A 144,179-nucleotide genomic window follows, 5' to 3' on the forward strand; every position below is an offset into this window, starting at 1 on the left:
TGTTAGGTTATCTTTTATTCATTGAGTATATGTATTTAAGAATATTAATCATGGTATATATGGTTGTCTGACATTTTATTTTTATGATCTGTGGTCTGAATGCCAGCGTCCTCCCTAGTATTGTTTAAAACAGTGGAGGGTGGTCGAAAAAAAAAGTTCCATTTTACAGTTGCTAAAAAAAAATTTACTGGAGATTATCGATGAACCAACCCAAACTTTAGGTTTTGGCGTCCTCGGTTCTGCAGCTTCGCCTCACCCAGACGCATTGCTTGATGGGCTGCAGCACAGGCAGTTTTGCACCCCTAGAATCTAGGCATGGCTGTGATTGGCCAGGTAGACACACATGGCCAATCACAGTCATTCCTAATTGCTAAGGGTGTAAAACTGTCTGCACTACAGCCCATCGAGCAACACGTCTGGGTGAGCCGGAGCCGCAGTCCGGGTCCACTCATCTCTACTGGAGATTAGTGGGAATATTTTCCGGCTCCTGCACAGACAATAATGTCACGTATTCACAGGGAAAGGGTAAATATTCCCATAAACAGAAGTTTTGCCAAATTTTTTGTTTTCCTTCATCAAATGTAAAACTTGTCAATAAAAGTGAGTGTTCTTGGTAGTTCTGTGTTTTTTGTTTTTTCTTTCAAAAATGGTGGTAGAACCATCCATGGGTTGTATCTGGATTTGGCAGTTTAGCTCTAATTCGCCTGTTAGGATTTGGAGTCCCTAAACTACTGTAGTAGCATGTCTCTTATGCAGCCGAGGTTTAGGCTTCCAATTAAGTGTCTCTGAGATTCCAGAGAGGAAAGGCAGCAGGGGTGCGTTGGTTTGAGTCCACTACAACTTGCTGGTGCAGGGGGTAGCAGCATGCTTACATCACCTCCAATGCAATCTTAAGAATAGAATAACAGGTAAGGTTAAAGGGCTTTTCGAGTTTAAGAAATAACTTGGGGCCGGGCTATATATATAAAAAAAAAGTGTACTTCCCTCCTCAAGTGCTGCTGATGTCCACGGTCTGTCTTATCTGTGCCCCAGGTCTCTGTTCACTCCATAATGGCCGTCATACAGATCATATTTTACTGGATGACTGCTTCCAATACTGATGCATGAATCAACCATCTAACTTTACAGCACACAGTGGTCTTCTAGAAGAGGGTCTAAATCAGTAGGTGGTCTTCTGGAATATACCTGCTCATAACATTTGGGTGAAATGACAGCCACATTTTAAAGACTTGTATGAAACCCACTATCCAGGATTTTAAAGGTGCTGGCCACTTAACCTCATGTTTCATGTAATGTGTGTGTAAGTGCGGGGGCAGGGTATTCGGTAATTTACCAATATACAACTATTAGAAGTTCTGCACCACTTTATCGATATGTAAAGTGAAGTCTCCTCCCTTTGACCTCATCAGCCAGACATTTCTGTCCATAAAATGGCTGCAGATCATTTCAGACTTTACGAAACTAAAGTTACATAAGATAAGCATGATGGAAATAGGAGAAAATACATGTTATTATCTAATGGTTTTCTCCAATATTGGTTTTGCCCAGTAAAATACATTAAATTAACATAACATTAGCATGATGGAAATGGGTTTTTATTAATACCTTAATGACTGCTGTATCTGGTTTTTACGGAGGCCATTAAGGGTACTTCTTTCAGATGCTATTGGAACCTGTCACCAGCTGAAAATCACATTCCTGGCGATAGGTTCCCTTTTAAAGGACCTCAATAAAAGTTCTATTTTAATACACATTTATTACCTATGAACAAAAAGATCTGTGTCACTGCAACCCTAAAGTTCCAAAAATAAACCATCTTTATTTTAACAAGTACCGTTTGTCGATAGACAAAGACCAGACAAAAGATATTTAATGTCTGTCTACTGACAAACTTGTTAATATAAAGATTTTTGGAATTGGTTTATTTTTGGAACTTTATGGTTGTTGCAACATCTTTTTGTTCATGGTTCATAGTTGGTATTGTGTCTATAAACCATCTACACATCTACTACATGTCACTTCTGACAAGGATTCCTTGTTGTTGTACCCCTGAGGTTGTATTTTCCTACTTTTATGACTAACGACCAAATGTTTATTATGTCTGGATACACAAAACAAAACTTTTCCTCCATGCATGATTTCAGCCTATGCACATATTAAACATGAGGTGTCATTGATGTCCTAATGCAGAAGTAACACCATAAACCACAAAGTGAAGGACACACTTTAGCTGATGCATTCATCTGTCTCCATGTGATATTTACATTAGAGGGCAATCTAGATCACAGATGAATCTAAGAAATGTGTAATCTAAACAGTCTGGTCCTCATAGAGATGAGATTGTTGGGGGCTCTGCTGGAAAAAAAAGGAGCCACACAGCCAAGAAATGATGCAATTCCAGTAATCGTAAAGTAAACATCTGTCCTTATTGGTCTATACAAAACTACTACCTTTATGGTCAAGGGGTAGTCATATAGCAGAATATATGAAAGGAGCTGCACGTCGTATTAATAAATAACCAATCATTACTCACCTGTCTAATTCTATCCTGGCCTTACTTTAAAGGACATCTACCACCAGGATAAAAGTCTGTATGCAAATGAGCCTGAGGGGCTCCAAGCTCCATTAACACCTATGGAGCTCTTCAGGCTCATTTGCATACACTCCTTCATCCTGGCGGTAGATGCCCTTCAATTCAGTTGTGCAGATGTCAAAGCTTATGGAACTAAAACATTTTAACAATTGATGTTGATCCAGGGAGTGATTGTGACTGCTATATTAGAGTTGGGGAGGCATTTTCCCCTAATTTGGGCCAACTGGCATCAGCCTTGTGGGTATTTTGTTGCAGTCACATGGTGCATTCCTGTCCCGTTTTTTTAAACAGTAAGTTTACCATGCGTTTGGCTGGTTTTAATCCGTTTCAAAGCTTGCATGTTACACTTCTAGAAATAAAAAAAAAAAAGATACAAACCAGCGAAGCGCATGGCAAAATACAAAACCACACGCTTTTCAGTCCGTTGAAAAAAAAAAAAAAAGTCCAATAACGCACCATGCAGTGGATCCACACTAAAGGATTTATAGGTTAGACCAGGGGTCCCCAAACTTTTTACATAGAGGGCCGTTCACGGTCCCTCTCAGACCGTTGAAGGGCCGGACTAAAGTTAAAAAATAAAAAAAAATAAGAAATTCCTCTGTACACTGCACGTATCCTATACTGCTCCTTCATCATTAATTATTTCCTATGCCTCCCCCCACCACTTATTATTTCCTATGCTGCCCCTCCATCATTAATTATTTCCCATACTGCCCCTCCATCAATTATTTCTCATACTGCCCCTCCATCATTAATTATTCCCTATACTGCCCCTCCATCATTAATTATTCCATATACTGCCAATCCATCATTAATTATTCCCTATACTGCCCCTCCACCATTAATTATTCCCTATACTGCTCCTTCATCATTAATTATTTCCTATGCCTCCCCCCACCACTTATTATTTCCTATGCTGCCCCTCTATCATTAATTATTTCCCATACTGCCCCTCCATCATTAATTATTTCCCATACTGCCCCTCCATCATTAATTATTTCCCATACTGCCCCTCCATCATTAATTATTCCCTATACTGCCCCTCCATCATTAATTATTTCCCATACTGCCCCTCCATTATTAATTATTCCCTATACTGCCCCTCCATCATTAATTATTTCCCATACTGCCCCTCCATCATTAATTATTCCCTATACTGCTCCTCCATCATTAATTATTCCCTATACTGCCCCTCCATCATTAATTATTCCCTATACTGCCCCTCCATCATTAATTATTCCCTATACTGCTCCTCCATCATTAATTATTCCTTATACTGCCCCTCCATCATTAATTATTCCCTATACTGCCCCTCCATCATTAATTATTCCTTATACTGCCCCTCCATCATTAATTATTCCCTATACTGCTCCTCCATCATTAATTATTTCCCATACTGCCCCTCCATTATTAATTATTCCCTATACTGCCCCTCCATCATTAATTATTTCCCATACTGCCCCTCCATCATTAATTATTCCCTATACTGCTCCTCCATCATTAATTATTCCCTATACTGCCCCTCCATCATTAATTATTCCCTATACTGCCCCTCCATCATTAATTATTCCCTATACTGCTCCTCCATCATTAATTATTCCTTATACTGCCCCTCCATCATTAATTATTCCCTATACTGCTCCTCCATCATTAATTATTCCTTATACTGCCCCTCCATCATTAATTATTCCCTATACTGCTCCTCCATCATTAATTATTCCCTATACTGCGCCTCCATCATTAATTATTCCCTATACTGCCCCTCCATCATTAATTATTCCCTATACTGCCCCTCCATCATTAATTGTTCCCTATACTGCCCCTCCATCATTAATTGTTCCCTATACTGCTCCTCTATTATTAATTATACCCTATACTGCTCCTCCATTATTAATTATTCCCTATACTGCCCTATACTATATTTAAGGCCCCCATAATTAATTATTTTTTTTATATTCGGGCCCCCCGGCAGCTAAAATATATTTGCTGCTGGTTAAAAAAAAAATCCTATACTCACCTCTGGCAGCGGCTCCCGAGTCTTCTGTCTTCGGGCTGCTGTCGGCCGGGAAGGGGTGCGCGGCCGCGTGATGACCGCACACTCAGGTTCACGGAGCGATGTGCGCCGGGGTCGTCTTCCGGCCACATCGCTCCACCTGTAATAATAGTGCTCGAGTGGCCGTATCGGCCGCGTCGAGCACTATTCAGTGGCGGGCAGGAGCTTCCTGTCCGGACGGACGGAGGCTCCTGTCCGACTGTGGAGACCTGCCGGGGGCCTCAGCAGGAGCCGCTGGCGCTCCAAGGGGCCGGATAAAAACGGTCCGCGGGCCGTAGTTTGGGGACCACTGGGTTAGACAATCAATTATTCAAGCTTTTCTACGATCATATTATGACATGCTCTGCAGCCAACCATGGTCTCTACTATGATTACAGCATCAATAGTATGTGACCTACATTATCGCTGTAGGAGTCATAAAGGCCACTAGAGGTTTGATGCTTGATCCATAACAATGATTGTGAATTTTAGATTTAGAATGCATCCTTTTTTTTTTAGCATAGATAAAAATTAAAGAAACTAGTTCTTAAAGGAGATCTACCTTCACATGATAAACCAGGGACACACTGTGAAAGTGGTAAATCTTCATTGCCACAACTTTTAAAATTATGCTAATGGACAAGAAGGTCTCTGGGGGATGTCACCAGAGCCTCTACATATTGTAGCTTCACAGGCTGTTACACTGCTTGCACCCTGATAACTCAGCCCTTCCCCCACCTTCTGCCTGATGTAATATCAGAGGAGTGGTGTGCACAGTGTAACAGCCTGTGAAGCCACAGTAGAGGGGCTCTGGTAACACCCCCAGAGCCCTTGTGGCTCAATAGCATAATTTTTAAAGTGTAAAGTAAGTGTTCATGGCTTATCATGCTGGATTTTGATGACAGATTTCCTATATGTATTTATTTTTCACCATAATAACTAAACGATGGTTACCTCTGGGATCCACAACCATCTCAAGAACAGGGGTTTCCTAATCCCATCCCATGGTTAAGTGTAATGAGGAGGCAAAGCAAATCTATTGATAAATAAAATCGCTAGCAAACAACAGTGGAGAGGTTGTGGATATACACTCACCGGCCACTTTATTAGGTACACCTGTCCAACTGCTCGTTAACACTTAATTTCTAATCAGCCAATCACATGGCGGCAACTCAGTGCATTTAGGCATGTAGACATGGTCAAGACAATCTCCTGCAGTTCAAACCGAGCATCAGTATGGGGAAGAAAGGTGATTTGAGTGCCTTTGAACGTGGCATGGTTGTTCTTGCCAGAAGGGCTGGTCGGAGTATTTCAGAAACTGCTGATCTACTGGGATTTTCACGCACAACCATCTCTAGGGTTTACAGAGAATGGTCCGAAAAAGAAAAAGCATCCAGTGAGCGGCAGTTCTGTGTGCGGAAATGCCTTGTTGATGCCAGAGGTCAGAGGAGAATGGGCAGACTGGTTCGAGCTGATAGAAAGGCAACAGTGACTCAAATCGCCACCCGTTACAACCAAGGTAGGCAGAAGAGCATCTCTGAACGCACAGTACGTCGAACTTTGAGGCAGATGGGCTACAGCAGCAGAAGACCACACCGGCTGCCACTCCTTTCAGCTGAGAACAGGAAACTGAGGCTACAATTTGCACAAGCTCATCGAAATTGGACAGTAGAAGATTGGAAAAACGTTGCCTGGTCTGATGAGTCTCGATTTCTGCTGCGACATTCGGATGGTAGGGTCAGAATTTGGCGTCAACAACATGAAAGCATGGTTCCATCAACGGTTCAGGCTGGTGTTGGTGGTGTCATGGTGTGGGGAATATTTTCTTGGCACTCTTTGGGCCCCTTGGTACCAATTAAGCATCGTTGCAACGCCACAGCCTACCTGAGTATTGTTGCTGACCATGTCCATCCCTTTATGACCACAATGTACCCAACATCTGATGGCTACTTTCAGCAGGATAATGCGCCATGTCATAAAGCTGGAATCATCTCAGACTGGTTTCTTGAACATGACAATGAGGTCACTGGACTCAAATGGCCTCCACAGTCACCAGATCTCAATCCAATAGAGCATCTTTGGGATGTGGTGGAACGGGAGATTCGCATGATGGATGTGCAGCCGACAAATCTGCGGCAACTGTGTGATGCCATCATGTCAATATGGACCAAAATCTCTGAGGAATGCTTCCAGAACCTTATTGAATCTATGCCATGGAGAATTGAGGCAGTTCTGAAGGCAAAAGGGGGTCCAACCCGTTACTAGCATGGTGTACCTAATAAAGTGGCCGGTGAGTGTACATTTGGCTTGCTTGGAGTGTCTCCCGGATGAGAGAACTACTTGAATGCTGAATGCTATCTTCTTAAAAATATCAGCGAAACTGAAACGCCACCGTCTTCATCTAAATGGTTAGACAAGTTACAAATAGTTTTTCCCTACTCTTTTTGGATCAGTGCTGGCGTTGACCCTTCCCATATCTACCCCAATAATAAATCAAAGTCATGAAGTCTGAGTTTATATTTTCCTTTTTTAATTTAAAAAAAAATGCAACACAAGTCATCTCAGGGGTCCAGTCAGCAGAAGTTAATCCATACGAGCCTTCAGTGTCCGGGTGGTAATTTTATCCTTTTCGCTGGTGAAAAAAAAATAAAATTTTACAAGTTGACTTGTGGGCTCATTCAGAACACATGAATAGATATAGCAACATACGAATCCTTCATGAAAGCCGACGCCGGCCAATTACTCTAGTTTACCATCTGCCACTTGTGACCCATCAGAGCAGCCATGATGTAATGTAGAGGATTACAAGCCGCTTAGAGGAAAATTAACCTGCGCTTTACTGGTAATCCAGACGTGGAGACTCAAAGAGAAACCTCCAAATTACTTCTTGCACATAGAAATTAACTTGCATGATAAAATGACCACCCCTTCCCCACTAGGACGGATTATCTCTTCAGTAAAACATGAACCAATGCAGTGACTTACATGACGTGTACAACTACACCCATTCCTGATACAGCATCTCGGTCCACAGCATTAAGCATGGCCTGGGAAATGGTCTCAAACAAGTCTTCTGGCTCCTTTATGGGGAGAAGAACAAAATTGTAAGGTACATTTTCATCATGTACCTGACTGTATTAATGAGTGAGTATTAGCCGTTTAAAATGAAGGGAACCTGTGACCAGGAAAGTGATTTTTAGCTGGTGATGGGTTTCCATAGCAGACGTTTGGAAAATGTTAGTTGAAAAATGTTCTACTCACCAGATCCGGTTCCCAGAGTGACTCGCACATACCATACATCTGTTCTGAACATGTACCACTCACAACAAAGTCTTCAGTCACCATGGGGCATCCAATGAGGTCCAAGGAGCAGATAAATGGCTCAAAGGTCTTGGGGTCCAGTCCAGCAATAACTGGTTCAATGTAGTATGGCCCAAATCTAATGAAAAAACAAAACAAAAAAAAGCTCAGTATATCATTGAACCTTCCCTGCCTACAAGGAATGTTGTAAATAATTAGGGAAAAAAAAACACACACAAAAATAAATCGGTGGCACTGGAGTTAAATAAAGGACGATGGGTACCACAACAGCAGGTAAACAACAGTATTTTAACTTTACTACATTTACTGACACAGTTTGTGCTCACAAGCTCACAAACGACCCCTTTAAGGCCTCGTTCACATGGCCGTCTGGGGGGGGATATATAGGCGGCCGCAGATTTGCGTCCGCCTATCCATCCCCATAAACGGCAATGGCGGTGGTACAGTGCCAAACATGTGTGCTCCATCTTTCCCTGAGTGCACAGCCATGCGCCGCTGTTCTCTATGGAGGGGTCACCTCCTCCTCTCCAGTGCACAGTGGTATGCCCACCCACTGTGTGCATGGACCCCAAGGCTGGTTTCACAACAATCCAAGTTTTGGTCTGCTTTTGATCCATTTGTCCTGTGTGTCTCAACGGAGACGGAGGAAATCACCATTTATTTGGCAATTATTGTCAGTGAACGCAGAGAGCACAAGAATAAAACAACTTCATAAACTTAAGACAGGTTATGAACGCAGCGCTCGCGGAACGTGTGACAGCGGCCTAAGAGGTGAATGCACAAAAGAAAAAGTAGTGTGCAGACCCTAATCCAAAATTCATCAACATGTGCCAGTATTGCAGCTCAGCTGAATATAAATAAATGGAGCCAATTGGCAATACCTCACACTACCAATGGTCAAAAGTGGGGCTTGGGTACTTACATTCATGGTACACCCCTCCTACCTAGCTGCACTCTTTTCAGCACCTCCACTCCCTAATGAGAGCCTCACCGATTAGATCAAGGCAAAAAAAAAAATTTTCAATGGCAAGAAAAAGTCAGTCAAGATTATTTCCCCATTTATAATAAATTTTCCTCTCACCTTCTCTCATACAACAAATTAGACACCATGCTCATGAAAGTATTAGGTTTAATCTGACGTCCTTCTTTCAGCTCATATAGATTCAGTCTGAATTTCAGACGCTGGGACCTGTAAAAAGATCAGACGTATTAAAAGTTCTATACCACAAAAGCAGGTAAATAGATAAAAATTCTTAAAGGAAACCTACCACCACGGATCTGACTATTAAGGTAGGTGTATCTAATGTATCTAAGGATAGCCCCTTTTAGGGCTAATCCTTTACTCCACTATCTTTTATCGGGGAATATGCTAATTTTCTAAAGAGGCTACTGGGGCGCGGAGCTGAGGCTACATGGCACGGCTACTCCACGCCCCAGTTGCCTCTTTAGAAAATTTGCATATTCCCCGATTAAAGAAGATAAAAGATATAGTGGAGTAAAGGATTAACCCTAAAAAGGGCTATCCTTACAGACATTAGATGCAACTACCACCAGATCTACCTTAATAGGCAGATCCGTGGTGGTAGGTTTCCTTTAAAGCCAGAAGTAGTATCCAGCTGATGCGTTCTTACAGTTTAATGCAAAATTGTGAATCTTCCAGTTCGTACCCCTTATTGCCTGAGGGTGCTATCACACAGCGCATTCTTGGACCATTTATAAACAGACTGAAAACGCTTGCATTTTTGTACGTTAACCATGCATTTGGCTGGTTCAAAACGGTTTATCTTCATTTGTAGAATTGAAGGCAGCTGTGAAACGGATTAAAACAAGTCAAATGCATGGTAAACATACAAAAACGCATGCGTTTAAAAATGGACCGAGAGTGCACCATGTGACAGCACCCTTACAGTAAAAGAAGTTTACAAAGAATAATAGAAATCCCCAGGGTGGAGGTGGTGACATCAACAGCAAGGACAGAGCACCAGAAGATGTTGCGATAGAAGTGCTGTGGGTGATGTGGCAGGAGCGAGGAACACAGCGTACATCTGAAATTAAATGGATACCAAGTAGGGAAATTCAGCATCATCCACCACCAATTCTGCTTTCATTTTGCCTGGGATTATTCCTTCAAAGCAACACTATGCCACTGAGGGCAATTGTATCTACAAAGCACCTCCAAGCATCAAACACAATCAAAAATAATTAGGTGATCATACAACACTCAACAAACCAGACTGACGCATCATCTCTTGGACTGTATAAATAAACAACCTGTACTCGCCTCTCTCCAACGCAGCGCCTCCTACCATTCTGTATACAGAGTAGTCATCACACTGTGCCCCAGCTATAGCCCAATAGAGGGGGCAATGGGCATGTGCTTTCAACGCTGCGTCTCTGTATTCAAACAGACCGGCTATGGCAACGGCAGGTGCCGCCCTGCACTAGTGCACAGAAGAGACTATAGCTATTTGTATACCCTTTGGAACGGATATAGAGGTAGATAGATATATTTTTTAAAAAAGCGGCTTTGTAAGCAAAAGTACATTCAATGATTTTCAGACAAAGGACGCTTACATTTATAAAAATAAAATACAGACAATGGTAGGATCTCTCAGAAGGGGTTAGCTGTAGCCTAATGAGACACTGGCCCTCTCACACCAGCTCCACAATCTCCTTCTAGACTTTGGTTTTCTCCGCTCCAACAGAGAAAGTGTTGCAGGAAAACAATGGCCACAGGAGAGATGTCACTTAGGTCAAAGAGTCACCATTATAGCCACAGGTCAACATGGAAAAAAAAACATCTCTGGAGAGTAGTAGTCAAATACCGGCAGGAATGAATGTCATGAAGACACATGATAAGTAGTTAATGCATTTTATACCATCTAATGCCTTATTCCTCCGGACCAGGAGCTGCACCCGTGTGACGGAGTGTAGCATGCTAACAGCCTGTTAGTAAGAAGCGGATTTTGGTAAAACAGCACAGAGCTGAGATACCAGGCACACAACATGGAGAGAAGTTTGCCTGTGAAACGTGCCAACCCCAAAATCCTGTTGAAATGAAAGAAGCATCAAAGTGGAACGACTATAAATCTCAATTGAAGATAGGGCAAACCGTACACTGTCTGCACATCCGTTGCTAGTCCAGCCAATCCGATGTATAAGCGGTCTCCCATGGGGAAGATTTTCTGGAAGTCAGTTGTTACCATTTGGGCTTGGACTCCAAAGCGTCTATCTGCAGCGATGGCCACACAATTCTTTCCTCTCATGGCCATGACGGCCCCACCATTATATGACATAATAGACTATATAGGAAAAAAGGAAACTCATTTTAACACAGGTTTTGTATCACAATAATAACATAGCTTAAAGGGAACCTGTCTGCAGAAAGTGACTTAACCCCTACGGGACACAGCATCTTTTGGCCTAAAGGACGCGGCCCCATTTTTCAAATCTGGCCTGTGTCACTATAAGTGGTTATAGCGTGGGAACGCTATGAGATATCCAGGGGATTTTGAGATTGTTTTCTCGTGACACATTGTACTTCAAATTAGTTTAAAAATTTGGATGAAATCTTTTGCGTTTAGTTATGAAAAAAAACAAAATTTGGCAAAAATTTTGAAAAATTCTTTATTTTCAACGTTCTAAATTCTCTACTTTTGATTCAGAAAGTCATAGCACCCAAATAAATTCATAACTTACATTTCCCAAATGTCTGCTTTATGTTGGCATGGGTTTTTCAGATTCCACATATTTTACTAGAATGTTATGAGGCTCAGAATTTGGGTGCCATTTTTCACATTTTTTGTAAAATCGCCAAAACCTGTATTTAGATGGAGCTGCTCAACTTCTAATTGACACTGAGAGGCCTAAATAATAGCGAGACTCGTAAATTACCCCATTGTGGAAACTACACCCCTCAACGTATGAAAAACCACTTTTAAGAAGTTTGTTAACCCTTTACGTGTTTTATAGGGGTTAAAACAAAATGGAGGTGGAGTCTGCAAATTGTAATATTTTTTCACAATACACTCATTTTGGGTGGAAAATTAAACATTTGTAATGGATAAAATGAAAAAAGGCTCCACAAAGTTTGTTACCCAATCTCTCCCGAGTGCACGGATACCCTATATGTGGTGGTAACCTGCTGTATGGGCGCACGGCCGGGCATAGAAGGGAAGGAGGCGCCATTCAAATCAGATTTGCTATGTCACATTGTACAGGCTATAATTTTTTTCTTTTTTTTTATTGAGGACCTATAGGGGCTTATTTCTTTTGCCACATGAGATGCACTTTTCTAATACATAATTTTGGGGCATCTATAGCTAATTGGTGAGATTTAATTAACTCTTTGTTGGTGGAGGAAATGAAAATCATCAATTTTTAGGAACATTTTTATGTGGTTTTTTTTTTGGCCGTTAACCATACCATAAAAATAGTATATTATTTTTATTCTATGGGTCGCCACGTTTATGAAAATACTTCATTTATATATATTTTTTTATTTTTTCCCATTTTTACTGAATAAAAAGTAATTTGGCAAAATTGTTGTTAATTTTAGCATCACCGTCTTTCATATGCATAACTTTTTTATTTTTCACCTCACAAATCTGTTTAAGGGCTTATTTTTTGCACGAATGATAGCTCTTTTTAGTGGTCTTATTTTAGATTAGATTAACTTTTTAAAATCACTTTTTTAGAGCATTTTTAAAGGGCATTAATAAAAAATCATCTTTATCAGAGAGAGTTTTTTTAGGTTGTTTTTTACGGGGTTCACTTTGCGGATCTAATAACGATTCTGTTTTATTATACAGATTGTTACGGACGCAGGGATACCAAATATGTGGGGGTTTTGTGTATTTTATTCAATTGTACTGAATAAAAACTAATTTGGAGAAAATCTTATTCATTTTAGCATCACCATCTTTTTATATGCATAACTTTTTTATTTTTTGGCAGATCAATCTTGTTAGGGGCTTATTTTTTGCGAGAACAGTTGTTCTTTTTAGTGGGCTTATTTTGGAGTGCATAACATTTTTTAAATCACTTTTTAGAGCATTTTTTATAGGGTATTAATTAAAAATTATCTTTTTTCGGAATGTTTTTTGCGTTTTTTTCCTCCGGCGTTTACCGTGCGGGTCCAGTAACAATTCTGTTTTATTATGCAGATTGTTACGGACGCGGCAATACCAAATATGCAGGGTTTTTTTGTGTTTTTATGTTTTTTATACTTTATTAAGTTTTTTTATGGGAAAGTGACATTTTAGGGGCTTATATTTTTATGTATTTATTTTTTATTTATTATAATGTGTAGTGTTAACTGTTTTTGCATATTTTTACTTATACATACTTGAACTTAAACCAGTGATGCTCTGATCACTGGTTTAAGTTCAATACACTGCTCTACAATACTATTTTATTGTAGAGCAGTGTAAACTGTCTGAGCAAGCTTGCGCATGCTCAGACAGTTTACAGCCAGACCCGGAAGGGGTCTGGCTGCCATGGAGACCGGGCAGCTCCGGGGCACATGCCAGTCCTCGGAGCTGCCCAGAAGTGGATCGGATCCCCCGGTAAGCGGCACGGGGGATCCGATCCACAGCGCAAACACCCTTACACGCCGCGGTCATGTTTGACCGCGGCGTGTAAGGGGTTAACACCCGCGATCGGAGCCGGCTCCGATCGCGGGTGTTAGCGCAGGCTGTCAGCTGTACTAGACAGCTGACAGCCGCTGCTTCTGGTACCGGCTCCGTTCGTGAGCCGGTGCCAGAAGCAGGACGTTATAGAACGTCCCCGTGCGCTAAGCATCTAGCCCCGGGGACGTACTATAACGTCCTGGTGCGCCTAGGGGATAATAAACTACTACCAGTATGTTGTCAAACAGCTAATCACCTTCCAGATCAGGTTTCTTTCATGGTCCAGTCTTGTGGCATTGGGGTCAGTGAGGGTTATTTATCATTGGTTTTCCTGGGCTTTTATGGCATAAAAACAAAAAACTCACACTGAGGCTTTTTGCGACTTATTACTGCTCAAAAGTCACGCAGAACTATTTCTGACGCTTCACTTATCTGGCATGAAAATAGAACTAATGCTAGTGCAGAAATGAGTGATCTCCAACTTTCTGTTTGGGTTCAGGTGCCTCCCGCAAATATTGATGGGCGGACAGCCAATCTGGCAACTGACGCCCCTGGCCAATTTTACAGAATGGCTATTTGCCTACCAATCCTGCAATACGCCCGGGTCCACAGGACGCACCCAAATCCAAAGTTCAGGTTTTGCTCATCCCCACTTGTCCCTTTTAAAATAAAAAAAACCAAAAGTCACATGATCGCTCCAGCAACAGCAAGTAGAACATGAGAACATTTATTAGAGGGGCAAAGCCACTTGAATGAGTCTGAAGGGCAGTGGAGCTCCCCCAGTAAGAGTTCAAAGGGAACCTGTCATCAGGAGCCCTTTTTTCTGGCTCTGCCATGTCCCCATAGAGAATAGTGTACACATTGCCATAGGAGTGGCCAGACGTATGACATCCTGAGTAAGAAAGCAATGGAGGTGGAGATACAGAGGGTTTTTTCTTTATTCAAAATAGATACATGACGAAGTGATTTCCCGAGGAAGGGGAGGACCCCTCCTAACTGGCCACTCCCATGGGACTAGGGACACAGCTCTTTCTTTTTTTTCGGAAAAAGACAATTTTACTATAAAAGCTCTATTGCAATGTGCACAATACTCTCTATGGGGACACGGGGGAGCCAGAAAAAGGGCTCCTAATGACAGGTTCCATTTAACACTGAAGTCAAGCTCTTCCCACATCAGAAAGTCCCCCTCTGCTGTACTTCACATCAGTCCCAGACTTCTAGAGAGCAGTCAGTGATATAGGGGTCATCAATCACAACTACTTTACATCTCACTGGATTTTCTGGATTCACTGGGCCATGAAAGAAATATTATCTGCAAGTTCTAAAGCAGCTGGATAACATACTTAGTTTATTAGATACATTTCTGTTGACAGGTTCCCTTTAAAGGGATTGAACCACAAATAACATTTATAAGCTATTGAGAATAAAGGGTTGAAACATGTGTGAAAGGATCTGTAAGGCAGAGACCACTGCTCTTTGTCCTATGTGCTGACTCCCTGGAAGTAGTTCCAGTACAGGAGGCTGCTACATAGTGTGCAGAGGCTGATAACAGAGAACAGTAGCCTGCGATACACCGGGCCCAGATATCAGGCACTGCCCCATGTGATGTCTGCTGAATAATAGCTGAGCACAGCCCCGGCTGCTGAGCTTCAATCCTTTCCCACATTAACACATAACGACCCCCGCTAGCACTCCCCCGGTCCCCGGTCTCTCACCATCCTGACTCCGGTACGTTTTCTTCTCGCTATTCAAAAACCGAAACTAGCGGCCGGTTCCTGCACTGCTGCGTGCTAGTAACGCCCACTCAGCGCTGATAGGCGGCCCGCCAGACAATCCGTGCACTGATTCGTTTACAATCCTGTCAGTCATGGACGATTGGTTAAAATACCTGAAAGGGGAGGGAATGAATAAAATAAGCGAAGTCATAGAGTACCGCAGTGTGTGATGGGTAGATGGAGGACCGGGGGAAATACACTGGTGCATTATGGGAGCAAGGAGATGGAGAACGGCGGAAATGAAGGCATGATGGGATGCTGGAGGACTAGTTGTCATAGCAATAAAATACATTTTGGAAAAACTGGTGTCATGTAGTGAACACATATGTTGCAGGCGTTTGCACACCATGTTAGCTCTGTATGCTATTGTTCCCTGTTATCAGCCTGAAGAATGAGGGAACATTAGAGGTGCATACCTACTCTTCCAAAATGTCTTTTTAGGATCATAGGAAATTGAGAGATCTATTGATAGGGTTTTCACTAAGCAGTTATTTGGCCTGGCAGGGATTTAGTTTTTATTAATATTTTTTATTGAAAGGGAACCTGTCATCAGCAATTGATCTAATAAACCACTACTAGTATATTGTATAACACCCTCTAGTTATTGTTTCTTTCTGGTTCCAGTGTGATTTTAACTCTGAAGTCAGGGTAGGGAGCTCTGAACACCTCCTCCTCTGTGATTGACATTGGACATCAGGAGATCAAGTGGTGTCTCTGGATGTAGGACGATCAATTACATATTTCAATTTTGAATATTGATAGATCAGGAATTTTGGGATGTGATGAAAGTTGTTTATATTTTCACTCTAGGGAAAAAAGGGCGTGATTTGAACTCCCCCTAGGGTTTGGTTCCGATCACTCATACAATGTAATGCATTTTCTACTATTAAATCAATCGATGACAGTCATAAGAGCATCAGAGAGGCTCCCTGCTCTCATAATCCCACCAGGGGAAATTATTTGGCCACAGTATGTAATTACTAAGGCCTCATCATATCCTCTTCTATAAATACTGGTTGTAACCCCATTATGACAGCAAGTACCACTGGTATGTAAGTGTAGAGGTGGGTGTCTGCTGTACAATGCAAGTGAACCCTCTGTATATGTCCTTAAAGGGAACCTGTCACCACCTTTTTCAGATGTTGACAGGTTTCCACAGAGCCCTAATAGCACAAGGACACATCTTTAACTGAAAAGTTTAAAGTTTAATTCTCTACCTGGTATCCAGGCAGAGAGACCAGCAAGTCAGAAGGTGTGTGGCCTCCATGGCCAAGTCAAGCGGCTCCTCCTAGTGATGGGAATTCTGGCTCTTCTTAGTGAGCTGGCTCATTCGGCTCAGCTCACTAAGAAGAGCCGGCTCCTCTGCCTCCTGAACGGCTCCCTATTAAATATTTAATAGGGAGCCGCAGGCCAGTCAGTCACACCACTCCACTTTTAACCCGATTTTATTGGGTTTAAGTGGGTGTGGTGAACCATTTAGGGGAGGGGTTTAGTGAGCCATCACTTGACCTCCTGTCCTCCCTCAGGAAGCCACCACCACCCTGGTCTCCGTCACCGAATTCCCACACCTGTGCACTCCTCTTTCCAGGTCTGTCATACGCAGTGAGCGATGAAGCTGGTGTGCGTCCTCGGCCCACTCACTGGACATCCCGTCTTCTTGCAGTGCGTTATTAAGCAGTGAGCCCCTGATAAGCAACTCCCTATGGAGTTTAACAATGCTACATCATAATAGTACTGTGTGTGTCGTCATTGTCACGTTGCAAGGGTGACAATCCTATCTTTATGTATTTCCAGAATTCTGCCATTAACAGAGCGAAAGGATCATTTTCATATTCTTAGCGGCTTATTATTCTGTGTAATGTACTTCAGTGTACGGAGCTGTGTAACGTGTCATTTTTTGCAGGCTGCCTTATTGATACCATTGAATTGGAACTGTATAATCTTTTGATCACTATTATATTTTCATAAGTAAGGCATTTGGGGACACAGAGATACATAAAATGATTTATGATTTATTTTATTTATAATATATACTCATTGTAGATCACAGGTCACTTTCTGCCAGATATTGGTGCTGCACCTTTACTATAATTATGAGGGTGTAACAGGATGAGTATGCTTATAATGAAACATTCACTTGAAGTGAACTGTATGAACTGACCTTAAGGGTTAAAAAGTTGGTTATTAAAAAAGTTATGGGGAGCCTGGTAACCTCCATGACTGGTAAGGTGACCCCTAATTGCAGCGATTGAGGTGGGAGTCATGGAGACAGTGGCTGAGTATGGTGTCCAACATTATCATCACTGTCCAGGGTATGGTCTAAAATGAAATCGGTGCTGGGTGCTGAGGGTCACAGTAAATACTTTCCCCAAACCCCAAACTTCCTGAGATGTTCTCATGGGATTTTCGTCCCGGGAGGGCACAGGTATCTGGTTTGTAACCCAGCTCTTGGCCAGAGAAAATTTTAAGTCATTTGAACAGCTGAGTGGAGGCTTTAGGCGGACCACTGAGTGAGGCGGCAAACTGCAAGTCCTTACTAGTTTGGCAAGTACATACTACTAGAAAAACCAGTGACATTGGCGCCTTTCAGACACTGATGTAATTGATAGGCAGATCGGTGCAGCACCCGTCCGTCTGCACTGACCTGCATGATGACACAGGCTGGCGTGACGCCATCATGTGCGCTGCCTGTGTCACTTCAGAGAAGAAGAGCGGGAAAAGACCAAGAGAGACCGTGGGAGGGGAGGAGGTCGCCTTCCTGCCTATACTATCTATAGGGGAAAGGGCCGCTTGCCTGTCTTTTCTATCTATGGGGAGGGGCTGCCTGCCTGTCTATACCATCTATGGGGAAGGGGGCTGACCACCTATCTATACCATCTTTGGTGGAGGGGGCCACTTGCCTGTCTATATCATCTAGGCGTGAGGGGGTTGGTTGCCTGCCTGTCTATACCATCTATGGGCAAGCAGCCCCCTGACTGTCAACAGTATCTATGGGTGAGGAGGCCGCCTACCTGTCTATACTATCTATGGGAGAGTGCTCCTGCCTGTCTACACCATCTATAGGGGAGGGGGGCCTCCCACCTGTCTATACCATCTATGGGGTAGGTGGACGCCTTCCTGTCTATACCATCTATAGGGGAGGGGCCATCTGCCTGTCTATAACATCTATGGGGAAGGGAGCCACCTGCCTGTCTAAACTATTTATGGGTGAGTGGGCTGCCTGCCATTCTATACCATCTTTGTGGTAGGTGGACCCCTGCCTGTCTATACCATCTATGGGGAGGGGGCTGTTTGCCTGTCTATACTATCTATGGGGGATATTTTAATTAGGGCTATCTGGTATATATAATACGTTGTGGGTGCTGTATATACTTTAATAGGTTGACTATATATAGGATGTTTTATTTGTGTTGTCAGTTGTGTTTTTAGGGGTATAATTATTTAGAAGCACTGTTATCCAGATGATATTATGCTGTAGGTAACTGTGGTATTTAAGGTGCTCAGTGTGGGGGATTTGCTGCACAGAGCTGGAGACATCTGGTGGCAAATTCAGCAGAGATAAGTCACGGCCGGGAGAAATCTTAATGAAGCCCTCTTCTTGACAGAGCACTAATGTCTTTGTCACTGACTGAATTGACTACTGGTGTGTGAGACAGCATCACCATGTGTAGTGTCCGTCAGGGGCTTTTTATAGATTTGCCTTAAATTTTGGTATAGAAGGGGTTCAAGTGTAGGCTGCAGTAGGGGGAGCATCATTTCAGTTTTCACCACAGGCAGCAAAAAAGGCCAGAAAGGGTAATTTTTTGGGCTCTAAAGGGAAACATTATGTTTGTTAACAAACTGAAAGACTGAACCTAAAGTGTGTAAAGAAGTCAGTGAAAGGTGCTGGAGGAAGTGTCATGGTTTGGGGAATGTTTTCTGCAGATGGAGTTGGACCACTCATACAGCTACATTTATTAATGCAAGTGTGTATTAGAATTTTCTTTAACAACAGTGCCCCCTGTGACACAGCAAAAGGGGTAAGGCAGTTCCTTGAAACGTAAAACATTGAAACAACGTAAAACAATGAAGTGACCAGACCAGAGACATCATCTAAACCCAATAGAAAACCTCTGGAAAATCCTTGGTGACAAAGTTATGACAAAGACACCCACAAAAGTCACAGAACTGTGGAAGAGTCTAGAAGAAGAGTGGAGCAAAATCCCACAGAGCAGTGTGACCGACTAGTGATGTCCTGTGGCTGCAGATGGACTGAAGTCGTTCACAGCAAAGACCTGTACTCTTCCTACTTACTGGTGACTGTCATAACCTTCAGAAAATGTAATCACAATCTTTCTGCTACAGTCATTGCTTTTCACTAATGATCATCATGTTTTTTGCTGAATAAAGGTTTTATGTTCATTTACTTTAGTAAATTTGCAAAAGACTGGGGCACATTTACTAAGAACAGTGCAGTCTGTACTATGTGTAGTCTGCCTGTATAGTGTGCAGAGAAATAAGGAATCTGGCGCCCCCTGCATTGCTCTGCCAGAAAGCGCCATTTTTTCTTGTTGCACTTTTAACATGAGGCGTGCACACATACTTCTGTTGCATGTTAAATCTGGCGCACATTCCCACTGATCACCGGAACGCCCCCTTCTGTGCAGAAATTTGAGTCGCATGAAGTATAATAGTGCAAAAAGGGTCGCGGGAGACACATATGTGGTGCGGACACTTCTTAAATACCTGTGCAAGCATTTTTTTTTTTTAATCAAATAAAGTTTTTATTGAAAACCAAACAATAGTTTTCCATTTTTTACATTTAAACAGCATAAACAGTAAACCAAAAACTCCCCAAACACCTCCCCCCCCCCCTACCCCTGCTTGGTGGGTAAAATGTCCATGCTTCACTGTATAACATGCATTCGCATGTAGCTCACGGCTGATGTCCTTCATCTACGAATATAGGTTCCGCAAAAGAGCCCATCCAGGATATCCTTAGTTCTTGTAGGCTACTTATATGACACCGTAGTGCAAGCAGTTTAAACAAAATAGGTAATAAAGCCAAATGACAGTGAATACTTCCAGAAGTCTAGTTTTTTGCATGAATCCACTTCCTTGAGTCACTATACAGGAGTTTCCTAGTAACCCTGGAGGCTTGTACCCAGTGTGTACTGCTTTCCTAAAGTGCTGCTGAAATGTTTTAAAATTCCCTTATCTCTATGTTATGATCAATCTATCTTCCTATCTATCAATCTATCCTAAAATGTCACAACAATATTTATCTGCTGGCCAAAATAACCTCAATTGACTGATCTATGAGCCTGTGTCTATATCATTGTCTTTCATGTATTAATTAGTGCTGGGTAGCGATGAGTAAGGAGGGAAACTGGTTTATCTGGGTCAGCTACATCTTCTGGAAGACATCCTAGAAGATGGTGCTTAATATTTACTCTTCCTTCAGTGCTGATCATATCCTGTTTATAGATCTGGATGCTGCTTACTGTATTCATGTCGCTAGTGGATCTTCCTGGATTGAGTCGGCACATTGGAGACTTTGCCCTGGTTGCTGACTTTTTTTGGCATGCCTCATGCTCCTGGAAACTGGAAATATATAACTTATAAATGTTTGGACTGTCGTGGTTTACTGATTAAGGTAAGCGTATAACCAGTATTGTTATAATAGTATACTATTGTATAATATCCAAATGATTGTATCTTAGTTCTATCATAGCAATAATCTGACAATCTGAGACAACAAAACAACTAAACTAAAGAAAGTCCCTCTTCCCTATTAGCATTGACTTCATTGATATAAAGTTTATTCATGCCCCATTCCGATGCCCCATATTATGCCAGAAACAACCTGCTATGCTCTATGTGACGCTGCATGCACACTGACGTATGCCCACACGGCGACCTCTGGGTGCGAATACATCAGCCACGATGTAGAGGAGGAGGGGGGACCCCTCCCCTCTCCATTGCAATGGATTATGTATGGCCCGTAACACATAACACAGGGCCCTCTGTGCGGCCCTCGCTGGTCAATGGGGGACCTACATCACCCTACAGTGGTGTGAATCCGGCCTTATAGAGAGGACAGGGCAGATTTGTCAAACTTTTATAAGAAAGAATTGTCTTAATTTGCGACATATAATTTCTTAAATGCTTTGCACCACATTTACAATGGATTTTACACAGTTTTTGGACACTGTGCCCAAAAGGGAGTGGTCTCTGAAAGGGGGTGTGGCTTCACCAGAAAAAGAAAGTGCACCAAAAATGATTTAAATGCAACAAAACTTTGGCGCAATTTTCTGTAAGCCACACCAACTAATAGAGAATCTTAGTACGTCATGGCGGTCTTATACTACACCAAATGTATAATCTGGCATCAGATACTGTGATCAATCTGCTGCAGCTTTAGCATTAGACTGTATGTGACCCACGAGCGTAACAGAGGATCCTACCGTGAGCCTAGGCTTTAACACTTTATACTAGGCCCCAAAGATACAGCAGAAAAAAAAACATTTTGACGTGAATGGAGCAATCACTTGACACTATTGTCCATTTCTTATAGGATGATTCACAATCATTTTAGGGATCATTAGATCAGGGGATTTGTGCCTTCAAGAAGAAATATGCAGTGCAATACAGTGTCCTATTAAATACGCCACTGTATGGTGCCTAAATCTTACCACAGCTGGTGATCAGTGATCAGGAAAGTCTGGAGCAAAATAAATTAGGTGACACCACATTCCCTTCTTGACCTTTCAGTCAGGTCAGTGAACCACTTTGTCTATTGACTTGGTACCAAGTACCGTATTTTTCGGACTATAAGGCGCACAAAAAATACTTTGATTTTCTCAGAAATCAAAGGTGCGCCCTATATATGAATTGTACTTACAGACTTGAACCTAGACGTTTTAGCAGGCTTTATTGATGGTGCGCCGTATAATCCGGTGTGCCTTATAGTCCGAAAAATACGGTACGGAAAAAATATTTGCCACCTTATCAACATCAGCAGTCACCTCAAAGGGCTTTGTCTGTAACTCTTTCTATATTGATCCCCCTCGAAGGAATCCAAAACGGTATTGGTTTTCTAGTCACATGCCATTTGAAATTCTGCACCGTTTTGGGGGGGGGTTTAGTGCTAAAAAGCTACTAGTAGTATTGTAAATGGCAGTAGTTAATTTTTTGCCAATGATGGGAAATTCTTAGTCGAGCCAGAAGATGAATGTGTCACCAAGCTCTAAGATCAGCCAAGGTGTGGCCACAATGGGATTATGTCAGGAAAAGAATGACAATGGCTATGCAGCCTATAGAGGCTAGCAAGAAGTGAAAGATATTATCCTACAGTCTGCATCTACCCTTCAAATAGTGGAAAAATGAGTATTTTTGTCAGTTTTAGTGAAACAATCTCTCAGGATTGCTGACAAAGCACCATGGTCTATAGCAGGGGTCAGGAACCTTTTTGGCGGAGAAAGCCATGAACGCCACATATTCTGAATTGTTATTCCGTAAGAGCCAGACAATATGCACATGCCTCCCAGTAGATAGGTAGCCCCAGCACACACCTCCCAGTAGATAGGTAGCCCCAGCACATGCCTTACAGTAGATAGGTATCCCCAGCACATGCCTCACAGTAGATAGGTAGCCCCAGCACATGCCTCCCAGTATATAGGTAGCCCCAGCACATGCCTCCCAGTATATAGCTAGCCCCAGCACATGCCTCCCAGTAGATAGGTATCCCCAGCACATGCCTCACAGTAGATAGGTAGCCCCAGCACATGCCTTCCAGTAGATAGGTAGCCCCAGCACATGCCTCCCAGTAGATAGGTAGCCCCAGCACATGCCTCCTAGTAGATAGGTAGCCCCAGCACATGCCTTCCAGTAGATAGGTAGCCCCAGTACATGCCTTCCAGTAGATAGGTAGCCACAGCACCTGCTTCCCAGAAGATAAGTAGCCCCAGCACATGCCTCCCAGTATATAAGTAGCCCCAGCACATGCCTCCCAGTAGATAGGTAGCCCCAGCACATGCCTTCCAGTAGATAGGTAGCCCCAGTACATGCCTTCCAGTAGAGAGGTAGCCACAGCACATGCTTCCCAGAAGATAAGTAGCCCCAGCACATGCACCCCCATTATATAGGTAGCCACAGCACATTCTTCCCAGAAGATAGGTAGTCACAGCAAAAAAAAGAATATTCACCTACCTGCGCTCCCTGCAGCCAGCTCCTCATCAATCCCACGCTCTTCCTTTTGACCGAGGCTTAGACAACGGTGGCGATGGCGCCTGGGTTGGTCAAAAGACTTAGGCAACGGTAACATCGCTGCCTTATTTCAATAAACTTTAACCCTTTCCTTACCAGTCAATTTTCCATTTTTGCAGTTCTGCTTTTTACTCCTTTCTTTCCGCAAACCATGTTTTATCTTATACGTTTTTCATTTTACAGAGACATAGGAGGGCTTGTTATCTGAGAGACCAATTGTATACCAAGGAATACAAAGCACACATAAAAATATCCTGCATGTATAAATATATACCGAAAATGAATATACTGCAAGCATGAAAATAAATCAGCAGTAAATAACCACACATCATTAAATGTAATGCACATCTGGATTGACTTTAGACAGGCACACACATGACTTACTGTTCAAATTAGGTTGCAGCTGTTTACCTCTATGTCTGGGTTGGCCTGGTCCATTCCGATCTTCTTTCTGGCGGTCTCCTCATTGTTCGCAATTCTTCTCCATCATGATAACTTCTCCTGGCCATGACATATCACTGCAGAATTTGCTAAGGGACATCTCCACATTTTGTCCCCCAAAAATTCACTGTCAATATAATGTACCCTAGTTAACAACTAGGTTCTCCTGAAAATGACCACAATGTTCCCCCTGCATATACAGCTTATACACTGTGACCCCTCAACATATTATAATATATACTACCAAATAGAAGTATAACACTAACACTAGAACCTCCTCATAAATTTAGATACCAAAGCACCCCCAGTATATATGTAGCCAGCCCATGCCCCTATTTTATAGGTAGCCCATGCCCCTATTATATAGGTAGCCCATGCCCCCAGTATATAGCTAGCCCATACCCACAGTAAATAGCCAGCCTATGCCCCCAGTAAATAGCCAGCCAACCCATGCCCCCAATATATATAGCCAACCAGCCCATGCCCTCAGTAAATATACAGCCCATGCCCTGATTTGCAGCACAGCAAGAAAATTTAAATTTAATGCTCACCTACGTGCTCTCCCTGCAGACACCTCATCCAGCAAAGGGCAATATGTGAGTCTTCAAGATTCACACATCGCTGTTTCCAATTGAGGATCGGGACCACACCCGCCCAAGGTAGAAGGTTAGGGTGGTGCCTTTGGCAATCGCCTACCCTCGCTTACGTCTCATCCCTGGTCCATTGTGTGTGCAGGGTTATTATGTGATGTGTAATCTTTATTTGCTTGATAATGCCTTTAAGGAAAAGGCAAAACGTTGCACATTAATGGTGGAATACAGAACTATACATTTTTCCAACTTGGAGTGCTGCTTCTTCGCTGATTGCTGTGCCCCAATATCTGTACTCCTACCCCACCCCTCCTCACATGCTGTGGCCCAAATTTTCTATCCCCCTCATATTGTGCCCTCCTGTCCTCTATCCTCCTCTTATTGTAGCCCCCTATCCTCCAACCTCCTCATATTTTAACCCCCTGTCCTCCATCCTCCTCATATGTGGCTCCTTGTCCTCCACACTCCTCATAATGTGTTCTCCATTCTCCCTTATATTGTGACCCCCCTGTCCTCTATCCTCACTCATATTGTGGTCTTCTCTCCTCCAGCCTATTCTACTTGTGGCCTCCTGTCCCCCAGCCTTCTTCTGTAGCTCCCTGTCCTCCAGCCTTCTCTTGCAGACTCCTGTCCTCCAGCATCCTCATGTAGCCTCTAGACTTCCCTGTAACCTCTTGTAGCCTCCTTCACCTGTGCCCCAATGTCCTCTGGCCTCTTTGTATTGTGGCCTCCTGTTATGGGGTATTAAACAGAAAAAAACCTGTTACTTACCTTCTCTGATTCCCCCACAGAAATCTGACTTCCTCTTCTCCCAGGCTCCAACTGTGATGTAGAGGATGGGGCTGGACCAGCCGAGGGGAGGAGCTACCTCCTCACATGACTCCTTCAGAAATTTGAGGAGGTAGCAGGGGCTGATCCAGCCTCCTCCTGGCTCTGAAGCTTCTGCAGCTCAGCAGGTTTAATGTACGGGACCAGGATTCTCCCAACCACCTGGGACAGCGGCACAGTGGCTGCAAACTGGGTCTGTCCTGCTGAGTCTGGGACGGTAGGGAGCTATGTGTACATACTCATTAGTGAAGCTAATAGATCAGAGGAATAAGGCAAAGGGAAAAAATGCCTACATTTATCTCAGCACTACTAGAGTGATCAGGAAAACAGGACTGTGGAGTCAGAGTCTGTGACCATTTTGGTGGAGATGGAGTCAAGAATCGATATTGAGGAGTCGGATTTAGAAGTTTAGTTTACCGAATCCACAGCCTACCGTCTCTGCACAGCTTTCTGGAGGAGAATGTACATAAATCTCCCTACATAAACCGGTTTCCCAGCTCTTCCGACCCACACGCCACTTTGGGTGTGACGGGGAGCTGGGCACTTGGGGGGATAGGGTTGTGAACGTCGGCCCACTGCATTTACTATAGTCTCCACAGCAAAATAGTCATAGACTATAGCAGAAATATCTGCCAGATCAGACCTGTCCTTAGGTCCGACTGTGTAGATTGATCCCATATTTACTTAGAGGCCGGTGCCTCTGCCATTGGGTGGCGGCAGGGAATTTTAAGGCTGGAGTTTACACCTCCTGTCTTCGTGAATTCCATCCATTGTTATCACCATTTCTAGTAGGTCTTTGGTTTGTGGGGGGAAACCTCTGCACATGTTGCCCATGGTCAGATTCAAATAAAGTACTCCAGTGCTGGAGGGCATCAGTCAGTGAACCACTGGACCCCCTACATAGCATTCAGTCACAAGTAAGGACCACCCACTGACTCCAAAGAATAAAAGAGCAGAGATGTATAAATCAGTTACAAGCTTTAATTAATATTTTCCTCTTGCTCTATATCAGTGGTGGCGAACCTATGGCACGGGTGCCAGAGGCGGCACTCAGAGCCCTTTCTGTGGGCACCTGGGCCATCACCCAAGCACACCAGACAGGACTCAAAGAATCTTCCTGCAGTTCCAAGCAACTTAAAAGATTCTGCTTTCGATCATATATTTAAGTGATACTTCACTACTTGGGTTTGTAGGAAGAGGGAGAATGAGTAGACAGGGACAAATTATCTTTGAAGGACCTTTCTCTGGCCCCACAATTCTCTGTGTACAGAGGGACACTGGCAAGAAGCTAAAATGATGCAAATTTTCCATCTTGTCCTCAGGAGGCCAATATGATCGAACGTTGTTGAAGAACAAGTTACTGCTTTAATTTTTGGTTGGCACCTCACAATAAATAAGGGGGGTTTTGGGTTGCAGTTTGGGCACTCGGCCGCTAAAAGGTTTGCCATCACTGCTCTATATCATGCCACTGACCATTAAACCATTATTACTAGCTGGATGGAACCATGAAATCTAATATGGGTCGTTACCAGAAACAAAACTTGGACTATGCAACAAAACAATTGAGCCAAAGCCATGAGTGGTGTAACAAGGGAGTATTTATACTGCTCCTTCTTGCTGAATACACTCCTGGCTTTGTTTCAACAAACTGCTGAAAATCTAAATTAAATAAAAAAATCTTACGTGAGTCTTCAGCACATGAGGTATTATTTTCTAAAGAGTTCCTCAGTGCTTTATGTCTCCATCCTAACCAATTGCAAACCCAATGCATACAATCTTGTTGCCATCTAGTGGGGCTTGGTTTGCTAACTCACTTATGATGGTCACATGCTGCCCATGTGCAAGATGGTCTAAGCATCTAATGGTACAGGTATGTGTACAGCAAAGGATGTCCCTGTCTCTGAACCTCTAAGGCAGTGGTGGCGAACCTATGGCACTGCTGCCAGAGGCGGCACTCGGAGCCCTCTGTGTGGGCACTCGGGCCATTACCCCTGCATGAATTTCACCAGGCAGAACTCATAGAATCTTCCTGCAGAATCTTCCTACAATGATAGATGAATTTGCCCTCCTCCTTTCACTTGTGTTGGCGTCCTTAGGAGGCTGAACGATTGAAAGTTGTCAAAGAACAAGGAGAAATATATTACTGCTTCAGTTGCTGCACTGGCATTTTGCGATAAATAAGTGGCTTTTGGTTGAAGTTTGGGCACTCAGGTTCTAAAAGGTTCGCCATCACTGCTCTAAGGTATTCAGGTGCATAGGGCCATACTGCAGAATGGGCAGGTTTTCCAGGGTATGGTACATCTACGGTATGGGTGCCCCTGTCTGAGGGCAGGTTTCTCAGTGTATGATGCCTCTACGGCAGCAGTTCTGAACCTGTAAGTTGTGAACCCTTTGGGGTCCTATGCCCATACACAGGGGTTGTTTAGGACGATCGGAAATATGTTTTTTTTTCTGATGGTTTTAGAAACCTTTGGGCAGGTTTTCCAGGGTATATCGGCACTATGGAATGCATCTCACTGACTCTGGGGAGATGTATGCTGCCTCTATGCTATGGATGTCCTTGTCTCTGGGCAGGTTTTCCAAGGTTTGTTGCCTCTATGCTATGGATGCCCTGGTCTCTGGGCAGGTTTTCCAGGGTATGCTGCCTCTATGCTATGGATGTCCTTGTCTCCAGGCAGGTTTTCCAAGGTTTGTTGCCTCTATGCTATGGATGCCCTGGTCTCTGGGCAGGTTTTCCAGGGTATGCTGGCTCTATGCTATGGATGCCCTTGTCTCTGGGCAGGTTTTCCAGGATATGCTGCCTCTATGCTATGGATGTCCTTGTCTCAGGGCAGGTTTTCCAGGATATGCTGCCTCTATGCTATGGATGTCCTTGTCTCAGGGCAGGTTTTCCAGGGTATGCTGGCTCTATGCTATGGATGTCCTTGTCTCAGGGCAGGTTTTCCAGGGTAAGCTGCCTCTATGCCAGTGGAGGTGAACCTATGGCACTGGTGCCAGAGGTGGCACTCTGAGCCCTTTCTGTGGGCACTCAGGCCATCACCCCAATTTCACCAAACAGGACCAAATCCACCAAATCTTCCTGCAGTCCCAGGCAACATAACAACACTGCTATTGTAAAGCGACACTTCATTGGTTGTTTGAAACTGCGGGAAAAGTAAGAAGGTGTTGACAGAACTGCATTGTCTTTGGAGGTCCTCCTGCTGGACCCACCATTCCTCCTGGACAATGATGGTCTGAATTTTCCCACCTTCTTTAAACTGTATTGGTGGCCCCAGGCGGCCAATACAATTGAATGATGTTGAAGAACAGGTAGCAATAAGTTACTGCTTAAAATGCCAGGTTGGCACTTCATGGTAAATAAGTGGATTTTGGTTGTAGTTTGGGCACTCGGTCTCTAAAAGGTTTGCCATCACTGCTCTATGCTATGGATCCCCTGGTCTCTGGGCAGGTTTTCCAGTATATGCTGCCTCTATGCTATGGATGCCCTTGTCTCAGGGCAGATTTTCCAGGGTATGCTGCCTCTGTGCTATGGATGCCCTGGTCTCTGGGTATGCTGCCTCTGTGCTATGGGTGCCCTTGTCTCTGGGCAGGTTTTCCAGCGTATGCTACCTCTATGCTATGGATGTCCTTGTCTCAGGGCAGGTTTTCCAGGGTATGCTGCCTCTGTGCTATGGATGCCCTGGTCTCTGGGTATGCTGCCTCTGTGCTATGGGTGCCCTTGTCTCTGGGCAGGTTTTCCAGGGTACGCTGCCTCTGTGCTATGGATGCCCTGGTCTCAGGGTATGCTGCCTTTGTGCTATGGATGCCCTGGTCTCTGGGTATGCTGGCTCTATGCAGGTTTACCAGGATATGCTGTCTCAGTGGTATGGTTGTCCCTGTCTCTGGGCAGATTTTGCAGGGTATGTTACCTCTATGATATGGATGCCCTGGTCTCTGGGTATGCTGGCTCTATGCAGGTTTACCAGGCTATGCTGTCTCAGTGGTATGGTTGTCCCTGTCTCTGGGCAGATTTTGCAGGGTATGCTGCCTCTATGATATGGATGTCCTGGTCTCTGGGCAGGTTTTCCAGGGTATGTTACCTCTATGATATGGATGCCCTGATCTCTGGGTATGCTGGCTCTATGCAGGTTTACCAGGATATGCTGTCTCAGTGGTATGGTTACCCCTGTCTCTGGGCAGATTTTGCAGGGTATGCTGCCTCTATGATATGGATGCCCTGGTCTCTGGGTATGCTGGCTCTATGCAGGTTTACCAGGCTATTCTGTCTCAGTGGTATGGTTGTACCTGTCTATGGGCAGATTTTGCAGAGTATGCTGCCTCTATGATATAGATGTCCTGGTCTCTGGGCAGGTTTTCCAGGGTATGTTACCTCTATGATATGGATGCCCTGATCTCTGGGTATGCTGGCTCTATGCAGGTTTACCAGGATATGCTGTCTCAGTGGTATGGTTACCCCTGTCTCTGGGCAGATTTTGCAGGGTATGCTGCCTCTATGATATGGATGCCCTGGTCTCTGGGTATGCTGGCTCTATGCAGGTTTACCAGGCTATTCTGTCTCAGTGGTATGGTTGTACCTGTCTATGGGCAGATTTTGCAGAGTATGCTGCCTCTATGATATAGATGTCCTGGTCTCTGGGCAGGTTTTCCAGGGTATGCTACCTCTATGATATGGATGCCCTCGTCTCTGGGTATGCTGGCTCTATGCAGGTTTACCAGGATATGCTGTCTCAGTGGTTACCCCTGTCTCTGGGCAGATTTTGCAGGGTATGCTGCCTCTATGATTCCCATGCCCCTGTCTCTGGGCAGGTTTACCAGGATATGCCATCTCTGTGGTGGGTAGGGTATAGTACAGATGCCCCTGTATGGTGGCAGCCTGGAAGCTGTAGTAATCAGCCCATAGACACAGTCTGGCAGTGTCTGGCTCTTTGTCCTCACCACACATCCCATCTCCTGTTTTCCATCCCTTCTCCTCCCCCTTTGCACAAATCCCCAGGGAGGAGGAGGAGGTCACATGACCGGGGGGCGGGGCTAGTCCTTGTCTGCAAAAAAAAAGAAAAAAGAAAAAAAAAAGCCATTTTGAGAGAGAAAGAAAAAAAAGGAGAAGAGAGGAGAGAGAAGAAGAAGAAGGGAGGAAGAGAAGACAGAGACAAAGGGAGGGGGAGACAGGCGAGGGAGGAGGAGGGCGCTCACAGACTGGGCTGGAGGGGGGCAGACACGGGAGGGGGAGGGGAGAGAGCCATTTGGAGAAATAATCCTGGAGACAGGCGGACCACATAGAGAGCAGCAGCATCATCATCATCAGGTAAGGGCACTGGAGGCGGACCCTGAGAGAGGTGGGGGGAAGCTGGGGTGCAATATCCAGGGGTCCCCCCTTCCCCTCTGCATCCATATGTTAGTGATCCGGACCTACCTGATCCTCCTCCCCTGCCTCTCCCCAAATATAAGAGGGATACATCAGTCTGGGGGCTCATACTGCTCTCCCCTGGATTGTGGGGTGATGGTCAGTGCCCCCCTCCCCCCATTATATAAACTGGGGGGATGCTGTACCCTAACAGGGGAAAATCTCATGAAAAACTTGATTTACATTTTCCTGCACTGGTCATGGCAGATGGACTGGTCAAGATGGAAAACTTTTGATGTCTAAATGACTGGTGCATTGAGCGGATGAGGGGTCTGGGGGGTATATTATAATTCTGCTGACTTTTTCCTTCCTTACATATATGGCTGCTGTTATATCAATCCCCTATAACCAGGGTTTTGGGGTTCCTTGGTAGAGATATGTGAGTAATGTGACTTATTATGGTGGCGCTTATGATGACGATGTGCGTCCATCAGTAGATTGATAGATGGATGTCATGGCCGGCAGGTGACATATGACATCAGACACTAGTGTCCAGGACAGTAAGTTACTTTATTACACAGTACATGACAGCCTGCTCCCCCGTCCCTCTGCAGCCCACCACACTTACCCCTGTATTATCAGGTCCAGAAACCCCACTATATCCTAGAATACTTTCATCTGATCGGTTATTAATTCACTCTGTGACAACTAGTACGGCTGCCATTGCAGCTGCCAAGGGGGGTTGTCACCCAGATTCTTACCTAAGTTATGCAGCAATGCTCCCAGTACTAATTACTGTGTAATTAGGTAGATTTAGGAAAACCCGGTCACAGCCCCCAGTGAGGATTATGTTGGCAGCTGTATTGGACTTCACCCAGCTTTCCCAGAAGCGGATATTGTAAGGAAATAATAGAAAAGAGCTTGATAGAAAGGGACGACTCAAGGACTTTTAAGGTTCTGCGAGGAGTTGTACTTGAAGACAGAAGCAGCTTGTTCATATCTGAAGACGTGAGAGGGTTGATCTTGCAGGCAGCATTGACCTTTTCATGTGTGAGGCTGGAGCTGAGTGAAAACTAAGATTGCAACTACATCTTCATCGTTATATGCTTGTTCTTTGCTTGAGTCGCTGTCTTCTGTCAGAATATTGAGTGTGTCCTGGGAAAGCTGGGTACTTCATGATTGGTTCTGCCTCACTAAAATGGACAGAATATAGCATGTGATCATGAATGGCCAAGAAAGTTGTCACACTTGGGGTGCGTTCACAGGTTCAGTTATTTTAGATGGAGTTGAGTGAAAAAAAGAGGAGTTGCACCTCTCAATGATATGTTGTCACCCATTATGATCCACACCTGCTTTTGGCTTCGGAAACTGCATCTGTAAAACTGAATGTGTGAATGCACCCTTAAATGGCAAACGGTTCTGGAGGACCTGGATGGACATGTCATGTGTAATGCATAATTTCCCCTGTGGTGGCGCTGCATGGAATTTGACCACTGACTACCAGGTTGTCCCTATAGATTACAGCTGATCATCAGGGATCAAAACATTGTTTTTTGAGGTGGAGACCCCCTTTAATTTATATGTTTGCAGGTTTCTCACAGGTTGGAATGTATTATAAGCAGTTATCGGAATATGACAGTAAAGCAGCTGTAAGAACATTTCTTACAATCGTCTTCTGCTATGATTGCATTATTATGTCTGCCTAAAGCACCAGCTCTGTGACATATGAGTAGGACCCATTCATTGTCATATTGTGCTACCTGTACTTATGTGAGTGGGATAGCTCACCTAAGGGGGATAGCACACGTGGCGTTTTGAATGCGTTTTTGGGCCATTTTAGCAGTCCGCCAAAAAACCGTGTTTTGGAAAATTAAGATAATTGGTCAAACCTGTCAAAACCGCATGCGTTTTTTAATGCATGCGTTTTTTGACGGACTGCTTAAAAACTGCCCAAAAACGTGCCCAAAGCCCAAAATCAACAGGTCTAAAGGGGTATTCTGACTTCCATATCAATAACAAGCCAGCACATGCTACGAATGTAATGCAAGTTGGATGCATGTTCAAGGGGCTTAACATGCTGATTGGAGCCTATGGGCAATATACCCAGCTCCTCCTGCTCTATAACATAGGGCCTGTATAGATCAGGTGTGACTAGGAGGAGTTTTCAGCTATAATCTCTGCAGGTTTTCCATTAATGCAGCAGGTTCACATCCTGCCCACCTCCTGACCCATTGCCTCCCTTTAAACGTCCAAAATGGCGTGCAGGGTGGAAAACCTTCTCCTCCAGAAAACTGTCTGACATAATAAATCTGCCCCTATGTATAATCTGCTCACCTCCTCCTGCTCTATAACATGGTTATTTTATATAAAGCCCCCCCGCACCCTTATTGATTCCTTATCTAGCAGCTCTGGGCCCCAGGTATGACTAGTGCTGACGCCGGCCCTTAACTGCAGATATGACACTATGTATAACCTGTTTAGCTCCTCCTGCTCTATAAAATTCTGCCTACAGATGGGACACTAAATATTATTTGTTCGGCTCCTCCTGCTCTATAACATGCTGCCTACAAATAGCATGCTGTGTGCTACTTACTCAGCTCCTCCTGCTCTATAACATCCTGCCTGCAGATGGGACACTAAATACAATCTGCTCAGATCTAACCTAGGACTGCATATTTATTTGACAGTATCTCTTTAATTACCTTAGAGAGTTGGTGGCAATACCCTTAGTGTAAGTTCTGTGTGTGTATAAGTATCAGTATTCCACATTACAGGACTATTAGGAGGTCAGTGGTAACATCACCCTATTATTAACATTACTCAGTGCTGTCCTTAGGGTCCTCGTGAGATCTCCCCCTAATACCACTAACCCAATTGTGGCATCAACCACTAAATGCTGCACGGTTTATTATTTTTTCTACTAACTACTTACATACTGGAGCGGGAGGATGCAAGAAAGCTCCACCGATACTGAGTAAAGGAGAATCCCATCTGTTATGAAGGGGCACATCATCCAGAAATTCTTTTGGATCTCTTATCGTTTTACTGTCATACACACAGCAGTTTTGTGGCTGCGTTACTGTTTGTCATTTCTTATTAATCCTGTAAGAATTTGACAAACTATGCTGACTATTATTTGCTGTTTTGTTGCTTTTTTTTCTGTGTTTTTCCTGATTTCTCTGATTAGCTGAACCGTTTCATACTGATGTATTTTTGCAGTCAGTCATGTTTAAAATTTTCATCCAAAAGGCTTTTTCTTGAACAAATTTCCCTTAAAGCTCATTCATCCTTTGCTCGGTGTCATGAAACATGTATTGATCACTTTGAATGACTGTAAATAATCAGTATGAACTTAAATGTATATGCAACATCCCCCACCTTCGCCATTGCATCGGCGAGGGTGTTGCATATAGACCAGTGGTGGCGAACCTATGGCACTGGTGCCGGAGATGGCACTCTCTGTGGGCACAGGGGCTGTCTCCCAGGCACAGAGTTTGCCTGACATGACACCTTCCTGCAGTCTCAGGCAGTCCAAGTAGTGACCCATCCTGTGCTGTTTGGTCTTGTCGGAAGAGTGAGGAGGTGTGGACAGGGTCGGATTGGAGCTCAAAGATTCTGGTAGTAATAAGTTTGTTACTGCCTAAATTGCTGTGTTGGCACTTTGGGAAAAGCTAGTGTTTTTTAGGTCTAATTTGGGCACTCGATCTCTTAAAGGTTTGCCATCTTTGGTATAGACCCTGTCTTCAAAGCGATGAATCTACATCTATCTAATTTGGCGCCCACCTTTCGGCTATGTTTAATTTATGCTGGATATTCATGAATATGGACCCCCCCCCCCTTTCCATGTCGCTCCTGTACTTCTGTTTTTGGGCCCTGTGCCTGATGGGGAGATCTGGGGGATGACTGTATCATATGAGTTATTGATGGGAAGTCCGGCTCTTTTCGGTGAGCTGGATTACTAGGCTCCACTCACTAGGAAAAGCCGGCTCTTCTGGCTCCTGAACGGCCCACTATTAAATATATAATAGGGATCTTCAGGCTAGTAAGTCAGCCCACTCCACTTTTAACCCAATTTTATTTGGGTTAGGGGGCGTGGTGAGCCAATTAGGGGCGGGGTTAGCTGAACTTTCAGCTCACTGAGGGTAGCCGACTCCTGTGGTTCATGCAAAAGAGCCGGCTTTTTGTGTTGGCCTGTTCACAAACAACCCGTCACTCCTATGAGTGGCCTCCTTGAACATGGGACTTCCATTTTCTCGTTAGATAAAGCAGGTCCATTGACCTCCTGTAACTTCTGGTCAAAAACCAAAGTCTCCTAGCACGCTGGAACAAGGAGCCGGCTAGGGCCTTGTTCACACATTGCATTTCAATTGAAACACACCGTTTGAAGCATCGTGAGTGTGTGTGGTCTCTACAGACATTGATATATAATATGGCTAAACCAGTGCTTAAAATTGCCTGTGTGGAGTGTATAACAGCAATTTGCCTGTGATAATCCATGAGAGGATATTATTTTATGCAGGGAACCCATTTTGTTACATCCTGTGTGTAACCATAACGATTTTTCTTCTTTCTCCAGATTTGCCTGTGATAATCCATGAGAGGATATTATTTTATGCAGGGAACCCATTTTGTTACATCCTGTGTGTAACCATAACGTTTTTTCTTCTTTCTCCAGATTTCCCCCCTCCCCACATCCCCTCCCCCTGCTGCACAATGCATCGGACCATGCGGATCAAAATGACTGAGCTGAACCCGCACCTCATGTGTGCCCTGTGCGGCGGCTACTTCATTGATGCGGCCACCATTGTGGAGTGTCTGCATTCCTGTGAGTGGAAATCGGATTTTGTTATAATTTCAATGTTTCAGGCCTTGTTATTAGTATATAATTAGATGCATCTATGTTGCTGTAAACTGTAGCGACGCTTTACTGCTTTTTCCAGCAGTGGTGTCTCTTCATGCTACTCCAGCTTGCACACTGTAACAGAACCCCACTGATAACTTGTATTGCTTATTCTCTAACAGTCTGCAAGACGTGCATCCTGCGCTACCTAGAAGCCCACAAGTTCTGCCCCATGTGTGACTCTCAGGTGCACAAAGGACGCCCGCTTCTTAGCATCAGGTGAGTATTGCTGGAATCACATGTGCATGCTGCTGGCTCTACACAGCTATTTAGATATGTGCATGATGTTGACAATCATTAAAATGCTTATTCCACAAGGGCACATGGTTGTAGACATGAATGTAACTGTCTGCCGTTTTGTATAACTAAAAAAAAATTTTGTGTAGGTCACACAATTTTGTTTAAGTATGCAAAACATGCAAACGTGGAATTAAGCCTTTAAAGAGGACCTGTCACCCATAAAAAAGACACTAGGAGCTGTTTGCTAAAGTAAGCAGCTCCCATTGCTACAACAGATATAGCAGTGTTACACCGCTAGCGTTACCGGAAACCTCCGATAACGCTAGCAGGCACTGCCGTGCTGTACGATAGGAACGTCAATAGGTGCTGCTTCTCCCCCGGACCGCGTCTCCCACTCAATAGCTTGGCGGTGACCGCCTCCTAATCCTGCCCCCTCATGAATACGCCAGACCGCTTTGAGAGTGATCCAGCGTTTCTAGTGTACATCGCGGCAGTGTCTGCTAGCGTTATCAGAGGATTCCGATAACACTGCTGCATCTGTTGTAGCACTAGGAGCTGCTTACTTTGGTAAGCAGCTCCTAGTGCCTTTTTTATGGGTGCCAGGTCCTCTTTAAGTCCACTTCACATGTTAGTATTCTGGTATTGGAAGCCCAAAACACAGATGTACAAATCTTTATTATTATTACTATTATTTTTTGTAGGGTCCACTCCTGGTTTTGTCTTACAAATATTGACCAAAATGTTAGTGGCGAATCTGCAATAACTGCAGCGTGTTGCGCCTTTTTTTTCTTTGGCGATTTCTCCCTGTGGTTTTGCCACATCATCAAAGCAAACCTATGCGCTTCTGCCACACTATGTCTGAAGCAATAAAACTACAGTGTGGCTATAAGAATATTTCTTTACTCCAACAAGGTGTTTCAGGAAGTTGTCTATAAGAAGGCTTATTAGGAGGATCACAAGCTAAATGATAACCTTTGTGGTAGCAGTAAGAGCAGTCATATTGTAAATAATTTACAATACTTTTCTCTACTTCTATGGCAAACTGGCAAAGAAGCAGTGATCAATTCCCCCGCATAGACTGTGTTCACGCATCGATTTTTCAGTTGCCTAGCCCCCCGCTGTTGCATTTTAAAACGCAACGTGTGCATGCAGCCTAAGGCTACATTCGCACGACGATGTGCCCGCCGTACCGTAGCACGGCAGGAGGAGGAAGCGCTGCTCAACCCTGCCCCAGTCCATAGCGATGTATGGTGCACGGCGCTGTATTCCGGGGAAAGATAGGACATGTGCGCCCATTGCTGTCTATGGGGGACCGATATACAGCGTATATACGTCGCCCATATATACATTCTTCCTGAAGCATGTAAATGCATTGTCTTGCGACACAATTTGAATCTGAAATCCAGCGCACAGTCTGATTGTCCGTCGGCACGCCCCCTGTTATCGCATGGAAGCCAGCGCAGCTGCGCCACAATCCGATCACGTGCTACACAATTCCAGCGCAGACACCTGTTAAATACCTGTCAAAGCCATGCACATCTCAAAAGCGGTGCAAAGTCTGACGAAAGTGCGATGTGCGACCCTTAGTAAATAAGCCCTAATGTGTCTGCTATACTCTTTCATTCTTCCTTACAAAAAAAAAAAACTTTTAGCCTCTAGACATATAAACCTGTAACATGATATCTGGCTTCACGTCAGATATATATCTGCTTATAAACAGCTGTTGGATAGCACGTACTGATGACTTTAATATTACTGTGATCTATGATGCATATTGTACAGTGTGTATTCACCTTATGTTCTGTGTTCGATTTTTGTTTTTTTTAGGTCTGACAAAACATTGCAAGATATTGTATATAAGCTTGTGCCAGGACTGTTCAGAGGTAAGAACACATTTTGGGTTGGGTTTTGATTTGGCTTAAACTGCTGCAGAAAATGGCAAAATCCATATTCTCCTGTTGCTATGGAATATGTGACACCATATCTTACATAGGGAACATAGGGACCAGTCCACATCTGCGTTAGAACTTTCCGTTACACTCTCTGTTGTAGGAGAACATTGCAGAAGCTGCACATGGAAGGTCATCCGCTAAAATTCCATTTCCCATAGACTTCAATGTATCTCCCATTACCTTCCATAACATATGTATTATTTGTAATGGGAGAAAAAATATTCATGTTTATTAATAACGGAAATTGGAGCGGAACCTGCTGATCTTGGTTGTGTTCTTACAGATATTTTAGACTATGCAGTGACTGGGACCAGCGAGACTTGTAACGCATATGTGCCTATCCCCATTCCTACTACTGTCATATAATCACCAGTCCCACCTCCACAGTAATATATTGTAGCTGTGTATAGACAGCTGCTGTTAAAGGGGTTTTCCCATGATTCAGTTTCTCTTGTTTGCTTGTTTTACATTTGACATGCAAATAGAAATCAGGGAACCTTCTAACTACATATTTCACTGAGATTTATTATCTACGCTTGGAATAATTCTGAGTCATTAGAAAAACGATCAAATCCCCCATGAGAAAATATTGCTGACATTTCCTTTGTATTTCCATACTAATTGAGCCTTGATCCCCAAAGACCAGTTCCGTCTCCGTATCATGAAGTGAGGAGTATGATCTGGATTGATTTGAAACCCGCTTCTTTTTCTTATTGATTTGCAATGTGAGATTCATTGATATAGGTGTGAGGTTCAGTAACAGGTGTATGTGAAACGCCTTCTCTAAAACTCTTAGATCTATAGGTGCCCTGTTGACTGCCATAACCTTACATAAAGCGCGCCTGAACAATGCGACTGGCACAACGTATTATGTTATCTTATTACACTCTAATCCCAAGAGAAGCAAGGATCAAACCAGAAAAGTCCATTCTTTTAGTCTTTCCAGTTGACATTCATAAACGCTGACCATCCAATAAACATTATAGAGTGGATATTGAAAGGGTCTCTATACAGAAATCCAATGACTATAATAAAGGGATTGTTTGCCATTTTCGAAAGCTTGAACTGGTGTCAAATAATAGCTTAAACCTACCTGTACGTTCCTGCTGCTGCTTCAGTAGCTATGACTTCAGATGAATTAGCTACAACTGCTACCGCTAATCTGGGACCTCAGGGGTGACTCTTCCATGCACTTTATGTAAGGCTGAGCTCTAGGTTTCACTGCAGAGGTCAAGTAAATTAAAGAGAACCCATCAGGCAAAATAACCCCCCTAAACTAAATATATTTTCATAAACTGCCATTAGAGAGCATTGCCTCTATCCCTTCATTGTCCCTCTACATGCCTGTAAACCTAAGCAATGAGGTCCTAAAGCTGTATGCAAATGACCTGTGAAATGTCCAATGAAGCATTAGCATATTCAAGCTGTCCACCTTATTCATGAGTGGGAGGCACAGCCACACCCCCAGTGCATGACTGACAGCCTGTATAATGATGTGAGGCTGTATAATGATGTGCTTCCTGGTGCTGGCGGCCCCTGCAGCCTGTGTGTGTATAGGAGAGATACAACAGCTCCAGGCAGCCATGTTATAGCAGAACATTTCAGGTACTTGTGTAGCTGATGTCTGTGTCTCACATGTGTATTAGGAGGATGCAGCATGTCAGCAGATGCAGCACACACACTAGCAATGCTTTACTATACATTACACACAGACATGAGCAGGGGGAGGGGTGACATCACTGCCTCTGACCATGTGATCAGCCTCATTTACATAATAAAGAATAGATGATTTTATAATGATTAATGTATGAAATAACTAGATAAAGGCTGGGATGGGATCCTTGTGAGCTGCTCCAACAGGAAGAGGTGACAGGACAAGTGACACAGACCTGATGACAGGTGTCCTTTAAGTACTTGCTGCAGGGACCACTGTCAGTTTCTAAAAATCTTGGACCCCCCTGTAAGGAGTGCTGTGAATTGGTGGTCTTAATGGTCACACGCTGCACCATAGTATCACATGTTATGACCAGCAGCTAGTTAACAAACACCAACGAGAAACATTTTTATAAAACTTGAAACTTTTTTTCCCGGCAACAACCAGACAGCTACATTTTGACCTGTATAGGATCAGTCTACAAGAATCTAATTTATTTCTCTCCAATGAGTGTTGAGTGTTCTCCAATGAGAGAACTTTTTCTATTAAGGTGACAGGAGGAACAGATCCTGTGGGATCTGCTCTCATTTTTATGAAGAAGCACAAAGATTTCCATCATATATAAAGCTTAAACTACTCCATAGTATTGATGTGCTGCAGTGGTAAATCTGAAGGTCATTTATTTTCTCCACAGATGAGATGAAGCGACGCAGGGAGTTCTATGCCTCATACGCTCGTAAAGAAGGTGAGTGCACCCCAAAACTTGTTAGTCACAATATTCACTCCCTAGCGTATAACTGGAAAATCATGGATTCATATTACATCCAATAACTAATTCCTAGAAAATTTCCTTTTGTAGTTAAGGGCTATTTGAAATTGCACAACGTTTGTTAAAAACTGATGAGCTATTTGTAGGATAGTTGATCAATATCAGTTGGGAAACAGGTCCAACACCGGGCGCTTCTGCCAATCACCTGCTGGTAGCGGTCCAAGTGAGAGCAGTGATGTTCTGTACATTTATCACAAGACCTGCCTGCAGCTCCGTTCCAATCCATTGAATACGGCTGAGCTGCACTACCTAGCACAACCGCTATATAACGTAAGGTAGGAAGGGAATAAATGGCAGAGTACCCTTAAAAAAATGAATATCCTGGTGTGCAAGACAGGACACTGAGCATACAACATGGAAGAACGCTTTATGCGGATGTTCCTTCATATATAGGATGCCACTGGGCACAATTATACAGCAGACGATCTACCATCAACAATGATCACAATGCATAAATGATAATAAAGGAGAACAGAAGTGGGGTTAGTTGTATGCACCAAAGCTGGTCACCTAGTGATGTCAGCAGAGTGTATTTGATGGCAGTATTGGGATGAAGCAAGCAGAGGTATATAAACATATGTGCCTAAAAGCAAGGGAACAGAAGAGAAGGATCTAGAAACACACTGCGTATAGCAGGATGTAAAGTAATATAATGAAGTGAATATCTACTATAAAACCACCACTACCCCTATTGATTAGTCTGTTATGTGCGGATGTCTTACAGCTAACACTGGCTCCAGCTCCGAGCAGGGAGACAAAGTCACTGAGACCGGAGAATTGGTTGTACACGAAGAGGAAAGCATCAGTCTATCAATCCAGTTCTCAGAAGATGCAAGGTATGAAGATCAATTGTGGGGGACAGGACCATACAGAAGGCAATACTGGCACTGGCTTTCTCATATCTAATATCTCTATTTTAATTTCCACCAGGGATGATACCCAGGACTTGGCAGACAGTGAAGACCTAGAGAAGGTAAGTAGTAAGGCACAGGTGCACTATAAGGACCAATCTGGTACTTTAATATGGGGTTGGTGTGAGTTGCTGTGGTTCCTAAAGAACTTCTACCTTACAATACTATCACTCACAGTTATTCATAGAATATGTAGGAGGAAAGAAGGTGTATGAACTGTCGTGATGTATAGTGGCTTCCTATTGTATGTCCACAGTGAAATTCTCTGAGCTCATTCTTTCTAATGAATTACCATGATTAAATGCTGGATAGCAAAACATTTCTGCATATATTGTATATGTAGCCGGCTGCGCCTTCTTTTTCTACAATCTATGTTATAAATATAAAAAGTTAAAGGGGTCACTTGGACTTCTAGGTATTCTTGATATTGATGACTCTTTCACTAGGTCACGTTCACACGTTGCTCCCAAATACAGATGCGTTTAGTCCAAAAACTGGTTTTCAGGTATAAATGCATCAATTTTTGGGAGTGACTCCTCCACGATGGCAACATGTGAACACGGCCTCGGGGAATTGGATTCGATAAGAATACCCACTAAAGCCTCGACAAGCCATTCTGACATGGTTTTTTTTAATAGTTATGGTTGACTTAAGACTTCTCTTCTTATAGAGGAACAGTCTTCGTTTCCTGCGCTGTCCTGCAGCTATGACCATAACTCACCTAGCAAAATTCTTACGAAACAAGATGGATGTTCCAAGCAAGTACAAGGTAGGAAGCTTATGGAAGTTGTTTCTATTTGGGGCAATTCCCAGCAGCTGTAAAGGTCTGTCCACACAGAAAGACCACACAGCTGAATTTCTATCCTGGAGGTTAAGCAGCAGGTTTGTCTGAAAGCAGCCATAAGACCTAACTGGATGGTTTTTATGGCAATATTTCTGTTTAAAATACAACTTTTTTGTTGGAGTGGTTAAAAGCCACAAGGAAGCCTTGGAGCATAAAGAAATAGGTTTCAGCATGTGGATGATACATAGAGAAATGTGACTACTCTGTTAATGTACATTAGGACAAACCCATGTGTGGAACTTAAATACCCTTAATTTAGTAACATACAATATGGTGAACATGTAGTGGACATTATAACATTTTTACATCTCTTGTTTCTGAAATGCTTCATACAAATGAAATATGCAAATAAGTTTTCCAGGATGGAATAAGGAAAGCCATGCCTCTTTTAGCTACCTTGTAAGGCAGCTCCCTTGACATCAAGAATGACCTTCAGGAAGCCTTATGACATGATGCAGGATTAAAACCAAACCAGTATATCTATTCCAGAAGGAACAGACTCCCAATTGTGAACAGCGCTGTTTTGACCTTGTTGCATCTCTTCAGTACAGCGTAGGGAACTGGAGTGAGAGGGTTGGGAAGTAATAGTTTTCCTGCGGCGCGTTCACACGATGCATCACGTCACATTTTTTGACGCATTCCAAAGGATTCAGCCTTGATCACATGCCAAGGTTACATTGCGTTTCCACTGCATTTGCTAAAAGGCAATGTTACTTTAGCATGCGATCACGGTTCAAGCCATTGGAATGTGTCAAAAATGCAACAAAAAACACCATGCAACGTGTTAACGTGGCCTGATGGAGACTGACAATTAAAGGACACCTGTCAGCTTTAGGGTATGTTCCGATAGGCTTTTCCCAGTAACGTAACTGGAAGAGGGCTAGAGATGTGCTTACATTGGTATGTACAGCTTGTTTGTTTTAATCAGCTGACCAGCGTCCTTTAAGGCGTCTTGTTTTCCAATCCTAGAAAACTTATTTGCATGTTTTCCCAGAATCCCCTAGTGGAGCGTCCATGGCTTTAAGTCTCAACATGCCTACAAGTTGCTTTCATTGGCAGTCTATGTAAGGAGATTCTTACTTCCCGACCCCCATACACATGAACACAGAGCCTGCCACTTCCATATAGAGTGTCAGTTCTGGGGCACTCGTCCCCATATAAATATAATAATTCAGGCATGATCATTTAAATAGTGATCTAAAGAAAAATTCTGGTTATGTCTGTGTAAATTATATCAGGGTAGATTTTATTTCTTGCCTTACTTTATAGATGATTTTGGTTTTAGGTTGAGATTCTGTATGAAGAGGAGCTACTGAAGGACTACTATACGCTAATGGATATTGCCTACATCTATCCCTGGGGACGGGTAAGTGCCGTGCTATTGCGGTGCGCAGTGACTATTATTTTTATAGACCTCTTTGGATTTCAACATGTCTGTATGTTTGCCAATGGTTTGACAGTCTATGATCTGATTCCCCAAGAGATGGCAGGCTGCTCTAAGGCAATAGGGCACAGGAATAATCTTCTGTGTGACAGTTTACCTGTAGCTACCTGGGAGTTAGAAATATACCTGGTATGGCAGTATATTTCAATAAACTGATCTCTTTATATGTCTTCTCTTTCTAAAGACTGGACCACTTCCCCTGAAGTATCGGGTTCAACCAACCTGCAAGAGATTACGATTCAGTCGTCCAAGGAGCCTACAAGAAGCCAACCGTGGAACAACGTCTGAAGGGGATTCAACCAGTGACAAGGCCAGCAGCCCTGCACCAATTCCCTCTACCTCGTCCTCCCTCCCCAGCCCTGCCACTCCTTGCCAAGGCTCTCCAAATCCCAGCACTGAACTTGCCCCTCCATCTAGCATCCATAACGGGCACTCTGCCAGTCGAGTGCGTAAGGTTACGCTCAATGGAGTTCCTGGACCTCCCCTCACTTGAGAATTTTAACTGTCCAGAGTCTTTTATACATATGTATATAATAAAAACAAAGAACTTTTTTTTATTTTCTATGGACAAGAGTAATTTAATCCCCCTCCTTCCACCTAAAATCTTTTGTAATGTTTTCTTATTATAATTTATAAGCGGTTGGGGAGAGTTGGCACATTCCTGTTTGGATGTAGCAGTGCCCCATCCACACCAATTGATTTACAAGCCAGTTTTGTTACAGATTTGTATTCTGAATGAAGGGAATAGGCCTCGACATCACTGGGGCTGGCCGCCTGCAAGACTCCTTTCTACAGGGTGTTTAATAAATTATTTTAATTGTGTGAACTTTGAAGGACAGGACGGAGCAGAACAGTGAATGGAGGTCTTATTTAATGCTAGCCATTGTGTATGGCATACACTCCAGAGGGCACTACTTTCCACATTGCGCTATTGAATGTATGTCTTCAAAGTGCCCTCGGTAACGCCTGTTTACTACAATATATGGCACAATGGGGTTTACCACCCCCATTTTTTTCATATGAACCCCCCCTTCCCCCTCAAACATTGTGTTCCTATTGTGGGTGGGAAATTGGGATTGTGGGATGTCTCTACCTGTCAATATAAATAAAGATATACAAACTGTTTTTGTGTTTGTATGATGATTTTTAATTGTGCTGAAACAAAAATATGTTCTATTTGCAAACTTTTACTAGAGCATCCTGTGTTGTGGAGCAAATTGTACCATGTTTTTTAGGCTATAATTCTATATGTCAAGCCAAGCTATATGTCAGCAATATTACCCTAACAGAACAGTGTACAGGGATGTGGACTCCCAGCTCCATAGTCATTATCAGGCTTTCCTGCCTTCCCACTCATGTTTTAAGTACAGAACATGAGTCCTTCAGGGAAGCAAAGACTCCTGGCATCATGGATGACTATGGTGCTAGGTATCCAGCTCCTTCCAGCCCGTATTTCAAAGTGGCTAAGTGAGACTGGCCTTCCCTTCAATTTATCTGAACATAGTGTGCTGCAAAAACATTCCTATTCTGATAAATGAAATGGATTTAGACATTCATATATTCACACTGTGTATTGTGACAGATTTTTTTTTTGTCAAAATACCTTGACTCAACCTGCTGATTCATTTCAATGGAAAAGTTTTGTTTAGCAATTGTAAAAATCTACAAGATATTGTGCATAAAACACCCATTGACGAGTGAGAGGATTTTTTTTTACACTTTGGAATCTGCATTCCCCCCTCTGAATTCAGCATGTTTCCACAGGACTTCTGGAAACTCCCCAAATTACTTTTAGGATATCCTTAGGATAATCTGATGATAATCTTAGGATAAATCTTATGTCCATATAATAAAATAGCAGTCAATTGGCAGCACAAGGTGCAAGTCTGAGATTATTGCAGGTGATGTATGATCAATTGATCGGCTGGTGTCGCTCTGTCCTGGAGTCCAGATATGTTATATGGGCATAAGAGTGGCCATCCTATCTTTGTTTCCTACATGTCCAATATCAATGGAGTCACACAACGTTAAATGCAAATAATAAAGTTTATTAACAACGATCTTAAATCCATATTATGTGTTGTTATTCTTAGGGGAGGATGACCAAGAATGATATGAATATGGCAGGTGATCACCAACACTACCAAAGAGACAGGCTCACACTACCAACATCAGCTGTGACATACAGATTCGCCTATTAATCACATAGAATTATAGCTGAATTTAGTGTGGAGACGCACACATAGAGCGGGATCTGTGCTGCTGGGGGTTTACTATTAAACACTGTTCACATTTTTGTTGGTTACTTGCCTCATGGTTTAGCAGGTAAACCAAATCTACAAGCCATAGTCAGTTACTGTTTAACGGAAAACACCGGCGGCACAGATGGCCGACTCTACACTTATATAGGTGCAGTAGATTGGCACAATCAGATCCAAGCTAAATGAATGCACAGACTGCAGGCCATGATTCATTGATTTGTTTCTAGTGTATAATTCTGCACGTAGCTCTGCTTGTGCGTCCCATCACAGTATGGCGCTTTTTTGGTTTGCTTGCAGCCACAGAGCCAGGCTTCCTTATCTTCTGTTGGGGTGAAGCGCACTGGGGAAAGCCCGGGGGCTGCCTTCTTGTGTGAACCATCGCAAAAAGGCTGGAGAAAGAATAGAAGCACATGTATCTTTGTGTCTCACACGTCATTTTAAACACTCTGAGAAGTAACACACATAGATGGCGATCTGGTACTGCTTGAAAACCAGCAATTTATTGGATATGCCTCTATACTAGCTGCTGCTTCTGTGGTGGCAGTGTGAAGTGTAACATCATCCTCCTCTCCCTAACTAGCTTAAGCGGACCTGTCACCCCCCCAAAAATAGCCCCACTAAATATGTTCCCGCTAATCCTCTCCCCAGCCCCTTTATATTTATTCAATTTTTGTGCAAACTTTGATTTAATCAATTCCGACCGCTTACCAAATAAGAGGTTGGATCGTCGGCCGTATTCATGAATGGGGTGTCCGACACACCCCCTTCATGCCCCTGTCAGTCGGGGATCTGTAAGAATATCCGGTAGCGGGGCATATATGGCGCAATTGCCGCTGGCTCTGTGCAATGCGATGCAAACCGGCGCTGTGAATAAGCCCCTCTGCAGCCGCTGTCAGTGCATATTTGGTGGGGTATTTTTCAGGGGTGACAGGTCCTCTTTAAAACTTGCCATCACTCCTTTACCCTCCGCCATGAGAGTCCTTTGCACCATTTATTCAATGGGGAGTCCCCTTGATTGATACAAACAGCGCCACACCAGTCTATATGTTATTGTGTGGTATTGCATCTCATTTCCATTCATTTCAAGAAAGCTGAGCTACAATACCAACAGTTTTTTCTGGAAGAAAGTGTACAAGTTTTTGTCATTCTGTATGTGGATTAATATGGATTAATTCTGTTTTTCCATGTCAGCATTTCAAGAGTAAAATTGTCTATCAACATAAAAAGTTGTATGTACAATACAAGACTTCTTTATTGGGTTACTTCCTTGGCTTACCCCAATAGACATCTGTATAAGCCATTTCTAGGCCTCTGAAACCCATGGCCACCCCTCTGCACTCCATAATCTTAATGCAAACGGAAAATGGAAGGGTTTAGGTTTAGTCAGTGTTCCCTGAAATCCCTTTCTGCTCAATGTCATATATATATACACACACACACACATATAAACAAGAATACTGGGTGCAGGGTATTGGTGATAATTCACACCACCCACCTGTTTCTTGCTGTGTCCGCAGCTACACCATGGGTATAGTTTGCCAGCTTTCAGGTCCACTTTAAAAGGATGTTTTGTTGCGATGACAGGAGTTGACGGTGCCGTGCTTAAAGCCTGTGAACAGTAAAAGTGTTAAATGCATCAGTGTTTGTGGCACAGTATGGCTGGAGTATTAAAGAACATATATCACCAGGATGAAGGATTGTAAACCAACCACACTGACATACCGGTACATATTTCTTATGCTCTTTTTATTTTTTAAGGCTTTTAAAATTATGTAAATTAGTCTGAGGAGCTCCAAGCTCCATATGTGTTAATGGAGCCCCTCAGGCTCATTTGTAAAGCCTTTTTTTTTCTTAAAAACCAGGGCACATGTAGCTAAAAAAAAGAGCAGATCCTACCAGAGGGGACACACACCAGTATGTCTGTATGCTTGATTTACAATTTTCATCATGGTGGTAGATGTGCTTTAAAATTCAATTTAAAAAGCTGTCTATTACTTGTGACTTTCATATCTCTCTGAACGCAACAGCCATATAGATTGTGAGTCCTCACGGGCAGGGACCTCCTTCCACTTGTTTCCTGAACTCAGTAGTTTTGTATTTTGTACTGGCATTTGTTCTTGTCTTAATGTAATGTATGTGAAGCCATTACTGATTGTACAGAACCATATAATTAATGGTGCCCTATAAATAAATAATAATACATGATAATGGATATGATACAAGAAGAAAAAAAATTCTGCTGCCTTCATAGCAGGGCCACAGTTCTGCCCGTCTTTACCAATTCTTGCCATACAGCCCTTAAAGGGCTTGTCCAGTCACAACACAAGGGGCTAACTAGCTGATCGGTGTGTGTCTCGGTGTTAGGACCCATACTGATCTCGAGAACGGGGGTCTATTATATCTTATTCATTTCTCTATCTCTCATAGAGATGAATAGCGGGGCGCACATATGAGCAGCTGATCTGTTCATGTGGGGTACAACAGACTGATTTTCGTAATCCATTGTCATGGGGGCAACAGGGAAAACTACATGAGGGTTACCCCTAGCCCCAGCCCTAAGCAACACTAAATAAAAACGTAGAACGAAATATTTCACTAATGTATGTGAATCTGGTATAAAACATGATTACTCTACCGCAAAGTGCTGTACAACGAGATATACTGTAATACTTATCCTTGGCCGATAGAGGGCACAGGAGTAGCGCTGTGATATATACCAGCAGCGGTGAAGGACTACGACGGAGGAGCTTTACTGCTGCACAAAGATCTGCACCACCGCAAGGTGTCCTTGTATCATATCCCTCCGCGGCCACCACACACCAGATCCTTTTCACACTCACCCGCGACACTATGACTTTCAGCCCCTGTAGTGACCTCATTGTATTTGGTTCCAGCCGATATCTGTCTCCTCCGGAAACACTTCCCCAACTACTTGGTTCCGTTTCTTCCCATAATTCACGTTTCTTCGTGAAAGCTTCTGTGCTCGCACAGTCTCCTTTTGACTTCAATCGGATCTTTTTCAATACTAAGGCTGAATTCACACTATTGTTCCTTACCTCAGTTAAAAACGGAAGTTGAACGTATCAGTTAAAAATCACCTTGACATCATGTACATTTTATGTCATCCGTTATGGTCAGTTTGGTGTGGATCCGTTATCCATGCATTTTTTTCAAACTGGAGGAAAAGTAGTGCAGTCTCCGTCATTTTTTTCTGTATAAAAAACACATGGATAACACACTAGCGCCCGACTTACCCTGGCAAGGGCCAGATCCCCTAGAAGGGCCTACGGCACACGTTGGCCAAATTATAAAACTCAATTACATTGTCATACTTGTGTCGCCAATGTCATTCAGAGACACCCTCACAGTGCTGGCGCAGGTGATGGGGTGGCGCCACAAGCGGATCCTCAGGACGCGTTTACAGGATGCGTTGCGTCACGTTTTTTAATGTGTTTTTGACGCATTCCAAAGGCTTCACGTGCTGAGGTTACATTGCATTTCCCTTGCATCTGCTAAAACGCAATGTAACCTCAGCATGTGATCAAGGCTGAAGCTTTTGGAATGCGTCAAAAAAGCACCAAAAAACATGACGCATCCTGTGAACGCGGCCTCAGAGAGCGTCTCTTTACGATGTGCAAGACTCTGGGCAGTATGATGACTTCAAGCCACCATGGTCCCTGTAGCCGCACAGTAGACCCCGCTCTGAAGATTGTGGCAGAAGAGAGTTGGACGGAGCCCCGGACTGGCATGGTTAAGGTAAGTTAGTGTTTATTATTTTTCTACTTATCCAATCCCTTCCCTTCCTTGGTTGAACTTGATGGACAAGTGTCTTTTTTCAACCGTATAAACTATGAAACTACTGGCCACTATAAGGTGCCTTATGTGTATTTAGTTCATTCTTGGGCTGTATACATTTAATTAATGGAGCCTGACTGTTACAATAAAAGTTTGAGCAGCTGCATATTAGTTCATGGAACAGCTGTATATTAACCCCTTGAGCGGTTTTTAGTTAATTTTTGCTCCCCACCTTCAAAAATCTATAATGTTTTCATTTCTCCCTGTACAGAGCTGTGTGAAGGCTTATTATCTGTGTGACAATTTTACTTCTCAGTGACGTTATTTATTATTCCATTGAAATTTATATAGGTTTTTTGTGTTTTAATACATGTTCAAAATTTAAAACAATGTGTACAAAAAAAAATCATTTTCCATCTTTAAGAATAATAATAATTCCTTTATTTATAAAGCACACACAGAAAACGCAGCGCTGCACAGAGTTTGCCAAATCGGACACTGTTCCCAATGGGGCTCACAATCTAATCAATCTTTTGACTTCTAATTTTCATACTTCAATGTACGGAGCTGTGTGCAGTGTAATATTTTGCGAGGTGAGCCTGACGTTTTCATTACTACCATTTTGAGCACTGTGCGACCTTTTGATCACTTTTTATTATTTTAAACATTTTTTATGTAATTTTATTACGACGGTATACTGCAATGCTACTTACTGTATTGCAGTACAGGCAGTCCCCTACTTAAGAACACCCGACTTACAGACGACCCCTAGTTACAAACGGACCTCTGGATGTTGGTAATTTACTTTACTTTTGCCTTAGGCTACAATATCAGCTGTAACAGTTATCAAAGGTGTCCAGTGGCCTTATGATCGCGGTCGCAGCAGGCACAGGGGCAAGCCTTCTCGACCACCCGCCCTGCCCATCCTATCCGCAGCCGGCCCATTCCATCTGCGTCTGACAATGTCATCTGTTGCCGCCCGCCCATCCCATCCGCAGCCGACCTACCCACCCAGACCATGCACCCGCCAAGCTGTCCTTCCTACTGCCAGCACAGCCAGCCAACCCTCCCTCCTTCTCAATAACAAAGCCGGCCTCCTCCCCCACAGCCCAGCGGCACAGCCGGCCACTCTTTTCTACCTCCTGCCCGCTGACAAAGCTGGCCGCCCTTTCCCCAGCTCTTTGCTCTCCCCCTGCCCCCTCCCCCCATGGACGACAGAGCCGACAGACTCCTGGATGCCCCATTCGGCAAAAGGCAGGGATTCCGGAGCGCCCGCCCGATCCTCTGCTTCACCCGATCCTCTGCTCCTCCCACCGAATGCGACAGCCAACTGTAAGTCTCTCTATGTATGTGCTGTGTGAGTGTATGTGCTGTTTGTGTATGGTGTGCGGGTGCCCTGTGAGTGTATGAATGTGCTGTGTGTATATATGTGCTGTGTGAGTGTATGAATGTGCTGTGTGATTGTATATGCTGTCTGTGTATGGTGTGCGCTCTTTGTGACTGTATGAATATGGTGTGTGAGTGTATGTGCTGTGTGTGTGTATATGCTGTATATACTGTACGTATGTATATATGTTTTATTTGTATGTATATGCAGCATGTCTGCATATTCTGTATGTGTGAATATGCTGTATGTACTTGTGCTGTGTGTACATAAATGTGTGGGTATAAGTGTATACATGTATGTGTGTACAAGTATAGAAATGTGTGTATATGAAAGTGTGTAAATGTATAAACATGTGTACAAATATGTATGTATATTATTTTTAAGGTTACATTTGTTAGGGTAGGATTCAAGACATCCTCTTTTAGTGTGCGTTGGCTGCGTGTTTCTAATCAATAAGCATGTGTGCACATCATAAGAAATTAATTCAGACACATTTGCTGATTTAAATCTCACTCATGTGATCATGGCCATGGCAAATCTGCACTGCTAGAACTTTATTTGGTCTCACATAACTATATAGAAATTATGGAAGAAGCAGAAGGGGCGGAGAATTCCCAGCTCGTGTCGTCTCTTGATTGGAGAACTTCCTTGCTGTTGCTTATTGACGTCAGGATTGAAGTCTTGTTGACATTCTTTAGCTTTAATTGTTTTCGTTATGATCACGATGCCGGCGCCATCTTATAATGAAGTCTCTGTTACAATGATTTTAGGAAAATAGAACAAGTAGAAATGACAGGATTTGATCTATCAGCAGGTTTACCTTAACACATTCACACGGCCATTGAGGGGCGTATATACGGCCGCCATATATATATGTCCCCCATTGGCTGGCAATGGGCGCGCGGCGGGGTACGGTGCCGCATACATGTGGCATTGTTCCGTACCCTGGGAGAAGATAGGACATGTGCTATCTTTTCCCGTAATACGACACCATGCACCGCTAAGTAGAGGGGCGGGGGTGAGCAGCATCATTTTATTTATTCTTATGACAACCCAACATTAAAATCCATTTGTCACAGTGACCAAAAAGATTTTGGCTGGGGTTACAATGATAAAATATACAGTTTCGACTTACATACAAATTCAACATAAAAACAAACCTACAGAACCTATCTTGTACATAACCCGGGACTGCCTGTATATAGGAAGTATTACAATGTGTCACTGGCATATTGTACAGAATCTGCAGAAGCCATACAGCCTTGGGTCTTACAAAGCCGCTCCCCAATGACAGCACAGGAAATCTACCATTAGAGTCAAGGATTGTAAACCAAGTACACTGACATACAGGTGTGAGGCCCCTCTAGTAGGATACGCTATTCTTTTAGCTTTTTATGCCCCTATTTAAAAAAAAAAAAAAAAAAGGCTTTAAAAATTATACAAATGAGCCTCCTGTACCTATAGATGTTAATGTAACCCAGATCCCCTCAGGCTAATTTGCATAATTCTAAAGCCTTTTTTTGTAAATACAAGGGCATAAGATACTAAAAGAAGAGCGGATTTTGTCAAGGGGGCACACACCAGCATGTAAGTGATTATAGATTTCCTTTTTATGCCACAAGCGGCAATTGAGGGGGTTAATGATCGTGGACATTGGTATTAGCGGTGGGTAATATACAGCAAACCCCACTTCTGTGTATGATAAGGACTCACACTGTGAGCCCTCTTCATACATTGTTAGCAGCTCTGCGATAAAAGGTTATTTCTTGGAGAAGCTGTATATTAATTAATTTCTGAATTTTTAATGCTGCCACAAGATTTTACTGCCCAGGGGTCTACTGAAACTTGGAGCGGGATGACATAAAATTTACATTAATGTTAATGTGATAGGTTAAAAATCTGTTAAAACCTCAGTTAAACCTTTATTCTTTACTTTTTCGACATAGGGAAGGAACGGAAAGAAGGAACGGTAGTGTGAAAGAAAACCTAACTAAGTGATCCCCCTGGAAGATGCAAGCTTGTAATGGGAATTCCGGCTCTTCTTAGCGAGCTGGCTCATTAGGCTCCGGCTCTTCTGGCTCCTGAACGGCTCTCTATTAAATATCAATCACCCTACACCACTCCACTTTTAACCTGATTGTATCGGGTTAAAGGGGGCGTGGTGGTCCGCTAAGGGCGGGGTTAAGTGAGCCATGGGCTCACTGACGGGAGCGGGCGGTCATCATTGTCACAGCCGATTTATTGTATTGTATACTTTGTGCAGGACCTGAAGGGAGGAGCAGGACTCTCTAAGTTCTAGCAATGAATGAGTCCTGCTCCTCCCTTCAGGTCCTGGAGTGTTCTTTTATGTTCCGTGTCAGACTGGCTAACACTGGGGGACAAATGTTAGGTTTTTAACACAGGCAGTGAGGGATAGGTGTTGAAAAGATAAAGGACTTAGACAGATATCAGAGTGTTATGGTACGGAGTCGTAGACCGCAAACACACTGTGACGTGGGGAGAGTCGGGTAGTGGCTCATAAATGAAGCCAGAAACCAGTTAGTTAGACTCCCCAAATTAAAACTATACAACTATCAGAAGAAAAGGAGGATGTACACTCACCGGCCACTTTATTAGGTACACCTGTCCAACTGCTCGTACACTTAATTTCTAATCAGCCAATCACATGGCGGCAACTCAGTGCATTTAGGCATGTAGACATGGTCAAGACAATCTCCTGCAGTTCAAACCGAGCATCAGTATGGGGAAGAAAGGTGATTTGAGGCCTTTGAACGTGGCATGGTTGTTGGTGCCAGAAGGGCTGGTCTGAGTATTTCAGAAACTGCTGATCTACTGGGATTTTCACGCACAACCATCTCTAGGGTTTACAGAGAATGGTCCGAAAAAGAAAAAACATCCAGTGAGCGGCAGTTCTGTGGGCGGACATGCCTTGTTGATGCCAGAGGTCAGAGGAGAATGGGCAGACTGGTTCGAGCTGATAGAAAGGCAACAGTGACTCAAATCGCCACCCGTTACAACCAAGGTAGGCAGAAGGGCATCTCTGAACGCACAGTACGTCGAACTTTGAGGCAGATGGGCTACAGCAGCAGAAGACCACACCGGGTGCCACTCCTTTCAGCTAAGAACAGGAAACTGAGGCTACAATTTGCACAAGCTCATCGAAATTGGACAGTAGAAGATTGTAAAAATGTTGCCTGCTCTGATGAGTCTCGATTTCTGCTGCGACATTCGGATGGTAGGGTCAGAATTTGGCGTCAACAACATGAAAGCAAGGATCCATCCTGCCTTGTATCAATGGTTCGGGCTGGTGGTGGTGGTGTCATGGTGTGGGGAATATTTTCTTGGCACTCTTTGGGCCCCTTGGTACCAATTGAGCATCGTTGCAACGCCACAGCCTACCTGAGTATTGTTGCTGACCATGTCCATCCCTTTATGACCACAATGTACCCAACATCTGATGGCTACTTTCAGCAGGATAATGCGCCATGTCATAAAGCTGGAATCATCTCAGACTGGTTTCTTGAACATGACAATGAGGTCACTGTACTCAAATGGCCTCCACAGTCACCAGATCTCAATCCAATAGAGCATCTTTGGGATGTGGTGGAACGGGAGATTCGCATCATGGATGTGCAGCCGACAAATCTGCGGCAACTGTGTGATGCCATCATGTCAATATGGACCAAAATCTCTGAGGAGCTTCCAGCACCTTGTTGAATCTATGCCACGAAGAATTGAGGCAGTTCTGAAGGCAAAAGGGGGTCCAACCCGTTACTAGCATGGTGTACCTAATAAAGTGGCCGGTGAGTGTATGTTTGGTTGGTGGGGCAGTCAGCTGATTGTACCCCAAGGTTGACTATAACTAGACATTCAGAAGTCCGAGTAGCTCAAGCACATGAAAGCCAGTTAGGCATCAACGGCAGCTCCATTATATGGACATTTGGTTAAAGTCTTATCATAACACTACACGACACACTACGTAACCCTTCCCTTACATTACATATCACAGAGGGACCAAACCTCCCCCTTCTGAAAAAGTGCAGGTCTAATGTATACTCATTTCCCAAGATGAAGGCTAGCGCCGAAACGTGCATTGGGAAGTTCCTTGTTCGTGTTGCACTCAGGGTGGATAAGACACTAAGCGTAAGCGATGTGCTTATAAACTGTGGTAGAATATGGCCACATGAAGGAGGGATGCAATAAATTTTTCTGTTAGCACTTTGTATATACTTGGATATTTTGTGGTAGATTATCTAATATTATTGCATTTGGAACTTTAAGTCATGATTTCTATCATATTTTACTGTGTGTTATAATTAAAATCATAAGCATAAAGATTTAAATGTTTCTTGACAGCCTATCAATATATATTTTTTGAATGATGCATGAGACACCCTTGCCCCTGGTCCCTGTACGATGTTCCCATGGAAAATGTGAAATTCTGATGTGATGGTTTTTCCACCACCACTCCCATGTGTACCTGTAGATTGTCTTTTTCACTAGTTATATTTTGTATATACCTAAATAAAATGTATTGAATTTATTTGTCATGTTCAAATTGGCTCAGTTTCTAAATAGGTGCAAGTTAAGTTATAGCCAATAAAAATGGAAAGAGTAAACTCTTTAGTAGTGATAAACATAGTGGGGCACATTTACTAAGGCTCTGCGGACCGCATGTCGGGTTTCCCAACTTTTTCTGTTTTGTGACGCATTTAACTGGGGTTTTTTGGCGCACGCAATCAGATTTTGGTGCAATCGCGCCAACTTTCATGTGACATAAATCAGGGACGTGGCCGTCGTACAATCCAACTGATTCGGACTAAGTGTGGGAGTTAACATTCAAAATTGTGTCACAAGCCAAGCACTTACATGCACCGTGAAGAAGATGGTGAACTCTGGTGGACCTGAACGGGAAATTGGGCGCACGATCTCAGTGAATCTCGGCAGCTCCGAATCCTCATCGGACAATGCACCTCAGGGATCGCAACGGGACGGGTAAGTAAATGTGCCCCCGTATCTTGTCTCTCCTCTCTCATGTGACCCCTAAGGTGGCGTTTCTAATGTATACTCCTACGAATAATGACACACCGTCTCCTGGGTAAGCTAGGTCCAAGGATCATAGTGTATTGTTTCTTACTGGTACGTTCCGATTAATAACCGTAGCAATGGAACAGTTATGAAAAGACAACAATATGAAAGTAACAGACATTTTATTCAAACAATTAAGAGAAAACAGTCTTGTATCTCATTCCTGCAGAAATGGACAAAAAGACACATTGAAAATATTTACAAGTATAACAAGGAATCCCATGAAATCTTTCCACAGGTGCTATAAAAACGGCAAAGTTTCTTATTTTTTTTTTCGAATTTTTTCTTTTTGTAAAAAGCCAGAAACAAATTGCGACTTTAATTCTTTATTAGAAAACCATAATATATTTTAGCAGTTACTGTATATTGCGCCCTGTTCTTTACCAGTCACTTCCAAAATGTGCTCAGAACCAACTGTTGTGTTCATAGCCAGAAAATAAAAAAAAGCATTCACATAACTCCTGAATACAATAACATCATATGTCATTGCTGTAAGTGCAAGTAAGTAGAAGTGTATCCCAATCACAAGAACAGGGTCCCATGTTCTCTAGTCACTATAAGTCGTCCAGCAGAATGGGGGAGTGAAGGGCACACTCTATGGGGGAGATTTATCACTGCTTATACGCCAGTTTTCTGACGTAGATTTGCTGAAGGCTGCTTCACCCGCCAGATACATCAAGTGGCCCAAGCCTTTGATGTATCGGGTGGGACGTTGGCACTAATGGTGAGCCGGTGTATGATAAATCTCCCCCTATATATATGGGAGTTACATAGCTGATCAAGCACCTAGCCGATCTTATGATCCAGGGGAAGGGGGTCCCGAGCCATGTGCCACTCACTCATCACCAGTAGGTTGGCAGCTATTAAAGCATGCCGTTCCTTATATGTAGCTTACTAAACATTTATAGTAGCTTGCTAAAAATTAGTCATGTAGTTGGATGACAACTATTACTTAAAGAGGTTTTCTAAGGAGAAGCATTTGTCACCTATTCAATAAATGGGTGATAAATGTACAGCAAAACAATAACCTGTATGCTAATAGGAAGCAGACACAGAAGGATATTTTATCTGCGTCCCGTCCTATTGCGCTGCAGTTTCAGTGTCAGATTTTCCACTCAACCTGCTTCAGTTGGCTACATGCAGGCAATCCGTATTGGTTTACTTGCCGTTTAGCCATATGCAAAGATTGAAATGGAAGATTTGTTTTTTTTTTTGTGGCAGAAAACGGCATCAGACAACTAGAGAAAACACCGTGTGAACCTACCCTGTAGAACGGGTAACCCACCACTCCATTTAAAGTGTATGGAAACAGCTCAGCATGGCACCAAGCAGTGTGTACCAGTGCCATATATTGTACTGCTGGAAATTGGTGTCAAACTTCTAACCAGGATACCCCTTTAATGGCTGCTGAAGCAAACTGCTGGCTATATGAATCTGCTTCTGCATTTTGTGCCACAGATTGTTAAGTTCATCTTCTTTGAAATCTACCATCAAAATCAAGCATGATAAGGACACTTACTCATACAGGACTGTGGCAATCTTCCTATATTTGTTATTTATGACCTACTTCCATCTAAAATCAACTTTAAAAATGATGATAATGAGCCAGTGGGCCTTTGCCTTAGCCCTTCCATGCTCTGTCTTCACGAGCTGTTACACGGTCTCACCCTCCCCCTTCGTGGTGTGAGTTTACAACAGAAAGAGGGAGCGGAGAAGTGCTGAGGGAGAAAGGGTGGTGGGTGAAACAGTGTAACAGCCTTTGAACTCTTCAGATGCATTAGCATAATTTTAAAAGTTGAAGTAAGGAGGCCTTGGATAACAATCACAGTGCCTGGATCTATCAGTAAGTGTTCCTTATTTATCATTCATAAATTTCCCTTAAAGAGTTATTCATCTTTTGAAAAATAAAAAAACAAATTTATCAAATGTTAAAAGATAACACTCCTCTTCTGGCCTCCTAAAATCCAGTGCCGCAGCTCCCTGGTCGTTGTTTACTGACTGCCGACATGTGACAACCCTAGCCAATAAGTGTCTGAGCAGTGAGACACTGTATGACACGGTTTCTACTGACATGATGGCTCCTTCTGTGGGCACAGATCATCAGCAGCTTCGGCAGCTGTCAGAAAAGAGACTGTGGCGGCAGAGCTGAAGGGCCGGACCACCAGGGGACAGAAGAGGTAAGTAGTGTTTTTTTGTTTTATACTAGATCAAATCAACAATAGTTTCTTTAAAAATATTCTTTGAAGAAAAGATGGAAAACAATGTTATAACCTTGGGTGCAATAAATATAAAAATCAGTAAAGGACAGTTTTCCTATATTTTCAGAAGCTAATACTATCCATTAAAAGTGCTGTTTCAATGTTCGCCTGAATTACCTCACACATATGTTACAGCTACCAAATGCTCAGTGCTGGTAGATAGTGAAAACTTGTGCACTCCCAGCTCTTTAGATCAGTGGTTGTTAAAATGTCGGACAATGACACGATTAAAAAAAGAAAAAAAGGAAATCTCCTTTTATCTTTCTGTAGTTTCTAGTTTTAAATCTTTTTTTTTCTAATACAGGTTCCTTGCAAAGGCATAGATGTTAAATCTGTCATCATGAAAATTCAGCATATTATAGAGCAGGAGGAGCTGAGAAGATTGTACATAGTATCCTATCGGCAGGCAGCACATTATAGATTATGAGGAGCAAATTGTACAAAATGTCCTATCTGCGGCAGAATGTTATAGGTCAGCAGGAGCCGAGAAGATAGGACTCTGTGTACAATCTGCAGCAGAATGTTATAGGTCAGCAGAAGCTGAGAAGATTGTACATAGTATCCTATCTGCAGGCAACATGCCATAGAGCAGAATGAGCTGAGAAGATTGTACATAATGTCCTATATGCGGACAGCATGTTATACAGCAGGAGGAGCTGAGAAGATTGTACACAGTGTCCTATCTGCAGCAGAATGTTATAGGTCAGCAGAAGCTGAGAAGATTGTACATAGTTTCCGATCTGCAGGTAGCATGTTATACAGCAGGAGGAGCTGAGCAAATTGTACAAAATGTCCTATCTGTGGCAGAATGTTATAGGTCAGCAGAAGCTGAGAAAATTGTACATAGTATCCTATCTGCAGGCAACATGCCATAGAGCAGAATGAGCTGAGCAGATTGTACATAATGTCCTATATGCGGACAGCATGTTATACAGCAGGAGGAGCTGAGAAGATTGTACACAGTGTCCTATCTGCAGCAGAATGTTATAGGTCAGCAGAAGCTGAGAAGACTGTACATAGTTTCCGATCTGCAGGTAGCATGTTATACAGCAGGAGGAGCTGAGCAAATTGTACAAAATTTCCTATCTGCGGCAGAATGTTATAGGTCAGCAGGAGCCGAGAAGATTGTACATAATGTCCTATCTAGGGCAGAATGTTATAGGTCAGCAGAAGCCAAGAAGATTGTACATAGTGTCCTATCTGCAGGCAACATGCCATAGAGCAGAATGAGCTGAGCAGATTGTACATAATGTCCTATCTGCGGACAGCATGTTATAGGGCAGGAGAAGCTGAGCATAATGTACATAGTGTCCTATCTGCAGGCAACACACCATAGAGCAGGAGGAGCCAAGAGGAAACGACATAGAGTTCCAAATGTCAATCATTAATAAGCCTGCCCCTTTGACACAGCTATTGTTATTAAGGAGTCCGATGTGACTAAACAGTCTATGAAAAGGACATAAGTTACCCTGAATCTTCTATAAAATCTCCCATTTAATCCTACATCAATCTGCTCTGCTCCTCCTGCACAATAAATAGAAATACATCCTGCATTTTCATATGACTTTCAAATACAAATAGGCTGCAGGGAATAATAGTCCATACAGTCTATGAAAATCCAGTGACATCTCCGACTTGCGTCAGATAGTAGACACTTCCTAGTATAACCACAACTATACTAAATTGTTACAATGTTGGACGGATGACCAGATCATAAACACATTCTATAAAAAATCTGATTTGGTATGAAGGCAAATACTATGATACATAAAACAAGGTGCTGGGCAGAGAAGCGCTGGATAGTCTTCTATGCATGAGACACTTAATAACGGGTGGCCTCTGCCATGTAATTCATGTCTGCTGCATAATCAGGTTTTATATATTTTTTAAGTTAGGACTGATTTTAGGGTGTGACCAGGAAATAATATCATCATTATAAATCAATAGCTACAGATGCTCTGCTGATGCATTCTCTGCAGTCTCTGCTGCCAGAGGGGCAGGACAGCTCTATGGTCACAGAACCAATTTAAGCAGCTAAAATTCATCCTAATTTCTCAGAAACAGGATGGCCCAGATGTATGAAAAGTGAGGCATACTAGACTAAGTGCAGTTGGACTCATGGATGTGGTGGTTACACCAGATTATTAAATACTGTTGCCCGGTCTTCAATTATCTGCTGCGGAAGCGTGCAACATTTTCTCAAGTCAAAGTTGCCATATGCTCGGCACACATCTCGTTTTTTGCTATACATTGTAAGGATACATTGGGAAGATTCCTGACGTGTCCTTACAACATAAGGCACAGGTGATCCCGATTTATGCTTATACAGAGGGATACGTTGCTCAGGGGACCCCTCCTCACCCTGAATGTGGGGGGAGGAGTTAACAACGGTAGCAGCTGGTGATTGGTTGCTGCCGATGATAGGGGTGTTTCCCCAGTGATTTCACTGTCCTAATATGATATAATGTGATATGACCAGCAAAGAAAAGAGATTGTGGAACGGCACCGTGTAAGGCGGGTGCAGGTCTTCACATAGGGCCCGACCTGGCCCCGAACTGTAGATAAAAATAAGGAGGATGAAGCAGCACTCCAATTTGAATGAAAAAAAGTGAAGATTTATTCCACCATAAGAGCGACGTTTCACCTTATCAATAAAGGCATTCTCAAGCATGAGCATGCTTGAGAATGCCTTTATTGATAAGGTGAAACGTCGCTCTTATGGTGGAATAAATCTTCACTTTTTTTCATTCAAATTGGAGTGCTGCTTCATCCTCCTTAGTGATATAACCAGCGTCCTCCCTCCTGCCGAGCGATGTATCTGTTCAGCAGAGGCTGGAAGACATTGCATCCGCTCCCCACAGGCTTCTGTTGCCTGCGCTGAGCATATTATGTCGCTCAGCAGGAGGGAGCAGGAGGGAAAGACATAGCTTTTTACGTGTTTCCATACTGTCTTTTTGACAGGATATTTCGTAAACTGAGGAGAAGGAGGCAAAAACTTTGTCAATGGGTATGCTCAGCGAATACGTCGGGAGCGTTCATCGATGTATACTAAAAACAAGGTGTGAACCAAGCCTTACCATGACTTCCATAAGACATGTGATTTTTTACAAGATTACTACATCTAATAACACATCCTCATCACTCTTCCCCAACCATTGATAAAGACCATACAACTTTATCATTAATGGCATTTTTTTTATGGACTTTAATGTCCACGAATAGGTGACAAGTTGAGGTTTCCTATCATGAGGTAGGGGGTCTGGTGACTCCCATAGGGTCCCCACAACATGAACCATCATTTGTTGATCATTCTGGAGCCTTCACCAATCGGCCCTATCTACCGACTAGTCTGAACGTATTATGTATATATGCAATATAATGAAAAAAAAATTTAGTTCTGTACAAAACAGTCATTTAGACGCATTAAGCAATTTCTGAAAGGTGCTAATTATTTTTTTTTGGGGAGGTTTACTGAATGATCCAGACATATTTCTTACATAGTCATATATATGTATTTATATGCTTATATTACATAAAAGCCAGGACCCTTTACAAGGTATCAATAAATTCCTATTTCCCCAAGATACACAAATGGTCAAATATCTACATCTTGTGCTAAGAGATTCACAAGAAATTGCTACATAAATCGCTCCGTGCACATAGAAAAGAATCACGGAAACATGAATGGACCAATATAAAAAAAAGAAACAAAGAAAAACAACAAACTTGTGTATAAGTATGTGTACAAATATACTATAATCATATGGATCTAATGTACACAGCGAACACAAGGATAGTGCAACAGAGCGAAGAACTTGCCGGCACTCATCCTTCACGTGGACTGATACTTTGTATCACAAGGTGCTTCAGGCTGCGCCCCCTAGTGCCGGAGAACGGAAACAGGCATGGGATTTTTGGGGGCTGAGTGCACAAAAGTTCTGCTTCCTATTAAGAGAGGAAAAAGAAGAGAGGAGAGAGGGAGAAAAGACCCCCCCCCCCCCTCCCCCGACTATAACTGGAACTGAAGAGGCTACTGGTATATGTAATAGCTAGAAATGTATACACTGGCACATACACCATGTGCTGTGTTTTAAGTGCACATCTACCAAGAAGCATCATAATCTGCATGACACATACATCAAAAGGTGCTCTGCAATAATAGACCATTACATGGAAATGACACGCCACTCTGCATGAAACACAGATATGCTACATATTTTCTGTATGTGTCTGAAACAGATGGTTCCAGCTACTCTACATACTATGACCTCTTCTGCAGGCCTGAAAATATTGACGTGTGCTCAGTTCCCCCAGAGAATCTGGGTACCCTCTCCTACTGCTGATAATGGGAACATCCTTTCCGATCTTCTAATCCACTCCTCCACAGCTGGGTAAAGAATGTTCATATGTGGCTGGGAATCTGGTTCATCCCTTGTCATGATTTGTGGGTGTCTTCTCACCTCCTCTCTGTAAATAAAAAAACAGAAAAGGAAATAAACATGGATGATGTGAATCGATGTTAAGGTAGGTAATATGTATCTTCATCAAGGAATAAGAATGACCGTTCTGCTCCATTAATCTCTATGGAGCTGACTGATATTGCCAAGTGCCAAGATCTCCGTCAGCTCCATAGAGATCAAATGGAGCAGAACAGTGATGCGCGGCCGCCTGCTCCATTAGTCTGACGAAGGTACATGGGACCCCATGATCAGCAAGTTAGGCCCTTTCCCGTGGATAGGGCCTAACTTTTGTTTCTGGGAAAACCCCTTTAAGGATACAAAATACTATATTAAAGCATTGAACCAAAGTGGCTCATCAGACCCTTCTTTAGGTAAGTATAAATGTTTTTTTTTTTTTTAATTACAGCAATGGACAAAAGGTGATATAGAGCGATTTAGGGCACTAAGCCACAGGTTCGTGTGGACCTGCAAGGGGCTAAGTGTCCCAAATCCCATGATCAGGTCTACAATATCTACAATAAAGTTTTCAACAGTCTGTATATTGACAACTAGCCCACTACAATTTAGGATTACGATTACACTTCTTCCACGTACTGTTGACTTCTGTACCCCCCCCTCGCCTTGTGATCCAAGGTAGGGGGGGGCCTGGGCAGTGAGAATGGGTGGGGCAGGTGAGGATGCCATGGTGCTACATGCGGACGTCACAGGAAGCAGAGAAGGGGCTGTTGGTGGCGTTATCAGACGCTGTAAATCACAACGCTGCTGTAAGTTTTGAACAAGTTGATAAAGGACATTTTGCTGTTCCTAGGAAAGAAAAAAAACACAATATCATGATTTATGAACAAAATAATGTTTACATTCATGTCATTTACAAGCCTTAAGATCTCACCATTCATAATGCATGGATGAGATAGAATTTTTAAATCCCAAGGACTTTGATCTCTCTTATGTGCTCAAATGAGAGGATCCACAGATGGGATTGGGTGTACAAGTGGGGAAAAAAATGACTAGTTCTGTACGTACTTACCACAGTGAGATGAGCAGAGGTGAGCTGATGCAACTGTTGTGCTGGTTGCCTCTGCTGTTCTGGCAGTGTACTCAGTGGGGGGAGACTGCAATAGGAAAGAATAAAACATGTTTTGGTCAATCACGAGGAAAGTGTAAGTAAGTGTAAGTGAATAAAACATGAGAATTTGGGTCCTCCACATATACCAACTCACCTAGTTGGTATGTGACTACTGGCAGTCCCGCTGCACAGAGGGTTTGGAGTCTGTCCTGATGTGGTCTGTAGGCCCCCTGCAATACTTCCTAGAATACTACTCAGTGATAGAGCTGCTGGATTCCCAGAAAGAGCTCCAAGAAGAGGAATGGTTGTCAGTGCAGAGGGGGCTCCAGGGCCTGGGGTCCGTATTAGTCCATTCATTAGTTGTTCTGCTCCAATTGTGGGAAGTGACGCAGCTGTCTGAGAAAGGGGACCTGGGGGTGGAGTGCTGTGTACGGATAGGCAGGAGCTGCTTCTGCTGGGGCAGCCAGAGTGTGGGTCCTATACAAGAATAGAGGGGAAAAGGTCATTAAATGGGGGGAAAAAAAACTGAAAAAAACACAAAAAAAAGTGTGTGAGTGCAGAAGAAAGCGGGCAATTTCAATAGCTAGATAACAATCTGTGCACAAGAAAGTAAAAGACTGTTCTCAAGGGTATTCAACCTGGACTTTCTGAATGCCCTGTATTACAAGCAGCATCCGCCAGGAATATATGGCACATGTAGCTTCTTTTTATCACATGCAGCTTTGTCAGCTCCTACCCATGTTGTATGAACTATCTAGAACAGTAAAGATGGAAAACAACAAGCAAGTCATTTGCAACAAAATATTACAACCAGGAAACAACTATGATGTACTTGGAAAACAGGAAAATGAGTAAATTTCACATAAAGATTGAAAACCATCCCGCGATATAACCTGACCTCAGAAGGCGAGTTTTCTGTACGAATGCTGCTCTTGGAAGTGGGACTCTTATTGCTCAAAGAGTCCTGGGAGCTCACTGCAGACACAGAGGGTAAGAGTTAGAGTGTTTATCTGTGTAGAAACTGCAAATAGCAGAGAAACTTGATTTAAAGTCTCACCATGAGGGAAATTTATTGCTGGTAAAGTAGGGGGAAAGGGACAAGAAAGCTGCACATTCAGCAGCTGCAGCTTTTCCTTGCGAGCGGTCAGTGTCAAGATCTGGTCTTGTAGTGAGCGGTTCTCTTTCTGAAGAGAATGCAACGCTTGGAGCATGTCCACAACTGTGGAGAAAGAACAAAAAAAAAAATCATGTACATAAGCATAAATGGCGGCCATGGGGTCTATTGTTCACGGATATGGTGCAGAGAGCAAACTGTGTCCCACTGCAACATGACCAGACAGGGGGCCGCACCACAAAAGATTCCTGCCCAGATTTGTGATGCGGCCCATTCAGCTCCTATGGAGATGGAATGAGTGAGGAACACTCACCCCTCCCATCTTTACCGGCATGAGTCCTTATAGCAGTATCGTGGTAGCAGTTCTATTGGTAATCCTTCTTTATTCTTTGGGAACATGCACATTACAGAGCTATATATTTTTCTGATCTGAGCAATGATCTCTGCTCAGCTACCCATTATCTAACCCGTATATAAAATTTCTTACTGTTAACCCCTGCCTCTCCATGTTTCTCCAGCAGTTGTTCGAGGTTGGCCGTGATCTGTGGTACATTCTCACTTTGGGCAGAGGTGCCACTTGGATCATACAGTGGAGGGAGGCTGCTGATTGGTGACCTGTTGGTGGACAAAGTCCTTTCTTAGCATAAGTTTTAATATACAGTAGATTAAAAGAAGCGAAATGGAACGTACAACGCAATGTTTTATGCACTTCTGCCTTAGCAAATGTACTTACATAGAGGACAAACTTTCCCGCGGAGAACTACCTCTACATATGAAGCTGCAGTCTTCCAGTTCAGGCTCTGTGAAAAACAGAAGCTTTCATTGAATTTTTTTAAAATATAAAATTGTAGCGATACCTGGCATTTCACAGCCTAAACGACCTTGTGCATGTGACACACTCATAACTTAGTATAATTGTTGGAGAAAATTAGGCTAAATAATATCTGTAGGATACTTTGTATCCATATAGGTCACATATTCCATGATCATAAAGTTAGCAAGATAATAAGGAGGTGGCAGAATGTTATCAGAAGCTATTATTATGGATACAATCGAAACTGGAAAGGTGACCATCCACAGGATGATCACAAATCAATGTACTAATTTTGGTTGATTTAACCAACAATGTATTGTTTATGGTCTCCAGGCAGCAGATGTTGGAGCGGTAAAAGAACCCAACATTTCGCATTTAGTTGGATCTTATAGGAGCTGCTTATTCCCTCTATGAAAAACAATAGCAAGTGTACGCTAAGTTTTCATCGATATGGAAAGTCTGCCAGCTTTCTTAGGTGTATGGCCATTTTAGAACTTAGGCTCAGTTCACATCTGTGTTCGGTCGTCAGTTATTCCTTTCAGTTAGGGTGATGTCACACATGGCGTGTTTGGTCCATTTTTAAATATCCGCTTTCAGTCTGTTTTTGGCAGTTTACCATGCATTTGGCTGCTTACAACCTGTTTATCTATTGAGATAATTGGGAAAAATGGACCAAAAACTGTGGCATCACCTTTATAGTGATCCAAAACCAGGTGTGATCCAATATACAAAACAGGTGCAAGTCTTTCCATTATGTTATCTCTGTGTAGTAGCCTTAGGGTGAAGACACACGTGGCGTTTTTAGGCCGTTTTTGGGACATTTTTAGTTTTTAAGGGTCTGCCAATTACCAATCTAACAAATTGTTTATAATCCTATACACCTAAAATAGAGGGAATAAAGTACACCACAAACTAGGATACAGAATAAATGAATAATCTTTATTGTGTTAATAGCTTATTAAAATGTACATAAAAGCGTTCTTTTATATACGTTTTAATAAGCTATTAACACTACAAAGATTATTCATTTATTCTGTATCCTAGTTTGTGGTGTACTTTATTCCCTCTATTTTAGGTGTATAGGATTATAGATGTATGTATGTGAGGGTAACCTTGTTTTCTTTGGCATAATATAACCTATTACATACAAGATAGTCTTGTATGACTTTTTTTATCAGCAGACATGTTCTAAACTGTAACAAAATGTTTAGCCTTAAAAAAAATATTCACAGTTTCATGACTTGGCTCCACAATATTACACATCTTACCTGTTCTATTGTTTTCAGCCTGGCTGAGGAGAGGGGGCATTGACAAGGGGCTTCCAAATATATGAGATGATGGGATACTGAATGTGGAGCCTGCAAGTGAGAATACCTAACAAAGTAATTGGGAAAAACATAGAAATAAATTAAAAAAAGATTTAGCCCAAAACCAATGAACATTTAAACCCCTTGTTGCTGAAGCCACTTTTCACCTTCCTGACACGGCCCATTTTTTCAATTCTGCCCTGTGTCACTATAAGTGGTTATAACTTCGGAACGCTTTAACATATCCAAGTGATTTTGAAATAGTTTTCTCGTGACACTTTGTACTTCACGTTTGTGGAAAAATTTTGGTGGTATGTGTTGCATTTATTTATGAGAAAATTAGATATTTGGTGAAAATTTAAAAAAATTCACAATTCTTGTAATTCAAAATGATCTATTTTTTCCACACATAACAGCCAAAAAAAGGAATAACTAACATTTATTAAGGGGCTTTGAACGTTAGGTGTGATTTTTCACATATTCATAAAAAACTTAAAATCCTGCTTTTGAGGGACCTGCTCAGGTTTCAAGTACTTTTGAGAGGCCTAAAAAAAAGTAAAACCCCATAAATTACCCCATTATAAAAACTACACCCCTTAACGTACGTAAAACAACTCTTATGAAGTCTGTTAACCCTTTAATTGTTTTACAGGGGTTAAAACCAAATCGTATGCAATTTATAAATAACCGTATTTTTTGGACTATAAAAGGCGCACAAAAAATCCTTTGATTTTCTCAGAAATCAAAGGTGCACCTTATAGTCCGTACTTACAGACAACAGCTGCCTTGAACTGTGCACAGGTCTGCCACCTGCTGGTCATTCATCCTTATAATCAGGTGCGCCTTATAATCCGGTGCACCTTATATATGAACCTAGATGTTTTAGCAGGCATTTATTGATGGTGCGCCTTATAATCTGGTGCGCTTTATAGTCCGAAAAATATGGTAATTTTTGAATTTTGATAAAATACTAAAACGCTCCACAAAGTTTGATACCCAATTTACCTAATCTAATCTCCACAAAATGATACAAATATATATATATATACATACATACATACACAGATATACTTGTGGTAATGTTATTGGATCATATGTTCAAACCTGCGTGGTGGAAGCTGTAGAAGATGGGGTGATGGAGCAGCCTCTGCTGTATGGAGTAAGGGAGCTCTGATGAGGCAAGAGACTGGATGAGAGTGGAGTGCTGCAGGCTGCCCTCACGGAGATGGGGTCCTTATTACTGGTATAGATTCCTAAGATAAGAAGAATAAATAACAGGAGGGGTAAATTGGTCATGTGCACAGTGACTCTTTCAGGCAGGATAAGACAATGCATTTCTCTATAAAGGATGTACCTGAGGACATCAGGGGTGATTCCATGCTGTGCAGGGAGGATGAGTGAGTATACTGCCGTGGTGGCAAGGGCAAGGTGGAAGAAGCAATACTATGAGAAGGGTTGTTTTTGCTCCCTCGAGGTCTCCCAGGGCCATGCCTGCTTTTCCTACTTCCTTTATGTTTTTTCTCTCGTGGAGGTTCACTCCCTTCTCTGCTCCATTTCTGTGGTCTATGTTCAACCGGAGAAGGATCCCATGGTCGGCTGTGAGTTGTTGAGTCACTTGAAAAGCGCATAATAGAGCCAAAGCTGGAGAAGGTGAGTTCTGGAGGAGAGGATGGTGTAGGTCTGGAAGACCTTCCTACTTCCTCCTCATCTTCTTCCTCATCCTCCCCTTCTTCCTGCTCTTCCAATTTGGGGAATGTTACCAGTTCAGGAGGAGAGGAAGCACTACCTGCAAGTGAAATTGTAATAAGTGCTAAGAAAAGAGGGCCTCTACATTTGACATGTTTTATGCAACCTAAAACACTAGTACCAAAATCCTAAGATCCCTGAGTTTTTCCGACTAGAGGTGTTTAGTCCATGGGAAAATGCAGGTATAAAATTTGTCCATCAGCTGCATACAGAATTTTCGGCTCCAGAGGAGGAATTTCACTTGTCACATAACCAATTTTAACCATAACCTTCTTATAGTTTTTACAACCAAGACCTGCCTGGACTGCATAAGCAGAGTCAGCGGTGCTAACTAAAGACACATTCCCATAGCCCAGAAAGGAAGTACTGGCAGGTTAATCTCGGTATTATATACACACCTGATTGATGCCTATTTAAAGTTAAGCAAAAGTGGGTGGAGGCCTTGGGGACAATAACAGATGAGAAATGAGAGTACATTCTTTCATCTGTCCCTAGAGTACATCAGGTACCAATACCATCAAACCTGTGCACTGTCTATTGGGGTATCTGGAGGAGCTACCGGTGACTGAATGGGCCAAAACGGCGCTGCAGAGAGCCTTATACCAAGCTAGGAAACTGATAGCCCAGAGAGGGCTGAGCCCAGATCCTCCGTCTTTACGTGAATTCACGGAGCGTATGGGAGTACTAATTAAAATGGAGAAAGGAGTCTGCCTTTCTTGGCCGGGTGAGGGGAGTCAGAGTCCTAATATCATACTCCATACTTTAATGCTGGATTGATGTGGGGGCAGGGGAGAAAAAGGGGTTATACTGTAAACACCCGATTTACTTCTAATGTTAATTTCTGCCCGACACATGACTATTAAACAGACCAGGGGAGGGGGAGGGAGTTGGGGATTGTTCTGTATGTTTGTGATATTAAAAACTTGAAAATTCTCAATAAAAAATTTAAAAAAAACAAAAAAAAACACACTAGCACCATATATCCCTCGATATGTACAGTTCAGGTAGATTATATTTACATCTATGTCAACATGGAGTTGATGACTTTGTTGTTTATAGCCTATGCAGAACTGGTTTTCTATAGGAAAAATATTGTTAAAGAGAAAATTATGGCTTGAGGCTACAATAACATTGCTTTTTTTAATTTACACACTTGGTGTATAAAAGCACCTAACACTCCTAACGTACATACACTGAGTGTATCTATATCCATATATTGGCAGAAGGAGACAACCTTTTTATATACGTCGTACACTGGAAACACAAGATGAAAAAACGTATACGCTTCATGGCAGCCATTGGAGTCGATGGGGGGGACTGATGCAAATTATTGCATCTACCACCTGGCCTCCGCTGAGTGAATACGCAGGAGCAGGAATTCCCTTATAAGGACAGTGATATTCTTGTGGAAAGACCCTGATCATCAGCAGCCAGTCACTGTCCATCCTACGTTCTCTCCTCCACCTGCTTTCAGGTGGGAAGGGGAGGAACAGGACAACGTATCCCACTGTATGCTATCACAAAACAAGGTGTGAACCCAGCCTCACTTGACATGAGCAAAAAAATAAATGATAAAAAGAAAAGTAATTTTTGTACATACCTGTGGAGGAAGCACTGCCAGCTCCCGGAACCCCTTTGCCAGCACCTGTCTTTCGACCTCTATGACCCGATGTTTTTTTCCCCTTCTCTGACCTTGTAACCTCTGGACTGTCTGTGCTGCTCTCTAGCTGTATGAACAAAGTACAAAAATGACATCAAAGAGAAACTTGAAGTGTAACTAACTAAACTTATGACTAAATTGCATAAATAGTGCAGATGATAATCTTAAAGAACGCAATATACAGTATTAACCCCTTCCCGCCGCGGCCCTTTTTCGATTTTGCGTTTTTTATTTTTCCATGTACAGAGCTGTGTGATGGCTTATTTTCTGCGTAACAAATTACACTTTAAAATGGTGGTATTTAATATTCCATGCCGTGTACCGGGAAAAAAATTCCAAATCCAGTGAAAATGGTGAAAAAACACATTTGCTACGTTTTCTTGTGGGCTTGGATTTTACGGATTTCACTGTGCACCCCAAAATCACATGTCTACTTTATTCTTTGGGTCGGTACGATTACGCGGATACCAAATTTGTATAGGTTTTATAATGTTTTCCTACATTTAAAAAAATTAAAACCTCCTGTACAAAATTTTTTGGAGGGATTTTGCCATCTTCTGGCGCTAATAACTTTTTCATACTTTTTATGACATTTACAATGTTATCATTTTTAGGACTGTACGACCTTTTGATCACTTTTTATAGAATTTTTAAATTTTTTTTAAATGGCAAAAAAGTGCCAATTTTGACTTTGGCCGCGATTTTCCGTTACGGGGTTAAACGCAGTGAAAAACCGTCATCATATTTTGATAGATCGGGCATTTTCGGACGCGGCAATACCTAATGTGTTTATGATTTTTACTGTTTATTTATATCAATTCTAGGGAAAGGGGGGTGATTTGAATTTTTAGTTTTTTTTTATTATAATTTTTTTATTTTAACTTTTTTTTAATTTTTATTTTTACTATTTTTCAGACTCCCTAGGGTACTTTAACCCTAGGGTGTCTGTACGATCCTATCATATACTGCAGTATGGCATGATATGGAGATTTTACTACTCATACATTACAATGTGCTAACAGCACATTGTAATGAATGGGTTAACCCGAAGTAGCAGTTTCGGGTCTTCGTGAGACCCGAAGCTACCATGGCGATGGATCGCCGCTCCCTGATGACGTCACGGGCGTCTTTTTGAAGCCGCCGGCACCTTTGCTGGCGGTGATCAGCGGTAAAACACCCGCAGCAAAGACCTGCAGCAAAGACCTGCAGCAAAGACCTGCAGCAAAGACCTGCAGCAAAGACCTGCAGCAAAGACTTACCGCGAGCCCTCTCCATGTACCGGGACCCGACATGTGACGTACTATTACGTCACATGTCGGTAAGGGGTTAAAAAATGTTTCTGGGTTTCTATCTGTAGCACAGGTCTTCCTGCTTTTAGCAGTGTGTATAAATGAGCTTACTCTCCCTTACACACTGATAGCAGATAGAGAAGTAAATGATAACGTTTCTAATGACTTTACTCTTTACAAACGGCTTGACAGTCTAATCTCTTTGCAGAGCTGAATATCCCCTATGTATGAAAAAGGTTCATCTTTAGCCTCCTGTCCTTACTGATCCATTTCAATCTTTTTCAATCCATGGTACCACAAGCCTTTTTTCTTTCATGAAGTATATTGCTAAACATACTATTATCACCAAAAAATAGAAAAATACAGTGAAAATATACCTTCTCTGTAGAGATGGGTAACAAAGGAGGGGCGGTTATGTGACCTGGTGAATTGCGATGCTTTCTATGACGAACGCGCTCCCTGTCCTTGTGACTCTGGAAAAAAGTTCAGAAAAAAATAATGAATAAAAAAAGGTGCAATTTATATCCACATCAGCAAGGAAAGTCCTATTCTTATTACATTATTTATAGAGCATTGTTAATTCCATGGTTTGCCCTACAATATAATACACTAAATCTAAGACCCTATAAATAAAACCCATAATATAATACACTAAATCTAAGACCCTATAAATAAAACCGATATAGAAGTTTTTCTTTCAAAGCTTACATTTCTTTATTGCCCAGTAGTTCAAGGGATTTTCCCACAGGAAATCCACAGGATAGGGCCTAACTTGCTTATCGGTGGAGTCTCAGTGATGGTACCCCCTCAGATCACTAGAATAAGGGGTCCTACTGGGGAATATCGGACCTCACTGGACTCCCTGTTCTTGTGATCTGTGTGGGTCTCATCACAGAGACCCACACCGATCAGCAAGTTAGGCTGTACAGTGTCCTGTGGATAGGGCCTAACTTGTTTCATGGGAATATCCCTTTAAAGGTTATCATAAGAAGCCACGGTTTGCTACCATTTGATTCTGTTTGCTGTCATCTTAGGGTCTTGTTTGGATTCTTAAGGGACATTCACGAAAATAAGTCTCTTTTTCCAGTCTGCTCCCTCACTTGCATTCTTCATTTGTTTATTGGAGTCTGCCAAGCTTCCTCCCATCTATGAAATCTCTTTTTAAGCCTATCGTATCTTTGCAGACGTCTCTAGCACTAGAATCATCCTTAGCACAAATTTTTAAAGGTAAGAACTGCAAATATTTTTTTTGCCATGATTCTTCATTAGCATCAATTAAGTAATGTAGAATGTTGCCACCTCAAGACAATATAAGGCGGACCTCTTCTCAAAGCTGCAGACACCGTTTGTGGACATTGGGGTAATTTTCTGGAAGGCTGACAGAGCATCATTGGGTAGACCTGAAACGCGTTGTCTATTTTAATGTGTAATATGAATAAACCACCTGAAGACGGTGCCTGAGAAAGGCCCACTTTTTTAGTTCTGGCTTTCCTTCACTCCGGGGAACCCATCCTACGAATCGGACCTAGGCAGCGGCTATAAAGACAGATCTGTGCCTGCAGCACAACTTAAAAAGGTGAGCAGCCTTTCCTATTACGCATACTTATACCCGCTATAAAAAAAAAAAAAGTTGCCTCCCTTTACTCATTGGTCAGCTGCCATATTTACATTATTCATTACATATATACCTTTTTCTGTCGTTCCCTATACAGTAGAGGCTTCTCAATAGAAGGGGATCCAGACCGACTACACCGTCCTGGGATGAAAGGACAAGGGAGACGGGAGACTTTCTGAGCAAGAGGGGAAAAAAAAATGGTATAATAAGTTTAACCAAAATGATGCTAATATATATTTATAAACACTTTAAACTGGAGAGAGAGAAGAAAGATATGATTTGTACCTGTGGATCTCGCACCATCTTATTATAGTGGTATTTACAGTATCCAATATACTTGACATTGTCCACTTCTTGGGCTTCCTCCTCACATAACAGACCAGCCATCTGAGCACTAAAAAAAAAACATGTTTAAGTAGAAATAGTCAAAGTGTGTAGGATGTAATAAAACTGAAGAATCCATCATAAAGATACAGATACTTGTTGATGTCACATTTTCAATTTGTATTTATTTAGTAAGAATGTTGTATATTGATAGCAATACTTTTCAAGCCTTGGATCATAAGTATAAACGTATAGCATTAAGCTATATGCATGTCCCACGCCGTATAACAATTGTAGCGGTCTTTCTTGAACTGGTTTTATTAGGACACTCACCACGTCACGTGGAACGCCTGTCGACAGCCATGTCTGTTACATGTCATACAGGCCCCAGATGCAGCCCTGCTCTCTCGTCCCTGGTCTTCACATATATAGCATGTCTACGGGAGGAAGCAGAGTGAGACTGGAAGAGAGAATAGAGGCAGTAACTGGCAAAATGCAGAATGGTGACATATTTAAGAGCTAGAGGCCTTGCCAGACAGTTACCTTGTTAAAGCGATCATGCGGCACATACTGCAGGACTATGGGCTCCATTGTCAGCACATTGGCAAACTGAACCTCTGGGATATACAATGCACATACCACGTGTGCCCAACCTAGGGGAAGCATAGAAACAATGGAAGCACTGGTCATTTGTACTGTGTCCATAGCCAATAACTATACCCCCCTGTGCCCAAGGCTGGCCATACAACAAAATATATGACAATCTGATGAGCTTTATTTAATAGGTGACCCCTCTACAGATTTGCTATTTGTCTCCCACTGAAAGTAAATGGGAACTGCTTCAGTAATCTTAAGTTTTGCCCAATACAAGGGCACAGTCACAACAGCTTATGGCGCCATTATCCTGCGTTTACAGGGCAGTGAATAGCTTAATAGTGCAGTGGCTTGGTATCAACTCCACACAGGCAAGAACAGATGGCTTATCTTCCATCAAAATCCTGGCCCTCGCCTTTAACAATTAGCATTTTGTCTAGGGATCATTTCTAGGTACACTGTTTAATCATGCTGTAAAAGTGAATTTTGACAAAGCAAATGCACAATAATACTAATTAAGATAAAACAAAGAAAAATGCACTAGAATTCTGGAGCTTTGTAGCACATTCTCGAAGTTCTAATAATTTTAGCACATTTTCTGGTTTATAACTAAGCCAACTAACAGATAGACAACCTTGAACTACGTCAAATAATACACGTCAAATCCTGCACAATATAAGATAGTCTAGTCAGTGTAACTCTGCACTGTCCAATTTTTACACAGTTTAAGTGTTGGTCCCAGTTCTACAAATCAGAAATAGTTTTTTGGCTAGGGTGCTGATCCCAAAATAAATAAAACAGTGATCATATGCAGGTTACATCTTTACCTCCATTGTCCGTCCTCTTCAGTGCCCCTTCTTTATGTGGGCAAAGTTCACATCTCTGGGGAAAAAGAACATCAGAATGGTCAATAGCATAACTGTTTGCAGTATAAGAAATCCATTTAGTATGTGATTATTATGGTGAGCACAGCTTAGGTCTGCAGGTACATAGACCGCACAGTGGTAACTTTATTTTTTCATTAGTTATTTCCAAGTTTATGGCCACTTATAAAATGTGTTAAAAGTGCTGCCCATTGTGTTGGATTGTCAATGCAACCTTCTTCTCTCACTCTTGACACACTGATGGCAACACCACAAAAGAAATGCTATCTCAGGCTCCAATATCTGTTGTTTTCAGATGCTGCACATCTTGTATGTTCACAGCATAGGCAATTGACTTCAGATGACCCCAATGGTCTGAGCATTCCTACATGAACAGTTCCTTGGAAAGTGGATTGGTCATCGTTGGCCAGTTGATGGCCATCAAGGTCTAACCCTTAGACTTATATCTTTGGGGTCATCTGAAGGCAATGGTCTATGCTGTGAAGATACAAGATGTGTAGCATCTGAAACAACGGATACTGGAAGCCTGTGCTCACATTTCTTCTGCGGTGTTGCTATCAGTGACCCCCTTTCCATAGGAAAAAATGAAGTTGGATACCAAATGGTCGTCTTCAAAATAGTCGCCATGATCAACCAAGTCTTGATTCAGATTTTAATCTTTGCCAACTTGTTGTGGATGATATTGTTGCGAAATATCTACATCAATTATGTCCCAACGTTTTCTTTGAATTGAAGTGTGGAAGTATGGAGGAGTCGAAAAGCTCAGGAATTAGGAACTCTCACTAGCTTTGCATCACTTAATCGGGCACATTTACTTACCTGTCCAACTGAGTTCACCGAAAGTGCATTATTCACTAAGATCATGCGCCCGATATCCTGCATGTGTCACTTCCCCGCTCAGGTCCGCCGGAGTTCACCTTCTTCTTCCTGGTGTATGTAAGTGCATTGTCTTGTGACACAATTTGAAAGTCCAATCCCGCGCTCTGTCCGAATCAGTCGGATAATCCGACGGCACGCCCCTGATTTCTGTCACATGAAAGCCAGCGCAGACGCACCATAATCCGATCGCCTGTGACGATCCCAGCATAGACTCCTGTTAAATACCTGTCACAGCCGTGCAAAACCCCAAAAAAGTGCTAAGTCCGATGAAAGTGAGCAGCACAACCCTTAGTAAATGCACCCGAATATGTGTCACTCTTCAGATTGTAAAACGCTCTCTCTAACCATAACCATTCCTAAACCACCCACAGGTCCTCTTGGACTGGTGGTTTACTGTCCCAAATCTTCCTTTAGCAAGTCCATCTGTACCCACTAGTAAACAGAAAAAGAACCTTTATACTTACCTAGAGATGGGTCTGATGAGGTGCACAGTAATGCAATGAACCTGGAAAAGTACACACCGGCTTCACTGAGCAAGAGCCAGCTTTACTGAGTAACTGTGCGGGCACAGGGAGCTCCGGAACAAGAAGCCATGTGGGTGGTTTGGTGTCCCAAATCACCCTTACAGGTTCTCATTACTGTCATTATTCAGCTCTTTACTGTCGGAGCCAGGCTGTCTATACCTGTCTGACTTTAGAGAGACAAATTAGGTACCATAGTGGGTACTGAAATTATTTTAAATTAAATGAGTTGTCCAGTATCAGCAAATACATGTTATTGTTTGTATAATGAAAGACTATATACCGTATTTTTCGGACTATAAGGTGCACAAAAAAATCAAAGGTGCGCCTTATATATGAACCTTACTTTCAGACAACAGCTGCCTTGAACTGTGCACAGGTCTGTCACCTGCTGGTCATTCATCCTTATAATCAGGTGCGCCTTATACTCCAGTGCGCCTTATATATGAACCTAGACGTTTTTGCAGGCATTTATTGATGGTGCGCCTTATACTCCGGTGTGCCTTATAGTCCAAAAAATACTTTAATTTTCCAACAGAGTTTATGAAGGAGATTTATCAGAAGTGTCTGAGAGTAGAACTGTTCTAGTTGCAACCCATCAGAGGTCAAATTTAATTTTCCCACTGTTTATAAAATAAAAAAGGGCTCTGATTGGTTTCAGATACTTCACATAAATCTCCCCTCTGTATCAATTCCTCATGGTTTTCTAGATCTCTGCTGTCATTCTGTAGGAGGCTTCAGTCAGACACGTTTATGTTTGTGGTCTACGAGAAAGGGACATGGCTTCAAGGAAATAAGCGATGTAGCAAAAAGTACGCAAAGAAGTTTGGTGCATTTTTCCGATGTAAACTAAGCCAACTAATAGGAGGTGCAAAGTACAAGTTTTGTAAGGATTCTGATAATTGTTTTTCACAATTTAATTCACGTTTGGTAACATATATCCCTGAGACATGGATTACAAAATTTAGCAGCAATTAATTTAATTGCCAATACTGCTCCAGTGTGTGTCATTCCATTCAGTCCCCACCAATCTACTCTCCCCACCCCCAGATCATTCATCCCCAACATTAGCTGTCCCTAAGTTACCTGTTTTATATGTGCCCCTATACCTCTTCACATTCCACCTGTGTGACAGCACATCCATCTATTTACAGAGCTTGCAGGAGCTTTAAGGTTTAATGCAGATGTGACCTTTGAAATACTAAACTTCATTCGTGTGAATTCTTATAGTGAGTTGCACTAGATGAAAAGCGGAAGTTCAAAGTTCTCCCTTAACAAAGAAGAATAGCCTTGGAAGAACTTAAAAAAAAAAATCTGCCAACTAGTATTTTCCTAAAATAATCATTTTCATTCTCACATTCCCCACCCCCAGGACTACAGGAAATGATATATACTCTATATTGTTTCTCTGATTTGTAGTTGGAACAAACTTCTATCCCACACCCTGGTGTCACTGCTGACAGATCCGCAGATCAAGCAACTGTGAATTTCCCGACAGTGCTGCATGTAATGGGTTGTTTTATAATCATTCACATGAAATAACAGGTAAGAAAAATAGTACAGTTAATAGATGACTTTTAGTCAGCCGAAAACCATGGTCACCCAAATTGGCTAAAATCAGCCACTTATCTGTATGGGCACCTGAGCCTACTTCTAGTTTACCTGCATGTCACAGCTGTAAGGTGCAGTGTAACAATACTTTACAGTTCAGGCTAACAAGAACCAATAATGTTTTTTTCATTGCGTAAAATGAAAGGTATTTCTATGACCCAAATTAAAAGATGACTTTACTTTATCAAATCTAAGTCAATTAGATAAAATATCAGGGTCTGATCAGACAGCTCTGAAATTCTCTGTGGCCAGTAAGCTACTAACCATCATTTACCCCCGACAGATCCATAACCCATATGGAGTAAGTGGGAAGACTACTGACTACTACAGGACACAGTATTTGTCAATGGATTTTGCTGGTTGCTAAACATTTTCCAATGTTTCCCATAAAAAAAAGTTGCAAAGGTCTCAGGTCATCTAAGCCAAACCTTATCATAAAGATGACTAGACACCATATTCCATGCATTCATAGGAGGGAAATGGTTCATTGGTTTCTAGATATATGTCAGTATTTAAGCAGCTGGTTGTCTTTTGACCGGCGAGTCAATTCTATTTGTATAGGACTTGTGCTGGCGCAATCGATCGTTCTTCTATATCATACAATATAAGATTCATCCAATGTTGATTGCCAGCCCTTGTCCATTCTATATTTCAACTATTTACTGTGAATTGATCCTTTGTACCTTATGGATTATAGATTGTGTTGGATTTCCTCTGATAATGTGAATTTATTTTTTAGGAGTATTAAAGGAAACCTACCACTGCTAATGGTAGGTATTAGCTGGTGCCGGAGCTTACCTTTGCTAGTGTTTTAAACCGCTATATCGCGGTTTGAAAACATTTTGATGAACAGACAAGAGGTAGCTTTGGCACTTGATGCGCACGACCGTGCGCGCGCCTCCATAGGAAGTGCCGCACGCAGCGCCGAAGCCGCTTCGGGTCTGTTCATCAAAATGTGTTTAAACCGCAATATAGCGGTTTAAAACACTAGCAAAGGTAAGCTCGGCACCAGCTCACCCTGGTGCCCGGTGTTTACAGCTAATACCTACCATTACCAGTGGTAGGTTTCCTTTAAAGATTGTAAGCTCTTGCAGGTAGGGCCCTGGTACCTACTATTTTATCTGACCATGTTATTGCTTTGTAATATCTTATTCCGTTTCTATTTGTACCCCATGCATTGTTAATGCACACGTTAATATTTGCGTCTGCAGGAAATTGTGGAATTTGTCCGCAATGGGTGCCTGGGATTTTTTTAAAAAATCCCATACACTACAATGCTACGCTGTAGAATTGCAAATACCCTTAGGGGATGATGACTGCAAAAAGCCCTTAAAAGTGTGCGCCCAGACAGGATGCAATAAGCAGTGGAGCGGTACAGCGGATGAATCCGGATGATGGAGAGGATTTCCTCTTTACCCAAACGTTTATGGGACTGACAAAAAATAGGAACCATTAAAATTAGGAGTGGATGACATACAAGAAGGCAAAAATATTTAAAATTTTATCCGGCGATGCACAAGAATAGGAGATAACTTGCTGATGTGTTCGGAAGCTAAGAACCCTGATGACTATGAGGTCTGTCCCTCCTGGAGCGTCAGGTTTAGTATGAACCTTTCCACCGTAATGGGACCAGCAGAAAAAAACCACATGATGTATTCTTTCGTCTCTAAAAGAACCACAAACAGAATGAAGTGAATGTACAAGTGTCTGTGCTATTCTATAGACAGAGTGGAACTTCATTCTCATCATCCGTACAGGTCTCATCCCACTGTTCAGTAGGTTATCCCCTATCCTGTGGATAGCAAATAAATTTTAAACTGGGACTTTAGATCATCTGATATAGTAAGGAATAAAACTCGGCTAACCTGCACTTGGATTAGGTACATTCATTTTACAGCAGGTTCACCAGAATATTAAAATTAATAACATATACAGGTGGTCCCCAACTTACAGACGACCACTAGTTACAGAAGGACCTCTCTACCCACTGTGACCTCTGGTGAAGCTCTCTGGGTGCTTTACTTTAGTCCCAGGCTACAATGATCAGCTGTAAGGAAGTTTTATTGATAATCCTCATTATTGATAATTCTTGATATTGTCTGGAGTAACATTTATAAAATACACCCATTCCAACTTACATATTAATTAAAACTTAAAGAGGACCCGTCACCCCCGAAAAATACCCCACCATATACGTTCCCCCAATCCTCTCCCCAGCTCCTTTATATTTATTAAATTTTTATTAAAATTTTTGTGTGCAATCTTTGTTTTAATCGATCCGACCTCTTACCAAATAAGAGGTCGGATCTTCATACAGGTCCCCTGGGAGTCGGCCAACACACCCCCTCCACGCCCCTGTCAGTCCGGACCTGTAAGAATAGCCGGCAGCGCTTGCGCAATATATATGGGACCTGTAAGAGGATCTGACCTCTTATTTGGTAAAGTTTGCACACAAAAATTTTAATAAAAATTGAATAAATATAAAGGGGCTGGGGATAGGATTCAGGGGAACATATTTGGCGGGGCTATTTTTCAGGGGTGACAGGTTCTCTTTAAGAACCTAACTTGTACATAGCCCAGGGACTGCTTGAAATAGGATATATTTCCTATTTAATGTAACTGCTTGTTTTACCATTTTTACTAGTTCCATGCTGAGCTCCTACAGCTGAACTAATCCCCATCCTGCTCTGTCAGTCCAAATGCCATTTATATCTGTCACTACTGTGCCTATGACAGTACTGTGGGTGATTATATATATATTCAGATCACAGCTTACCACTCTGGCGGCTCTCTCCTGTGACTCACATTTTCTACAGAACCATGGTCCTGTAGGCACCTGTACAATCCCATAGCAGGCTGGAAGAAAAGATTTAAAAAATTAGAGAAGATTTATACACAGCCAAGGCTTGACCTAATATCTGCGATCTCTACTAGTTGATAAATAACAATTAGTGGTCGAAAAAGTGCTGTGTCAGGTGTGTAAATCTATTGCTAGGCACTGGCTGCCCCCCTGCCCCACCAAACACTAGGGAAGTGAGGAAGCTGTTAGATAACACCGTATGGCTGGAATTGAAGGTGCATGTGAAATGGGGAGTTGTTGGCAAATTAGAAAAATAACTGTTGGATACAGGTACGACCTGACGACCTGGGGGACTGCTGGGTGTGTGATGAGAGATATGCCTTATATGTATGATAAGTTCAGTGTCAGAGGGGGGAGAAGGTGTGCTGGAATTATTATATTGTTGCCGACAGGTGTAATTGGCTAGATCACTGGGAGGATGTGGGAATGGAAGGGGGTGATGGAAGGGGAGGGGGTGATGGAGGGGGGCGGGGGGTTATATACGTTGCTGTAATTGCTTTGGAAAAAATTTTTTCTGTGTTATTGCCATGGTATGACACTGTAATATATTATGTGTTATAAACATCAATAATGCACTGTTTGAATTAAATAAAAAAAAAAGTCATTTCTATAACCCATGTATATATTAAAGTGCAGCCAAAGAGGCACTGTGTACAACTTAATGGAGATGTCAGCACCTGGAGCTGCAGTCTCATACATGTTTCTACGGTTTATTGTTTCATGACAAGTCTGACACGTGGTATCCCATCCCCGATCAGCTGTCATGATTACTAACATGGCCCATTCAAGAATGGGCTTCAAATGCAATACCCAGTAATGCCACTATGTAATGTACAGCACTATTCGTGGTAGACTTTGAAGAAGCCACAGAACTTCCAAATGCTGTGATCTATTCAAATAACGGACTAGAAGGTCTGCTGGGTATCAGAACTTTGCCATTTTTTTTGGGTATGATAATAATTTCTTTATTTATACAGGCGGTCCCTTACTTAAGGACACCCTACTTACAGACGACCCCTAGTTAAAAAGATGGACCCCTATGACCATTGGTGAAGCTCTCTGGATGCTTTACTATAGTCCCAGATTGCAATAATCAGCTGTAAAGTCTCTGTAATGAAGGTTAAGAACAAACCTGTGGACCCTATCTTGTACGTAACCCGGGGACTGCCTGTACAGGCGGTCCCCTACTTAAGGACACCCGACTTACAGACAACCCATAGTTACAGACAGACCCCTCTGACCTTTGGTGAAGCTTTCTGGATGTTACTATAGTCCTAGACTGCAATGATCAGCTGTAATGTGTCTGTAATGAAGCTTTATTGATAATCCTTGGTCCAATTACAGCAAAAAAAAGTTTAAACTCCAATTGTCACTGGTGCCAAATTTTTTTTTGTCTGAATCTACAATTATAAAATATACAGTTTCGACTTACATACAAATTCAACTTAAGAACAAACCTCCGGACCCTATCTTGTACGTAACCCGGGGACTGCCTGTATTGCGCACACCGATTACACAGCGCTGCACAGAGCTTGCCAAATCCCTGTCCCCAATGGCGCTCACAATCTAATCAACCTACCAGTATGTTTTTTTGGAGTGTGGGAGGAAACCGGAGGACCAGAGGAAACCCATGCAAACACGGAGAGAACATACAAACTCTTTGTAGATGTTGACCCTAGGACTTGAACCCAACGCTGCAAGGGTGTAATGCTACCCACTCAGCCACCATGCTGCCCTATTAATACACATGACTATGTTCCTCATGGATCCAAGAGAAAGCTGTAAAGAATTCAGAGTAGGTCCTGGTGCTGACCCAAGTATGCAGCTTGAGCCTTCAAACAGAAGTCTGAAAAATATAGACACCACAAAGCTATCATGGGCAATATGAATGAGCTGATCACTTTCTAGGTAACACAATCATGTGACCCTTCAAGGTGTTCTTTCCAGATTTGCAAACACGGTGGACGCACCCAACGTTTTTGGTGCCAGATAACAGCACACATATGTCTGCGGGTAGTAAAATAGTAACAACCTATTAAAAAAAAAAACCTTTAAGTGGCTGGACTGTCTCTTAGTATGTTAAAGCAAATCTATCATAAAATGCGAGCATGATAAACCAGGGCCACTTACTCATAGATCCAGGCAACGTGGCTATGGTAATCTTCTTATATTTGTCATCCATTTGTTATATTTGACCTCCTTCATTTGCTTCTAAAATCAACTTTTACAATTATGCTAATTAGCCAGAAGTAAGGTGTGTTACCAGAGCTCATCTGTGCTGTAGCTTCACAGGCTGTTATACTGTCTTCCACTCAGCACTTCCTCTCTATGCAACAGCCTGTGAACCCACAGCATGAGCCCCCCCCCCCCCCCAATCACATTTCTGAATCATAAGCACAATAGTAAAAGTTGATTTTAGAAGGAAGTAGGTCATGGGTTACAAATACAAGAAGATTACCACAGTCACAGTGCCTGGGTCTATGAGTAATGTCCCTGAATTTGATGGTAGATTTCCTTTAAATGCTAAGAGAAACAAAGTGAGAAAAACCAAGCATCTTTGGCTGATACTATTCCTAAGTATTTGAACTCCCGCCTGTCACTGGCTGAAAAAAAAATTAATAAGCCATCTACTCTAATAATATATATTTAAAAAAAAATATTTGCATGGACCCAAATCAACTTCTTGCTAATGTGGCCTCCAGGTGACGGTATATATACATAATGTACAAAGTTCTCTTCTATAACGACATGTCACATGCACTTTTCAGGATTTATTACTTTTTAATCCTGCTTAAGGTTGTATAAACACCTACGACTATGTGCGCTATGTACCGCCACGCTGCTCCGGCTTCCTGTAATGTGAGTGACAGTGACAACTCAATCACATGGAAGCCACATCCGCATGTCACAGGCAGAATCAACAAACCGCAGCCTCCCTATCCAGCTCTACAACTAGACCATGCTCTCTCGCTGTGGACTTGCACACACTGACATTAACCCTCTACAGCCCAGCCGCTATTCTCTACAATGCAATGTTCTGGTTATCAGATCAGACCTTTCTACCCATCTGCACATAACATGTTATAAGGGAAACTGCTAGGTGTGAACACTAACATAAGGCAAGAAGTCTTCCAATATGGACCTGTGCACATGGAGCGGCTGCGGTATTGTTACTAATGGGACATTGATGGATGGCTACAGACAGCTGCTCTGTTTACAGGTCGCTGTAACTTAGTGACTGACACGTAATTAGCATATATGTAAATACAAGGTAACTGTCCTCCGTTATTGCCCCTCCGCACTATGTAATGCCCCCTATGACGTCAGCCCGCACCGCTGTCACACTCTAGCACTGCCCACCACTATACACCTGCCCCGGCTCACCCCCGTGCAGTTGCCCCAAAGGTGTCTTTCTACCGCCCCTTCTGTCAATATTTGCCCCTCCCCCAGGACGCTTTGCCCCACCTTGGTGCACGGCCACATTGCACCCGTGGCCGTCACAATAGACCAGCGGGTTTTCGGCCCAGCCCCTCTCATCCAAGCAAACGCAGCAGCCTCCAACCATCTCCTTCATCCTCCCATGGAGCCGCCGCCACTGCTCTCCCCGGGGCCGGGCGGCCGACCTGCCGGGGCCAGTGCGCATGCGCAACCTACTCCGCTCACCCTGGGTGACGACCATAGTTCTAAGGACAAGACGCATGCGTACACGGCTCAGCTAAGTGCTAGTGCGCAGGCGCGAAGAAGTAAACCTAGTACAAAAGCCTAAGCAGCAGTGTAGAGCGCATGCCCGATACGTGCGTGGTGGTTGGGGCACTCACAGGTGCACTTAGTGCGGGTTACTGCCTCTGCTTTACGAGGTTATGATTTTGGTTGCGTTCACACGTTAATTGTTTCATATGCAGTAAGAGGTAAGAAAGAAGATTCACTCATTATGAGCCATATCAAAAACTGCATCTGAAAAACTAAATGTGTGAACGCATCCTTTAAAGTGATTTAATTTGCCATAAATCATTTTTGTGGCAAAACAGGCCCAGTATACCTGCAATATACTGCAATATAGTCTATCAGCATTTAGGGTTCAAGCAAGCTAGGGAGACGGCAAAAAAGAAATAGTGAAAAAATAATTATAGTATATAAAAGTTTAAAATCACCCCCCTTAAATGATGATGTTAGATATCTCTGTGACCCAAATGAAGTGGTCTATCAAAATATAAAGATTCTTATTCCGAATGGTGAACCCCGTAGCAGAAAGTCACTCTTTTCGCCTTGCATAAAAAATGAAATCCTTAATTGACTTGGCCGTTTTGTTTTTGTGTTCTCATTTTTTATTTCCCACCTTCAAAAATCTATAACTTGAGTTGTGTGTGGGCTTGTTTTCTATGTAAGAAATTGCACTTTGTAGTGACACTTTTTAATATTCTGTGCCATGTTCTGGGAAGTGCGTCCAACTTGCATCAAACTCGCATTATGGGGCTTATTTACTAAGGGTCCCGCGACCGCATTTTCTTGGGTTTTCCTGACTTTTCGATTGTTTTGCGATCGTTTTGTGTTGTAATCGTGCCGGCTTTCATGCGACACAAATCGGGGGGCGGCCGTTGGATGGTCTGACGGATTCGGACTACGCGCTGGATTTAACATTTAAATTAGTGTCACAAGCAAAGCACTTACAAGCACCAGGGAGAAGAAGGTGAACTCCGGCGGACCTAATCGGGGAAGCGACACACAGGATAGCGGGCGCACAATGTTCATAAATCCCGGCAGAGTTTATCCTCGTCAGACAGTCCGGATCGGGGATCGCGCAGGGACCGGTTAAGTAAATGTGCCCCTATGTTTGCTTGAACATTCGGCCGATTGCTCAGCAACCTGAACTGAACCCATCAGTTTAGTTCTGGTTTCTGAAAATTCAGGTCAGATGTTCCAGCCAGCACTAGATGCTAGTTTGATGCCAGTCGGGACGCTCATGACTCATGATCAGACATGTTTATGATTTTATTTATTTTTATAAAACTTCTAGGGAAGGGTGATTTGAACTACTTTTCAGACCCCCTAGGGTACTTTAACCTTAGGTTGTCTGATCTCTCCAACCATATATTGCCATACAAGTTGGCCCCCCCACCTTGTTCAAATCAAACAAAATTGGTGTCAAACGTTTGTGCTACGTTTGTGCTGGTTTGTGCAGCAGAAATTTTTGTTTGTGCCGCTATTGTTTTAAAGATATTAATGAAAGTTTCCAGAGGTCATCAGAGGTCAACCAGCCCCCCCACATTGCCCAAACCAAACCAAACTGGTGCAGAAGAATTCGGCTACGTTTGTGCTGGTTTGTGCTGCTCAAATTTTTGTTTGTGCTGCTTTTGTTTTGAATAAATGAACAAAAAATGAAAGTTCAAAAGTTCAAGCAGCCCCCCCACATTAACCGAATCAAACAAAACTGGTGTCAAATGTTAGTGCCACGTTTGTGCTGGTTTGTGCAGCAAAAATTTTCGTTTGTGCCACTATAATTTTTACGGTATGTTCAGGTGTTTACATAGGTTAAAGGTGTTTAAGATGAACTGGTAAAAAACAAACTTAGTGACACTTCCCTGGTTTGAATTGTTAGGCACCAGTTTTGTTTGGACAATGTGGGGGGGCTGGTTGACCTCTGATGACCTCTGGAAACTCTCATTAATATCTTAAAAACGATAGCGGCACAAACGAAAATTTTTGCTGCATAAACCAGCACAAATGTAGCACAAACGTTTGACACCAATTTTGATTGATTTGAACAAGGTGGGGGGGCCAACTTCACTCAGGTGCCATACTACAGTGACTTTTGCACATGATCTGTTACAAAGTGCCTCTGGAACATTGTAACAGATGTGCATAAATGACACAGTATCGGATGATGGCAAACCCTCATATAGCTTTGTAAATGGAAAAAAAATCAAAAAGTTACAGCTTGTGGAAGGAGAGGATTTAAAAATTGAAACATAAAGAAAAAAACTAGGTCTTGAAGGGTTTAAGGATAATGCTTTTTATTTTTTGGCACTGGAAGATTAGCTTGTGAAACTATTTGGTACAGCAAAAACATATTTATAATACGTCACTGGGAAGTGAAAGTAACATGTTTTTAATGTAGTTTATACAGGTTTTTGTCACAGGTACTATTAATAGAAGATGTATATTTTGTCTGACTGTATGCCTTGTGCCATATTATGTCTAAAATGTCACTTGTGCTATATTATGTCTGACCTGTCACAAGTGATATATTAACTCTGACTGTGTGTTATATTATGTCTAAGGTGTCACATTTGTCATGTTATGCCTGACTGAATCCCTAGTGTCATATCAAGTCTCACTGTGTCATATTGTTTGACTGTCACTTGCATTACATTAACTAGTGTCATATTATATCTGATGTGTTTTATACTAGTAATAGCCATTGTCTATTGTTGACATATCACAGTTGTTTATATCCATAATAATATACACAAATAATCTTTTCCTTCTCCCTCCCACAACCCCCAGAAAATAAAAAAAAATTGAGTTGAGGCTCCTCTAGTCCCACTCGCTCATTTCTAAAGACCAACCTATCCATTACCTTATTTATCACCTTTATAATAGACCTAATTAGTGTGTCATTTTTCAATCAGTGATTTGCCCATTTTGATCTTATCTTAGCCCTCGTGTCTTTGAAGAACGGGATGTATCTCCTGATATAACAAAGAAATTATTACTCTTCTCTTTGTTTCATGGAATCGAGAAAACTGTACTTTACTCTGTTACTTGTAGAAAATTATGTCCAATGTGTACAATATTTGATGTGTACCATATTTTCTGACTGTATCACTCTCATCAAGCTATCTTTGCTGTTTTACTAGTGTCATATCATGTCTGATTTGATCATTTTATCATATTATTTCTGACTTTATTACTGTGTAAGCAGACAACCCTTTTTCTTGCAGCATTGGATTTGTGGTGTTTTATCGCCTGTATAAAGATGCACTGGTCTGTGTAAGCTTTGTCTTCTCTGTATGACCCCCCAGTGGGTAGGAGCTCATCACAGAAGAAAAAGTAGTAAAACCATCTGGAAGCTATAAGATGCTTTAAAGCTGCTCTGATTAAATGTTTACAGATGTGTAGCAGATGTGACGCATCTGTAAAGAGTAGGATTGTCCTGTGAGTCAGCAGGAGGGTTTAGTGTGTTTGTGGTATAACTCCAGCATAATGACAGGTAGTATTCAGGGGTGGAAACCTTCCCATTGTTAAAAACATGACCATTTTGCCGAGCTGGAGTGAAGCAGGTTGGCGCTTCATCTCCCACCCTTTGCTTACAGCAGCAGAGCACAGGTACTTTTAGCTCCCATGATCCGTTGCTCTCCATCCATCACACCATGTGATGGCTGATATGGCGCATGCAACGAAGTACGAAGCATCCGCCTGGCAGGTGTGTGATGTTATCAAGCACCCCCTGCACTTAAGTCCTGGGTTCAAGACTGTGACTTTTGGCTACTGGGGGCATCCCCGTGACTGCTGGCTGCATCCCTGTGACTGCTGCTGCATCCCTGTGACTGCTGGCTGCATCCCTTTGACTGTTGGGGGCATCCCTGTGACTATTGTCGGGATTCCTGTGACTACTGGCAGTATCCCTGTGACTACTGGCTACTGTGGGCATACCTGTGACTAGAGGCTACTGGCTGCATCACTGTGAATACTGGGGGAATCCCTGTGACCACTGATGGTATCCCTGTGACAATGGCTGCCGGGAGCATCCCAGTGACTACTGGCTACTGGGGGCATTACTGTGGCTACTGAGGGTATCACTGTGACTACTGGTGGCAGGTACTGTGACTACTGGCGGCATTATGGCAGCTACTGGTGGGGATTGACAAGGGACTGGCAATTTCACTAATGGCTACCGGGGGCTGCTGGTGTGACTACTGCTGGGCTGTTATCGTTGGCTACTGTGTGGGGGCATCATTACTATAGTGGTGAATATATATTGTTTGCTGTGGGGACATAATATTGATCTCTAGGGGAACAACAGAACTGTATTAACCCCTAACCCTGAGGCCCTTTTTCTTTTCTGTATTTCCATTTTTTACTCCCCACCTTCAAAAATGTAGAACTTTTTATTTTTTCCATATAAAGAGCTGTGCGATGGTTTGTTTTATGTGTAACACATTGCACTTCATAGTGACAGTATTTTTTAAAAATTCTAAATGCATTTTTCGTGATCTTCTGACACTAATAACTTTTTTAGACTTTGGTGTACGGAACTGTGTGAGGTGTCATTTTTTTGTGACATGAGCCGACGTTTTCATTGCTATCATATTGAGGGCATTTTTGGACGCAGCAATACCTATTGTGTCTGTGATTTTTACTGTTTATTACATTTTATATCAGCTCTAGGAAAAGTGAACTTTTAGGTTTTTTACTTTTATAAATTATTTTTCAAACTTAGCCCTAGATGGACTGATCATTCCTACCATATACTGCAATACTACTTTTTGCAGTATATGGCATTTCTGCACAGTATTCATTACACTAAGCCCCTGACTCATTGTAATGAATCTGCAGAAACCATGCAGCCTCACGTTTGACGAAGACCCGAGGCTGTCATGGCAACTGATCTCTGCCCACTGATGACGTTCGGGGGAGCAACACTCGGATCCAAGATGGCGGCGCCCACACGCCGGCTGCATCGAAAGAGTTAATAACAACGATCGGTAAAAGAACCGACCAAGGTTTGTAGCGGTGGAGGTTTGCTGCAATATGCAACAAACCCCACCTGTGTACGAAGAGGGCTCAGCCCGTGAGCAATCTTCATACACCCCCCCCCCCCCCCCGCACTTTTTCTGATTGATCCTATCATATACTGCCATACTGTATATATGGGAATTTTCCTCATCTTTCATTACAATATGCAAATCACACATCCAGACAGCCTCGTGGCGGCGATCGAATCCAAGATGGATCCACGCACCACCAGGATTTAAATGCCTCTGGCTTTGAATGCCAATGTCAAGGGATTTACAGGTGGCAGCACCAAAAGCAGGTATTACCGGTGGGTAACACTCACCTCCATACACCCTGTATACCTGCAGCTGGCATGTGACATTAGTTGCTATATATGAATAGAGCTTGGTTATGAGGCTGTATTTATGGTATGGTCTTGGCTCTGGTACTGTATTTAACTTGATTCAAATAGTACCTTTAGTATTTTCAGACTAATAAGGCGCACACAAAATCGTTTGATTTTCTCAGAAATCAAAGGTGCGCCTTATAGTCCAGTGCGTCTTATATATGAACCGTACTTACAGACAACAGCTGCCATGAACTGTGCACAGGTCTGCCACCTGCTGGTCATTCATAATCAGGTGCCCCTTATAATCTGGTGTGCCCTAAATGAACCAATATGTTTTAGCAGGCATTTATTGATGGTGCGCCTTATAATCTGGTGCGCCTTATAGTCCGAAAAATATGGTATATTAATATAAAGTGCATTTTAAATATTGCAACAGTTGATCCCATCATTTTCTTATGCCGCTTGATGGGATGACTTCTTGCTCCCAGAACCTGTTGCTAGAGAACCTGTTAAAATTTTTTATACCAGTCCTGATAGTATTCATGTGTTTCTGGAAGTATTGTTTACACACAACATAGTTGTGTAGTACTATAAATAATTTAGCATGATCATGTTTGCAAAGTAAACTATATTGCCTTTCTTGGGCTGTGTTTCCACTTTCAGATTTTTTAAATGCAGTTTTTAAAGGGAACCTGTCACCAGGAGACCCATTTTTAGCACTCCCCCAGTCCCCACAGAGCATAGTACATACACTGCCAAAGTTTTTTTGTATAAAAAATAGGTTTTACAGAAAAAAAGATATGTTATATTGTACCTTTCATTAGCATCTGCTGTGTGAATAGGCACTAGGCAACTGGGAGTAGCTGGAAAGGAGCAGTTTCTCCCCTCCCCCACACCCTTGGGAAACTGCTCCTCCATGTGTCCTTTTCAAATATATGAATAACTCCCCTCACTCGGGATTGGCTGTAGAGGAGCAGTGGGCGTCGCTAAGTGATGGGTGTTTTCATATATTTGAAAGGGACACATGGAGGAGCTATTTCCCAAGGGGGGGGGCTGCTCCTTTCCTGCAACTCCAAGGTGAGGAGTGCCTAGTCACACAGAACATGGTAATGAAAGGTACAATATAACATATCTTTTTTTCTGCACAACCTATTTTTTATACAAAAACACTTTGGCAGTGTATGTACTATGCTCTGTGGGGACTGGGGAGTGCTAAAAATGGGTCTCCTGGTGACAGATTCCCTTTAAAGGGAACCTACCACCATGATTCTACCTATAAAGGTAGATCGGGTGGTAGGTGGATGAATGGGACGTGAGGATAGCCCTTTTTGGGCTAATTGTCACGTCCCGGCTATCTTTTAGAAAACTTTAATACTGGGATATGTAAATTTTTTTAAGTAGCTACTGGGGTATCAGGTAGCCGGACATGAGGCTACAAGTCGCGGCTACTATTTAATCTTTAGCGTGCAGCTCCTTGTAGCTGCACCCCCTCGTCTGAGTCCCCTGGCATCTGCGGCGTTCTGGGCAGAACACCAGGGACTCGGATGAGGGCGAAGATTAAATGGTAGGCGGAGAAAAGAGGCTACTGGGGCGTGGAGTAGATGCGACTTGTAGCCTCATGTCCGGCTACTCCATCCCCCAGTAGCCGCTTAAAAAAATGTACATATCCCAGGATTAAAGTTTTCTAAAAGATAGCCGGGATGTGAGGATTAGCCCAAAAAAGGGCTATCCTCACGTCCCATTCATCCACCTACCACCCGATCTACCTTTATAGGTAGAATCGTGGTGCTGGGTTCCCAAGCTGAGTATATATATATATAAATCACCAGAAATACATAGAACAAAGTATTTCTATTTATTCTGTATTCAGTGTAAATTTCTACTCAGAAAATCAGTAATGTAATAGCACTTACACTTTGTTAAAGATTTGTTCTTGGGTTTTGTGGTAGACAATTCACATGTATCCTAAGAGCAATGCCACAGAAACTTACCAGATAATTACCCACATTTACAGCTACAGGCAGGAATGTCCATGCAACTCAGCAGACAATATCAAAGGGGTTGTCCTAAGTTTGCATATTATTTCCTATCCACAGGATGGGGCAGTGATAACAAACCTTTTTGAGAACAAGTGCCCAAACTGAAACCCAAAACTCAGTCATTTAATGCCAAGTGACAACATTGCAAATTAAAGGAAACCTACCACTTGTAGTGGCAGGTTTCCGATGAAAATACCGGGCACCAGCTCAGGGTGAGCTGGTGCCGGAGCTTATTTTAGTTAGTGTTTTAAACCGCGGTATCGCGGTTTAAAACACTTTTTAAACGTTGTAGCCGGCGCAGGCAGGTACGCGCTCGGCGCTTACCGTGCACGCGGCTACATAGGAAGTGAATGAGAGCCGCGTGCACGGTAAGCGCCGAGCGCGTACCTGCCTGCGCCGGCTATAACGTTTAAAAATTGTTTTAAACCGCGATACCGCGGTTTAAAACACTAACTAAAATAAGCTCCGGCACCAGCTCACCCTGAGCTGGTGCCCGGTATTTTCATCGGAAACCTGCCACTACAAGTGGTAGGTTTCCTTTAAGCAGTAACTTGTTGCTAACATATTGCTCTCTGCTTTGCAAAAGAATCCAACAATATCAGCATCAGAGGACATCAATACTGTTGAAAGAAGGAGAAGAAATACAGATTATAATTGAAGCTTCTTTCTGGGGCCCCTAACAGCTAGAAGGCTGGGGTCTGGAACTGGAGCTCCAATGATAATCCAACCCTCCCTTCACACTCTTCTGGCAGTCCCAGGCAGCCCAGAATGTGTTTCCTTAAAATTACACTGAGCATGTCCTATGCTGCTGGGGCTGCGGGAGGATGCATTCCTATGTGGCAAACTGTGTGCTGGGGCAATTGCCTGAGTGCCCACAGAGAGGGCTCTAAGTGCAGCTTCAGGCACCCGTGCCATAGGTTCGCCATCACTGGGATAGGGGATAAGAATCTGATCAGTGAGGGTCCGACTTTGGTGAACAATTATGCAATTCTCACAAATTGATACAGCAGCAGTTAAAGGAGCGTTTGTCCTAAATAGTATGGTAAAGCAGGAAATAGCTGGGCACATAGCTTGCCTTTCCCCTGCTCTTCCATTCATTGTCCATGTGAGTACCGGAGATAGCTGAGCACTGTGCTTGGCAGTTTCCAACACTATTGAATGGAGCAGCTCATGCTCACCCTGCTGCCCCACCCATTAGTGTTCTGCAGATCACTGGGGGTCTGTTCTTCTGATTCCCATCAGTTGGACCTTCACCAATCAGTTTGATATCTACAATTCTCTGGACCTCTACAAACCCTTGAGAAAGGTCTGTGCACTAAAACACATATTGGGGTTGATGCTGAACTGCGCTCTCTCCCTGCAGGTTTGTGCCTTGTGTACTGTGTATTTATGCTTTTTAACATATTTATACCATTGGAATTGTAACCATATTACATATTCCCACATCCTTACAATCAATGCATGTTTTACATCAAGCGTTTAACTTCAGCGTGTTCATTATTTTTGTGCACTGAACTCTGCTCTTTGGGTTCTACCAATATATGTTACATGCAGACGGAGTTTGAGGAAAAGATTCAGGTTATCAATGTTTGAAATATCTCAAAAAGTGGTGCTGTTTTTTTCGGAGCAAATGACAAATAACTTGAGAGACTTGGATGAACATAGGGGGAGATTTATCAGAAGTGTCTAAGAGCAGAACTGTTCTAGTTGCAACCAATCGGAGCTCATCTTTCATTTTCCCATAGTTCATTATAAAATTAAAGCTGAGCTCTGATTGGTTTTCATGGGCAACTAGAACAATTTTACCTCAGCCACTCAATAAACTAGATGCTTCCAGTATGCAATGGATATAACACTATGCAGTTTTTTACATTTATATATCATTGATAAGGAGCCTTTGTTGCTCCCAGCAAAAGAAATGGTTACAGTTATTTTGCTCATTTTCGCTCTTCTCTGTCTCATGCACACCAGAAACCTTACGCTTTGGCTACATCTGTAATCCAGCATTTTATAGCTGGACTGGTTTATATGTTGGAGTTTAATCCCCATACATATAAGTAACAGAATCCTTCTGGAGAACATGAACCCACAGATCAGGTCAAAGTAGTTTTAAGATACAGATACCCCTGTGAATAGTGCAGGAAATTTACTCAACATGCAGCTTGTTCTCACATGGACGGTTTTACTGAATAAACATAGGCGATGTAAATATTAGGGGACAGTTATTAAAACTTCATGCATCAATACTTAAATTTTCATCAATTTTGCTGAGCACAAATTATTATAGATTGTCAGGTCCTGCACCCCCTGCCCCCCCCCCCCCTTCTCCCCGGAGCTCTCACTTTATCACTCACACTTTTTGTGCAAACGGCAAGAAAGTTGCACAAAAAAAAAAACATTTAATGCCAGAAACAGTTTTTCAGATTAATTATAATTTTATTTAAAATGAGCTGAAAATTCTTTAAATCTACCCCTAGAATCTCTTCATATCTACAAAAGTGACATTCCATTCCATTACCCACATATTAGATGATCCTATAATCCTTCAGCTATTGTTCCATTACCTTTTTACACTATTGTCCTAAAACTTTGATCTGAAGATCAAAAAACAAAACAAAAAGGTTTTTACACCAAGTCCAGACCTTGGACCCCGGTGATCCTTTACTTTGGGTTAAGTCTTCAAAGACATACAAGTTGCAATTTAGAAACTGATAAGTGGCTGTTTAGCTTTGACTGTTCCGCATGTCTCATATTATGAAACAGAGATAAATTACTCTATTAAATTAATCTATAAGGAAGGATCATATAATAATCACCACTAAATAGGAAAGATGAGGTTTGGGTTAAATTCATGTCATGGAAAATGCAGCAAGAAACTTCTGTATGAGATCAATCTTTAGAAACAATGGGGCTCATTTACTAAGGATCCAAACACCGCACTTTCGGCAGGTTTCCCGAATATTTCCATTTTGCACCAAAATGCCCCGGGGTTTTGGCGCACACGATCGGATTGTGGCGCATCGCGGCGGCTTGCATGCGACACAAATCGGGGGCGTGGCCAACCCGCAGGATTCGGAAAAACCGCGGAATTTAAAAAACGAGTTGTGTTGCAAGATCAAGCACTCACATGCACCAGGAAGAAGAAGGTGAACTCCGGCGGACCTCGGCACAGCAGCGAAACCTGCAGGAACTTAGGCGCACGATCTTAGTGAATCGCGGTAGACCCGAATCCTCGGCGGACAACGCACCGCGGGATCGCGACAGGACCGGGTAAGCTGACCTACTTCTCATTACAGTCAAACATACATTGGTATTACAATGTGCTCTTTATGTGGTTTTTACCAAAGATGGGACTGGATATGACAGGAATTACAGGTGTAGAGAAACAGTTGTATGAATATTGTCTATGTTGGATATATTCCCAGAATTGTAAAAAAAAATACTGACAACTAAGACACTAAACCACAGCCACTGATGTGTAACCACAGACTATGTCTTCTTGCCCATTAACCCAATTGAAACTCCATGCCTCTTCTGTACCTCTTGTTTGTTGATGCATATTATAAAATATGTTATACATGTTTATTAGGGTCAAATGCCTAATATATCAAATTCCATGGACTGGTGCTGAAGATGGGACTCTGTTCATCATAGTAATACATAAAACAAGGATACCAGTCCTCACTGACGTCATGTTCCGTGGGAAAGAAGGGAGTCCTTGCATCATCACTGTGAAATATGTCTATCGTATGCATATCGGCTGACTATGGTCATGTAAAGGTGCTTGTCACAGGTGCTCCTGCGATCCCTGTCTCAAATCGCAGACGCACCCGTTTTCCTCTGTGTGCCCCCACTCAGACCGCCTCTATGGACTCACCTGTCCTGGCTCCTGCTCCCTAATGGACTGCCGTGTCCCCGCCTCCTAGGGCGCACCCAAAGTGGCTGTCGGAAATTTAAAGAAGGGCCAGGGCTGAACTCCATCTCCTTATAATCCGGCACCTCCCATCCTGCCTTGCTGGATTTTTGAGTGCCTACATCATTGAGAATGTGACAGTATTCCTGCATTCCTGTGTGTTCCTGTTCCTGAGTCCCATGTTCCTGCGTTCCTGTGTGTCCCTGCTCCTATGTTCCTGCCTTCCAGTGTCCCGTGTGCCTGTGTTCCTGTTCCCATCTGGACCTCCCGTTGCTGACCCCGGATTGGACTTGACCTTGCATCTCTGCCTCCTGCCCTGACCCTGTGCCTGAACCTGACCTCAAGACCGTCTTGCGCTAAGGTACCTCAACCTCGGCTACCACTGCGGGCTGGTCGCACCTGTGAAACGACCTGGTGGTACTGTGCCGCAGCAAGTCCATCCCGCTTTGCCGCAGGCTCTGGTGAAGACCAGGTGCCACTGAAACTCCGGTCCCAGGTGTCGGCTAGTACCATCTCCCGCGGTGGATCCACTGATTCTGACAGTGCTCTTAAATTTACTTCTTTAAACTAACCCAAATTGTTTACTCCTCACCTCTATACATAGACAGAACACCCAACTTACAGACAACCCTTAGTTACAGATCTCTCTGCCCACTGTGACCTCTCTGGGTGCTGGTAATTTAGTGAACTTTAGGTCCCTTGCACACAGACTTTTTTTTCTTCGGTTGTATGTTATCCATACTGTACTATTTCGGCTACGGCCTGGGCAAGCATAAGTTTGTGTGCAAGAAACCTTAGTCACAGGCTGTAATAATTACTGTAAGGTGCCTACAATGAAGCTTTATTGTTCCTCCCTGTTCTATTGTGAACCCTTATTTTTTAAAAGCCAATTTTCACAGGGAACAAAATATTAATTGTATAAAGTTACACTTACTAAATATACCTGTTCCGACTTACATACAATTTCAACTTAAGAACAAACCTACAGAGCCTATCTTGTATGTAACCTGAGGACTGCCTGTAAGCCCTCAGCACTCTCTACCATTAAACAGATTAGTCTGAAGGTCCATGAACCATGAATTCTGAAAATCCGGATTGGGCTGGTGACTGGTTCATGTATTTTTAATAATTATTTCATTTAATTTATTAGTCAATTTATTTATTGTATTTCTTTATTTTATCCCTCAAATGGAGCCTGTGTTGTACTACCTATGTTGCCATTGCTGAAGACTTCAAAAGCCTGATGAATCTGAAATATTGCAATTACATACAAATACAAAAGGTATGTTTCTCAAACGTAGAGTAAATGGATGTGATTTCACACATAAGAGAGACTTAATACCATATGTGCGGGGGGGGGGGGGGCTAGTAGTTTGTGGGGTAACACTATATAATGAGGGGTGGGAGACACAATATAGGAGGAGGTCAAGGGGGCCACAATAAAAGGATATATATATATATATATATTTTGAGGTTGGAACATTATAAGAAAGCTGAGGGGGCACATTATTAGGAGCAGTAGGGGGCCACATCATAACGGAGAGGAAATGGGCTACTATATATAAAGAGCAGGGGGACCTCAGTATAAGGAGGTGGAATGACCATGATATATATGGTGGAGGGGGGCCATAATGTGAGGGATTAGAGTGTACAAAAGGTTAGTGCATGATACGAGCAGGAACGTTGGGAGAAGTGTATCTTTCTAAAAGGGGAGTATGTTGAAAAATAAAAAAATTTTTTTAGCAAAAATGGTGTCTTCATTTCTAACACAGGTACTTATTGAACAGCCCTTGTAAGTGGGAGGGGAATAAATAAAACATAATGGGGCAGGCTTTTTCCCAAATATGTGGCATCTTCTGTCCTTCCACCCTTACAAAAGTTGTGAAGTATGTAAATGCCTTTTACACAGTCCTGCTGCTACTGTACTAACACACAAGGATATTATTTTACACATCTCCAGAATAAATGCGTAACACTGCCTGTACTGGGTTCTATGCCCAAAAATGTTGGTAGACTCTTCTTTAAACGATTTCCATTCAAACTAAAAATACACATTATGAGGACACACTAGTGACATTTCTCATTTCGTTTTTTTAATAAGACCTATTTGTAACGTTGTAAAAAAAAAAAATCTAGACACATTTGGCCAAAAAATTCCTTCTTGACTCTTGAATTGGTTCTTAAACCCTGGATCAATTCTAATGTCACGCCTGCATCCTAGCTGACGCGGATCTGTGATGTCAGAGGGAGGGACTGGAACTTGTGGACTTGGGAAAAGATCCAGGAGAAGACATCTGTTTCCTGCCCCCGGGACTCATTGTGGGAGCTTGGCAGGGAGCCAGATAAAATACACTATATGATTATAGCGTACCTATACTACCCACAAACATGACAAAAGCAACTATGTAATTGTTATATTATAGGCTTTTGCAACATGTGCAAGGTGAAAAATGGTAAATATGAGATGTTTGCCCTTGTCCTCCAGTCCTGAACGTGTCTGCGGATTGTGGGGAAGGGACTAGACTTGTCCATCAGTGGCCTCCATTAACCTGTTTACGACCGCCCGCTGTATATTCACGGCACGCGTCAGGTCCCGGTGCATATTACAGCAAAGACTTACCAGTAACACCTGCGATCGGTGCTAGCACCGCATCTTGCCTAGGATAGTTGCACCCCGTTAAGTCATCGGGGAGCGGTGATCCGTCGCCATGACAGCCTCGGGTCTTCTGAAGACCCGAGGCTGTCTCGTTTTAACCTTTTCATTACAATGTGCACACATTAGCACATTGTAATGAGTGAAGAGGAAAATCCCCATATGCTGCCATACTGTAGTATGGCAGTATATGATAGGATCGATCAGGCAACCTAGGGTTAAAGTACCTTAGGGAGTCTTAAAAATAGTAAAAATAAGAATAAGTAAAAAAAAAATTATAATAAAAAAACCCTAAAAATTCAAATCACCCCCCCCCTTTCCCTAGAACTGATATAAATGTATATAAACAGTAAAAATCCTAAACACACTAGGTTTCGACGCGTTAGAAAATGCCCGATCTATCAAAATATAATAATGGTTTTTCAATGCGTTTTACCCCGTAACGGAAAATAGCGCCCAAAGTCGAAAATGGCACTTTTTTTGAAAAATATAAAAAAGCTTGTGCAGTCTTAAATATGATATAATTGAAAACATCATCAAAAGTCGCAAAAAAAATTACATTACCCACAGCTCCATACAACAAAGTATGAAAAGTTATTAGCGCCAGAAGATGGCAAAATAAAAAAAAATCAGGAGGTTTTAATTTTTATAAATGTATGAAAACATTATAAAACCTATACAAATTTGGTATCCCCGTAATTTTGCCAACCCAAAGAATAAAGTAGACATGTCATTTGGGGAGCATAGTGAAAGTCATTAAATCCAAGCCCACAAGAAAACAGCGCAAATGCGTTTTTTCACCATTTTCACTGTATTTGGATTTTTTTTTTCCCGCTTCCCAATACATGGCATGGAATATTTAATACCATCAGTATGAAGTGCAATTTGTTACGCAGAAAACAAGCTATCACAGAGCTCTTTATGTGTAAAAATAAATAAAGTTACAGATTTTTGATGGTGTGGAGTGAAAAATAGAAGTGAAAAAACAGGAAAAGGCCTGGTCCTTAACCGGTCAAGAAACACAACACATGACATGGGAAACTGACACAACGGCAGCATCATGACCAGCGCTGATCAATGGAGAGCGCTGATGGACAGGTCTTGTCTCATGCCACCATCATGTTAAGGACTGTAATACATAGGGGCACATTTCCGTCGGGTTTCCCGACTATTTCCGATTTGCACCGCAGTTAACAGGGGTTTTTGGCCCACGGGATCGGATTTTGGCGCCGACTGATTCGGACTAAGCATGGAAATTTAAATTCAAATTATGTTGCACGACATGCACTCACATACATCGGGGAAGGGACACATGCAGGATATCGGGTGCACGATCTTGGTGAATCCTTGTCGGACAGTACGGATCGGGGATCGCGACAGGACTGGGTAAGTAATTGTTCCCCATAGAGGGGCTAGGGTTCTCAGTAAAGGACACTGGCCCTGAACCTGTAATATCTATACATTAGTGAGAGGTATTTGGGAAAACAATGACCAGCCGCGGCATGAGACAATGAGAGCGCGGGATAAAGTAAGTATAAGTTTTTGTTTTTTCAGCTATTTTTTATTTAACACCCAGAAACCCCTTTAATTAAAATAATAGCAAGTCCTGCAATAGGTGGTAGAGCTAGAGTTTTATCTGTGCCCATTTAAGGATAGACTAAGTTTTACTGCTGGACACCTTTACAGTAAAGTTAATTTATCAACACATGGAGTCCTCTATAATAAGCGTTTCTAAGAGATCTACCTTGACTGACCTTAATAGTTGTATCTAATGAAAATTAAAGTTAACTTTTATTAATGTATTTATTTACCTTAGTTTCTTATTATTATTTCCTGGTTTTACTTACCGTAATTTATTTTTGGGAAGGTGGGGCAACAAACTACTTTGCCTCACACAGCAGAAAGCCTAGGTGTACCCCTGAATGTAAGCATATTGTCACTCTTGTGTGTTTATTTAGTTTGACCTGGATTTGAGTTGCCTACCTTCGGCATTGTTTTCTCACCATCCTTTGCCTCCTGATTCTGTACTGCGTTACCTTCAGGTTGTGATTTCCATTTGAACATCGGACAATTCTTTTGATTATGATTTTGTCTCTGTTGCTTTGACCTTTGACTTGGCTTTCCCTTCTACTTATCTCTCCCACTATTCATTGTAGGGAATGTCACCCAGTTGGGGGTCCATCATTGTCTTTTAATTGGTAACATTTTTAGGCACATATGCGTGTAAGCAAAAAACGCAAGTAGGAACACTGCCACTGAATACAAAACATACATAAAGGGGCGAGGGGGTCTGGTGGTCGTGAGAAGAAAATTAAATCTGCAGTAAAAATAAATCTACTAAATAAATGGACATGTCGTAAATGTTAACCTTTACATGTCAATTTAACAATTTTCATAAAAACTAATTTGCTGGTAATGTATAACACTACAAATATTTACTATCAGTTTTTATAAGTCATCAAAATTTCTGCCATTGGTGAAGAATTTCCATAGGAACATTTTTGGTTACTGATGCTTCTGTGTCAATCGCTTTGGTAAATGTGGTCATACTGCATCTTCACTGTTTGTGTGGAAAATGTGACTATTGTAAAATCTCCACTTTTATGTGCGGAATATTTGAAACTTTGTTGTGACTTTTTCCTTATGATTTACATGTGACTTTTTATCAAAGTTTTCCAGTGTTGTGTCACAGTGGTCATCCGCTGATCTCCATGGTGACTTCACTATGGAAACTACCTGGAGACTAGTAATAGATAGGATGTGATATAGTCTTTTTGTAGTTATATAGGTTAAGATATTATTAATCCACTTTAAAGGAGTTGTTTTAGACTAGATATTGATAGGCTATTCTTAGTATTGATTACCAATATCAGATCAATGGCAGCCTGATATCCAGGTCATAACCATGTCATAACATTGTGTAATGGCCATATACTGCTATTGCAGATCTGTTCCTGCTCACTTTAATGGAGGGTACAAGGCAGTAGTAGCAGACACTAAACAAGAAGGGGGAGCATTTATAATTTGCAACTTTGCTTTGCGTTTTTTCTTGTTTCTCTGGTCTGCATACTCTGGAATTTGCCTTGTGTTATTTATTAATTAATAAATTCGGTATTGATGAATTCTGTAGAAAAATTTAGCAAAGCTTCACTGAATTTTAAAGAACTTTAAAAGGAACCTGTTGCCTTGGCAGTGCCCCCCATTTCCCAAATAGTACCTTGTTCTTTTGGCCCCTTTTACACTAATGTCGCAGAATTTCATTACAGTCTGATCAGAGTTTGATCAGGATTTGGTCAGTGAAAAAACTGACATTTTCAATCAGTTTTCAGTCAGAGTTTCTTCAGTGTTTCAATTTAATGTCTGATCAGTTTTTACTGCGTTTTTCACGCAAATAAAACGTGCATGCAACGTGCTTGAAAAAGACTGATGAATGTGGTCTGTCTTTTCTATGGAAATGAATCGGTGAAAAGCACATTGCACTTGCATGTATTGCAATGTGTTTTTCATGTATTGCCATAGACTTGTATAGGGCATTTTTCACTTTTTTTTTTAAATGCATGCATGTAAAAAAACGAAAGTAGGAACACTCCCACTGAATACAATGGGACAGAGTGCAAAAACATGTACAGAATTCACACGTAAAAGACAAAATGGGGAGCTCAACCATGTAGTCAAGGGTGCTCAGCCTCATAGTAACACTCCTCAGTGCTGATGTCACTCTCTTACATTCGTATTCTCACGGATGTGTGCTGTCCCTGCAATTTTGGCTCTGTCCCTATACCTTTGGCTTGGATTGGCCGGCTTCACAGGTGTGCAAATTCCCTGTGTAGCACTTTGCCTGCACAAGAAAGCTAATGAAGGAGAGAGTGATGACAGCAATGGATACCTTTTGTACATTTTTGGGAGTCAATACATTTTGTGAAAATAAAAAAATTGCATAAATTTAAAGAGTTGCAAGCGATAAATCTGTCTAAATCCGTGGATAAGCTACACAGACAAAAAATTTAAATAAGATATCCAGTGAAGCCACTGAAGCTGGCCCCCCAATCATATATTTATCCCCCAACTTGTGAATAGTGGATAAATATTAATAATTACACAACCCCTGTTTCCATCCATCATCATACATTATGCAGAACAGGCAGTAGCTAATTGTTGGGGGTCATGGGTATTGGTCTATGGATCTTTTAGAGGTTACCAGGTGCACTGCCTGTCTGCATTTGCAAACCCCATTCAAAATGGGGACAGATTTTTACATTTTTGTAAAAGTAAAACTGAATTTTGCCTAAACAGAGCGCAGCTTTTGTTGTCCAGCAGTGGTGGAGGAGCAAGTCTAATATTCACAACAGGTATAACCAGATCCTTACTTGTATGCATGTGACAAACCATTGTGACACTATGGAGTGTGCAGTGCAGTGTTATGGTTAATCTTGTACCTGCACACCATTTGATTGGTTCACATCAGGATATTCACCAAATTAATTTCTAATTTTAGTTAATGTTAGTGCACAGTGTTGCAGTCTAAGTGCTGCTCCATTACCATTAAGCCACGCCCCTTTCTGATAAGCCTTCCCTTTTGTCAGACAACTCTGGAAAGTGTCTAAAATGATTGATGGGTGGAAGACCATGTACCTCTGTTACTTATACATTTATGCATGCCACAAATGTGTCAGAATACAGGCATTTGTACATTTTGGAGCTAATGTTAATGCTAATTTGGTTGGACTGGATAAAACTGATGCAAACTATATGCATATTTATCTTTCCTTCTATAATTAATGCAGGTTAATTTGTAATTTCTAAATTATCTATAGTGGATTGTGGAGTGTTGCTATTTTTACATTTTGTAACTATTCTGTAGCGATATGAATATATATTAATTCAGAGTATAAAAGGATTATATGTATATATATAATGTATATATACTGTAGTATATATATATATATATATATATATATATATATATATATATATATATAATATATATATATATATTTCCTCTCTCATCTAAATAAAAGATATTTATAGCATATATAATTTATAATTTATAGCTGTAAATTTATATCTGTCTGCATTATATGTATATATCCTATCATGTCTTCTGCAGGTTCACAATACAAAGATTAATTGGATTATTCTTATTAAATTATGATCTCGTGTGAACTGCATCGACATCTGCAAGAGGACAGGAAACAGTGAGCAGTGCTGGCCACTAGGCGGCGGTGTAACAGCCGTGTGAGAGTAATAAACAAGAAATCGCAAACAATTATAGACGCCAAATCTCCATCGAAATAGACACGAATATTCCATAAAGTGTTCTGAAAACAGAGGCTACAACTGCAGAGTCCTGTGCAGATACAGTATTAGCTTATACCTCAAGATATATATAGCACATCCAATGTATGGTCTTATCTGTGTATAGGGCGCCTCTCACTACCACACACTGTACTGTAATACTAGGAATATTCTAATCAGCGGCTCCTGTACCGCAGCCGGAGTAACGCGTAGTGTAACCAGAGCACGGTTACCTGTGACATATAAGTAATCGTGTGTGAGATATTATAAGCATTAATAATTACTAGATAAAGCCAGGATTTATTGTCTTCTCATCAGAACAGAACAGACAAATTTCCTCTAAAGGACGTGAAAGAGAGGGAATGTGCCTCAGTATCTATCTATCTATCTATCTATCTATCTATCTATCTATCTACATGTCTCATGTATATCTATTCATCCATATGTATCTGTATGTCTGTCTATACTCTCTCATCTATCTATATTTATATCTATCTATCTATTCATCTATATAGCTATATTTATCTGTCTATTCTGTCTAATCTATTTATTCATCTATTTCATTATGTATTTAATTCATATTATCTCATTATCTATCTGCTAATATGTTCATTATCTATCTATTCCTCTCTCTAGCTATATTCTCTCATTATATATTTATTTAATTTCTTTCTTATCTATCTATCTATCTATCTATCTAACTATCTATCTATCTATCTATCTATCTATCTATCTATCTATCTATCTATCTATCTATCTATCTATCTACCCCATCTGTATCTATATATCGCATATCTATATCTCACTATCTATCTAATGTCTCATTATCTATCTATTCATCCACCTGTCTCATCTATAAATCTATCAGCCCCTCTACATCTATATTTATATGTAAAACACACACACACACACACATATATATATATGTATATATATATATGTATGTATATATATAATAAATAGATTAAATAGATATATTATTAATATATTAACATGAGTTCGTGTGACAGACAATAAATATATAGATAAGTAATAGATAGATGTTAAATAGACAGTATATATAGATAATTATATAGACAGATAAGATAAATAAATCATATAGACGAATCGTAATACATCTCTATAGATATAATATAGACAATTGCAGAGGGCTGTATATGATATATGATATATATATATATATATGATATGTATATAAATGTAAATGTAATACTCGGGGTCGCATGATATATATATTGTGAGGACCTCTCCTTATTTAATAAGTTGCTGTATATCCAGGTTATAAACTATACGGATAGATAATAATTGCTGTAATCTAATGAGACGTATTACGCCGCGCACGGAGCCGGTAGACGGACAGGACTATACGTGTGTATATACGGTATAAACTTATTGTGTGTACATGGACACAAAGAAGCATGGCTCTGTGTATTGTGTATGAGACTACAGGCACGGGGCAGCTCATGGGGCGCTATACACCAGGGGGGTACAAGTGGCTTCTAGAAAGTTCACCCCTGCAGCCGTGGGGCTTGTAGCCGTCCCTGGTGACGGGCAGGAGCCATACATTTGCCATTAGGCTACACGGTCTCTTTGTGAGATATTGGTGAAGGGGAGGGCAGGGGCGGCTAATTTTTTAAAGATATTACGTCACAGCGAAAAGCAGCCAATGAGGAGAGAGAGTGTAGGTCGCTGATTGGCAGACTCGTCTTCCAGTGTGCGGGGGGCGGGACTGAGAGAACGCAGACGGCTGCACGACGCCGTGATAGCGCTACACCCGACTGTGTGCACAGGGACTGCGCTACCGGGGGAGCACTGACCGCTGGCTGCACCCACACGGACTGCCCCGCATATACTCTGCCACTGCCTCACACCTCACCGGAGACGACTGTCTGCACCTGTGATCAGAGATGGAGTTTACATGTGGACACTGAGTCTTCATGTGGTCTGGAGCCTGGAAGGAGCATATACTTACTTGTATTGCTAGACCACCCTGCTAGCTGATCTCAGGAGCCTTGCCCTGGGCTGACCTGCTCTCCATCCCTTTAAGAGCCCAGCATGTGGGGAGGAGGTTATGTAGCACTTTGTGTTTGTTGACTGTGAGCTGGACCTTATTTTCTTCACCTACGGCGCTGAAAGCCACATGGACCCTAATGGAGCCGCGGGCAGGATACCAGGAAATAGCGGGCATGCGGATGGGATACCTACATGTTGGAGGCCGGCAGCTTTTTGCACTTGCCGAGGTGCTGAGCGGTCCACTCAGAGGAGTTCCTCGGGGGCGGGTCTGCCGGCGGATGGAGAGGCTGCACATACAAAGCCGGCGTTGTGATCTACGAGAGCTCCGCGCCCTAAAGGCTCTGAGATCCGTCCCAAGCAGAGCTGTACAGTGTTGTCTCATATCCCGAGAAGATCTCCGTGTCCTCTGCTCTTCATCATGGGGACCGAATACTGTGATTTCTAAAGAATGGACGCAACTTGATAGTGAAACTCCGGAAACACCGCAAAAAGACTGTGTTCCCTCCAGGATGAGAGCCACATTCCCAACTGAGCTTGTGGATATCTTTCCAAGTGCTCCGCATAGCCCCGCTACCTCAGTGGGCTACTCCAGCCCCACAGACTCTACTATTGACCAGACAAGTTCCTCAGACACAGAATCTGACAGCAGTGGTGATATCTATCGCTCAGTGGAGATAAATAAGATAACTCGTCAGATAATAACACGGAGCCGGGACTGTAGCGCTCTGAAGCAACCTGTAAAAGAAACACAAAGTGCTCTGCCGGTTAGTAGCCCGCCACCTCCACAGGCATCCAAAACGAAAGAATCTCCTGAGGATACAAAGTGTGTGACCCAAGAGTGTGGGCAATCACCTAAAATAGCCGAGGACAATGAAGAAGAGGCATCGCTACCTCCAGAGGAGGATTCCCCACCTCCAGAACCAGAGCCCAGGGTGCAACAATTTGATAGGCTTGTCCGGCAGTCCAAATTGTGGTGTTACGCCAGGGGATTCAGAACAGATTTGAGAGACTTACACCCTGCCATTACAAGAAAATGTAGCAAATCCCCTGGAGCCAAGAGGCCAGGAAGACCTAAAGGTAAAGTTCTACTGAAGAAGAAGAGGAAGAAAGGAGACAGAAATGCCACTGGAAGAAGATCTGCTTCTAACCTTCACGCACCTGTTAGAAGGCCATTTAGCTTTTTGGGGAATTTTCCAGCACCCCCCTCTCTTGTGGTGGGAGAGGATGGGGACCTGTGTCCAGCTTACTCCTTAAAGGCACAGGACCATAAAGCTGTGCCCAGAACTCACCCTGTCTGGGGCTGGCACCCCGGAGGAAATGCCATACCTTTACCTCCTAGTCTAAAATTTAGGACATTCCCTGCTGATAATTTGTGAATTGAAACCAAGTGTGACCTCCTGAAATCACCATCTCTGAGCTCTACAGTAACTCTCTTGCCCATTGGCCAGTTGCCTACAATAAGTTCAAGATACCGTTAGGTGGATCCATCTAAGTTTAGGCTGGAGAAGGTGTTATTCCTTCTTCTGCACTACCGTTTTGTGTCACCCACCATAACATACAATCAAACTTTATGTATTTATTTCAATACCTTATGGAGGTGATATTTTCTTTTCTTTAACACTTGTTGAATTTCAGCTATGGTGCTATTCTTGCCTAGGATAAATATTTTGGAGAGCAAAGTATTTTTGTAACTTCTTTTTTTATTTGAAATGTTTGTACGTTGTTTATTGACTTTTTTGGTTTTCTTTTGACTTGTTTTTTCCCCTCTTTCGAAATCATCCTGTTCTAAAACCAAAAGCAATTTGTTAATGTTTTCAGGTTATTAGTTAAAAAAAGTATAAACATGCCAAAGTATTCTTTGTCTGATGGGTAAAAGTTTCCCTGGGGGCTTGAGAAAACAGGACATGTGGCAGGGAGGTAGACAGATAAAGTAGTAGAATAGCTAAAGCCTGAAAGTGAAGAGGTGAGAGATGATGGAAACAGAGAGGCGGAGGGGGGTGGGGAAAGTTGAAGGTTAAAAAAAAGATCAGTTTTTGTTTTATTCTTTGCTTTGGTAAGTGAGATGTGTATGAACATCTTATTACTAGTGGCCTATGTTATATGGTAATATATACTATACCATCCAGTTTTGGTTCAGTAATAACCAATGGTACATTAAGTTCTAGCAGGAAGGCATGGAAAGGTTATCACCCAGTGCCTGACCCTATGCCAGACTCCTGTTAACCCTATAAGTGATCAACCAGAAGAGGTATGCAACCTGTTGTTGGCTACTTATGGTGGATTAGAAGATCCAATGTGGCATATAGAAGCCTCTAAGATTGTCTCGAGACTTGTTTTTTTTTTGTTGTACCACAGGTAGATGGCTACAGGAAGAGCATATTTAAGCATTGTTAAATTGTGTTTGTTCTTACAGGGTTAACCAAAGCAGCCAATGTATACCTCTGTGAGTGCACTGGGGTCAGCTCCCTAATCTGATTATTGTGTGCAGGAGAAAACAGACATTCACATAAGGACTTTAAGTCTTGCTACAATGGAAAGAAAATAGAATTAAGTTATAAAACAAATAGGTGGTGGTGGTACAAGTCGGTGGAGTTGTATGTGGATTAGTGGCTGGCTCTCAGGGAATGGTTACGGCGGGGAATGGGTTAATTTAATATTGTGAAATTTCCTGCAACTGTGTTTTTTTTTATTTAACTAGACAGAAGCTGTTTGATTTTCATGCAAATTAGCAAGACAAGGGTTAATGCAGACTTGACCCATGTGTGTCAGGCACAAAACCAAATCCACACAGGGGACGCATCCCACCCCCCCTTCCTACTCACCCCCCCCCCCCTCTGGCCCCCACACCTCCTCTCTAGGAGGCAAGAGGAGGCCTGTAGTGATGCATCAAAGGGGCATCTCGCTTGAGATCTTGTGCCAACCCCTGCTCCATGCTAACCGGAATCATTCAGTAAGTGGCTATTTACATCTAAATGAGATCCTATTAAAGGGAGTGGGGAGAGGTGGGGGATGTGTAGCCAGGCCCTATCCTAAAAGATTTACTTCTGAAAACACAGTCCCACATGCCATTCCGGTATTCCCACATTACCCCCATACAGATTCATCGTCTCATGATCTACAAGTTGCCTGGACTGCTCAGGTTTATTGTATTTATTTTTGATTTCTGGACGTAGCATCCATTAAAACGTTTCCTGATTTCTGTTGTGCAATATGAAAGCCAAACTGATCAATAAACATTATTTTGAAGGTGAAGTATTGTGTTTACTCTTGTGTATACGGTACATGTTTATAATTTATAGACTTCTTTTATATTAATGACTAAATAGACTATTTCTTCCATAATGGACGGGGAATTGTTGTCTCACTTCTGACTCTTTCACAATCTTTTAACAAATCTGTTCAGCTTTCACACATGTGGAATAGTCATCTAAAGGTTTATTAAATGTTCTTATAGTTCTTCTATAAACTAGATTAGAATGTTCTTCTGACATGTTCCTATTACAAAGAAAATCTATTGTTCCCTGTTATAAGGCTGGGGTAAAGGAAAGACTGTCTGCTCTTGTGACTAAAGCTTTTAGTTAATACTTGTTGTATTCCCCATGATAGTATATTGCTTAGGTTGAGTGGAGCCCCCAAGCCCAAACCTGGATTTCAGACAGTAGTTCGGGTTCAGTCTCAATACCAAAGTGTCATGGGAGCAACGATCCTAGAGAAAATTGGGTTTGCCTGGAGGGTGTTACTGGTGGGTGTTCAGAAATCGAATAAAACTTTTAAGGTTTGGCTAAACTTTGTGAACCAAAACAGGTCTATTTAATACTATGGCCCACGTTTACTAAAAACAGTGCACTCTGTACTGTGTGCAGTTTGCCTGTGTAGTGTGCAGAGGACACCAGATTCAGGATTTCTGGCGCCCCCTACACAGCTTCGACCGTGCACCACTTTTTTTTTGGTGCACCTCTATCATGGGGTGTGCAACACAATTCTCGAACTCCCAAAGTGGGACTTTGCATGATAAATGTGGTGCATGGTCCGACTGAGCACTCGAACACCCATTTCAGTACAGAAATCACTGAATTGCATCAGGTATAGTGCAGTGTGCGCCACAAATACAGTATGTCTAGGACACTTCTTAAATACCTGTGCAAGCAGTTTGCACTGAAAACAACATGCAAAGTCAGACAAAACACTGGTGCAAGGACCTTGGTAAATGTGGGCCTATATGTTTTCTTGGTGCTGTGTAATTTGCTATGCTTTTGTATTCCCCGAATATTTTGTATTTAATATATTGACAACTGGATGTTACAATTCCTCATAACCAGTAGGTTGTGCTGCTATGTGAGATGTAACAATGAATGGACAATATAATCGGTGTAAAGGGACATATTCCATACTATTAACTCCTAATTGTTAGGTAAATAATAATTCCAAAAGGAATAACTGAGGAACGACACAAGGCAGTTTACTTAGGAAGAAAGCTCTAGAACTTTATTGCTTGGCAAATGCAAGTATCTTCTAAAATATATATCAGTGGTGGTGACAATAAGGCACAATTTCCATTTTAAGGGAAAAAAGTTACATGACTGAAATTAAATGCAATACTTCATCTGTGCTCACAGCTATTATTTTAACGTACCGTGCGACTACGTCTTCATCTGATGAAAGAATATGCTGGTTAGGTGGTAGTGTAGCAGGGGCCAAGGTTGAGATGTGCAGGTAGCCGTTTTATAAAGACAAATTAAACACAATAGATGTGAATTTGTGATGTACACTGCCTCCTTAGCCGCTACTGTAGCATAACTTAAAGGGATTGTCCAACTTTCTTCCATAGGGGGGACTGTAAATAAGTGTGTACTTGCCTCTTCTGGCACTCCCGATCTTCTGTTCCACTGTCCGTCGGTGCTGTGCTCGTGTCTGTTTACAGCAATACGGCACCTCCGCTCCGACTGCTTCCACCAGCCTGGCTTAACCAACCGTCCTCGTGTCCCAGCGCCTCATACAGTGCTAGTGCAGTGGACGGGTGGGAGTTGTCAGAGCTGAGGTTTCGTGCCCTTGTTAACAAACAGAAGCATAACACCGATGGACGGCGACACTGGGAGCTGCAGAATAAATAAGTACAGGTTTATTTTTTTGGTGCAGCCCACCCTGGCCACCTCAGTATTTTACTATATGGTTGGACCGCTTTAAGGTAGTCTCAGCTGAGACACAGGTAGATTCCAGGTGTACAGGAATCGCAGTTTGGGGGGGGGGGGGTCAAGGCAGTGCTGGACATGGTGCAGAACGAGGCTGGGAGCCCACCTTGCCAGGTGTATATCAGGAGCCCAGAGCCGTGTGCGGCACAAGGGGCCAACATTAATCACTGTTTCAAGTAGTGGTAACACTTGAACAAACTGCACAGATACGTCTCAAAAAGTAGTACCAGAAACAAAACAACATGGTGATAAATCCCCCCAAAAGTTGCATGACGATTATCTTCTAAATAAAGTCTATAAATAAAGTCTGACATAGAATTGTGGGGTGTAGGCGCAGGCTTATCTTGTGTGCAGGCATGGAGCAAGAACAATGTGTGCCAGCCCACTCCGCCACCATGTGCGCCTCTTAGGGTGATGCCACACATGGCGTTTTGAAACCGTTTTTGGAAAACCTGTCAAAAAGGGATGCGTTTTTTAACGGATTGCTTAAAAACGGACCAAAAACTGTATCAAAATGCCATGTGTGGCATCACCCTTAGTGTGGAGGGGACACAAAAAGAAACAATTTCTGGTTCTGCACCAAGCCCTGATATATCTGGCCTCTGGAGTTTGTGCTGGCATTGTGCAGCCTGCTTCTGTATAAAGTATTGCAGACTAAATAATAATTTAGCATTAAAATATATATTTGTACACATGTGATGAGGCTACAAAAAGTATGAGCCATTGATTCAAGTGCAAATGAAGACAGAAAACTGCTGTGGACATGTTAATACATGTTTCCCAATAAATGCCTTATGCAGGACATATTTTTAAAAGATGGGTCACTCACCATACTTACCTTTATATTACAATTGAGTTGCACGTTCTGGATCATGTCACTTATAAATGGGAGAATATTTTTGGAGTGAAAAACAAATGTGCTGCCTTTGATCACTGAATACTGATATACATAAGCTGACATGCAATGCTCTTTGTCATTTTGTGATAACACAGTGGTTAGGTGGGGAGGGGGCCTTTACTCTGGAATCTGTAGTACCTTCTATTTATACTAGATAACAATTTCCTTCTGAATTGGTCACAAGTTTATAAAAGAACTTAACAACATTAAAGTTTGTGATATTGTTATCAATCTTGGCAATCATTTGTTGGGGTCACCTATCTTTAGGCTTTTTTTCTCTTATATTTGCAATGTTTCTTATTTGTGACTTTTCCAATCAAAGTTAGCAACCTTAGAATTTTTCAATGTTGTGACTGACATATCTTTAAAATCTAGATGTGGACATATTAAAAAAAAAGTCACTAAAGATGCAAATTTTTACACAAATAAACTCCAGTCCCAAGCATGTTTAGGAATAATTTTGAAGGGGTTTGCAGAAGAAATTGTGACTTAATATGATATATATAAACACATTCCCGATATATCACTCTTTAAAGGACATCTACAATAAGTTTGACTGATGATTTATGTCCAGCATTACATGCCTGTTTCTTTATGCACGTTTACAGAAAAAGTTCCTTTTTAAAAGTATGTAAAGGACCTAGGAACCAGTCGGCGGTGACGTCATAGAACCGGGGCAGAATAAATTAAAGGGGTTGTCCAAGTCTTTTGAAAATCACACAGAAGCTAAGCTGAGTTTGGCTTCTGGCCGAGGTGGCCGGCCACGCCAACCCACCCCTATTACCTGCCAATCATATGCAGGGATATGGGGATGGGTGGGTGTGGCCAGCCACCTTGGCCGTTCGGAAGCCGAACTCAGCAGAGCTTCGGTGCTCCTGTAAACAAACAGGGCCTCGGACCAGTGCGACGGGCGCATGGGACACTGGGAGTGACAGAGGAGGCGAGTACAGCTTACCCTAGCCCATCTGCACGATTTTCAAGAGTCAGACAACCCCTTTGAAACGAGGCAATGCCAAGAGGCGCTCAGGTGAAATAAGCCTAAGCTCCTCTGGCTCATTTACATATTTTTTAAAAGTGATTTTATCTGCAAACGTGCCCTTTCTTTATGCACTAAAAACAGGTCTACTTAGTGCATAAAGAAACTAGCACGAAATGCTGGACAGCTACCATCAGTCAAACTGATGGTAGATGTCTTTTAAGATAAATGACACAAGACCAAAACCAGCATAAAACAAAAAAAGAAACACACAAATGTCCTGACTAAAGATAAATGTGTTGCTTTATAGCCAAGCCTTACACCTACCTCCTCCTGTGGGCATACTTGACAGTACCAACCTTTCCAATGTCACGGCATTTCCCACCTGCTTAACCCTGGGCACTTGCTGTTAATAGAACCTCCCATGTGCCGCTTAATTAGCATAATGGATTAAAGTTAATTTTATCAGCAAGAGAGATGTTGTAAACCTTACAAAGGTATCTATACAGTACCCTGCTTGTTGAACAGTATTAAGCTTAATTTACATCTTGTTTTTTGCATACTGCTGGCGTATAATGTAATATATATGTCACAGAATTGCAAAAATAAAAGATTTTTATCTTTGCCCCTCTGTTTTTAGACCAAGTTTTTGTCCATTTTTTGTCATCTTAATAAGGTTTTTAATTGAAAGAAATTTAAGCAAAAAAAACATATAGATGCATATGTTGTGCATACATCATCCATGTTTTTATTTTTAAAGTATATACTTTAGCATATATTTTTACAAAGCACGGCAAAATTTTAGCATGCTAGAACCAAAAAGGATGCACAAGGTACACGGTGGGGGACATTTAACAGGACTTATACACTGGGGCCTGCAAGTTCTCCAATAATTGAAATGAATAGTGCACAGGCAGTAATTGTAGTCATGTCACCTCCACACTGTGTTCCTGTGTCTGCGCAGTCACTACAGCCAGCATCATTTCATAAATGAAAGCTCGCAGGCTGCGGTGTTCATTTGAAGGCACACAAAAATTATCCCCCATATGTGCATTCGTCTTGTCCATAGGCATGAAAAAATATCCCAGAGCTCATGTTTGGATCCTTTTTCTTGGGTGAAATACATTTCTACCAACATGTAGAAAATAAAACGTGAATGTAGAATTACTTTTACTAAGAGGGAAGAGCTATGCAGGAGTTTCTTAACAATTAGATTCATACACACATTTGCAATTGCTTTGTTTTTATGAGTCTTTTAACTTTTGTCTCAAAAAATTAAGATTTCTCACCATTTCCAATACCAAAACCTGTTCAGTTCAAATGCATTCTTCATTCCTGCAGTTGTTGTACAAATGGCCAACTATATCTCTACATTTATCTCACCAAATAAATTGTGAATTCTTTAACAATATTATGCACCCCAGGGCAGCGTCAAAGCACTTTCAACTTTTATTTTCTTGAACTACATTTAAGGCTGACAGACTGAGCAGTAATAGATTTATATACAGACAGTATTTGCAGACAGTAGAACAAGAAAATCTTGCGATCTCAGTAATGAGATAATGGGGTAATTTATCTTATTTCCCCCTTCCCTGAGCTCTTTTTGCACCTCTGGTGAGTCTATTTGTGCACCTGAAGGCGCACTAAAATTATTATTTGTCTTTGTCAAATAGATTTTTTTTAAAATTTTGTTACACAAATCATACCATTGCTTTTCCTAAGCATGGTCAGGACTGGTGTGTAATTGCGCAATTATTTGCGCCCAAATAGGCGCAAATCAATGTTAAGGCGCAAACATCTGCAAGCAGTAAAAATACAAAAACAAGTTAGGCGCAAACCAGGATTGACTGCTACACGCGGAACTTCTGGAAAAAAACCCCCAAAATTGTGCAAATGGACTCAAAAAGTCACTAAAATACAACCAAAAAAGATAAGATAAATGACCCCCGAAAACTATGCATACTCCAGTATTAAATACAAGTAATAAACAAGTATTTAATATTTTTTTGGGAGAGTATCTTATATTACCATATTATATAATGCAGTTACTTTCTTCTTTAATTATTTTTTTAAAAACAGGGTCATACAGGAAAAAAACTGATGTTATTAACACTTTTACTTTCTAAATTCCTGAATAATAGACTTAACTTGTTGTAATACATTCCCCAATGTCATATTGTAATGAACATGAAGTTTTGACTTTTAGGACTTGTGTGATAAGCCTGGTCATGGTGGCTTTGATGTATAATGACACTATAAGAGGTAATATTATTGAGTATATATAGCGATATCATATTCTGCAGCGCTTTACAGATCATGGAGTAAATAAACAAATAAAATAAGACATAACAGAACAATAACATGGTCAGATTAAACAATAAGAAAGAATACCTTGCTCTCAAGAGCTCACAATCTAATACAGTTATTAACAATCATATCCAGTCACTGGTACCTGAGGAGACTCAGATGCCCCTACCACAGAAGAAGACATCAGTATTTTAAATAAAATTTGGTAAGTTATACCTCTGCTGGAAAATGATAATGTGACTCAAGAAGTGTTTTTTCTCTGCAAATTAGGATCAAAATACATGATTATGTAATATATATATATTGTCATATAGTATTGTAAATTTACAAATATTTACATGTATTATGCTATGTAATACTCTGCACATTTGGTTATAAGGCCAACCTTTATTTTTGTTGTTATAATATAAAAGATATGTTACATTTGCCAAGTTCTTCTTGTAGTACATACATTTTCTAAAAGGTCCTTTTTGTGACCTTTTTTCTTTTTATTTTTCCTCTCTCGTCTCAACCCCCTTCCCTCAATGATTTGCCCACCCCCATAAGCATTTAATCCTGGATCAATAGCAAGAGCTCTCATTTACTAGCCCACAGGCAAATCCTCTTTTGTAAATTACATGTGTTTTTATTTTGCCTTGAATTTCCTCTCTCCCTGGAACAAGACTTTTTTTTCTCTCTCCAATAAACAGATTTGGAATTTCAGGCATGGACTAAAATCAGTCAGTTTTAACTAAGTATCACCAACAGCAGAAGTCAGGTTGTTTGCTTTGCACGCTAATAAATATACTAATTCTTTATTCCACCATAATAAAAAAGTGATGTTTCGCCCTCTCTATGGAGGCATTGTCAAGTCCTGAGCTTCAAGGAGTGCTGCTTCACTACTATATTTTTCTGGTATTTATATATATATATATATATATATATATATATATATATATATACACACACACATATAATAAACTCTGATAAGAAACCATCATAGCTTTATCCCTTTCTCTACAGAACTGCTAATCTAATCCTTGTAAAAGATAAAGATAACATTAAGATCCAACTCCTCAGCTGTCAGGCCAAGAGGACAAAATGCCCTATGGGTGGAGAGATTTCCTAGGATTAGATAAGTAGTTTGAAAAGGGACACCTGTAAATATACAGGAAAAAAAGTTTTAAAGTTTACAACTGCATTAACAAATATAGAGAAAGAAAAGACAGATCTTAGAATGTTGTATTCTAGAATAGTTTAATTTTTCCAATTTTTTTTCTTTATTTATTTTTTTTCGTGATACCACCAATTTTGATGTCCGATGACTTTCACCCATTTGCTTTTTAAATTCAAAGGAAAAAATATGCTGGAAATATTGATAGACACTTTGGGGGAGATTTATCATAAGTCTCTGATAGCAGAACTGTTCTAGTTGCCAATGGCAACCAATCAGAGCTCAGCTTTCATTTTCCTGCAGCTGTTTATAAAATGAAAGCTGAGCTCTAATTGGTTCCCAGGGGCAACTAGAACAGATTTACCTCAGAAACTTGATGATAAATCTCCCCCTTTGTATTTTGAATGTTACTTTATTTAAAAAACAAACAAACACTTTCCTTGAAATTGCTACAAAAAGGCCAAAATCAATATGCAATATATGTAAAGTTTATATTGTATAGAGGTTTAAGAAACATGGTCACTGTATTCTTTTTAGTTGTAAACAATTCAATAATAAAATAAAAATTAATTAAATAAATGAATAAAAATATGTGCCCCTAACCCCACCCCCACAAAAAGTCTTTTTAAAAAATGTTCCTACTAACACTGCACTTTTACTAGTTTTAAGATTCTTTCAAGGGGTGGAGGGTTTTGTATGTATGTTTGTATGTATTTTCTTTCTTGTGCTGTTACCAAAAAAGTTTGAAATTCTTAATAAAAACTACTTGATTAAAAAAAAAAGATTTGTTCAAAGCTTTTCATGTAAGACCTGTAACAGTAGCTCTACTGGCACTTTTACAGAGTTGTGTACTAGGAGGCCATCTCCAGCACAGTTCCCTATGAAGAGGTATATAGTAACTGGACTGAAGGTGTAAGTAGCACTGGAGCCACTTAATGCATTTATGACTTAGTGTTTGACTGTTAATTGGTTATTAGAGAGCTGGAGGTGAAGTTCATGCTGTGAAGCCGCAGGAGCAAGAGGTCTGTATGAGGTGGGAGGGGGGAAAGGGACTTGTGTCACTAAATTCTCCTCCATCCTTTGTTTACATGTGACCAATGGAAAAGAGCAGACAAAGGGTTATTGTGAGCCCAGGGTCTCCCCGCTGCCCCCTCCTCCTGGACGCTTTTTACAAAGAACAAAATGGCTTGTTCCATCCACACACCGAGATTTCCCACCCACAGACCTGATGTTTCAAAACAACTTTAAATAAATGATACAGTCACCTTACCCTCTCAGCATACAATAGGATACAGAATAGGAAGGGGAGGGGTAGCCCAAAGGCAGAGTCCTACTTAAAAATCCAATTATTTGACACTATTTTAGGTAATTTGATCCTTAACCTCAGCTGTTTAGTGAAACTCTATCCTTTTAATTGTAGAAAAAAGCCAATAATAGGAAAAAGGAAAGATGTTCTTCTTGGATCATAACTTTTTAGAAACCAGGTAAAAATGTTTATATTACTCTATAATTAGTAGTGAAAATCTAGACTTTTTGTTACGGTTTGGTTAATTTCAGCAACTTTTTACTTATATTAGCTGTATTAAAAGATGAAAAAAACACTTCAAAACACATAGATCTAGTTATATGAAATAAGCTTTAAATACCTCCAAACACAGGAATGTAAAGTACCAGTACATGGGTGCATCAAATTCTGGGTATTAAACTTTTGTAATGCAACTTATTTTCCGCTTGCAATGAGTATAGCATAACATTGCATGCTGCGCAAGGCCAAACGTACAACAGAAATATATCTGCACTATATTGTAGTCATATGGATGCCACATTATACAACGTATTTCCTCATAGGAACATTCCCTTACTTTAATTCTGTTGTTTGATCTCTTTATAAAACACGGATGTATCAAAATGAGATAATAGTGAGGCCAAAACTATCATGTCAGGGACTGCCATAGAGTTTACTTATAACCAGATTTATGCTGCAGGTTATAGTAAACCTGTCAGACTGGGGGCTGTTTCACACTATCGTGTGCAGCCCGTGTAAAGAAGCCGTATGGTGGCCTGTTACCACTGGGTGCTCACAGAGCATTGGACGGGAGTCCCTGTATTATATATTATACCTGCTGGCCGAACAGCCGTGCGGAAACTATATTAAGGCACTATATTCACACGACCATCAAGCTTGCGGCTGTACATATGTCCCCTGTAGACGGCTATGGCGCACGGGCTCGGAGTAACTTTTCCGAGCTGTAGCCACAAAAATATAGAGGCTGTTCCCTCTTCGGCCATATAGGTGGCTACTATTTTCTATGGAGAGGGGTGGGGGGAAGCAGCGCTCACCCTTCTTCCTCTCCCGCATGCCGACTAATACAGTTTCTGTGCGGCTGTTCAGCCAGAAGAGGGACCGTCATCTGCTCTGTGTGAAGCCTGTGGGTTCCCGCCACCATACGGCACTTGTTCTTGAGCTTCACCATGATCAGCCCACTTTTTAAAGAATTGTCTTACAAGGTACAAAACCACAATTGGGTCAATTGGTATTGAATAGGATGGGTCGGGTATGCATGTGTAATGAAGGAGGAGAAGGGAGTGAGCTCCTAACAAACACCCCCAATACATGCCATAAAGGTCCCCCTTTACATTCACAACCTACTGTCAAAATCAATAGTTTCACCAATATAAATGTATTGCCACCTTGTAGGATATCTAGCATCTGGAAACTACTTACGGTACCAAAGTTGCTGCAGTGGCAGATTCCCTAGGGCAGCGTGATGCAGGTAGTGTAGTTATTAAGGGCCTTCTTTGTCCTTTTTAAAATATGTAAGTTAACTGCAAGTACTACTAGAGGCCTTGCCATAACTGCTGCATAATGCACAAAGGTGGCATCACTGCAGTGCTCCAGGTGGTTGTGTTATAGCCATAGTCCCCAGAGCTTGCAGGGGCTTTGACAAAGCATCATGTAGCACTTGCACTTAATTTAAATGTTATGAAAACATTTTATTTTTTAAAGAACAAAGGAGGCCCTAAATTCAGTAATGAAGTACACAGCCAGCATCCAGCTGCCCTAGGGATTTTGCCACTTTAGTACTTGGTAAGTAGTTTTCAGATGGTAGATTTTAAAGGTAATCTACCACAACAATGAAGGACTATATGCAAATGAGCCTGAGGGACTCCAGGCTCCATATGTGTTAATGTAGCCTGGAGCCCCTCAGGCTCATTTGCATACAGTCTTTCATCCTGTTGGTAGAACCTTGCACCCACAAATATCTTTGCCGTTTATGCTCCAGTCTTCTCGCCACACGGTGTTTTGCTAGGTGTGATAATAATATTACTCCTCCACAGTTTGTTTGTTGTATATATATATTTTTTTTTATTCTTTCTTTGTGTTGTTTCATTCTGCCTGTTATAAATCATTAGGCTCTATTTGTTTAAGATCAGCCAGAAGATGAGCCTGGCAGGGTGGTTATAAAACCCCAGGGAGTCTATGCTTGATCAGAGAAGCATGGTCTTCCTAAGTGGTAAAATTAACACCTCTCGGCCAGAGTAGTCTAGTTAGTGGGGGATGAAAAGAAGCCAGAGACTGCATGTTTTTCCCTCCAAATTCAGACAAAGGGGAATATCATAGCTGCCCATAACTGGGACATAATTCATAATTATAGGTCCCAAGTTACACAGGACAGTTATGGGGTCTAGACACACTCCTGGTCTGAAAATCAGAACATTAGCTGCAATGGAAGGCAGCCAATAGCAGAACACCCCTGATATTAGGCTAAGACACCCCGAGTTTGGTATGGGGTTAATGGGAATAACATGCCCGTTTGGTTGGAAGCCATGGCACAATTGTGCCATCTCCAAATCAAAAGTTATGGGGTTCTGATAAAAACCCAGACCCAAAAAGTAGCTCAATGATGGGAGGGGGATAGAAAAATCCCCCTCACAGTGACATCACAGCCAGGGGTGGGGGTCAAAAATCACCTGGGCTTAAATTAATGAAGCAGCCACATAGTAGTGTTCAGACTGAGTGACTCTATGACAATAGAAGGCTGGATCGATGCTTATGCCCTGTCCTCGGGCCAAAGAATTTCTTCCTATTCCACTAGCAAGAATTTTTTGTTTCTACTTCCATAACTGTTTGTAAGTATTGTATGTGTATTGTTTTTAATCCTTTTTTCATTTTATCTGACAATTTAATTCTTTGAGTGTACTGCATTTTTATGTAAATTAAAACTTTTTAATAAGCCTCTGCTTGTAGCCTTAAAGAATCTGAGTCTCTAAAGGGAATCACGTTACCAGAGGTCATTATTAGCATAGTCCATGTAGTAAGTGATTGCATGTTCTGTGTGAGTTTATAATTGTAATATCGTGTAAGTAGTGAGTGCATGTGCTGAGTTATCATCAGGGTGCATTGTCTGTGTGGTTGAGGTGCCTACGGCCTTCTTTGAGCAAGTAACTCGTGGGTGGTGGCAGTGTGGCTGGGGCGGAAATTCTGTGGAGTAAATTTAGCGTAAGGACGCCATTTTGTGTGAGTGGGCGGAGCTTAAGGGCTAAATTCTGGGACTCCATAGAGTAGTTATCCCAGTGTGTGAACTCCGGTGAGTCGGGTTCGTGACAGATTGGTGGCATAGCGGTGGGATAGTGTATAATTTTTTATTACACTGTTAAGGCTTTAAGTGTTTGGTTTAAGCAATTAACCCTTTCACTTAAGGGCTGAAGTATTCCTAATACTACAGTCCACAAGCAAGAGACTCAGTGCACTCAAAACTTGTCAGTCAATATACATACGTGCAAAACAGTTCCCCTCCCCCTCTTTTCTTTTCTATCTTTTGTTTGCTAACTTGAGACCACTGCTAAGATGGCAGAGGTATACAGAAACAGATCCAAGGCTGATCTGCTGACTCTCTGTGCGGAGAGAGGGCTAATAACAACGGGCCAGAACAAGGCGGAGATAATTCAAACGCTGGTGGCGTTTGATTTGCAGTCCCATCCTTCTGCGGAACCGGACCAGGGACCTCCAGCCTCAGAGGAACCGATAGGAGATGTCTTGCAGCAACCGGCTGGGCATGGCGGCGCCAGCGGTATGGACACTTCTTTTTCTCTAATTCTCCAGCAGATCGGTGACTGTGATCCTAGCCTTAGGATGCAGCTGTATATGCAACAACTGGAGAGACAGGCAGCCCGAGAAGCTGCCCGAGAAGCAGCCCAGCAGCGCAAAGCAGAGCGTGAGTTTGCTGAACGCCAAGCAGAGCGGGAGCATGAGCTGCAGATGGCCCAGATACAGCTCCAACAACAGCAAAGAGCTTCACCATCAGCACAGAGTGAGTCCATGGACAGTGTTGCTTTTAGGCCCCGCCTGGATCGTTTTCCTGTCCTGGAGAATGATGGGGACCTGGATGTCTTTTTACAAGGATTTGAGAGGGTCTGCAGGCAATTTCAACTGCCGCCTGCTGAATGGGCCCGATACCTTACCCCTGGACTTAAAGGCAAAGCACTGGAGGCGTTTGTAGCCTTACCTGCCTCTGTGGAGCACGATTATGAGGCTATCAAAAGGGCTCTGATACAGCGTTTTAACCTCACTCCAGAGGTATACAGGGAGCGTTTCCATACTGTCAGGCGGACAGATACGGATAGCTATGCCGAGTTTGCCAGGAAACTGCTAAACCTGGTGAAACAATGGTCCAGAGGATGGGGTGTGACCACTCTAGAGGAGATGGATGACCTGATCGCCATGGACCAATTTATTCACACCTGTACAGCGGAGGTGCGACAGTTCATACGAGAACGGGAGCCAAAATCGTTGGAAAAGGCTGCCCAGCTGGCAGATGTGTTTGCTGCCAGCAGAGTGCCCGAGGCACGGAAACCTGCAGCTGCAGGATGGAAGGGGGGTAAGCCCCCTGTTAACTCTTCTACAGTTGCCCACAAAGCTTCTGGGGCATCCCCTTCTTCATCATTTAAGCCAGCAGGAGACCAACGCAGGTGTTTTGTTTGCAACAGATCGGGGCACATCAGCATTACATGCCCAGAGAAGAGGAAGACCACCCCTTTGACCAAACCAACATTGTCTTCACCATCTGTTTTGTTTGTGGGTGGGAGTAAGCGGGTGGTTGGTGACAACCTACAGGAGGTTACTGTGGGTGACAATGTCACGATGGGGTTGAGGGACACTGGTGCAGAGATGACCCTTGTGCACCCCTCACTTGTCAAGCCGGAGGATCTCATCCCAGGACGGACTCTTACAGTTGCTGGAGTTGGAGGCCTCACCCCTGCATTGCCCATGGCCCGGGTGTACCTGGATTGGGGGGCGGGGAGAGGGATGACAGACGTGGGTGTAACGAATAAAATTCCCACCAATGTGTTGCTGGGGACCGACCTGGGGCGTCTGGTCTCTAGATATGTAATCCAGGATGCCGATGAGGACACAGGCATCCCTGGTGCCCCACGTGAGTTAACATCTGATATTGTTGGGACTATGCCTACTGTAGACTGTGACGATGATGCATCAGGTGATATTGTTGAAATGTGTAGTAACCATTTACCTGTTTCTAACCTAGCTTTTAATGCCATAGACCATGAATGTGAACATAGTAATGATGTAGAGTTTAACTGTGTTAGTAATGTGGCTAAGAGTGGTAGTATGTTAACACCCACAGCTCTGCGCCAAAAGCTGGAGTGTGGTGTGTCCGTGTCCGCTGTAACTCGCAGTCGGAGTCTTCAGGAAGCTCACCGTTGCCTGAGTCCTGAACCTCCTGCTGTCCGGGTTGCAGAGGAACAGGAGCAGACTGACAGCCTGTCACCAGTGGCTGAGACCAGTCAAGGGGTTAAACTATTAACCAGTACAGAGTCAGTGCGTCGCCAGTTTCTGGACGCCCTGCACTCAGATGAGAGTCTACACAAGCTACGGGAGAGGGCTGGTCAGACCCCTGAGGAGGGGGACAAGGAATGTATTACATGGGACCAGGGTAGGCTGTATAGACAGAGCCTTCACACTGACCCCCAGCAGGATGTATCCCTTGATAGGCAACTGGTGGTACCTCGCCCTTTCCGGGAGCAGCTTTTGAGAGTTGCCCACGAGATACCACTAGCAGGCCATCTGGGGATAAGTAAAACCAAAAGTCGACTCAAGCAGAATTTCTTTTGGCCCAATATGGGGAATGATGTGGCGGAATACTGCCGTTCCTGTATAGTATGTCAAAGGGTGGGGAAGGCCGGCCAGGTCCAGCGAGCACCCCTCATTCCTTTACCCATAATTGAGGAGCCTTTCCAGAGAATTGCTGTTGACATTGTAGGCCCTGTGAATGTCACCAGCAGCTCAGGTAAACGCTTCATCCTGACGGTTGTGGATTATGCCACACGTTACCCAGAGGCCGTGGCATTGTCATCCATCCGGGCTGACAAGGTGGCAGATGCGCTCCTCACTATATTCTCTCGTGTAGGGTTCCCCAGAGAGATGCTCACAGATCAGGGGACCCAGTTTATGTCTCACCTTATGCAGTGCCTCTGTAAGAAAATACAGGTGCAGCACTTGGTAGCCAGTCCTTATCACCCGCAGACCAATGGACTCTGCGAGCGGTTTAATGGGACCCTCAAACAGATGCTCCGGACGTTTGCGGATACCCATGGGAAGGACTGGGATCGTTATCTACCACACCTGCTATTCGCTTACAGAGAGGTACCGCAGGCATCGACTGGATTCTCTCCCTTTGAGCTTCTCTATGGCAGGAAGGTACGGGGCCCACTAGATCTCATGAAGGAGTCATGGGAGGGAGAATTAGGGTCACCAGAGGTCTCTGTAGTTGACTATGTTCTGAAGTTCAGGGACAGACTGCAGGCATTGACAGGGATGGTGCAGGAGAACCTGACTCAAGCCCAGGCCGACCAGAAACGGTGGTATGACAGGAACGCCAGGGAGAGAGTGTATGAGGTGGGCCAGAAGGTGTGGGTCCTGATCCCCACTACCCAAAACAAACTCCAAGCTGCGTGGGAAGGCCCGTATCCCATTCATCAACGCCTAAATGACGTGAACTATGTAGTCACGATCGACCATGTTCGCAAGAAGCACAAGGTTTTTCATGTGAACATGATCAAGGCTCATCATGATAGGGATACGAGCGTCCTGCCAGTTTGCAGTATACCAGAGGAGGGAGAAAGGGAGGCCTTGCCTGACTTAGTGGCATCCGCACAGGAGGGAGGGTCCATTGAGGATGCAATAGTCAGCGCCCAGCTGTCTGGATCTCAGAAATCCCAGCTGAGAAAGACACTCAACCCATACCTTGACATTTTCACCGGTAAACCAGGAAAAACCCCACTAGCCTCTCATCACGTAGACACGGGGGGACACCCACCAGTCAGACAGGGTGCATATCGGGTTTCTACAGAAGTAAGGGCTGACATTAAGAGGGAGGTGGAGGAAATGCTGGGACTGGGGGTGATCCAAGAGTCTCAAAGTGCGTGGGCATCACCTGTGGTGCTTGTCCCCAAAAAGGACAAGACCACACGCTTCTGTGTGGACTACAGGAAGCTGAACAGCATCACGGTTTTTGACGCTTACCCAATGCCCCGCATAGATGAGCTTTTGGATCAACTCGCCAGCGCCCAGTATATCACCATCATGGATTTAAGTAGGGGGTATTGGCAGATTCCCATGACAGTGGAGGCGCAGGAAAAGTCCGCCTTCATCACCCCCTTTGGACTATATGAGTTTAAAGTCATGCCCTTTGGCATGAAGAATGCCCCTGCCACATTCCAGCGCTTGGTGAACAAACTGCTAAGTAAGTCTGAAGGGTTTGCTGTGGCATACCTGGATGATATTGCAGTGTTTAGCCAGACTTGGGAGGAGCACTTGACACACCTGTCACAGGTGCTCAAGCGCCTCCGGGAAGCCGGTCTCACCATCAAGCCTGGGAAGTGTCAGATAGGCATGTCTGAGGTGCAATACCTAGGACACCTGGTAGGTGGGGGGACACTTAAGCCCGAGCCAGGGAAAGTAGAGGCCATTGCAAATTGGCCTACCCCCAAAACGAAGAAACAGGTGATGTCATTTCTAGGAACAGCTGGGTACTACCGTAAGTTCGTCCCTAACTACAGTACCCTGGCCAAGCCCCTCACAGACCTCACAAAGAAGAAACTACCACAGGTAGTCAGCTGGACTGCCGATTGTGAGCGGTCCATGGCGGCTCTGAAATTGGCTCTGACTAGCTCTCCAGTCTTACAGAGTCCAGATTTCAGCCGCAAGTTCGTAGTCCAGACTGACGCCAGCGCCTATGGCTTGGGTGCGGTACTCAGCCAGGTCAACCCAGAGGGAGATGAGCACCCCATCCTATACCTAAGCAGGAAACTCTTACCCAGGGAGGTGGCCTATGCCACCATAGAAAAAGAATGCCTTGCCATTGTGTGGGCCCTACAGAAACTACAGCCCTACTTATATGGCCGAAAGTTCACCGTGGTAACGGACCACAACCCTCTCAGTTGGCTTCACCGGGTATCTGGGGATAACGGAAAGCTGCTGAGATGGAGTCTAGGCCTACAGCAATATGACTTTACCATTCAACACAAGAAGGGCAGTGAACATGGGAATGCGGACGGGTTGTCACGGCAGGGAGAGCCGGCGGACAATGGCTTGGGATATTGATTAGAATATCAAAATCCCATGCCATATCTCTGGAGGGAGGTGTGATAATAATATTACTCCTCCACAGTTTGTTTGTTGTATATATATATTTTTTTTTATTCTTTCTTTGTGTTGTTTCATTCTGCCTGTTATAAATCATTAGGCTCTATTTGTTTAAGATCAGCCAGAAGATGAGCCTGGCAGGGTGGTTATAAAACCCCAGGGAGTCTATGCTTGATCAGAGAAGCATGGTCTTCCTAAGTGGTAAAATTAACACCTCTCGGCCAGAGTAGTCTAGTTAGTGGGGGATGAAAAGAAGCCAGAGACTGCATGTTTTTCCCTCCAAATTCAGACAAAGGGGAATATCATAGCTGCCCATAACTGGGACATAATTCATAATTATAGGTCCCAAGTTACACAGGACAGTTATGGGGTCTAGACACACTCCTGGTCTGAAAATCAGAACATTAGCTGCAATGGAAGGCAGCCAATAGCAGAACACCCCTGATATTAGGCTAAGACACCCCGAGTTTGGTATGGGGTTAATGGGAATAACATGCCCGTTTGGTTGGAAGCCATGGCACAATTGTGCCATCTCCAAATCAAAAGTTATGGGGTTCTGATAAAAACCCAGACCCAAAAAGTAGCTCACTGATGGGAGGGGGATAGAAAAATCCCCCTCACAGTGACATCACAGCCAGGGGTGGGGGTCAAAAATCACCTGGGCTTAAATTAATGAAGCAGCCACATAGTAGTGTTCAGACTGAGTGACTCTATGACAATAGAAGGCTGGATCGATGCTTATGCCCTGTCCTCGGGCCAAAGAATTTCTTCCTATTCCACTAGCAAGAATTTTTTGTTTCTACTTCCATAACTGTTTGTAAGTATTGTATGTGTATTGTTTTTAATCCTTTTTTCATTTTATCTGACAATTTAATTCTTTGAGTGTACTGCATTTTTATGTAAATTAAAACTTTTTAATAAGCCTCTGCTTGTAGCCTTAAAGAATCTGAGTCTCTAAAGGGAATCACGTTACCAGAGGTCATTATTAGCATAGTCCATGTAGTAAGTGATTGCATGTTCTGTGTGAGTTTATAATTGTAATATCGTGTAAGTAGTGAGTGCATGTGCTGAGTTATCATCAGGGTGCATTGTCTGTGTGGTTGAGGTGCCTACGGCCTTCTTTGAGCAAGTAACTCGTGGGTGGTGGCAGTGTGGCTGGGGCGGAAATTCTGTGGAGTAAATTTAGCGTAAGGACGCCATTTTGTGTGAGTGGGCGGAGCTTAAGGGCTAAATTCTGGGACTCCATAGAGTAGTTATCCCAGTGTGTGAACTCCGGTGAGTCGGGTTCGTGACACTAGGTTTATATTGTCCTGGCTCATCCAGCCCTAGTAGGTATCAAGCTTGAGATACAATAGGCACTTGGACGCTGACTAGTGAGCAGATACATGAAATCCTTATTATAAGCATATATATATATTTGTTGATATCCATCTCTGCCCACATTTATCTTCTACATCAGCTTATGTTTGGATTGATTCCTGAGAATATGTAAAAACTCCACATTAATATAACAGTTCTATTCCTTAGCTACTTGACAAATTGTCAGAGATTAAACATTTTCAGACAGCTGAAAGGAAATTCCCCTGACAGTATATTTAGAGATAAGTGCAGAAGAGCGTTCATTCACGGAGACAGACTGAGTGTTTTACTATTCTGAGCACTCGCTGGGGTATTGTGGAGATATTCTTATGATAACATACTGGATTCACCATCACAAAGGATAAAATATGAAGCTGTAAGCAGGAAAAAGGTCATAAACTGGAAGCTCTATGTGCAGCGTCTTATGGATGAGTCTAAAGCTTCACTTCTACCATTATTTCAGAAGCTTTGTTATAACAATTAGGATACATTCACACTCGGCAGATTTGTTGCTTATAAATGAAATCAGTTCTATACATGTGAATGGGAATGTTTTGGCAACACGTGCAGGATCTCTGCTATCACAATGCATTTCCGTAGGACAGAATGTGTGTACAAATCTGCCACATCTGAATATATCCTAAGGCAGTGGTGGCGAACCTATGGCACGGGTGCCAGAGGTGGCACTCAGAGCCCTCTAAATGGGCAACCTTGCTATCACCTCAGGGTAGAATTTGCCAAACAGGACTCAAGACCTCTTACAGTCCCAGGCAGCCCAGGACCCCAGAAGGAAGCTACAATGATAATCCAAACTTCTTTTCCTTATTTCTACTGTATTGGTGTCCTCAGGTGCCTATACAATTTAAACCCGTGAAAGAGCAGGGAGAAAAAAGTTACTGCTTAAATTGTTGCATTGGCACTTTGCAAAAAATACGTGAGTTTTGGTTACAGTTTGGGCACTCAGTGTTTAAAAGGTTTGCCATCACTGTCCTAAGGGCTTCACTCATACCATGTATGTGGTCCATGACATATATGAAGTAAAAATGTTCATTAGGATCCAGCAGCTCCAACTGTATTTAAAGGAAACCTACCATAAGGAATCAGATGTAGATCTGATGGTAGATTCCTCCATCCTGCCTCTTCCCTAAGCTGTAATTTTATAATCCTGGAACCTAACCAAACAAATTAAAAAAATAATTGATTTTAGTAATATATAAATTAACTACTGGGTGTACTAGCCTGGTCGGGCACTGAGAGCTAAGGCTACTCCACACCCCAGTAGCCTCTGCAGTTAATTTACATATAACTAAAACAAGGTTTTTAACAAATTAGGTTCGGATCCAGGATTATTATATTACAGATTAGGGAAGAGGCAAGCAGGAGGAATCTACCATCATATCTACTTCTGATGACAGATTCCTCATGGTAGATTTCCTTTAACACTGAATATATTAAAAAAGTATACATTTTGTAATACCAGTCAATATCACATGTATGGGACTGATTATACAGCTACTTATTTTCAGGAGAGATGGTTCAGATTGTCCTGGCAAAAATAATCATTGGGTGCATACCATCTGTATTCAGCCTACCCCAGGTACATGCTGACCCCTGTTTGGTTTTAGAGCTTTTTTATTATATAAAATATTAGGCCTAGTCTACCCTCAAAAATGTTAATAATAATAAATAATATAGTTATCATTTACACACTGTTTTTCCAAGTTGTCATTTTCATTCCATAAAATTTCTAGAATTAATAAGAACATAATCTCTACATTATAATTTTCTACATTTCTATAAGAGAGCAGCTTAAAGGAAATCTACCACCAGGATGAAGGATTGTAAACCAAGCACACTGACATACTGGTGAGTGCCCCCTCTGGCATGATCGGCTCTTCTTTTAGCTTTTTATGCCCTCATTTTAACAAAAAAAGGCTTGACAAATTCTGCAACTGTGTCTGAGCAGCTTTGGGCTCAGTTAACAGCATGGAGCCTGTAGCCCTCAGGGTCATTTGCATAATTTTTAGAGCATTTATTTGTCAAAACAAGGGCATAAGAAGCTAAAAGAGGAAAAGATCCTGCCAGAGGGGACACACACCAGTATGTCAGTGTACTTGGTTTATAATCCTTAATCCCGGTGGTAGATGATTTCCTTTAAACTGCACTCTTATAGAAATGTAGAAATTATAATGTAGAAATTATTTTCTTATTATTTTCTAGAATTTTTTTTGTTTCAAATTTTTTGTTTCAAATTTATTATATGACTAAGAATTTCATCATTCTTCTAAACAGTGCCACATTCTAAAAAAAACTAAGTTAAAAAGAAAACTTTGTAATCACATAAGTATAAAAATTCCAAATTCGCAGATATAAGATCACAGTCAGGAAATTAAGTTCAACTTCTGAAACCAAAAAATTCAGATTTTGTGAAATTCAATTTATGAATGAAAATGTAAAAAATTAGAAGCTGTGGAATTTAGGATAATTCTTTATCTATAAATATTGCTACTTTTTAAACTAAAGAATTGTTGTATTACAGTATATCAGGACTGTGGCCACAGGGCCTAATAACAAATACAAACAAATCTGAAAATAGTTCATCATGTGCCATCCATTACACCAGGAATCATGCACAAATGTACACGGACATACTGTGATATTATTACTAATGTAATACTGAGCCTTAAACACTCTGTATATTGCTATATGGTATCTCCACACTGTTGTATGATATACTGTATATATATTGCTGTGCGCTTGTGCTGTTCTGGTTTAAAGTTTCACATTCTCATTGTACATAAAGAGTTGAGTAACTTTACAATAAGTTTTCTTTAGTATTTGTCTACTGATTTTGAGTGAGTTTTATATATTTATGTTCTGTAAAGAATTCTGTTGCTTGCCTGTTGAGCGGTTGTGGGTTTAGCAAAGGGGCCCATGGTGGCCAAGTGGTTAGCACTGTTGTCTGGCAGTGATGGATTCAATGCGGATCAAGGATAAGGTCCACATGTTTCCTCACGTTTGCATGGGTTATCTCCAGCTTCTCTGGTTTCTTCCCACACAAAGAGGAAAGGGACAGATGTGAGTGATGATAACCCCTGTACAATGCTACAATATATGTTAGCATTATGTAAATAAACACATCTCTGTTTTGCTGTCAAACATGTAACCTAACGGCTCAGATCTCAGGTTCTACGCCCCTATAATAAATTGGTCAATTGGACTATAAAGTTATTCAACTTTTTAAACATACTTAAACTCTTTTATTTTGTAAAATAGGCGTAGTTTCCCTTTAATGATTAAAACGATTTTCTTTTTGCTGTTCACTCTCCTTATTTTACATGTAATTAGGATGCTGGTAATTATTGACCTTTGCTCCCTAAACAACTAGCATTCATTTTCCTCAGACTTTGGCTATTAGATCTGTGAACCTTTCCAGACTGGTAAAATTCCTCTTGTCCTACTGTCATTAAAGCACTAATAAGTCACAGATGAGGCTGGTGCTAGTCTCACTACTTACAATGATTAATCACTGATTGGAAATTTTTAGTGAGTGTGCCCTCTAGTGGATACAATGAAGTAGTGAAATCAATAATAAAATTTAGCCCTGCGGCATTATTAGGTCAACCTATAAACCTGCATAATTTCTACAAGTTCATAGAGTGGGGTGATAATTATTGTCCGTTCCCTGCATCTTAGTCAAAGATGAATGACAGAGGTGAACGAACATACAAATTTCTGTTGGTTGAACCAACTTTACCATTGACAGTATCTCTTTTTTCACTTTAGTTTTTTTCCTATGGCTTTTTATTAAATATTTTTGTCGCCATAATCTTTGTGCAACAAGTATTCTTTTGTTATAGTACCATTTCATTTTTCACATTAGACACAGTTTTCTGAGTTTTATTCTTATGGACTTATAGTTTTTGTTGTGTAGGTCAGTATCATTACAGCGCTACAATATTTCTATATGGTTTATTATATTTTGCTATAATCTCACCCCAACATTTGTTCTTATACTTTTGTCTCCAGATCTGTGCAAGGACTCTTTTTTTTGCATGACGATGCAGTTGTTATTGATACTACTATGGGGTTAAAATTACATTTTGAGAGAATTTAATCTAACTTTTTAATTTCTGTTTACATTTCATTTTATCAGTTATATGTATAATACATTTTTTTGTGTAAACTGCACAAATTGCATGGTATACTAAGTGTAATTTTATGTAGATATTTCCTTTAACCAATATTTATTTAACCAATACTTATATATAGTATAATCAAAACACGGGGGGGGGGGGAGTTCATTTATAATTTTTTATCTTCCCTTTGTTTTTTTACGCCTCTAGTGCTTGTTTTTTCTGTGTTTTGTGTTTGTAGTCTCAGCTCTTTGTCAAATGCTAATTTGTTTTAGACTTCTTAGGCACACATTTTTGTGCACTTAATGCGTCTGTCTTTCCTATGCATGTTGCAAACCAGAGTTTTTAATAATAATAATTCCTTTATATAGCGCACACAGATTACACAGAGTTTGCCAAATCAGTCCCTTTCCCCATTTTTTAACCAGGCGCCAACATCTGTAAGCAGGAGAATTACTGCGAATTACTGCAAACTGCTTGAAAAAGTCTCAAGGAATTGTGCAAATAACCCAAAGCACCTAAAAAGTCACAACAATACAACCAAAAGCGTGCAAACAACTGAGATAAATGTTCCCTATGGTGTCATGATTTTGTTCCTGTTGGATTCTGAATGAATGATATGAGAAGCCTCCTGAAGTACAGAATGACCCATGTACCTATAGAGAGACAGACGTACAGAAGATCGTATGCCACTGTCAGATATATGCCATAAGCTGCACTCTGTAGTCTGAAATATATTCTAAGAAATTCAGAATATTATCGCTTATATAAATTCTAAGAACATTCTAACTCTTATTAGGTCTTATATTCTTATTTTGGTCTTCTATAACGTGATATTACTAGATTTTTCAGTATTTTCCTTAAGTTGTTTTGCCACGGTTCATATATTCTCATATTATGCTCTCTAGGGAGACCTTTCACGTCATTATAGCATCGTCTCGCATAAACAATACACTTGTGTGCTGCATATTGCAATAGCAGAACCTCTAGAGACATTTATGAGAATATATATTTTACATCTGTAAATGCAAAATCTCTGCAAGGAGTTTTGTTTCTTCCCTGAGTTACATCATTGTCATTTTTACTGAGCTAAACCAGTTCTTTACACTGTGCTGATGAGATGCAAATACACCAGAACAGTGGTCTCCACGGTTTGGAAAAGACTTACCAGTTCGGCTATTATCCCACATCATAACATTAGGTTTCTGAGAAGTCATGAGTTGATGTATAGGGAGCTGCCTTTCAAGGTAACACTGATGCTTAACCTAGAATTTTTTTTTAAATATTTCCTCACTCACCTGAATGGATCAGTGGTTGGACCAATTTCATTCAAGTCAGTGTAAGCACTGATAATCGCTGAAGATGATACCAGTTAATGACATTTAATACATTTTTGCATGCAACTCTGCAGTTGGACTCATTACTAGGCAGTATTCCCATGTATATAACAGGTGTTGAAATAAGGGGATGGAAAAGTACTGAAGCTGGTAGCAAGTGACAAATTCTCTCCCCTATGATTGCAGGAACAGATGGCTACAGGGTCTCCCCATAAACCAAGAAGCGCTGCAATATGCAGTGGAGGTAGCAGCTTCCCTGCAGCAGTATGAGACCAGATTCAGTGATTATTAATAGATTTATTTACAATCACCTGTCAAGTAACATACGGTATACCGTGTCGCCGTGTGGGCTGGAATAAATAACGTAATTACTTTGTGGGTACAATGTATGGAGCTGTGCTATATACACAGACACTCACAGCATACTTCTATATCAAATGTATCCAAGACATTTACACAGATGAATTGTTTAATTTTTACACCATACTAATAAGGACAATCTTTCAAAGAAAGAAGTTGATTCTGATGAGATCCAGCTAGAGTTGGAGCCGGTGGATGCTCCAACTTTTGTCAACTCCTAAATCAGTGGCCGGTAGCATGGAAATATCTTCCTCCCTTAAAGCATTTTTACTCCACCTCCCTCAAGATCCTTGATTTATTGTTGAGGTTGAAGCATATCCATATGTTGAGCTACTCCAGCAAGGATGCTGGATGCTCTGGTCTTGGAACAATAATGTAACCAGGAGGATCCTGAATACTTTTTTGTTGAAGCCTGGATATTGTCTCCTGATCAATAGCTCTACTGCCATCCAGTGCACCCAGGCATTGCAGAGCTTCATTTAGGCAAATTTTGCCCCCACAGCAAAACATTGACAGCATCACATTGTGGGGTTGTTTTGCAGCAGGAGGGACTAGTGCACTTCAAAAATAGATGGCATCATGAGAAAAGAACATTGTGTGGCAATACGGAAGCAACATCTCAATACATCAGCAAGGAACATAAAGATTAGGCGCAAATGGGTCTTCCAAATGGTCAATGACATAATCTATGCCCAACTGGTTACAAAGTAGCTTAACTGCTTAAGGATATGGGACGAAATAGATTGTCCAAATTAGCGTCCAGTTGTCGCATTTGGACGATCTATTTTGTCCTTTGGATCGTGCTGGCACCTCAGGAGGCTGTTATATACAGCCTTTGACCGGGAGATTTAACCGCTCAACTGCCGCAATCAAGCACAATCGCGGCAGCTAAGGAGTCCAGCGGGGTGCTGGGGGATTGCCATGGCATACAGAGGTCAGATGTCTGCCATGTCCAGTCCAGGACTGGATCTAATAGCCATATTGTAATTAAAACACTGACATATACAATACATTGCAGTACAGTAGTACTGCAATATATTGAATATGTGGGACAGTAAAAAAAAGTTAAAGTTTAAAAAAAAAATAATAAAAAAACAGCTTGGGGGGGGGACACAAATCGGGGGGGTTGTTGCCATCGGACAACCCGACTGACAGAGAGTAAAAAATGCTGACAACTGGCCTACGCGTTTCGGGCGTACAAGCCGCCCTTACTCATGGCTTACTCACCAGCCATGAGTAAGGACGGCTTGTACGCCCGAAACGCGTAGGCCAGTTGTCAACATTTTTTACTCTGTCAATCAGGATGCTTCGCTATGTTTCACCTATATCTTCCCTGTGATTTTAAGAAGTTTTTTGGAATAAAAAGGTTTCATGGTTTTATCCACACCTGGTGCGGCATGTGATTCTTCTCTGCTAAACTCCGATTCAACTCCCGTGGTGCCAGAGCAGCAGCCAGCACAGCGAATGAACAAAAGACGGTGAGCGGAAAATTTACTTTTTCTTTGTTTTAAGTAAATGTGCCCCAATGTTTTGGAATGGTCATCGCAAAGTCCTGATCTCATCCCTATTAAAATTTTATGGGCTTTAAAGCTAAAAGGGCAGAGGCAACCGAGCTGGCTACAAACATTGCTCAGTTACACCAGTTCTGTTATGAGGAATGGGCCCAAATTTCTACCAAGATATTGTGAGAAGCCTGTGGAAAAAGTTGTACAGTTTAAGGGCTATGGTACCAAATACTAATAAATGTTACTAAACTATTGACTTTGCAGAAAGTAATACAAACACCTTAAAGTTTTTCTCTCTCATTATTCTGGCATTTGGCATATATAAATAATTTTGGTAATCCCAATTAACCTAAAAGTTTTATTACAGTGTAAGGCTTTTACATAGCGTATGTAAACTTCTGAATTTTCAACTTTTTTTTATCACAACCCTCACAGCACAACTGACCATACTGTGCCCCCACAAAATCATATATACCCCTCAGACCACACCTTACCCACAATTTAACAAATAAATGTAAACCCTCAAAATTAATTCTAAATGATATCATTAATATTATAAATTGAGAACCCCATAAATAATGGCTGGATGCAATACTTATATATATTGCCCCAATAATTACCCACAGCCCTACAACATTTCCAGGGATCTCCATTTATTAAGGAAACAATATTTATTATTATTCATAAAGCGGGTCTCAATTTATTATGTGGGAAATACAAATTATTATTCTTTATAGGTCATAATTCATAATATATATTGCTCCTATAATCAATTGACACCCCCATAGTGAAAAATAATATATATTACAAAATGTGGACACCCCAATATTTTGGGGGTTCTCAAGTTATTTTTGTATAATATTTTTTAAATGTTTCTCGAAAGATAGAAACAGTTAATTTAGGATAAACATGAATAGTCTGTCACAGTTCTCTAATTATTTTGCAATATATGTTATTCATTAAAGGGGGGGGGGTGTCTCTGTTATGTAGGCAATATAATTTATTCCTTATGGGGGAAATTTAAATGATTAATTTTGGCGCGCCTCAATTATGGGGGGCAAAATATATTGGGGGAGACTTATTAATCCATCTACAACAGAATTCTGTCGTAACTCTCTCTACCACATCTATAAAAGTTTGGTGACAGTTTTTTGGAATTCTTATGACTAGTTTGCCAAAAGGGACATGATCTTTGAAATGGAGGTGTTGTCTCATGCCAAAAATTCAGTGCGTCAAAAATATAGCTTAATCCGACTGAACTACAACAGATCCAGCATTAGACACTTATATGCAATATATTAATTATGTGGGGTTCCTATCCTCCTCCATAAAGAATAATAATTTATATTGCCCCCATAGTAGCCCCCCTCCATAATAAATGTGTATGTATGTTACTTCATCTGCCCCCCCATTACAATAAATGATAAAATAATAAAATCACTGACCTCAACTCCAGTTTGAATACTAAAACAAATGGTCCCTTTCCTAAGATAGTGGACCAGGTACCACTAGTACTCTCCTGATGGTAGCTATGTCCCCAAGAGCAGTGCCAGGAAGAGAAATATGAACCACTGTTGAGCTATGGAGTAAATATCTGCCCAATTTTTTAGCAAAGGGGTCATTATGTGTATGACAGCAATGGCAGGAGTGCAGTGGAACAGCAGTTGAATGTTGTCCTGGCAGGACCAACAGTAGACATGCAGCCGTGCCATAAAACTTCCCCGGATGCTACCGCAGGTCAGAGTAAAAGGTTTACAAGACACCTCTCCAGGGACTTCGAGAGATAAGGTGTTGGACCCAATTTCTCATACTCTTCAGTTCCTCTTGAAGGATTGCTGTTTGGCTTCTGAATTGCAGAGACAGAGAGAAGCCAATCCCCCCCAAAGATTATCTACTAGACGAGTGTCAAACACCAGGCCTGCTGTCTTGTGTTATCTTGCCTGGCTCTGGCTCCCTGCCCCTATGCTGCGCTGGTCAGTGGCAGGGTAACTTTGACTCTCACCTTTCCCGCTTGCCTGAAGCAGAAGTTGTCCTTGTTGTCTTCGCCCCTGTGCGCGCCCGTTGTATGTGCAACACCCCTGCCAATGCAAGGCAGAGGAGTTGTTGCGAATCAGCTCCTCTGTAGGACACTATACATATGCGTAGGTAATTTTGCAGCGATAGATTCTACCTGAATAGGCAAGGGTTAATATTATTTAAAGTTTATCATCCAATGATGTTCCACTATTGTAATTGGAGTGTGATTGGAGAGGGAGATCACCTGGCCAGGGATTAACTAAACCCTTACTCAGGGAAGGAGTTTGAACTCAGTGAACAATGAGCGAAGAGGAGAGCGTTGCAGAAACTTCAGAGAACACATTCTCTTAGTGACCAGGTCTGCTCCTAGCACAGACCTGAGGAGCTCTGTGTAGAGAGCACACCTGCTTCTAGCCAAGAGTGAGAGACCTGGTATCAATCAGTCCACCTTCAGGGCTTTTACTGAACAATACCCAGGATTAAAGCTGCAGCTTCAGGAATTGGACACAGCTACATCCCAGCCTGCACCTGCATCCAGGCTGTTGATCCAGCTCCTGAGGTTCCCTCTCCAAGTTCACTCCAGTAACCTGCACTTGTACAGAATCGTTTGGCCTGTTGCTGCTGTTGGTTCGAATAAAGAACTGTAAGTTACTTTTATGCACAACATTGCCTCCGTCTGGTCCCTGCTACGGCTGTATCACCATCAAGGGTGCCCCATCTATCTACCAGGGACACATACTACAGACTCTAAGGGCTGCCCCAGGGAGAATCAGTACCACAGCCACTCCCTCATCTAATTTCTTGCACACAACACCCGCTGGTGACCTGCCAGGCTCTGGAACAGCCCTCCGGTCCCCATACCAAGCACCGTGACACTCTTGTGCCTAGGCCGCAACCGCCAGCCACTCCGGTATTCTGGGCCCCGGCTGCCTCCAGGCCCCAAGAAAACGCTAGGCCCGGTGGGGGATGTTGCATATGCATCGGCTCCGAAGTCTTCACGTGTGCCGGTTTCAGATCCGGTGTGTGCAAAGGGAACCCACAGAAGCAAAGAACACTAGGATAGCTGCTGCTTTGATGTAGTGGGGAAAGGTGTTTTGTTTTTTCCACTGCGGGGCAGAGGCTGCCGGGGGGGTGTGGGGTGTGGGGGAACTGTGGTTGCTGCTCGGGTGGGGGGAAGATGTGAGGCACTATGGTAGCTGCTGGGGGAAGGTGTGGGCCACTGTGGCTCCTTCTGGGGGTAGGTGTGAGCAGGGGCGGACTGGGAATTTAAAGTGGCCCTGGAAAAAGATTAAAAGTGGCCCCATGATATAGGCAGGGCCAATTTACTTTAGGCGTGGCCATCACAAGTAGGCGGAGTCAACTAACCATAAGTGACAATAAGGGTGATGCCACACGTTAGTGTTTTGATTCCGTTTTGTAACTGTTTGTACGTAAATGCATGCATCACAATGAGCGCCCGGTGGCCCGCATTTACACAATACGCGCTGGTTGCCAATCACATACGTTTGCATAGAAACGCATATGCGATCGGCCGTGGCCCGCCACGATGCGTTTTGATTCAGTTACAAAACGGAATCAAAACACTAAGGGCGCGTTCACACGTTGCGTGTTGGCCTGGGTTTTCATTGTGTTTGAAACGCATTACAACAGCTGAGAGGTGATTTGCCTAATTACATTACTGCGTTTCAAACACAATTAAAACCCAGGCTAACACGCCCCACACACACAGCAGGCACCAGCCCCATCTCCCCCCCCACACACACAAACAGCATGCACCAGCCCCATCTCCCATACTTACACAGCAGACACCAGCACCATCTCCCCACACACACACACACAGCAGCCACCAGCACCATCTCCCCCCACACACACACAGCAGGCACCAGCACCGTCTCTCCTTACACACACACACACAGCAGGCACCAGCACCATCTCTCCACACACACACACAGCAGGCACCAGCAACATCTCCCCACACACACACACAGCAGGCACCAGCACCATCTCCCCACACACACACACAGCAGGCAGCAGCACCATCTCTCCTCACATACACACAGCAGGCACCAGCCCCATCTCCCCAAACACACACAGCAGGCACCAGCACCATCTCTCCTCACACACACACAGCAGGCACCAGCACCATCTCCCCACACACACACACAGCAGGCACCAGCGCCATCTCCCCCCACACACACACAGCAGGCACCAGCACCGTCTCCCTACACACACACACAGCAGGCACCAGCACCATCTCTCCCCACACACACACAGCAGGCACCAGCACCATCTCTCTTCACACACACACACAGCAGGCACCAGCACCATCTCCCCACACACACACACAGCAGGCACCAGCACCATCTCTCCTCACACACACACAGCAGGCACCAGCACCATCTCCCCACACACACACACAGCAGGCACCAGCACCATCTCTCCTCACACACACACAGCAGGCACCAGCCCCATCTCCCCACACACACACACAGCAGGCACCAGCCCCATCTCCCCCCCCCACACACACACAGCAGGCACCAGCACCATCTCCCCACACACACACACACAGCAGGCACCAGCACCATCTCTCCCCACACACACACAGCAGGCACCAGCACCATCTCTCCTCACACCCACACAGCAGGCACCAGCACCATCTCTCCTCACACACACACACACAGCAGGCACCAGCACCATCTCCCCCCACACACACACACACACACACACAGCAGGCACCAGCACCATCTCTCCTTACACACACACACAGCAGGCACCAGCACCATCTCCCCACACACACACACAGCAGGCACCAGCACCATCTCTCCTCACACACACACAGCAGGCACCAGCACCATCTCCCCACACACACACACACAGCAGGCACCAGCACCATCTCCCCACACACACACACAGCAGGCAGCAGCACCATCTCTCCTCACACACACACACAGCAGGCACCAGCCCCATCTCCCCACACACACACACACAGCAGGAACCAGCACCATCTCCCCACACACACACACAGCAGGCACCAGCACCATCTCTCCTCACACACACACAGCAGGCACCAGCACCATCTCCCCACACACACACAGCAGGCACCAGCCCCATCTCTCCTTACACACACACAGCAGGCACCAGCACCATCTCTCCTCACACACACACACAGCAGGCACCAGCACCATCTCTCCTCACACACACACAGCAGGCACCAGCACCATCTCTCCTCACACACACACACAGCAGGCACCAGCACCATCTCTCCCCACACACACACAGCAGACACCAGCACCATCTCTCCTCACACACACACACAGCAGGCACCAGCACCATCTCCCCACACACACACACACACACACAGCAGGCACCAGCACCATCTCTCCTTACACACACACACAGCAGGCACCAGCACCATCTCCCCACAAGCACACACAGCAGGCACCAGCACCATCTCTCCTCACACACACACAGCAGGCACCAGCACCATCTCCCCACACACACACACAGCAGGCACCAGCACCATCTCCCCCCACACACACACAGCAGGCAGCAGCACCATCTCTCCTCACACACACACAGCAGGCACCAGCCCCATCTCCCCACACACACACACAGCAGGCACCAGCCCCATCTCCCCACACACACACACACAGCAGGCACCAGCACCATCTCCCCACACACACACAGCAGGCACCAGCACCATCTCCCCACACACACACACAGCAGGCACCAGCACCATCTCTCCTCACACACACACAGCAGGCACCAGCACCATCTCCCCACACACACACAGCAGGCACCAGCCCCATCTCTCCTCACACACACACAGCAGGCACCAGCACCATCTCTCCTCACACACACACACAGCAGGCACCAGCACCATCTCTCCTCACACACACACAGCAGGCACCAGCACCATCTCCCCCCACACACACACACAGCAGGCACCAGCACCATCTCTCCTCACACACACACAGCAGGCACCAGCACCATCTCCCCCCCACACACACACAGCAGGCACCAGCACCATCTCCCCACACACACAGCATGCACTAGCCCCATCTCTCCTCACACACACACAGCAGGCACCAGCACCATCTCTCCTCACACACACACACACAGCAGGCACCAGCCCCATCTCTCCTCACACACACACAGCAGGCACCAGCCTCATCTCCCCCCACACACACACACACAGCAGGCACCAGCCTCATCTCCACACACACACACAGCAGGCACCAGCACCATCTCCCCACACACACACACAGCAGGCACCAGCACCATCTCTCCTCACACACACACAGCAGGCACCAGCACCATCTCCCCACACACACACAGCAGGCACCAGCCCCATCTCTCCTCACACACACACAGCAGGCACCAGCACCATCTCTCCTCACACACACACACACAGCAGGCACCAGCACCATCTCTCCTCACACACACACAGCAGGCACCAGCACCATCTCTACTTACACACACACACAGCAGGCACCAGCACCATCTCCCCACACACACACACAGCAGGCACCAGCACCATCTCTCCTCACACACACACAGCAGGCACCAGCACCATCTCCCCACACACACACACACAGCAGGCACCAGCACCATCTCCCCACACACACACACAGCAGGCAGCAGCACCATCTCTCCTCACCCACACACACAGCAGGCACCAGCCCCATCTCCCCACACACACACACACAGCAGGCACCAGCACCATCTCCCCACACACACACACAGCAGGCACCAGCACCATCTCTCCTCACACACACACAGCAGGCACCAGCACCATCTCCCCACACACACACAGCAGGCACCAGCCCCATCTCTCCTCACACACACACAGCAGGCACCAGCACCATCTCTCCTCACACACACACACAGCAGGCACCAGCACCATCTCTCCTCACACACACACAGCAGGCACCAGCACCATCTCTCCTCACACACACACAGCAGGCACCAGCACCATCTCTCCCCACACACACACAGCAGACACCAGCACCATCTCTCCTCACACACACACACAGCAGGCACCAGCACCATCTCCCCACACACACACACACACACACACAGCAGGCACCAGCACCATCTCTCCTTACACACACACACAGCAGGCACCAGCACCATCTCCCCACACACACACACAGCAGGCACCAGCACCATCTCTCCTCACACACACACAGCAGGCACCAGCACCATCTCCCCACACACACACACAGCAGGCACCAGCACCATCTCCCCCCACACACACACAGCAGGCAGCAGCACCATCTCTCCTCACACACACACAGCAGGCACCAGCCCCATCTCCCCACACACACACACAGCAGGCACCAGCCCCATCTCCCCACACACACACACACAGCAGGCACCAGCACCATCTCCCCACACACACACAGCAGGCACCAGCACCATCTCCCCACACACACACACAGCAGGCACCAGCACCATCTCTCCTCACACACACACAGCAGGCACCAGCACCATCTCCCCACACACACACAGCAGGCACCAGCCCCATCTCTCCTCACACACACACAGCAGGCACCAGCACCATCTCTCCTCACACACACACACACAGCAGGCACCAGCACCATCTCTCCTCACACACACACAGCAGGCACCAGCACCATCTCCCCCCACACACACACAGCAGGCACCAGCACCATCTCCCCCCACACACACACAGCAGGCAGCAGCACCATCTCTCCTCACACACACACAGCAGGCACCAGCCCCATCTCCCCACACACACACACAGCAGGCACCAGCCCCATCTCCCCACACACACACACACAGCAGGCACCAGCACCATCTCCCCACACACACACAGCAGGCACCAGCACCATCTCCCCACACACACACACAGCAGGCACCAGCACCATCTCTCCTCACACACACACAGCAGGCACCAGCACCATCTCCCCACACACACACAGCAGGCACCAGCCCCATCTCTCCTCACACACACACAGCAGGCACCAGCACCATCTCCCCCCCCAACACACACAGCAGGCACCAGCACCATCTCCCCACACACACAGCATGCACCAGCCCCATCTCTCCTCACACACACACAGCAGGCACCAGCACCATCTCTCCTCACACACACACACAGCAGGCACCAGCACCATCTCTCCTCACACACACACAGCAGGCACCAGCCTCATCTCCCCCCACACACACACACACAGCAGGCACCAGCCTCATCTCCCCACACACACACAGCAGGCACCAGCACCATCTCCCCACACACACACACAGCAGGCACCAGCACCATCTCTCCTCACACACACACAGCAGGCACCAGCACCATCTCCCCACACACACACAGCAGGCACCAGCCCCATCTCTCCTCACACACACACACAGCAGGCACCAGCACCATCTCTCCTCACACACACACACAGCAGGCACCAGCACCATCTCTCCTCACACACACACAGCAGGCACCAGCACCATCTCCCCCCACACACACACACAGCAGGCACCAGCACCATCTCTCCTCACACACACACAGCAGGCACCAGCACCATCTCCCCCCCCACACACACAGCAGGCACCAGCACCATCTCCCCACACACACAGCATGCACCAGCCCCATCTCTCCTCACACAAACACAGCAGGCACCAGCACCATCTCTCCTCACACACACACACAGCAGGCACCAGCACCATCTCTCCTCACACACACACAGCAGGCACCAGCCTCATCTCCCCCCACACACACACACACAGCAGGCACCAGCCTCATCTCCCCACACACACACACACACACAGCAGGCACCAGCCCCATCTCCCCACACACACACAGCAGGCACCAGCACCATCTCTCCTCACACACACACACACAGCAGGCACCAGCCCCATCTCTCCTCACACACACACACAGCAGGCACCAGCACCATCTCTCCTCACACACACACACAGCAGGCACCAGCACCATCTCTCCTCACACACACACAGCAGGCACCAGCACCATCTCCCCCCACACACACACACAGCAGGCACCAGCACCATCTCTCCTCACACACACACAGCAGGCACCAGCACCATCTCCCCTTCCACACACACAGCAGGCACCAGCACCATCTCCCCACACACACAGCATGCACCAGCCCCATCTCTCCTCACACACACACAGCAGGCACCAGCACCATCTCTCCTCACACACACACACAGCAGGCA

General features: G+C 42.8%; 6 protein-coding genes across 9 annotated transcripts in view; 3 read left to right on the forward strand and 3 right to left on the reverse strand.

Annotated features, from left to right (window-relative positions):
• Positions 1 to 616, forward strand: part of PIP4K2B (phosphatidylinositol-5-phosphate 4-kinase type 2 beta) — a 26,412-nt gene extending 25,796 nt beyond the window's left edge. Inside the window, exon 10 of the mRNA XM_072111559.1 lies at positions 1 to 616. This exon is cut by the window's left edge and continues 2,856 nt beyond it. The gene's annotated coding sequence lies outside the window, so the exon portion shown is untranslated.
• Positions 617 to 7,132: 6,516 nt separating this feature from the next.
• Positions 7,133 to 15,446, reverse strand: PSMB3 (proteasome 20S subunit beta 3). Its single transcript, XM_072111560.1, has 6 exons — positions 15,292 to 15,446; positions 11,064 to 11,248; positions 9,028 to 9,135; positions 7,887 to 8,064; positions 7,611 to 7,705; positions 7,133 to 7,257 (listed from the first exon to the last, which is right to left on the reverse strand). Exons 1-6 carry the CDS (start codon positions 15,292 to 15,294, stop codon positions 7,209 to 7,211), a joined length of 618 nt encoding a protein of 205 aa, XP_071967661.1. The 5' UTR covers positions 15,295 to 15,446; the 3' UTR covers positions 7,133 to 7,208.
• A 5,521-nt stretch (positions 15,447 to 20,967) lies between these two features.
• PCGF2 (polycomb group ring finger 2) lies at positions 20,968 to 44,697 on the forward strand. Of its 3 annotated transcripts, none has more exons than XM_072111564.1 (10): positions 20,968 to 20,986; positions 35,474 to 35,623; positions 35,821 to 35,917; positions 37,766 to 37,821; positions 40,239 to 40,289; positions 41,098 to 41,209; positions 41,304 to 41,346; positions 41,955 to 42,053; positions 43,414 to 43,494; positions 43,757 to 44,697. In XM_072111564.1, exons 2-10 carry the CDS (start codon positions 35,512 to 35,514, stop codon positions 44,063 to 44,065), a joined length of 960 nt encoding a protein of 319 aa, XP_071967665.1. In that variant the 5' UTR covers positions 20,968 to 20,986; positions 35,474 to 35,511; the 3' UTR covers positions 44,066 to 44,697. The 3 variants fall into 3 exon arrangements, with proteins under 3 accessions (XP_071967665.1, XP_071967663.1, XP_071967664.1); XM_072111562.1 differs by lacking the exon at positions 20,968 to 20,986 and adding an exon at positions 30,621 to 30,759; XM_072111563.1 differs by lacking the exon at positions 20,968 to 20,986 and adding an exon at positions 34,994 to 35,189.
• A 907-nt stretch (positions 44,698 to 45,604) lies between these two features.
• On the reverse strand, positions 45,605 to 48,815 carry CISD3 (CDGSH iron sulfur domain 3). Its single transcript, XM_072111565.1, has 3 exons — positions 48,674 to 48,815; positions 47,329 to 47,442; positions 45,605 to 46,222 (listed from the first exon to the last, which is right to left on the reverse strand). Exons 1-3 carry the CDS (start codon positions 48,710 to 48,712, stop codon positions 46,043 to 46,045), a joined length of 333 nt encoding a protein of 110 aa, XP_071967666.1. The 5' UTR covers positions 48,713 to 48,815; the 3' UTR covers positions 45,605 to 46,042.
• Positions 48,816 to 61,109: 12,294 nt separating this feature from the next.
• Positions 61,110 to 84,812, reverse strand: MLLT6 (MLLT6, PHD finger containing). Of its 2 annotated transcripts, none has more exons than XM_072111566.1 (20): positions 84,769 to 84,812; positions 81,022 to 81,101; positions 75,178 to 75,232; positions 74,300 to 74,409; positions 74,090 to 74,193; positions 73,718 to 73,826; positions 73,506 to 73,607; positions 72,195 to 72,290; positions 70,469 to 70,595; positions 68,477 to 68,908; positions 68,227 to 68,375; positions 67,084 to 67,189; positions 65,735 to 65,801; positions 65,489 to 65,616; positions 64,945 to 65,106; positions 64,786 to 64,862; positions 64,042 to 64,364; positions 63,849 to 63,933; positions 63,416 to 63,625; positions 61,110 to 62,828 (listed from the first exon to the last, which is right to left on the reverse strand). In XM_072111566.1, exons 1-20 carry the CDS (start codon positions 84,803 to 84,805, stop codon positions 62,787 to 62,789), a joined length of 2,601 nt encoding a protein of 866 aa, XP_071967667.1. In that variant the 5' UTR covers positions 84,806 to 84,812; the 3' UTR covers positions 61,110 to 62,786. The 2 variants fall into 2 exon arrangements, with proteins under 2 accessions (XP_071967667.1, XP_071967668.1); XM_072111567.1 differs by lacking the exon at positions 84,769 to 84,812 and adding an exon at positions 84,571 to 84,729.
• A 20,955-nt stretch (positions 84,813 to 105,767) lies between these two features.
• EPOP (elongin BC and polycomb repressive complex 2 associated protein) lies at positions 105,768 to 109,334 on the forward strand. The gene is made up of 2 exons (XM_072111568.1): positions 105,768 to 108,810; positions 108,852 to 109,334. Exon 1 carries the CDS (start codon positions 106,220 to 106,222, stop codon positions 107,456 to 107,458), a length of 1,239 nt encoding a protein of 412 aa, XP_071967669.1. The 5' UTR covers positions 105,768 to 106,219; the 3' UTR covers positions 107,459 to 108,810; positions 108,852 to 109,334.
• Positions 109,335 to 144,179: the final 34,845 nt, after the last annotated feature.

This window comes from Engystomops pustulosus, chromosome 6 (genome assembly GCF_040894005.1).
Source record: "Engystomops pustulosus chromosome 6, aEngPut4.maternal, whole genome shotgun sequence".
Lineage (NCBI taxonomy): Eukaryota > Metazoa > Chordata > Amphibia > Anura > Leptodactylidae > Engystomops > Engystomops pustulosus.

Bases quoted from the DNA above. Each gene is read 5' to 3' on its own strand.
- PSMB3 (XM_072111560.1), bottom strand. The intron at 9,136-11,063 runs GTACGGTTTGCC...ATCTTTTTACAG, and splicing joins GCAACGGATGTGCAGACAGT to GTCCCAGCGTCTGAAATTCA. The intron at 7,706-7,886 runs GTGAGTAGAACA...CTCCCCATAAAG, and splicing joins CACTCTGGGAACCGGATCTG to GAGCCAGAAGACTTGTTTGA.
- PCGF2 (XM_072111564.1), top strand. From the start codon at position 35,512: ATGCATCGGACCATGCGGATCAAAATGACTGAGCTGAACCCGCACCTC. The intron at 35,624-35,820 runs GTGAGTGGAAAT...ATTCTCTAACAG, and splicing joins TGTGGAGTGTCTGCATTCCT to TCTGCAAGACGTGCATCCTG. The intron at 42,054-43,413 runs GTAGGAAGCTTA...TTTTGGTTTTAG, and splicing joins ATGTTCCAAGCAAGTACAAG to GTTGAGATTCTGTATGAAGA.
- CISD3 (XM_072111565.1), bottom strand. From the start codon at position 48,712: ATGAGGTCACTACAGGGGCTGAAAGTCATAGTGTCGCGG. The intron at 47,443-48,673 runs GTGAGTGTGAAA...TACTGTTCACAG, and splicing joins TGAAAGTCATAGTGTCGCGG to GCTTTAAGCACGGCACCGTC. The intron at 46,223-47,328 runs GTGGGTGGTGTG...TTCTTTCTCCAG, and splicing joins GCGGACACAGCAAGAAACAG to CCTTTTTGCGATGGTTCACA.
- MLLT6 (XM_072111567.1), bottom strand. From the start codon at position 84,679: ATGAAGGAGATGGTTGGAGGCTGCTGCGTTTGCTTGGATGAGAGGGGC. The intron at 68,909-70,468 runs GTATGTACAAAA...TTTCACTTGCAG, and splicing joins TGGCAGTGCTTCCTCCACAG to GTAGTGCTTCCTCTCCTCCT. The intron at 65,617-65,734 runs GTAAGTACATTT...GTCCACCAACAG, and splicing joins CGGGAAAGTTTGTCCTCTAT to GTCACCAATCAGCAGCCTCC.
- EPOP (XM_072111568.1), top strand. From the start codon at position 106,220: ATGGAGCCGCGGGCAGGATACCAGGAAATAGCGGGCATGCGGATGGGA.